At 42.3% G+C, this 143,874-nt stretch overlaps 9 protein-coding genes and 1 long non-coding RNA gene across 15 annotated transcripts; 3 read left to right on the top strand and 7 right to left on the bottom strand.

Moving 5' to 3' along the window:
• Positions 1–9,750: 9,750 nt before the first annotated feature.
• LOC131269053 (neuronal acetylcholine receptor subunit alpha-7) lies at positions 9,751–55,200 on the top strand. Its single transcript, XM_058271365.1, has 11 exons — positions 9,751–9,933; positions 17,374–17,418; positions 46,602–46,711; positions 48,968–49,148; positions 50,831–50,906; positions 51,670–51,864; positions 53,360–53,446; positions 53,533–53,642; positions 53,719–53,852; positions 54,297–54,597; positions 54,794–55,200. The coding sequence occupies exons 1-11, from the start codon at positions 9,751–9,753 to the stop codon at positions 54,944–54,946; spliced, it is 1,575 nt and encodes a 524-aa protein (XP_058127348.1). The 3' UTR covers positions 54,947–55,200.
• A 15,293-nt stretch (positions 55,201–70,493) lies between these two features.
• On the bottom strand, positions 70,494–74,426 carry LOC131269720 (interferon-related developmental regulator 2). Of its 2 annotated transcripts, none has more exons than XM_058272212.1 (3): positions 73,710–74,426; positions 73,497–73,625; positions 70,494–72,535 (listed from the first exon to the last, which is right to left on the bottom strand). In XM_058272212.1, the coding sequence occupies exons 2-3, from the start codon at positions 73,522–73,524 to the stop codon at positions 71,247–71,249; spliced, it is 1,317 nt and encodes a 438-aa protein (XP_058128195.1). In that variant the 5' UTR covers positions 73,525–73,625; positions 73,710–74,426; the 3' UTR covers positions 70,494–71,246. The 2 variants fall into 2 exon arrangements, with proteins under 2 accessions (XP_058128195.1, XP_058128196.1); XM_058272213.1 differs by having other exon boundaries at positions 73,746–74,426.
• Positions 74,427–77,804: 3,378 nt separating this feature from the next.
• On the bottom strand, positions 77,805–86,391 carry LOC131268731 (uncharacterized). 5 transcript variants are annotated; one of them, XM_058271004.1, is made up of 5 exons: positions 86,264–86,391; positions 82,431–82,557; positions 82,114–82,302; positions 81,770–81,845; positions 77,805–79,915 (listed from the first exon to the last, which is right to left on the bottom strand). In XM_058271004.1, the coding sequence occupies exons 2-5, from the start codon at positions 82,519–82,521 to the stop codon at positions 79,804–79,806; spliced, it is 468 nt and encodes a 155-aa protein (XP_058126987.1). In that variant the 5' UTR covers positions 82,522–82,557; positions 86,264–86,391; the 3' UTR covers positions 77,805–79,803. The 5 variants fall into 5 exon arrangements, with proteins under 5 accessions (XP_058126987.1, XP_058126986.1, XP_058126988.1 ...); XM_058271003.1 differs by having other exon boundaries at positions 86,342–86,391; XM_058271005.1 differs by lacking the exon at positions 86,264–86,391 and adding an exon at positions 85,780–85,792.
• A 12,798-nt stretch (positions 86,392–99,189) lies between these two features.
• LOC131268734 (SET domain-containing protein SmydA-8-like) lies at positions 99,190–102,725 on the bottom strand. Its single transcript, XM_058271009.1, has 4 exons — positions 102,564–102,725; positions 99,796–100,963; positions 99,569–99,717; positions 99,190–99,315 (listed from the first exon to the last, which is right to left on the bottom strand). The coding sequence occupies exons 1-4, from the start codon at positions 102,699–102,701 to the stop codon at positions 99,190–99,192; spliced, it is 1,581 nt and encodes a 526-aa protein (XP_058126992.1). The 5' UTR covers positions 102,702–102,725.
• A 1,694-nt stretch (positions 102,726–104,419) lies between these two features.
• Positions 104,420–106,072, bottom strand: LOC131269138 (zinc carboxypeptidase-like). The gene is made up of 2 exons (XM_058271465.1): positions 105,811–106,072; positions 104,420–105,750 (listed from the first exon to the last, which is right to left on the bottom strand). Exons 1-2 carry the CDS (start codon positions 105,815–105,817, stop codon positions 104,525–104,527), a joined length of 1,233 nt encoding a protein of 410 aa, XP_058127448.1. The 5' UTR covers positions 105,818–106,072; the 3' UTR covers positions 104,420–104,524.
• A 281-nt stretch (positions 106,073–106,353) lies between these two features.
• On the bottom strand, positions 106,354–107,759 carry LOC131269022 (zinc carboxypeptidase-like). The gene is made up of 2 exons (XM_058271331.1): positions 107,433–107,759; positions 106,354–107,367 (listed from the first exon to the last, which is right to left on the bottom strand). The coding sequence occupies exons 1-2, from the start codon at positions 107,715–107,717 to the stop codon at positions 106,354–106,356; spliced, it is 1,299 nt and encodes a 432-aa protein (XP_058127314.1). The 5' UTR covers positions 107,718–107,759.
• Positions 107,760–107,928: 169 nt separating this feature from the next.
• LOC131269562 (facilitated trehalose transporter Tret1-2 homolog) lies at positions 107,929–110,198 on the bottom strand. Its single transcript, XM_058271993.1, has 3 exons — positions 109,989–110,198; positions 109,290–109,907; positions 107,929–109,204 (listed from the first exon to the last, which is right to left on the bottom strand). Exons 1-3 carry the CDS (start codon positions 110,067–110,069, stop codon positions 108,353–108,355), a joined length of 1,551 nt encoding a protein of 516 aa, XP_058127976.1. The 5' UTR covers positions 110,070–110,198; the 3' UTR covers positions 107,929–108,352.
• A 10,143-nt stretch (positions 110,199–120,341) lies between these two features.
• LOC131269679 (double-stranded RNA-specific editase B2-like) lies at positions 120,342–125,983 on the bottom strand. The gene is made up of 4 exons (XM_058272165.1): positions 125,825–125,983; positions 123,625–123,904; positions 121,573–122,201; positions 120,342–121,475 (listed from the first exon to the last, which is right to left on the bottom strand). Exons 1-4 carry the CDS (start codon positions 125,912–125,914, stop codon positions 121,275–121,277), a joined length of 1,200 nt encoding a protein of 399 aa, XP_058128148.1. The 5' UTR covers positions 125,915–125,983; the 3' UTR covers positions 120,342–121,274.
• Positions 125,984–127,545: 1,562 nt separating this feature from the next.
• LOC131268662 (protein cramped-like) lies at positions 127,546–132,971 on the top strand. Its single transcript, XM_058270902.1, has 4 exons — positions 127,546–130,074; positions 130,606–130,719; positions 130,785–131,579; positions 131,655–132,971. Exons 1-4 carry the CDS (start codon positions 127,660–127,662, stop codon positions 131,748–131,750), a joined length of 3,420 nt encoding a protein of 1,139 aa, XP_058126885.1. The 5' UTR covers positions 127,546–127,659; the 3' UTR covers positions 131,751–132,971.
• Positions 132,972–141,340: 8,369 nt separating this feature from the next.
• On the top strand, positions 141,341–141,751 carry LOC131269246 (uncharacterized). Its single transcript, XR_009178996.1, has 3 exons — positions 141,341–141,433; positions 141,519–141,592; positions 141,677–141,751. It is a non-coding gene; the product is annotated as an uncharacterized LOC131269246 (long non-coding RNA).
• The last annotated feature ends 2,123 nt before the right edge of the window (positions 141,752–143,874 follow it).

The following is a 143,874-nucleotide window of genomic DNA, read 5'->3' as shown; positions in this document are numbered from 1 at the left end:
TTGCTTTAGAACATGGATAGTTAGGAAAAAAGGTTTCTGTCGGTTTTGCGGACATATTACACATTCCACACCAAATCATGTCGCTGTAATGCAAGAGTGAAAAAATGATTTTCAAATAATTCTGTAGGACCAAAATAGAGAAGCAAAAACCAAAAGAGAATTCAAAGAGAAAAACAAAACGAGAATTCAAGAAGAAAAACAAAACGACCACAGCGCTTCAAGAGTGCACCAGAGTTTTCCGGTGACACGATGATGTTTTTCCTCCGCACGTTGTCCCCTTCTACACGCTGTTTTTTCTTGGCTGCCTTTTATCTCATCAATGGCACATCTCGGTCGACATCCTGATCTGATTTCCTGCTTCGGCGTGCCTTGGCCCAAACTGAGCTTCCTCCATTCCGGCCTGAGTGGTGTGCAGAGGTGGGTCCGTTTACGTTCGTTTATTTTTCCCCGTGGTCCTCTTTTGTTGCCTTTTCACTCTTTCGTTGTTCGTTATTCGTGTTCTTTTAGCTACTTGGTGGCTTTGATTTTTCCCCGTTTAGCGAACGACCGATTAGATTTAATCGAATCCAACCAAAAACCGACTGCCAGGGAGCAAAGTGTTCCTTCCGGTACCTTCGGCACAGGTATGCCTCCATCCAAATCCTTCCTCGATCGAAGTTTTGGTGAGTTTTTGTTTGGTTTTTGGATCCTTTGTACCCAAACCAACACCCGGTGCGTATTTGTATACTGGTGGGTCTAAATCAAAGTGAGCTCAAATAGTTTTCTGTCTTTCACGTTCGAACATCACCGCAGCTTTTCACTTGCCAGTAGGCAGGTACAAATACCTTAGTCGATGTGTGTAGCTTCCTGTAGACATCTTGCGTCTTCCTTTCCGGAAATCCCCCGCCCTGAACAGCAAACGGCTGTGGGATCATTTCCGCGAGGATAAACCGAGCAAGCAGTGTTTGTGCCGGCGTGCGTGCGTACCCGAAGCTTGGGAACACTGCAACCATTCCCACCTTCCCACCGCGCGTTGCAAGAAAGCGATAAAGCGAACAGATGGCAAACAATGAGAGAAGGCGGTGCCTATGGGATGCAGGAGGTTCCCGGCCAGGGATGAATACCGTACATTCATCGTTGTGTGGTGCCTCCTAAGCAAAACGGAAAACCCCCCCACGAGCTCCCCCAAAATGGGCGTTTGAGTGTTTATTAAAGACCCTGTCGGATTTGGGAAGGGCGTAAATTTGTTTACTCTATCTTTTATGCTGATACGATACGGTCGCCTGCTTTATCCGATTCGAGATGGGCAGCGGCCGACGTAGAGTAGGGGAAGACCGACGCGAAGGGATGAGGGAGGAACGAAGGGAAGGATATCTTCGGGTAGAAGACACCCTCCAGCCCGAACTGGGATTGTTGTGTGGAAAAGAGGATCATTCCGGTGGATTGTTTGCTTTCGAGTTTGTGAGTGTGAATTTTCCGACACCAATCCTGGCCGTTCCCACCCTCCGTGAAGGGTTTGTTACTTGGGGGGCAAGTGATGCAACCTGTCCCATATATACCCACTGTCGCTACCTTAAAAGGTTTGAAAAAGCTCACATATTGTTACCTGTGAGTAAATTCGGTGAGTTTCACTATATTTCTTAAGTATAAGGTATTTTATTTCCTTATTCTTATATTCTATCCTTGCAAAATAAATGCCACTCAACGAAAGTAGAATCAAAACGAGCGCCATAGAAACTGGCGAGTCTAGCTCGGGCAAAGCAGTACAAATTCCATCCGCTTGCCCGAGTTAGGTTCGAGCAAATCTATGGAAGGGTTAATAAAATTTCCACTTTTAGGACGCGTTGAGCGGATGATACGCCTGCATACAGTACACATGTTTTTCCTTCGCAATGATGTATCCCCTGATTAAATGGCCACACACAGATCGCGGCCCGCGTAATAATATCAAAGGCAATTTTATAACTGTCAAAAATTTGCTGCTTTTTTGCGACCCAAAGAGATAGGTGGAGCGTTGGAGAGTAGCGTTGGTAGACAATCATGGTAAGGAATATTCGAGAGTTATATACAGCCAATAGCTAGCATGTGAGTTTATCTTCCTGCCATCTGTCCAAACCTTGTTTCCCAACCAATATGGAAAAGTCCGATTGACAGGAATAGCGAGCACTAATTTTCCATCAGAGAGCTAGTTCTAGTGAGGAAAGTGCTTTGGTTTGCGGTTGCTTTTCGCTCCCCGAAGGAGTTTTTCCCGTCGGCACACGAAGTTGTGCGCGCCGCGTAATAAAATCAGAGTTATATTAATTTGATCTGATCATGCGGTGGCATTGGGGATGCGGCTTGGGAGAGTTTTGGCGTGGGAATAAGCGGGTGGACGGAAAAGCAAGGGTATTCACGATTGGCGCCAACGTTTCATTCTCCCCACGGTCGACTCATCATTTTTTCGGGTCGGGATGAAAAATGTCTTTCCGCCTGTTTCTTGCTTCGTTTTCTTCTGGTGTAAGAAAACAGATAGCGTTGTCTATGAGCGTGATATGAAGCGACTATAATTCGGAAGAGCAAAATCCAGGCCCATGAAACGTCGGATGTGGCTTGAGTGCTAAAAACCCAATCGGCCACAATTATGTTCGAAAAAAATCGTGTGTCGTTGCCAAGATTTTGCTTTTGACGATTTAATTGAACGCGGTAGGCTGGACTAGGGTTGTGGTATTGTGAAAATTCCTTAGCTTTCCATGCGTCGCATCACTCGTACTGTTCTAAAAATAAGAATGAGAAAAGGTAAACCATCGGACAACTTTGTCTACGATGAAGGTGCTGCTTTTCGGTAGTTGCGCCGTTGCCAACAGATGCCGGAAATTTTGCTATCGTTAGAGGGAAAGGTTTTTTAGCGGACCCTTTCCTGATCCCTTCCACGGGTTTCGGGAGTTCTGCGTGCGAAACGTGCTCCTCTTCTACTTGGCGTAACAACTGTGTTTGGTTATGTTTGCTTTCTAAGGGCTTACAAGACTGTTTCCCTTTGTGTACGCGGATAGTCCGTCCTGTCGTACTAGGGAGGGACTGGTATCGGTTGGGATTCGAACCCACGCCATCAAGGTGGTGAGCCCCGGCGCTCATGGGCAGATTTTCTAACCGGTGCTACCGCTCGGCTGTCGCGGGCCTCTAGCGAGCGAAACGTGCTATTTTTCAAATTTTCCAGACCTGGCAGGTACAGAACCGGGTTCTTTAATCGGATTCTTTAAAATCGAACATTATTTTAAATTTAAGTTGAGATATCATCTTCTCGGGAATGGCGCAAAACTTCACAGGGTTGCTCATACAACGGTATGCTGTGGGTTGTTATCTTGATAAAAAACAAATTGGTTCGCGTTGTAAAGTACAGAAATAATATACGGGCGTATCAGACTACTAAAAGTAGGTTAGAGCAAGTTTTTATTTTATATTTAGTAAACATGTGTGTGTTGGAAAATTCCATTCTATAGCTAAACAAAAACGTACGAATTGAAGGGAGACTTTTAATGGCATTTATTTTCTCTAATGACCTCCGGTCTTCCCGAGTGCAATCCGTTCCATAGTTTTAAGCACCGAAATAAAATTCGTGGCCTGCAGTGCAACCTCTGGTGATGCTGTTTTTCGCTGCTGTTATTTTCAACCGCACCTGAACCAGGCTGTATTTTCCCGAACTACATTTCAACCCCCCATTCTACGCCTTTTGGACGAGCACGGACTTTGCTGGACTTTGGGTGGGATTTAAGCCTGGCGAACGTCGGGCTAAAATATGAAACTCACTCCCATATTGATTACCGCTGGCGAGTGCGACGTGGAAAAACGGCTATATTACGGACGATTGTGCAAGAGCAGTAAACCATCGTTTCACATTCCTTGCACTTATATCCGTACAGGCAAGGTGAACGAAAAAATCAACCAAAACAAATAAAAACGGAAAATGAGATTCTGGGAAGCTTGTACCTTAGTCTAGGGTGCGTTGGTAGACAGCAGCGGACCGAATGCTCGACTTTTCATTTCCAATTCGCCCGGCGCCCAATCCCCTACGTGAGGACTATTTAACACCGGAAAGGGGTTAAACAGGTGTTTCACTTCTCGCCGGCTCCAAAATTGCACAGAAACAAGTCAATAGTAGGAAGCAGCTTAGAGTAGGTATTAGGGGTGTGATCTGTGGAGAATGTGGCCCAGATCGCACAATTTCACCCTTCTTGATTGTTATGACCAAATGAAAGTGTGTACCTCCTCCTCCCAGCGATGGGCGGGATACTTTTGCGCTCTTTGCTAGATGCGCATTTGTTTTTCCGACAATTTTCTCAGAACCGGGGCACATATACGTAACACACGACAACTTCTCCGCGAGAAAACCGAATTTTCTTTTCTTCAAGCTCTAGCCACAAATTCTGCACCCGCACCGACTGGACAAATATACTGATATTATAAGCCCAACTTAGGTCAAAATCTAATAATATGGGGTTAATTTAGCGCAGAAAACTCATTTTCGAAAACCGAAAAAGGAAACAAAACCAATCTCATAAAGGATTGGTTTTCGCTAGAATGAACATTTCTTATTTGTTGTACTGCACAATAACTGTTGTTGTACACCATAACTGTGGGTAAAGCCTGGGTAACGTTAGTGTGTATTAAAAAAAAAACAAAGCAGGAAGCTGTACAACGAAAGAGCACTTGAAAATACATTCACCCGTTTTAGCTTTTGTAAAACGAATTCCGGGTGGATGATACGCAAATGTCCAAAACTCTTCCAAGCATGCGTATCCAAACCATGAAATACATGACAGGTTTATTCACTACTTACTTCCAAATGAGTGACTTATAGGAGGTTTTAATAGGTATTAAATGTTTCGTCTTACAAAACTGTAGTGAATGTCAATCTCGTTAAAAAAATCCTTAGTAACATAGAAATTGTATAGCTTTGTTCAATGCACCTCCTAATCTCCTTGGAATCGTTTTCATAAAGACACCTCAAGGCAAATCAAACTACCTTCCAATGACAAAGAATTGAAATGGAAGTTAGGGACTTGGATGATTAAAAGGAGGTGGAAGAGAGATGTATTTACTTACTGAATTCAGCCAAGACTGATACGCAGGAGCAAAGTAGACCGATCGCGGCATGGTGGACCGTCGTGTTACATGGTGGCTGGCGGGGCCAATGGAACGATAAATATAATAAACGATGGCTTGAAGAAAATTTATGATGCTCAAACACGGTTTCCGCCGCTCGGAATCAGGGTGAGCTGGTTGCTCGCCAGGACATTTATTTAGTTTTTAAGTTACTGTGCAACCAATATTACAAGCCAATAGCGTTTGCCCATAAAGTGGCTTCCACCTCACCGATACATCATTCATCAATCCCGCCGCGCGAGCAAACATTCTTCTTCTTGGTGTAACGACCCCTTGGTCATGCCTGCCCCGTTAAGGGCTTACGAGACTTGTGTCCCTGTTGTACGTTGATAGTCGGTCCTCTCGTACAGGGGAGGGTCCGGTCTCGGTTGGGATTCGAACCCACGCCGTCGAGGTGGTGAGCCCCGGCGCTCATGGGCCGATTTTCTAACCGGCGCTACCGCTCGGCTGCCCCCCCCCCCCCTTCCCCCGCGGAGCAAACATTTCTACCTTTATTTGTGACTCCTGGAACGAGATGGTGGCCACTTTTGTATGGGCACCCCATGCGGCAGGCTCTTCGGTCGAAATTAAACCTATTTACATTAAAAGTTTTACCGATACGGCAAAAAAGAAGGAGCGGGAGGATGGACCTAGCATGGACAGATTGATTCATTAATGCTTTTTAGACGACTGTTGAGCTTTCTAGCAGCACCTGATTACCTGTTTCATGGCACCAGGTGTCTGTATCATGAATCACCAGGCGTCTCCATCGTCAAGCAGCTAGCATTTCCATTATGGAAAGTAATCATTGTAATCTTTAAAAATATCAAAAGACAACCAGCCCATTTTGAACATGGACGCTCGTTTAGGGAAATCACAACAATGAAAACCTGTGTTTGGTTCCTTTCGTGTTTGAGCTATCGGTGTGGCAAATGTCATTTCAATTACGCGCCATTTCCGGACTCTGACCGGGGCGCAGCTTATGCTGCACATTACAGCTTAGGAGCAAATCTTCCAGCTGCATAAGATGCACTTTTGGCTCTTGGACTTGCCCACCCTACAGCACTGCCATACTCGGGCATGACGATGAGCAATATTTACCCCCGAGCCACTGATTGAGGTTGGCAGTGAAAAATTATCCACTTTTTCAGCGTCACGAAATGCAGTGAATGGTCTCGTGTGCAGAAGGTACAATAAAATACATAGAAAAGAGTAAAAACTGTATATAGATATAAATGGAGAAGGCAACAAAATAAAAACCTCGCAGTACGGAAATCGTTCGATTGATGGCCTATTAATGGATTCACGTGTCCGTTTTACTATCAGTTTTTGTTTGCGTTAATTCCCTCACATTTTTTGATCCTCATCCAATTCCGGCTGGTTGGTAGTTATTTTATCATTTTCTCTCAGTGTCCGGGTCGAAACCGGCCAGCGCATTGTGCAAAGCGAACGAAAAGATTGCATATCCCTTTTCCAGTTTGACACCCTAATCGACCAAGGAGAAAACTTCTAATGAATGAAGCTGCACCGGAACTCATGGTGACACATCGGCACCCCGTTGTTGCAAACACGCATCATCTAGCTTGCACCGGCTTCGACCAAACAGGCGTGTTTAAATTGAATTGCAAATCAAACACCCCCGTCACACCGGTAGGCGGTTAGGTTTGCTTTTCTTAGCAGCTTGGTCATTATTTCACAATCTATATTGATTTTGAACGGGTCGGTGCCTTATTGGGGGCGATTGGGTTGAACGAAAGAAGGCACTGTAAGGCACTAGGCAATATCAGAAAGAAATGTATAGCAATAATGAAAACAAACTCAGCGAAACGAGTGCGCAGCACTCGAGACGATTGCGAAGTTCTCTGCCAACGAATGCCGATTAGATGCTCAGGTTTCACGAGGAAGCTTTTTTCCATCTTTTTCTCTACTTCTTGTAGCGCAACTCTTCCCCTATTCCCGCAAATTTTCTTCACCCCGGTTGAGAGTAAAATATTTTTGATCGGTTGGTCGTTTTTCCGCAAGCAAATAAGAGAAAAACCAGCCCAATATGACAGGGCGTTTTCCGCAGCAAGGAATCGAGGGTGTGTGGTTAGACCGTGCACCTTCGTGATGGTGTACTTCCGTGAAGATGTTTTTGCTCCGTTGCACCACCGGTTGCGTGACAAAAACCAGATGAGAGGGGGGTATGGCTAAACTTCGACACATCCGGAGTTTCGGGAAAATCTGGCACCGCAATCTCGAGTCCTTCTGTCTGTGCCCGGTCTTATTTTCCCTACAGTTCCCTACAGAGATAACACTGTGTGAGTGTGTGCGTTTTTTTAGAACTACACCTTTACCTTCTTTCATCGTTCCGAGGAGCATGGCGAGGAAAAGTACACTCGGCTCTGGGGAAAGTGGCCCAATTGATTCACGAGCCAGCAATCAACGAAGGGAAATGTAGGAGTTGGGAAATTGGAAAGAATGATGGAGGGAGAAGAATAAGTAAAAGCGTCCTTGCCGAAGCGGATGTCACCAGCAGATGTCATTATCATAAAACACACACCCGAACTAGATTATGCTACAAAACCAACGCTCTAGCCTCTCTGACTTCCGTTCACCCTTTCCTCTCCGTTACACAAACTGCTCAGTGACAGTCGACGCTCGAAGCTCGTGTGTGTGTGTGTATGTGTTTGGGGGGGGGGGGGGGGGGGGGATAGCTTGGGTGTGTGTATGCGGTTATGTGTGTTTACAGGAAACCTATATCTTGGCAGTGGGAAGATACGCAGCTCGGGAGGAAAAACACAGTAAGAGAGGAACGACGAACCGTTCGTCACCTAGCGAGATCGTTTAGGCGGGAGGATGAGACTGAGTGGGAGTGGGGGAAGTGAAAAAGGGAACTGGAAGCAAATAACCCATTCGACCATATTCCCCTCCACCGTTAGCAACCACAACATTGGATTCTAATGTTCCACTTCTGTTGCATAATTCTTGCTCCCAGCAGCTGGCTGACGACTCCTATCTCATCCTTTCTCTTCGTATTACTTCTTGCTGAAGCTTAGGGAACATTCATATTCCCCTCCGAAAACCACCACACGCACACATGACGCTGCTTGTGTCAACTAAGCAGTTCCACTATTCTACATATCAGCTGCAGCTGGTCCCACTGTTCGGTTATCTCTCCCAGAACCTGTTCGTTCCTCAGTCTTCCGCTCCCTTGTTCTTTGCCTCTTCAAGTACAGACCTGCGAGTGACAGGAAAAGCAATTAAATTCCACGCTTGTGGCTTGCTTGATAGTTTAGTGCAAACGCCTCCGACAGGCCTTGTGTTTCGGCAAGTTAGCGAATGTGGCTTAAAAAATGTATGTTCTGCAAGCTGCATTGCACACACACACACACACACAACCCCCTGCGTTTCAAACTTTTTGAAGGTTCACTTCTTGAAGATCTTTTACTTCTCCTTCGGTTCTCTCCACTCTAACCTAGTAACAACAACACCCTTAACCTCGTTACATATTATTTAAATTATACGATTGGGAATGCGCAATTTATGCATATGAAAAGGCAAGTCTCAGGATTCAAGATTTGTAACGTTCTGCAGATGTGTTACCATTATACTTCGCTTCACACTTTGTCTGCCCAACATCTCCATGCCCAATATGAGGTTTGCAAGACCAAACAAATTCTGCTTATTCGAAACAGTTCGATGACATTATTTGCTCTAGCCATTTTTACGGATGCTGGGCATATTTTTTGTGGTTTATTGCACAGTTTGCAAGTTTTGCATGGCCCCCGTTTAGTTTTAATCCAACCGGAATCCGCTTGAGTAAACCCATTACTTATTTTTTCAAATATATAATACAACAGTAACAACCGTTGCATTCGCGTGTCGCCAATAGTAAATAGTTTTGTCTAATTGGGATGCGTATTTTTGTGGGCGAAATGGCTTGGGCAGGTTTAGCGTATTCCAGTACTTGCCTAATCCTAGGGATTCGCATGTTTAACTGAGCTGGGTGCTTCGGTGCTCTATAAATAACGCTGTTGAACCCTCTCTTCCCATGAGTGGAACGTGATACAGTAAAGGGAGTTGGGATTGGTACCGTTCGATGATAAATGAGACTGTTTTTTCAGTTTTGTTCTCCATCTTTTATTTGACATCACCGTGAGCGTTTTAAAACAGAACAAAATAACAAATGAACGATATTCATTTACGCTTATTGGATCGAGTAAAGAGCTTATTGAACTGAAGATAAGAAGGTGAAGAAAGGAAGAGGAAAGCTTAGGAAGACTGGCGAAATAAAACGAGTGGCGAGTCTTATGCCGTATGGACGCGCTATCGTTTATTGGGGGAAATTTAATCTCTCTGAAAACGAAAGGGAGTGGTTTTCACAAACGATAATCGCCTGGTTTAAAGTTGAGTTTTATGGAACCTTGTACCGAGTCGGGAGGAACGGCATAATCTTAATGGCCGTTTCTTGTGCTTTCAACCATAGCTGGACTGGTGATATCACCTTGATCTGTGGTTACACAAGGAACGGAAAACAGGGGAAAAAAATTGCTTCGAAACGAACACTTCGACGAGGGTTTTTCAAGACATTATCCTCAGAATAGAAATAAACACATGATCGTAGGACTAAGACTGGAAATGTAATCGGGCAATTTCCCCTCTACCTTGTCAATGAGCTCGTTAACACTTCTTGTTTTGCTTTCTTTTTCCACAGTAATTGAGGCCGGTTACCACGAGAAGCGGCTACTGCACCATCTGCTGGACAACTACAACGTGCTCGAGCGGCCGGTAGTCAACGAGTCAGACCCGCTGCAGCTCAGCTTTGGCTTGACCCTGATGCAAATCATCGACGTGGTAAGTACCTACCGTGAACACTTCGTAAAGAGCTGACACTCATTACAATTGTGAGTCAAGTATAGAGCTCTGCAAGCCTACAAATCCGAAGGTTCCAACATAAGTTCTTCCAAAGCGCATTGTGAAGATATCAGAGACGCTTTTGCCCATAAAGCAATGGAATGCAAAAGAAATGCAAGAAATTAATGATAATATTGAGTGAATATCTTCCTTATACCACAATTGTATCTGCATTAGGGTGAAATTATCTATTGCCATCGAAATATTATCATGGTGAGCGTTAGAATAATTTAAAATTAAATAATTAACAGTTTTTCCCAATTCAGAATAGATTCAATAATATCTTACATTCCTTGTGGCTTTGTTGAAGCCCCGTTTATCACATGTTAAAATGTATAGTTTACGTGGTAACATGGCCTGTACATTCCACTTACAAATGATCAAATTGCGATGTTTGTGCAATGCATGGAGGGCAGCAAAAGCAGTTCCCGAGCAGATCGATATCTAGATATTAGTATTTGCGGAGACCGTATTTGAATGTGCTATCGAAACTAACATCCAGAGTGGGGAAAACAGACCACGCCGTCGACAACACACATAGTGCATACGGTTTGTGAGTAGGTGTATGGGCATGGGTGAATACTTTCCTTGTTTTCAGGCATGTGGTGATTGGTTTGTCCGACCTTCTTTTGCATATTGCATCCCACTCGGTCATTGAGAATGTGTGTTGTTGTTTCCGTTTATATCAGTATTTTTTTGGTTCTTTTTTCTAACCTCCAACATTTCCGTTGTGTTGTGGTCGCAGGCAGGCGCCGGGATTCGATTGTGTTAATAGCTCGATGGTGGCCCCGAGTTGAGCAGCCACAGCCCCCGAAGGGTTAGGTGCACCGGAATGGTACTCCGCTACAATATGCAAATGGCAGCGAGGGAATGGCAATTTAATTAGTTTCGAATTAGCATCCACGAGGCGAAGCTTATTTTCGATGCTAGCTCTAGTGCTTGGGCAGGTGGTTATGGTTGTGTGTGACAGTATGTTTTATTTTTCCCTTTTCGTCGACAGAACCATCCGTGTACGTCGTTTTGCACTTTTGTTTTGTTTTCCTTTCATCTAATGGTATCAAAAAACGGGGGTTTTGATTTCATGTATACACGCGATGCAGCGATGAGCTTTTGCTAATTAGATGATCGCCCACTCACACCTTCCTCTTCTCCTTGTCCTTCCTTCCTTTCAAACAATGTTTGCTGGAAAATACAGCGACGTAAATTAACGGGCTGGACCTTACTTTTTTTTGTCCTGTAATTTAAATCGTTTTTTGTTTTTCTTTACAATGCTTTTGTGTTCGGCACTGTTAACCAATGAGGTGGCGTTGCTATAGTTTAGATTTAAAACCGTCAGCTTGCATGCGAGGTGTTCTTTTACTTGTTAAATTCCTCCGGATAAGTTATTTATATGTTTTACCAATGTAGGAAAAAGACGGAGGCACGGCTAGTGAAAGTGGGAGAAATATAATCTTATTCAATTTGATTTTTCAGAAGAGTTTTTTCTAGAAATCGACTCAAATCACCAAGAAGTCGACTCAAGTTTTAGGCGCCAATGCGTACTGTACAGTTTAAACTTAAACAAATAGACGCGGGATAGATTCTGCAAGTCATAAATTTAGCAAAAGTTGCACAATAATAACTAAACAAAATTCTTAAATCAAATCAAACCAAAAATCACGAGTCCAAAGACGTGGAATAGCGGCTCAATGATTGGCTATTATTGCACGAAGAAAACATAAATGATTTAGTGGATAAAACTATATTATTCGCACAATACTTGTTGACAGTTTGATGTGGCATCTTGTTACCAAAATATATTGGATAAATAGTGAAATGCGCATGGCTACTACACGAGGGATAACAGCCAGCTCCATCGGCGATAATGGGCGATAAGTAATTAGTTTAATAAATTGAATTCTTTCATTATTTATCTTTTCTATCAGTTTTCATTTTTCGTCTCATTTGATTAGCTAAATAAAATTTTAGAGCTATCGAATACATTTCTGATTTATTTATTATTAAGTTCTGATACATTGTTACATAAGATATTTTAGTTAAAATTTGTAGGTTCTTCCAATCGTACATTCTCTTAAGAATGTTTAAAGAATACCGGAAAAGATTCAATCCATTTGCTCCGGTAAATGAATCAAATCATTGAGTTTCTTCAATTTCCAAAGGATTCGTACCATCCGGAAGTGATAACAATCAAGCGTTGGTTTAATTAAATCCGTCGCACGATGTTACGCAGTGATTAACAAGCGTCATCTTGCCAGGGTGATTTTGTGAAAGATACTTTTGGCTTTCTGGTGCACGCCAGTTACAGACTGAGCGCCCGCGGTCTGCCCTCGCTTGCTCTTAAAGCAAAAAGTTACGCCATAGAACTTTTCCTTTTCGGTGTGTTTCGCGTGCTACATATCGATAATACTGTTGACAGGTCCCATTAGCGAGGGTTACTATGCTGGAAGCAACTTTTTTGGGTTGTTTTGTTTGCCCTTTCTCTAGCACTTCGACAACATTGCCGATGCAAGCCCGTTCGAAGTACCGATTTCGTTTGGGGAAGCGAGAAGTTGTTCGAATGTCTCTTTCCGTGTGTGTTGATTGTGGGAGAGGGGAGATCTATGCGTTAAAAACAAGGTGGCTCCTTCCCCTCTTCTATCTTCCTCCTTCCATTCTGGTATTAATCGCATAAGTTACTCTTGGAGCCACCGGGATACAATGGGGTTCGCATGGAGAAATAGTAAAAAAAACCCATCACATCCGCCGAAAACGCCTCTTTACGTATCGAAACTTGATACCTAGCCCGAAAATAAGGGCACCGTATACTTGTGCCTGTGAGTGTGTGTAGGCAAAAAGCGCAAGCCGGATGGAATACTGTACCCTTAGATGAGAAGCTTGGTTTAGAAATGATGAAGACGGTGAGTTTTAAGCAGGAAACGGCGAAGGTGCTCACGTTCAGCATGACACATCCTGCTTTGTCTTGGGCTTGTATTGTGTCGCGTTGTGTGAATGCGAGTCCAATGTGGAAAACGTGTGGAAACCGCTTAAGTCGCCCGTATCTATAGCGCAGGGTAGATGAATGGATGAATGGCTGCAAACTTGTTTTTTAAACTTTCCACCCGCCACTCAAGCGTTGTCAATTTCTTTACGTAATTTTTCCTGTTTTTCGTGCTACTGTGTGGTGTTTGCCCTTCTTCTTTCTTCTTCCCTTTCTAACTTATTTTAATACTACGCTCCTCAACTCCTACTTCCAAGTTTTGTTTCTATGCCAATCAGTCTTTTTCCTTGTTCGCGCGTAAAAGTAAAAGCAACGGAGACACGCGTGGCCTGTCACACGCAAAGGGAGCCCACCATAACCTTAGAGCTTCTTTTCTTTTTACCAAGATTGTTTAGGCACCCCCTGCTGCCGGGAATGGGAAAACTTTTCCGTTTCTTCCCCCTCCCAGCAACCCTAACTTTTATATGCTTCCTGTATTTCCTTCTCCACGATACGATTTTTTATTGTACATATTAGCACCCAAACTAAAAAGAAACCGAAAAGGACGCGCTTGAAAGGATTTAAACGAAGGCTAACGGTTGAATGTGTATGTCTGTGTTTGTAAAAAAATGCGAGAAGGGCATGGGAGAAAGTTTCCAACACTCTACCTTCAGGGGAAATGCTCTTCAACGCATATTAAAGCGCGCTCATATTTCGCGCCCGCGTACCCATGAGCAATTTATAGTCGGCCCGAGCTCGGCACGCCAGCACTGCGTTTTTCAACCATTCGATGGAAAGTCGGCAAGGAGGGTTCGCGTAACCGATTGAAGGATGGATGACCGGATGTCGTAAAGCGGCAAATTACTGTCGCGGCCAGGAAACCTGGCATGGTTCGAGCGACGCTGGTGTTAAAAATGGTGAAGGTTTGCTGGCCCTCGCTACCGCATAGATCTTGATTAAAAATTGTTGACGAAAGTCACGTACACTCCGTGGCGGTCCGTTGTATTTTTGTTGAATTTTGTTTTTCGAAGGGAACGAAGGACGACAGTTTAAGATTGTGACGGCTGCTTAGGTCATCTATTTGACACTGATGTTACCGCGCACACACTTTTCATCTCTCACATGGTGCTTTTTGATAACGAGTCATTTTTACCCCCTAACTTACATAGTCTTTTCCAGCAAACGGACAGACGGTCGCTTGAAAAATAGTTAATAAAAAATAATCTAAAGTCAGCTAACGAAAATACTAGCTGTCACATAGCAGCGCAAATATCGGTCTTTTGCATAAAAAATTTCATAAATTCAAAAAATCTCTTCCATATTAAACCACGATGTTTCGATGAAAAATATCGAGAAAAATATACATTTTAGTGAACAAAAAAATGTTTCCCGTGAAGAAATTGCAAATTGGCTTTGAAACACCACCTTAAATTTGGCGAACAATTGGAAATATGTTCGTTAGAAAAAATTTACGAAGAAGTTAAAAAGATGCGACAAATTGTTGTAAACGATTGATTTCTCCGGTCGTTCTAGTGTAGCATGCTTTTTCCAGGCAGGCTAAAAATTCGTCCGTTACTGGCGCGTTTCTGACTGGACAAACGTGCTCATTGCCGCAACTGCATCGACGTGCGTACCACAGATGATCTGGAGCCGTTCGGGGAAAAACGGGCTACCGGCATGCACCCCTCACGGTCTCAACGGCATAAAATTAAAAAAACGCAAAGCCCACGTTATGATTGTAAAATGTATGGGGTGCTGTGTGTGGGTGCTTGTTTTCAGTAAAGGAAACTTTAATTTCGGTCTTAAAATGCATCATAAATATAAACAAATTTATTCAAGCTCGTTTACAGTCCGCCGTCACATTCTCCCTTGCTCTTCACCTTCATCGTGTTAGCACTCTACGTTTCTTCTTACTACGAGTGGTAGTGTATTTGTGTGCCGCTACCCGTTGCCCTAGCCCCTATCGCTAAGCGCACCGCGAAAAGTTCTACTGGGCTGTATTTTGCTTCCTGTTTCTTTCTTTTCTTGCGATGGAAAAGTCGTCGAGACTGTCGGAGTGGATTCCAACGCGGCGTCTACAATGCGCTTGTACGATACGGGCCAAAATTAGACTCCCTCCGATGGCATGGAAAGTCACGTACACTCCAAGGTGCGTTGGCTCCCACCAATGGCACACGGCTCTTAAGCAAATTGCAATTTATACATTTGTGTTCACCACAGGAAACATGGCAACGTCATGGATGAAATTAGATATCGTATCATCTTTTCATAGCTTATCTTTTTATTACCAGGCCATATGCTGTTTATTCAGCCATCCATCCATCACCCGATCCTCTAGCGACTGCTGGCGCGCGCCGGTGTGTATGTGTGTGTGTGTGTGAATGTTCTATTCACATATTCTTTTACGGTTGATACGTATGCGTGAGAATGTCGGTGGAGTTGGTGAATAAACAAAAAAAAAAAAATAATAATAACCATGTTATCCTGTTGCCAGGAGAAAACGGTAGATCCGAATGGTTATGGCGTGCTAATTGTTACTGGGCATATTTACTATTGGCACATCATGTGGTGATTTTCCTTTCATGAAAACTGTCACAGTCTCCATGTGGTACACTACATCCTTCAACAACGGCTCATTCTCCCCTCACCGGCTATTCCACACCCATCCCTTGAGCCAACATATTAGTGTAAACAATGGCGGGGTGTATTTTCGCGACTGAGGAAAGCAAAAACCAAAGGCTGGAAAAAAGAAGGGATGTTGCGGGCCGCTACATTATAGCAAGGATCTACTACACCACACTTTTGATTTCCTCTTAGCCCCTGCCAAAGTACACTTAAATAAATACCACACCCTTTCAACGTTTTGTTTACGCTGCTCAACGTTTTGTTTAAGTTGCCATCAGAACTGAAGTCCTGTGTTTCTTAGTCTCGTTAGTTTTTTTCTTTGGAATTTTGATCTATGCCAAGATGACATAAACAAAACCATTGCGTTGCTGAGACCATTAGTGATGACTTGCTTGGTAGTTGAAAGTTGGTATTGCACCGAATTGGGAATGGTGATATGTACAGTTGTCGGTGCAGTACATGTTTTTATGTAGCTCTACGTTTTCGGGTATGCGTCAGTTTTTAATAAAGAAATCTTCTGTTGTATTCAAAACAATTAATTCTGGCGTGTTGTGAATATATTTGTTTAAACAGTTTGGAATTGTTACTTCTAGCTTATATTACTCTTATAGACGACTTTTTAAATAACTAAACTAAATAATATGTAGAAGTTGTGTTACCAGCAATTGTGCCCACGAAAGAAATAGGGATCAGCCGAGAATAGTCTTTAAATAGAGTAACGTTCAGTCGCATCGTCTTACTGCCGAATACATGCTTAAGAGGAGTGATCATCGTTATACCTTTCTTAATCTTGCAACCTTAATTCGTTTGATCTTTGGGTCCTTAATTAAAGGTATGCGTACTTTAGTTTGCCTGTTGGCAGAATGGACACACCAGCTTAAATCAACACCAGGCAGGGGGAATGAAAACCCTCTAGCTTGCACGTTTCCTTCGCTGGGGTTCTCGTTATGCCGCAGAAGGGAAAACCATCAGGGCGAAATGTATCGATAATGGCTAACGGTTACTCAATAACTTTCACAACCCGTAGTCTCGCAACCGTCTGCATTGCGGCAGCAGCGAAGGGACCGGGCGATTATAATTTACTATTAGCTCCGTTTTTCAGGTGTGTTTGTGTTTGTGGTGTAAGCGTATGTTTGTTTGTTCTTTCTTTTTCCTGAGAACTTCGCCCGAGGTTCAGCTTCGACTTTCTTTTACTAAACTTTATTCTAAAGTCAATATGAACATCGCAAACCGACGTCTCTCGAGTTGCTTTGATTTTATGCGCAATAACTTTTGGCAGCGTTCTGAAAACCGGTATTTATTTCACTTGCAGTGTGTTTCCAACAGCAATGACTTCAACAAGCAATACGTCACAAACGCCGCAAATTAAAAGGACCTATTAGTGTTGAAACGAAAGGGCCGTGGCAAACTTTTTGTTCTCGAACAAGCGAACGACCGAACGCACCAGCCGTTCCCGGGGCTTTTAAAAGGGAAGTTGGCTTGCGAGAACGATGCTCTTCCCATGGGGCAAAGGCTGTTAGGAAAACTTCGCTGTTGGGAAAACAAGCTCAATTTGATGTACAATATCTGGAAATTTACCTTCAGCTCCTTGGGAAACCGATGCGATGACATCTTCCGAGGTTACGGAGAGCACAACGAGCTTCATTGGAACGAGAGTTGTGAAAGGGGTTTGGCTGTCCCTGGCAATGACAAGGAATGTCTCTAATAAGATAATTTATATAACCCTTACATTCACTTCAGTATGCCTCATTTTAATTTATTTTAACTAGTTTATCTTTCCTTCCTTTTACTTCTTGCAGGACGAGAAAAACCAGCTGCTGATCACGAACATTTGGCTCAAGTTGGTAAGTGCAAAAAGTTTATTTTACTTCATCTCAATACTCCAGCAACTTCACCACGAGAAGCCACTTAGCTAGTCGTTTTCCCCATCTTCAGTTTTCGTCTCCAACTGTACCCTCCCGAAAGAAGGCTGATGATTAAAAGAGCCATTTGTTTTTCAACAGTAAATTATGTCAGCTCGTCTGTCACCCTTTGCCACACATGCAGTGACGCTGTGCTGGATGGTTTCGCTGGCAGGGCCTATCTCCGATGTCGCCCACGGCAGGATGGTTGGTTGTTACCTACTTTTACCAAACAATTCCTGGCGTTCGGGTTGACAATGCTTGCAGGACGCTTACTAGGGTTGACAATGCTTGTAGGACGCTTACCAGGGCATCATTTTACGCTGCCAGTTTTGTCTCGCTGCCAGTTTTGTCTTAATACCGAGCTAATGTTGCCATTTGTTCCATTGGTCGTATTACTTCACCTGCAAAGAAAACTATGTAGTGAAGTCTTTGTAGTATTTATAAAAAAATGTCATCTCCTATTGAGTAATCCAATAAAACAACTAATAAACCTTAAAGACAGCCAATGGGGGTTCGCGACAGCCGAGCGGTAGCGCCGTTTAGAAAATTAGGCTCAAGACCGCCGAGGCTCACCACCTACACAGAGGGAACAATATAAGCTGTTGAAATTATTCAGTTGGGCTGCCATTGCGCTGACAATAAACAGCTATGGATAATATAACGATAAATATTATATTGCAACAATAGTGCATTGACTTGACTGAGACAAGTTGTTGAACGGCAGCCCTTGCAATTGTTTTATCACGTTGTATATGAAATCGTTTCCGCCAATGTTCAATTGTATAAATTGGTTCTTTTCGTAACAGGAATCAAATGCATTATTTATCTTACTTCATTTATCAAAGTGCCTCTTTTGGAGCGGCCAGCGACAGAACCTAATTAGCGCAACAAACCATTCAACGAACCGACAACATTAGCACTCAAGCACTGGGGCGTGCTTTTGCTTGTGTAAGCAGGAATTAAGCAAATCACGATTACGATCGATAACGATGGGATATGACACAGAATACTCCAGTGAAAACCAATACAAAAAACAAAACGAACTTGCCAGGAAAAACATCAGTCAGCATAAAAAATCAACCACACCCCGCCGGGGCCACGAGACCACGACCACGCCATCGCTAATGACAGATGCTGTTGCTATCATGACATGGTGACATTTAATTGTCACCGATCGCTTCCCACCAACTGTTATTGCTTTATGTGTTAGGTTTGACGGATGGTGGAAACTATTCTTAGACACATCTGGCGGCTTACTTACCATATCATTTGGTTGTTTCTTTTTTTTTATTTCTTGACGATTTTTATGTTTTCTTTATGTGTATTTGTGAGTATGTGCACATAATTGACAGTCAGTTCATAGTTAGATAACGATGATATTGTCGATGTTATACAATGTCCAATCATACCAAGAGCTAGTTCGAACGGATAATGTGTAAACATTGCATGGCCGAGGATTTCACATTGTTTCAGTAGTTCTCCCATTTCCAAGTGGGAAGCTTGTCGTCGTACACCCAGAAAATTCCAATTTTCGATGTGACTATTAGCGAGACCGCACGTAACGATTGTGTAATTGAGTTAGTGTCGACCCGGCGTTGTCGTGTCGATTGACCATGGTAACGCCATTGCGTCTCACGTGTCAATCTGGTATTCGCAATGTCTATCACATCCGCGTCGCCCGCTAATGGATTCAATGCCGTATTACGCCCACCAAGTTTTTCCTACTTCCTTCTCCTCCGCCTCTTCCCCTCGTCCCCTCCCCCTCACTCTCCTATCAACATCCCGCACTCCATGATTATTTCTGTCTCTTGTTTTGCACACAAAAAAATAAAAGCGAGATAGCTGAAACCATAACACAAGCCGGTACCATTTCGAAGTTGACTAATGGTTCCCATAGCAATAAGTGTGCGTTTTGACACAAGTATATGCGGTGTGCCCGGGATAATTGGTTTTGCGCTAACGTTCATTAGTATTGCGTCCTTTTAGCCAAATACTTACTTCGCAAGTATTTCGTATGGTACCGAGAAAGCAAGAGAAAGCGGCAGAAAGAAAGAGAGAGATTCCTTGGCAACCAACAGGCGATGCAAGGCGAGCGGTCATCTTAGGCGAGCGGATACAGGAAACAGGTTATCCTGAAGTTAACCAAAAACCTCGACCAATCCCTCTGCCCAATTGCAATCAGATTAGCTTAACTCCAACCGCCACGCTTTGCCTCAAACTCAAATGACAATTACAAATATTTTACCCATTACCTGGGTTCCGTTCACAACTTGGTGACATATTGGTTGGGTTAAGGGTTGGCCATTCGTTGGGTTTGTATCTGTGTGAGTTGATGGCAATAAAATATTAATTACAGCCTATCTTCACGATCTTCATAGATGAGCTCGTTAGGCAGCCCCTTTTTTTTCTCCATCTTATTTTTTTCTTTTTGACCCTGTCATTCTAACATTGATGCCTATCGCGAACGAAGAAGGTTTCAACAATCGATCGATGCATTTTTATCGGTCGTTAAAGTTATCTACTCGAATTTTGCATCGCATACGCTTTTTCTGAATCGGTCGATATAAATTTATCGGTCGATAAGGCAACCAGTTTTTTGGCTGCTAATTAGCTACTTTTCTATGGATGTAAAAATCGCAAGGAAGACAATCGTCATCCAGCTGGATCCAAGTATCCTTTTTTTACTGGTCAAGTGATACATTTGGTAAACAGATGAAATCAGATGAAAAGAAAAAATCAATACAATCAGTGATTTTGGTAGAAATAACGAATTGTGATGCTCACTGGTGTAAGTTATTGTGGATTCCTGTCGATTTTTTAGTGTACCATCATTAAAAATGATCTTTTACCTCGCTATCGATTGGTCCATAGCAGCGGATAGTATATCGATCGATAGGCTTCATCTTTTAGCGTTCGCGATAGCAATATCTATCGATATAGCAACTACCCGACAAATTTGTTCGCGTTTGACAGCCATTTTATCCACTGCTATATCGATAGATAACTTTCAACGTTCGCGATTGCTTAGTGAACCAAGTATCCTGAAAATGAACACTTGTTGGTCGATATACCATATCGATTGATAGAGCAAAACGTATCCGATAGCTCCCATTAATTGTCTGTGAGTTGACAGGTAAACGGAAAAAATGGACGACTATGGCTTAAGGACACTGAAGAACCTGTTCTCTTACACTGTGGAGTTATTTTTCCTTCTCAGTCTGCTATTTCAAGCCATGGCAACCCTCTCAGCTACCTATATGAAGTGCACTTCGGCCAGACCAGTCATTTGTTGCCACATGAGGACTGAAGAGCAGCATTCCTGGTACTGGTGCTGAAGTATCAGAATAGTGTAACACCTCTAACAGGGTACGAACATTTCATTTAGAAGTGGTTCACGGAAATTCACGTCCGGTGTTCACCTGGTGGGTGCACCTGGAAAGGTCTCAACCCAGGCCTACTAAGGCCTGTCAGTTTAAGTGGATTATAAATCAGGTAACCGACTCAAACCCGAGCGCACAGGTTTCGTTTGAGTTGTCAAGTGTATGATATTTCACCGTTTATGCCATCAATCAATGGGGCACAAGGAAGCAGAGAACATAATGAAGAACATAAAACGAGGTACCTACAACCTACGTGTACACGAGTACATGTCGACTAATGAATGAGCGACGGTTAGGTGACGGGCCTATCGTGTGTCGGCTTGTTGAAATAAAAACAAAACTCGTACTACAACCGTACAGGAAATTTGCACAATGTTTCATCACTGGGGTGTCTTGGAGATGTTGCCAGTATCATTCCTCGTAGGTTGCCTCGTTTGTTTGTGCATTCCATCCTTTTCTGATTGCTGCCATAGTAAAGAAACGTGGGTATACCTTCATTTTGTGTACCATCAAAACCTATCAGACATTAGAGGTCATCGCTGATGGTTACGGAGCATTAGATAATACTTTCCACTGATTAGCCTAAGGTTAAATTCGGAGGAAAGGTTAGAAGGGTTCGCCGATTGCTGTATTAGCTTACCTAGGATCGTTCAACTTGGCGATATTTATATTCTAACACTGCAAATAGTGAGACCCAATTGCCAGACTATGCACAGGATCAAGTAAACTACGAACACATTCTTGTCCGTCCTGTTTATCTTGCCCGGTAGTTTATTTATTCATATATCAATCATTCGGCGATTAGGTTGCTAATTTTGCGCTGTGTTTATCTAGGCCATCCATCTTCACCGAGGATTTGATGATGGATCAAGAAAGGGGCAAAAAACTACCTCGGCTTCGCTGTATATAGCAGTGAAAAAATTAGCAAGAAGTTTCTCCTTCCAGCCTCGTCTCGATTTTACGAAACCAGATTTAAAAGCTAGTTTGAAGAGTTTGGGAAGCTCCAGAGGCGAAGATCAATCGGTGTCAATCTGCGCCTTGATGGATCTAACGGAAGGAATCCCAGAAACCATCCTGGCTTGGTATCCTCAGTTATTGACTGCATCTTACCAAGCTCTTCGTTTCCATCGTCTGGTTAATGATTTCCATTTAACCTTTGGCATGACACTAAAAAAAGGGAGCGAGGTGAAAGAGAGCGAGCGAGGTCTGTGATGAACAAGCAAACCGGAGCAGACCTGGTCCCAATCACAATCTTCAAGAGTTCAAAGGTGTGCCCTTTTGCGCTTCGATATGACAGGGGTTTCATTCCTTATCGTTCCTATCGTTCAGTTTTTTGGTTGTGCGTGGATGTCATCACTAGCTGGGAAACTTGCTGGATATTTTTTGCTTTTCAATCTCAATCCCTCCGCTACTCCTCCTTCTCCAATATATCCTCATTCTTCTTTCTTATCTAAAAAAAATCAACAGCGAAACGGTACCATAATGATCGACGGGGTTTTGTAATGGAATTGATTCAAGAAATTGTGCTCTTCTAAATCGCTTTCAACCTGTATTGCGTGTGTATGTGTGTGTGCATGTGTGGGCAGATTGAACTTACAAGAGGATATATGAGTTGGGAAAGAAATCTGTCCCTTTGCCACGCCATTACCGACCAAGTGGAACGAACAGCCATCAGTGAGCGAGCGAGCGGTCGAATTAGGACCACTTTTCAAAGAATTGTTCTGAGGATAAAAAACATCTTTCACCAAGCAGGAGCTAAGATGCGTAAATATGGGCATGGTCCGTAATATAGTTGAAAATAATCAACCGATTTACTCCAAGGGCTGGCCACAAGCAACGGAAATAGAGACAAAACGAGGAATCGAAGCGAATAGAATCTAGAAGATGCCCTACTCCAGAAGCTCTCTGTTTTTTGCCGAATTTTGCTTGTCAACGCGCTTTTATTCCGGCGTACGTCGATCAAGTGACAAAATGTGTCTATCTAAATCTAAATGTCCAAATAAAGAGAGTAGATTTTCCCGCTAGACCGTACGAACATTAACGAACCGGTTTAATTTTAAGTGGGATTTTCGTAGTGCCATTTGGAGCACTCCAAAGTGGGCAAATAATAGGCCAAAGCAAAGTTTTTCCATGTCTCAGGAATAAAAATGACCAAAAAGCCCCTTATCACTATCCAACAGAAAAGGAGTGCCGAAGGAAACTGGGAAGTGTGGAAAATAGAACAAAACAAAAGATAAACCTAGGGAGGCAAGAAACGATAGGAAATCCCAAGCCCACATGCACACACACACGAACACGTTTATCTTTTGACACGTATTCCGCTCGATCTCGCTTCCGCATTCGCATTCTTTTCATTTAATCCCTGTCAACTATATTTGTTTCGATTGTGCTCGACAACAAATGTAAGCGAAGGAAAAATTATCATTGCAGTTCCTGGCAAGATTGAAGGTTAGTATTTTTTATTTTCATTTTTCTCTGCGCATCCAGAGAGTGATGAAAGCTGAAAAAAGGATCCAAACGCACAGAAAGTCAAAAAAGATCGGCGGATAAAAATGAGCTTCAAAACGGAGTATGATTTGCATGTCGCTAACCAGCACGTAGATAAAAGTCAATAGATCGTCGTTTGGAGGAGAGAGAAATATTGACGAGGATTTCCTGGAGGCAAGCCCGAACCAAACATAAAAATCCCCTAAAGGGTTCAGTACTCCGGGGCATTATTTTCTGCCCCTTTTTCGGCCTTCGCTACATCTCTGCAATAAATCATGTGCTGATTCTATACAGGTTTTTTTTAGCTTACGTTACCTTCGTGTAACCACCCCGTCATAAACACTACAAGCATTTTTTTTACAATACGTATATCCTTTTTCTCCATTTTTAGCTTTCTGCTTTGTTCATTATCCCCACCAATTTTACAATCAGTTATATTCTTATCAGTTTTTACATGTTTACATGTATTTATTATATCCTTCAGCTCAACACTGTAACTAAGCGTTCATACTTTACGTAAAATATGTGTGAGGCTTAAGTCTGTATGAAATACCTTTTGCATGACTGTAAATCATTCCTCCACCTCGTCAACCTTTTTAACTACCTGCCTCTAACTTATTGAAAATCGGGACATCAGAAACTGAATGTTTTCATTTTGGTATAATTACCAACCCTCTCAATCGGCAGGATAAATTCCTTCCGCTGCAAGCAAGCAGAGTACGATTTAACGAGAAATCAATAAGCGGTCAAGTTCATACATATACACACAGTCTTTAGAGTTCCAAACATGCTGACTAACTACCTGACTGACTGAAATCGGGAAATGGAAAGATGGAAGATTGTAGGAAAAACCAAAACCGTCGAAACCAATCATCAATTGATGGTTTCCCAAAAATGAAGGCTGCCCCAATGGAAACTCGACGTTTCGATCGTCGTAATTGACTTCCTGCAGTATATATATATATATATGTGTATATATATATATATATATATATATATATATATGTGCATGTGTGCATATTTATATATATATATATATATATAAATATATATATTGTATATTGTGCATTTGTGTGTTTATTTTATTTTACGTTTTATTTCAGACCAGCAGACTTGCCGTTGAGCGAGTATCAAATCTGTCCTAACAACGAATGACCGCGGGTGTACACATGTGATTGTGTAGCAAGCGCGAAGGATTGCGTCCATGCAATGGTGGTAACTCAATGGGGGTCGTTGGGTGAAATCAATAACACCATTCCTTTGGACAAATTGGTACCGGTGCAATGTGCTTTGATGTTACTTAGAGTTTGGTTTTCAAATAAAAAAGTTACCTCTAACTATTTCCATTTCAAAATCCAACGGCTCAATGGCACACGCTGTATTTTCGCCCCTTTACTCTTTTTCTGTCCGGGAGAAAGCACATTCCTTTACGTGTAAAATGCTAACTATTCCATTTCAAACATTTGGAAATCATCGACCGGCCACGGTAAAGAATGATAAATTCTCCATTACCATTTCACTCCGTTGTAACACATATATTTCTCAAAAACCAAAAACCAACAAACAACTGAAAAAAGTTCCACTTAGCTGCGTTAGACCTACGTGGAAAAAATTCTAGCTGAGAGCAAAGTTTCCTTTGCTTCGCAAAACTTTTGCCTCCCTCGTGCGTGAGTGAAAAATGTCCGATGCTCCGGGGATGGTAGTGCACTCCTAGTGTCGTGTGCTGAAAACGCTGGGATAAAATAATATAAAACCGAAAATAAACTTATTTTCGATGGGTGCGGGCGAAAAAAAAAATTGGTATAAAATCTCAACCTCCACCAATGGGATCCTAGGAGGAATAGAATGGAAAATGAACGCGGCGCTAAAGGCCGTCCTTTCATAATTCTATTTCCAATTTACAGCTACACTGTACTTTTCCCCCTCTCAGCTGCCCGGCTTGGTTAGAGGTTTTTTCACGATGATGCATCGCGGTCCGAATGAAATGATCGTTGCGTGTAGCCTTTTCTGGCGAAGAAGCCTGACTGTTACCTTTTTTTTTGTTTTTGTTTTACGTCAGGGGAATCTTCTGAAGATACGGGCGCGACTCCGTATGCCGGATTTTTACCGACTAAACCACCTGACGGGCGCAACCCTCATCCCCCCCCCCCAACTAGTGCCGCGTGGCGTTACTGGGGGAGGGGTATGGCTCCTTTCTGGAGCTTTAACGCTGCGACCCGCTTGGGGCTCGCGCAAAGCCCTTGCGCTGACTCCGCTGGACATATACAGATTATGGTTACTGCCACCCGTTGTTTGCGCTGGTCGGCGTCACTGCCTTGTCTCTGCGTTAACTCTGCGATAGTGATGCACGAGCTAGCGGCCCGACGTTGTGGCTTCGGTGATTGCTGCGTCCTCGTCGGAGGTGCGGGCTCGTCGGCGTGAGCCGTCAGCCTCGTCACCGCTTTCACCGTCGCTGTCGCTGCTGTTGCTGCTTCTACTGCTGCCCAAGCTGTCACTGCCACCAGGAACCTCGATAGGAGGGAGCGTGAGTAGGAATAGCTCCTCAAAATATCCACGTGCAAGAGCAACCTGTCTTACGCGCTCCAGAAGCTCGCGACGACGTCGTCGCTCCTCACGAGAGCCTGACTGTTACCTGGGGAAAAGGTTACCATTCAGCGTGATTGCTGCGAGAAAAAATACCCACCCTTCCTTTCCTGTGCGGTTTGAACCAACACTCTCAGGTGGTTTAATTTTATTAATGACTATTCTAAAATGAGTGGTGAGAGGAGAGAGGTGAAAAGAAAACATCACTAATGCTGGACACGGCAATAGAGTGTTAAAGAAATGTTTATTATATTTTCCCAGCGCTACGAGATGAGCAAACGCCGTTAGAGTTAGGTAGGGCAAAAGTGGACAATTTGTCACTTACATCAAAAATAATATATAAGTTTTTCATGGCGAACTTATTTTATTCGAAATGTTGTTTAAATACACCTAAGAATGTGTACTAAGTTATACGCGTTTATTGGCTATTTTTACTGCTTATTTATTTTTCGAAAATGATTCTTTTTCAAGTTTGAAATTATGCTATGAAGCTACAAATAAAATGCAACCGTTCTTCTTTCTATACTATTTGCGTTGCATTGTATTTCATGTAATATGAGAAGCGGAGCTATTTCTATGCGAGTACTTTCACTCACTACCACCTAACTTTTGCTTTATATTCCGCTGAGTAGCGAAAGGTTTTGAAACTAAATGTTATTAATCTATTCCGTTGTATCCAGTCGTTGTGCGAATGAAAAAAATAAAGTTCGCCTTGCCAACGAATCGACATAAAGAAAAATATGTCACAAAACCGTGCATCGTGCACTTTTTGGTATGCAAACTTTTCGTAAACTCTGTTTCCTCCCGTGCCCAAAGGTATGTAAGGCCCGGAATGAAAAATGGCAATGGAAAAACGTAAAAACTTTTGATTGGCTGCAATTTTGAGCAACACCCTCCCCCGAATGTCGGGGCCCGTTTTGCATCGACACATGGAACAATTTATTGCATAAGCCGGTTCGAGAGAGGCGCTCGTTTGGTCAGTGGATTCAGTTTTCGGTAGGACCTCTAACCTCTAACCTCCTCCACTTGTACTCCATATAGCAAAAAGTGAAAAAAGTTGAGCTGCCGCTTTTGCTCTAAATTCCCGCAGTACTTTTCCCGATCGGGCGTAAAACGGAAGGCTTCCATACTTCCGTCAACAAAAGTGGGGAGCAGGGTGAAAGTTTAGCTAACAGAATCACGCTAGTTTTGACCCGTTCTTCCTCCCGCTGGCTCGTTTTTTGAGGCAACCGCAAGGACGCAAACCTTTCCCTTCGTTTGATGTTGCTCGCTAATGAAATCCAAACCGCACAGGTTAGGTCATCAATGCGTCCGGGAGAGAAAAATCCAAACTAGTTGTGCGGGGCGAGGATTTTCTGCGCTGGAAAGAATGCTCCTGGTGATGATCCTGCATTGGAGTTGATGGAAAACGTTTGTGTTGGTGAATAACCGAAATGTGAATCGTTGCAAAAATGACGAAAAAACCACCCTACTAATAGGAAAAGAGATTGTTAGGAGGGAAGAGACGATGCGAGGGCAATAAAACGGTTCAAGCACACACACACATGTATCTTGAGCGCATTCGAACTTGCAGATACGTCTTACTAGGAAAAAGCCAAGGCAAAACGAAAGGCGCAAAAGAGATCTCGATGAAAACTGATGGCCATAAGATAGAGAAATGAGCAAGCGCAAAGGCAAAAGCAAAAAAACACTTTATCACAGAAATAGTACACACAAGAAATGTTTGCTTTGTGTTCACAGGAAACATTTCCGGCAAGAATTTTAGGCCAGATCTCTTTTTCTTTTTTTTTACTTCCTACTTCAAGGTACGAATTTGAAGTTTCAATGGAAATGAGACAAACGACCGCCTCAAATGATTTTTCTTTGCTTAAACAATGACGAATTTTAAAAGGCAGGGCCATTTTATCGGCCAAAATTTTCGTACCCAAGGAGCAAAGGAACTGTGAAGTTCCCGATAAATGAGTTAATCCATGCCCCAATGAGTGGCTCCATTAGGAAGCTATGCACCTATCAAATGAAAGACTTATTCATGAATGTACTCAAAATTAGCTGGAGGTTGTATACATCTTGGAAGGGTCAGCATTGAGTTTGCGAATTGACTCAGGTGCACTACTTCGAACATCAAGAATACCGCAAAGTGCTGGCGCTGATGACCATACTCAAGTTCCTACGCGCGAAAACTATCGAGAAGTTTTGAAAATTTTAACTTCCAAACTGACTTAACACAGTAAAGCTTATGACCAGCAAGCACAACACCACAGCACCCATGAATGGCAAGCGGTCCCTAAAAATAAAGTGTTACCTAGCTGAATAAGCTGTCGAAGGCCTTGGATAGTTGGTAAATATACAGCACTTTACGCCGTTCAGTAGCAAGGTTTCAGAACGCCACGAACCACGAACCGCCAGGTGTCTCTACTAACTGTTTGCGCTTCATAATGGATACAACGCACCACTTATGGCCTGAGCACATTACCGATTCACAAAGTCACATTAAATATCTAGCATACGTGAACTCGCTGTCGCAGTTGACTTTTTCATGATAGATGTTAGAGTCAAGGGGGATGAAACATATCAGGTATGATCATCCCAACAAACAATTTAGCAGATTTGAATAGAATTTATACCCCTTTCCCAAATCATGTTTTTATTTTCTTTCATTCACTCGTGGAGCTGAGTGATATATACCATGGTCCGGATCAAATAACATTACCACTCCAATGGCTACCCATAACGGGAAAAGACGACCAAAACAGGACTACAAACTATTAACCAGAAAGAGAGAGAGTGTGTGATGAAAAGAGAGATAAAGAAAGTCACGCCCAATTAAGTCGTTTATGATTAACCAAAGTTTCCTTTCCATCTCCTCTCGTTCGCGTCGAACCGCCGCGGGACGAGCTTTTTCCTCAGAAGAGCCATCTTGGTTTTGCATTCAAATTAATCGGCGACCGGTGTCGTGAGCTTATGACACTCCAAGGGCAGCCTTTTACCATTGTCACTGGCACGCACAAAAAAAGGAACCGAAGAGAAAGAAAAGAAGATGGTGTAGTCTATTCTGAATAAGATTTTTATGAAAATGATGTTGATGAGAGATGTTTTCCATCGCCACCAATGACCCAGTGTGGAATGCGTGTGTCCTGAGACAAACTTGCAGCTCAACTTTAGAAACGCACTTCGGTATTGGTTTTTCTTCTTCGCGATAAAAGAATCAATCTATGTCTTATTTCAACTTAATGACAACCTTCCGTTTCCGCTTGGAAACACCACTGCAAACATATTTGAACATGTGATACGAGCGAACATTGCTTTATAATTGCCTTTTGTCCCACCATCAGTGGGACCTCTGCATTGCGGTTACTTATTTCAAGGCCAAATCCGAGAACTGGCTGGAGTCAGTCTGATGATGTGATGATCTAGTATGATGCTCTGAAGTATGTGATCGCATCACGCAAAATCTACCGAAAGTTGAATAATCTGAACTTCGTTTGTTGATATTCCCATACCTCCGTACCCCTCCCCAGCCTACCCTCTAAAATTAACCAAACAATTATAGCACAACGATTATTGATCGAATTTTCAAAAACACAAATTGGTACACGTACTGGTTACAATTTCTTCTGCTCGCAAATTTCTAATTTTTGCTATGCTATGAAAAAGAAATGGTTTTTATACTAAGCTATATTTAGGCTTCAGACATAGCGTGACTGTGCCAGGCACGGAGGCCATTTGCAAACAACTCTAACCTGGTAACCTAACTAGAATGAAGTTATTGGATGGATGACAATTGTTGACGTGTATTTCACTTACTGTAATGGAAATAAAAGGTGCTGGTCGCAAGTCACGATGGAAAAGTCATCCGGGTTCCGAGCGAGCCAGTCGCAAGTGAACTCGAAGTTTTATTCGCTTTCATCTTGTCTGTTTGTTCGAAGGCTGGCATGGAGGTAGGAACGGCAAGGTTTGAGAGTAGGATGCTATATTATCTCAAAAGTATCAAATCCTTCGCAGATCGGTACCGACATCGTGAATTTCACCCTACTCGACCAGTTCCGCTCACGCTTCCGTTATTTTCACGAGGTTCGTCGCTTTAATTTATTTTTCTTATCCCTCCCTATCAATTTCCATTTCAATGTTTTTTATGCGCTCACTGGCAAAAGTTATAGGAGGTGCTTTATCACAGTCAATGTATTTGCGCAATGATGAGGCACAGGCTGTAAGAAAGTCATGGTGGAGTGGTGCCGAGGGGTAGTGGAGGAGACATGTTGGCAAAAGTTTCCGAGCAGCTTACGCCACAGGCAAATTTGTGAAAGCGGAGAGGGGATACGTCCTTGGAGATCCGATTCCTTCGGCTGAAGGAAGATGGAGGATAAGTTCAGATAATCTACTGTCATCCGCTATTACGCTGTTTGTCTTCAGCCAGTGTGCGGTTTCTCAGCAGCGGGAGATCAAACCAGCCCCAACCTTTCTCCACCAAACCCTCCATGTCTATTGAGTGGAGCACGAAAAACATGCAAAGGTACCGTGCCGCAAGTCAGTGCTTTGCTCCTTTGTCTTTGTATTGTACCTATGTATACAAACAAAATAAGAGATGGTCGGAACCCTTTTTCAAAACTCTACAGCGCAAAAAAAAGCTCCATCCTTATTAATCGCGCTGGACCCCACGAACGAAAAAAACTCAAATATGCACAAAATCATTTCATTCATAACACTTTGGTCATGTGAACTTTCACGAACGAAACATTTTCCGAGTGATGCACGTTATGTTCATCATGAAGCGAATTTTTGGGATGAGAAGGGCGGGACAAACTTTCTCCATAAAACCCCGTATATCTTTCCTCCCCACGCCTCTCTTGGGGATATACTTTGACAATTTCTCCTTTCAGGGCCGGTACGAAACTGTGTCCTTCAACGAGCGGCTTACAGCCCACAGCCCATCGAGTAAAGTGTGAAACGCTGTACGGAAGAGTGTTTACTATCGGTCGGCCGATGCTAAATCAGCTAAGCTGTTAGCTGTGTTTGACCTCCTTCTCGTGGACTGCCGTTTTCAGGGCAAATGACACGTGATGTAGATTATGTGCAGCTTTGCTTTCGATTACCATCGAAGAGAAAAACAGAACGGTATTTATTTAGATGATGTTTAACCACCGAGTGAGGATTGCTCGAAATTTTCTTGCATTTTGTGGGAGTGGGACGAACAAGGAACAAGATTCCTCACAGTGTCGGCGTTCCGTTGCAAGCTATATTTATTGCCGCACTCCTTTTGTCAGCATTCTTTGGCCACTTGACGCTTTAATGTTCGATTTTAATCGTCATTGAAAATCGGGATGCCAACCGTTCTTATTTTTGCCTTCCAGTGTTCGGCAGTTCGGGTGTCTCATAACTCAACATCTCGAGCCTATAATTCATCGTCGGGAGAGACCCTAGCGTCTCGTCGACAACTCACACCAAACAGGGTGTCAGAACAAGAGCATTTATTATTATCACTCCTCCACCCTCCCGCTTCAGCCCCTTCACCCTTTCTATAGCTCCACAGATTCTGCAGTGTAAACGCACGGAGAACAAATACCCTCTTTGTCCGTAAATCGACCGCAAGCGTAGGATCTACGCGAGCGTAGGATTTCCTCATTGGATTGCCACACCACATCGCGAAGAAGCGGATCAGACGAGGCAGTATTTCCGTGCACATAATAGAGGGCCGGACGAAACGCGCTCACGGCTCGCTAGCACGCCACGTTTTCAATCAGTTAAGTCCCGAAGTCATGGCCCATTAATAACCAAACGTAAGACGATGAATGATGGTTTTGAAGCATATATTTTCATAAATCGAATGCGGCGCACTAATGTCTTGCACGCTAGGTTCGAAACGAAGATAGCAGAGTCCAAAAAGTGTTTAACTAGACAATTTTGCATTAAGCATCTCCACATTATGATCTAGTTTTTTCTCATTCTCGCTTCTAGAAACAGCTTAATAGAGAAAAATTTATTCGACTTTGCATCTATTTTTATTTAAATGGAATTTTTGGAAATAACTCCCCTATGGTTTCTCGCTTGCAACCAAATTTCACGTGCAGCACCAGGCGTCTCCATTACGATTGTAATTAAAACTTATTTATTTTCCCAATTTCTATCCACAGCAAATTGTTGATAAATTAATCGTAACCACAAGATAATTCATTTGATATCATTTGATTCACCCTGATAATGACAATTCCGTAGCGATAACTTGTCAACAAATCTTCCCCGAACAAAAACTGCCATTTTCTTCCTCCACAGGGGCGCTTATGACCACCGCAGTGAACTGGGTTGTTTATACGCCTCTTTTTGGGTGTATTTCATTGATATTGATTGTCAGCTGCGATGTGTCGCTTATTAGAAGTGTCTTCGCTGAGCCTTCGCCAAGCGTGTCAACCTAGTTAGCAGGAGAGCTTTTTGGCGTGGTAACTAACTCAGTTTTGGGGTTCAAAAGGCGCAAAAGCTGGGCAATTTATCAAAGTAAATTGATAAATATATCAAGCTTAGCGTGCTCGCAGTAGACACTTCTCCGTCTACCTAGAATGGATGGGGCAAACCTTACTTTCAAGCTTTCAGTGCTGTGACGTTTCGCATTAGCTCTTCGTAAATAACTTCACCGTTGAAGAAAAAGGGATAATTGGAAGGATTTCAACTTGATACTTATCACCCTTCGTTAGTGGTTTTGCCTGGCTGTGGGAAATTTGCCCAAAGCAATTTCCTTACTACACATAATTTGCAACAAGCGAGTACAAATGTTGCCACGGTTTGGCGTTTTGTGTATTCCCCTGTTGGTTAAAATAGACTTTCTGCCCCCCCCCATCACTCTTTTTCTCTCTCTCTCTCTCTCTCTCTCTCTCTCTCTCTCTCTCTCTCTCTCTCTCTTTCTCCCTCTCTTTCTTTTTATACCCCCCCCCGCCCCCTCTCTGTCTGTCGAGTTGCAAGGAAAACAAAATTCCACACTAGACACATCCTTCCGTTATGGCTTCAATGAACCTTTGCATTTGAGAAACGATCGAAACAGCACTCATGCCGTTGGCCGGATTTGAGACTACAAAAAACACTATCACGCCATTAGATGGAGCTCTATGAACAACTCATAATATCCACGAGCGGTGGGTAGGGTGATCTCGAAAACTATCCGAAAATCCATCATCACCTATGAGCGCTGCAGCTTCGTTTAAAGCTTGCCCCCAAACCAAGCTAGTAGCCACTGCGCCACTGACAGATGGTAGATGGACTATAAATCATCAATTCTCATGCCTGGCTCGCACTCTTGTTGGCGAAGGGTTTTTTGTTGATCGGTTTTTTGGGCCCTTCCCTTTTCTGCCAATGTGACCATCCGCTCGAAATTTCTTCCTCGTTCGCATGTTGCGTAATTGCCAATCAGCCCGTTGAATTATTGGTTTGCGCGGGCAGGCAGCAAATTAAACAGTACCATTTATCTAAATTATCCCTTTCGCAACGCAACGGTTCTTTGCTATGCAAGAGAAGGAGAAAAGCCCGCCCGACACATTCTGCTCCCTGCCCAAGCGTTGTCATTAAGAACGATGCCAAGCGAAACGAGTCAATGGAAAATAAGAAAGAAAATATAAATAGTCGATGGTCGCGGATCTCGTGAATGTATCGAAACGTTGAACCGATTGTATCGACCGTTGAAATGTTGAACCGTTCAAAAATACACTCACACACATACGCACCGAGCGACGTTCAGTGTAGTATCTCGTTTTTCATTCGCTCTATTTCTTCCACTTTTTTTGTTTTCTACCCTTTCTCTGGTGTGAGTTTATCGGATTGAGTTCATTCCATCTCCTTCATTTTTAACGGATGTGTATGTGTGTATATATTTCGAAAAGAAAAAGTGAAGGTACCTTTTTCTTTCAGTTGAAACTACACAATATAAGCCTCTGTGCATCTACCTAAATGAATTTCCACATTGAGCTGGCGAGTTGAAATAAACCGCGCTGCAATACTTTTTTTTTGTGGCACAGCATCCCTAAGTAGGACAAGGCCTCTCTCCGAAGAGAGTTTTTGGTGACCGAAAGACGGTATATTATAGATCGGTGGTCAGCCGTTCGTAATATCGGGGGTGCCAGACTCGAGATTCGATCCCACACCTATGGCGTGGTGTTTCCTCGCGCTACCACTGCGCCATGGGCACCCCCGAAGTACTTTACAAGTGTGCTAATAAAACAATAAGTAAATATCGGCCCGAGAAGGAGCACGCACTTATACACTCACACGCACACACACACACACACACACACACAAAACACACCGCGTGAACAGGTCGTCAAATTTTATGAAACCAATTTGCAACGTTCATATTTCCTCCCTAAATTGGCAACCCCTTTCCGTCGTACCCGGTTGAGCACTCACATCCTCGTGCTTCGTGTGAATATCGACTACTTTCACTTCCAAAATGGCGACTGGACAAATTATATTTTATGTCCGCCTCATCGCAACACCAGTTTGAGTCCAACGAGCCTGTGGGCCTCTAAAAGAACGCCAAACGGAATTCCAGTTTCACGGTGGTGGTGTGTGTTTTGAATACTGTTTCTTCACATTCACAGCTTGCAAAAGTATCATTGTCATCTGGTGTAAATGGTCGCTTTATATGGATTCTGGTCACTACGGTACGGACTTCTATCTTCAACCACTTCTTTAATTTTCTTTTGCATCTCTATCAAAACAATCAACTAAAATAAGATATCATTTCTTTATTTTCTTCGTTTTTTTGGATTCCTTTCAACTGAATAAGTACATTCCTCGTGAAACTTTCGCCCCACTTTGGGAGTTAAACTCGCCGGCATGCACACATTGTCTCTTTCTATTACTTTTTACGTATTTTGCAATTTTGTTTTACAGTGCTATACTATTACTGCACTTGTCAAAAAAAACCCTCAAAAGTAAGACACAACCCTGTGTTGTGTTTGTCTCTTTTTTCCTTATTTTTATTCGATCTGTCCAATACAATCCTTCCACTCCCCAACATTGTGTGTAGTTCATTTTATCTGTTACCCTAAAGTAACAGTAAACGTTTTACAGTTTAGTACTTTTCGTTCGCTTCTAATTCAATCCAGTATCCGGTAAAAACGAAAGAAAAAACAAAACGACACAAGCACATCAATACCTCAATAAGAATACAAAAGCGCCGCGGAAAAAGGGATTGCCCAGAAGACGACGATCAGTCAGACTAATACCGGTGGAAAAGGGGGACGGGTGGTGGGTAACAATATCCCCTGTGATCTAGGTGCGTATATAAATGGCAGCGTAAACCAACCCTCAGCCTAATGGCAGTGAATGAGAGCACGATGGAATTAACAATGCATTGAAGCGGTTAATTAATTTTGCACGATGACGAAGTTTTCGAATAATGTTCGTCCTCGGTTTGCGTCAAGTGTGTATGCGTATGCGAAAAATATAAGGATCTTGGAGATATGGGTAGAGTACCTTGGATATAGAAGGGGTTTTGTCTTGCAGACGAGAATGCGAAACATGTGATCTACACCAAGATGGATTATATTTTCCTCGTTGCAGACAGCTAGTTGCATGGCCCGAGAAGAAGGAGATGGTCATGCAGACAGAGAAAAATAAGGTTGTGCTGATAGTCAATTCAAGCACCCCGTAAAATTCAGCAGCTCCGTTCAAAAGCAGTCGAAAGTGCCGCCATCGGCACAGAAAAGATAAGATTCTTCGGAATGCGCCGAGTGAGACAAAGGACCAGATTTTTTCTTAGTGATACCGAGTCATACCGGATCCTGGATCCTTTTTCTTACATTTCCGTCTTCATGATGACCAATATTCCCCCATCCCTGGTGCGCAACATGAAGAGATTTATTTATTTATTCATTTACGACGTTCAAACGTTTGCTAAGTTTAGGAATAATTTATCAGCCACTTCTCGTTCCCGGTGGACTAATAAAGAGCCAACGCGATTACGCGATAACCAGTATAGCAGATCCTCTTTCCGGGAAAAGAATCATGACGAACACACTCTTGCTTTGGGCGTAGACGTTCATTTCGTTGATTAAATGGAGCTCTTTGTCAACGCAACTAGCAACTTGTTAGACGGCTTTAGTACAAAGTGCTTATCGACAACACTCTCGAGAAAAACAAAACTTATGAAGAAAGTGTAAATAATAAGCGGAGAATCAACTTAACCTAGCTATTAACTCGTCAAATGCGCCCGGGTTGAGTTCGATCAGCAGCCCCTATGGAGCTCGTGTGGTCTGTTCGGCTTTTGTTCTATGGCAGGGAAGAAAACGTAAATAATACCTTCGTGATACATGTGAAACCCCAACAAAGCCGCACCCCAGTGCGTGCATACTAAATCGAGGGAACTTCGGCCTCTAGATTTGATTTGGGGGAAGGGTATGTGAGCTTAAACTAAGGTACTTTGTCATGATTTTAATCCATCGCCATTAGCACGGTGCCGTAATGATGAACATTTCTATAGAAACTCAATTGAAATACAATTCAAATGATTGCCAATAAACTACCTCTAAGTGGGTGTGTGTTAATTTGATTACAATCAACCAATTCAATCAATTTTTTTAGGTTGGTAAATAGCATTTTTCTTCTTGCGATGGAAGCTTCCTGACATTTGTTTATAAATGATTATGTAAAAACCCCCATCCGTCCTATTTGGAGCAGCTGCAACCATCTCCCTATAGCCAGAACATCTAAACGTTGTTAGTTACCTTGTATTCCAATTTCCTCTAGGGATTTCGGCTTTACGTTGCTATGCCGACGTTCGTCCAAACAGTTCGTTCGCAATGTGAGCGCATTATCCCTTGGCAGGTGTTTTTTTTTTATTAGCAGAATACAGAACGGAGACCCAAAAGTCTAGAACAAACCTTGGCCGGATCTACAGAGTTCGTTTAATTTGTTACGGCTTTTGGAAAAACGATCCGGTCCCAAACGAAGCTCTAGTGACCCCGAGCTTGGCCTATCCGATCCGCCATCAATTAGGTCGCAAATGATATAAAGGACGCTTGCTGTTACCCAGTTTTAACATTCCTGTGGTGAAATAGGAGTGCACAAATAGGCTCGGCCGTCAGGAGGATCCTGGCGATGGTTTTGCTCCCGAAGTTCAAACGTAGGAGCCTCTAAGCACGGGTTCAGTACCAATCGGTATCGCCTTAATCCAGTAATCCTGTCGGAAAAACAAAAAAAAACATGTTTAGAGGGCCTTATCCAAAAACGGGCTGTGGTAAGCTGGAAAGCAGTTGTACCATATTATCCAAAAGAGTAATCGAGGTAAAGAGAGCTCGGCTTTAAGCCGAGCGTTGTCGGACGTCGGGCGATGACAGGTGGTATCGCCGGAGTTCCTTTGCGTTGACACTAGTCGACAATGGAGAAGTTATATTACACTTTCCAAACCCCTATGTTACCTGCAGCAAACTGAAAAGAATCGTACTTCCTTTCCCCACTCCAGAACATCGTTGCTCGGGTCAATGTTTTTGATAAAATACAGCTCCAGATTTTGTATTTTATTTGAATATTGCCAAACATATAACATCACCTTTTTCTATCATTTAAGAACGACACTTTCCCATAGATTAGCGTGACATAGGATGTTTATTAGTTACGAACAGTGTGGAAATGAGTATCAAAACTCTTTGAAAGCCAACAACAGCATTATGCTAACCAACGTTTGCTCTTTCTCTCCATTTCCTCCCGTGGGTAGGTAACACCGAAATCAATGCCAGCTACAGTTTCCATTTCTCGACTACTTTAATGATTAAGTTTTGTTCCAGTTTTTTCCGCAAAAATGCGAAGAAAAGAAAACAACGAATTGCCAACAGTAGGACTTTAAATTTGAACAGTTTGATAGCCTCATGGCGTGGCTTGTGTTTAAATGTCTGTATACCACTCTTGTTGTCAGATGTTTTGCGTATATTATTCTTCTCCCTTGATCTTATTCGATTGCAAAACCTTCATATAAAATCTATCGCAGCCACGTTGAATTAGTAAAGGCACGCAATCCGTTTCCTTTCGTTGCGCCCCTGTTGGGCGAGAAACATTACCCCAGGCAACCTGAGTCCGGAAACAAAAGATACGGGGAAACAGAGAAAACAACGAGAAACAATGCAAAACAAGCGGTTCGCCGAACTGCGGTGCGTTGGAAAACAACAATGGGATAAACTCCTAACCTTTCTCTTCCTGCCTCCCTTAACTTTTTTAAGGCTTTTCCTACACTGTCCAAACTTACAAAATGTGTTCTCCCCGGTGCGTTTTTTTTTATTATAATTTGTTAATGTTTTGTTTTTGCACTTGCTCAATCACATACCGTGGCAGAAGAGAAAGAGAGAGTTGTGTTGTTTTACTATCTAAAATGGCGTCGTAGAACATTATTGAGTGAGCTTTGCTAGACATTGCACGGAAAAACCATCGCTTGGAATGGTTTGAATGTTTCTTTTTAGTCGCACACACACACATACATACATACATACATACATACATACATACATACATACACACATACATTTCGTGGATTCTATTTGAGGCGACACACACTTTTCTGTTACATTTCCTCTTGGGTAGCTTTTCTCAGGCGAAGGAGAATTTAAAATTAACAAAAACAAAACCAAAAGCTGTACCGAAAGTCGCCGAGCATCTGCTACCTGTCTATCGAAGGCCTGATTATTGGATTCTTGCTATGTTTTTTTCATCACATTACTTTTGTTTTGCTTTTATCCTTTGTTTTTCCTTTTCCTCTTGTTATTGAACTGTTTCCCGTAACCTCATAATCTCAACCGAAAAGTCAATCTATGCTGTTCGCACCGTACGCAAAGGGCACAAACTTTCACTGGTTATACCGTGCTTGGTTTCGCCCGGCAAAACTATAAACCACTATTTTGCCTTAGGAAAAGCGACATGGGCAGTGTTTGTGTGCATGCACGCGAGCCATTCATTTTTATTTTCATAGAAAATTTGTTTCAGGAAATGATAGAAAAAAGTGTTATGGTAGCAATGATGATGATGTACGGCAGTTTTTATACCGTGCGGCCGGCTACATTCGGTTGTCATACTCCTTCCTATCCTTGTTGGTTGCTGGTAGATTTTTCTTCAGTTGCGTTCTTTTCGATACTCTCTCCTTCTAGTTTTTGGACAGCTTTCCTTGTTCACATGCCTTCCCACCTGGTGGTGCGATGATGGCAAGTCAGTTCGCTCCAGTGTCGTTCCGCTAATCATATATTAATGTAGCGTGACACCGTACGCGCGGAAAAACGAACAACCGAGCCGAACAAATACTATCAGTCCGGGGAGAGGCCGTCAGGGTACCCCTTGGTGCTCTAGGCGTAAAAAATTGGTTAAAAAACCTATCTCGTCATCCGTGGTGGGAACTACTGCCGAGCCATGGCTGTCAGGAAAGATGTAACTTAGGTCATCGTGCCTCAATGACTACACGATACATAGATATGAAGTCAAATCCCAAAGTACCAAGTACCATAGTTTCTTGACAATCCCGTCAAGTGAATGTAGGTATATTATGCAGATGGCTTTTTGCTTATTATCGACAAATTATTGCTGATCACAATCATAAATAATGCATATGCAAACTGATCATCGTTTAATAAAACAATTCCCAAAATTAAAAAAAAATGTTTTCTTCGGTTCTAGACCAAACACTATACAAAAATGAAAAACAAACAGTGTGACAATTTTTTGAGCCATTTTCTCAACTTGGCAGGACTTAGAAGAGGTTAAACAAATATTAGTATTCTATTTAAAACGTAAAGGTTCTAAATCTGATTAATTTATTAAACAAGCTTTCTCTCACTCAATTGATACATGTTTGTGAAATTCTATTCTCTCCTATAAATATTGCTAGTGAACCGAAATACAATGCTAGTAATGCACATTACTCAACACCGAAGTCGTATTTCCAAACTAGAGCTTTGTTTACCACATATGACTCAAATGTTGCATAATGGAGGCGCCTGGTAGGTGATAAATGAATAGTAAGCTTCATATAAGACAAAATGAAGCAAAAAAGTGATAAAATTTTCTACTGTACAGGTGGGAATGATAAAAATCATAATTAAGGATGAAAAGTATAAAAATCTGGCTGCGTTTTTTTGATTGATGATGAATTTTAAAGCTAAGAAGGTACAGCAGTCATGCTTTTATTTATTTTTATTTCATCCTGCAGTTTTAAAACACATGTTCTATTTTGCGTAAGTTCAATGATTTAGTTTCAGATTTTCATCCCAATTTCAATCCATTGTGGCTCGGTGTGTGTAATATAATCGCATCACCTCGCGCAAGGCAATGCTCGCAGGCCGCTGTTCGCGATCATGCATGGTATGGAAATTAGATTTACCGTCACTCAAGGTGAAAATTAAATAATTTAATCCCACCGTAAGGAACACGTGCCCCGGTGGGTCGAGCAAAGATTGATACCGAACGAACGAGCTTCTTAAGGTAAGGTGAAAACCTCGTAGAGGGTAAAAGATGCGCATCCGTTTTCGTTAGGTTTGTTGTTTTTCCACGCAAGGTTAATGAACCACGTTTACTCAACATATCACGAAACCGTGATTCCACCGGTCGTTTTCTAGAGAATAAAAGATGCCTGCTGATTAGGGAAGGGGAGGAGCGGGGGGAGAATAGGTGGTTCTGGAAAACAGGCTTTGAGCCAATCGAGAACATGACCTACCCACTAAGGAAACTGTGAATTATTTGTTCCTTTGGGCGATTGCTTAGTGTATCTCAATCTCGATCCCGTCTCTTGTTTTCACTTTTCTTTTATGACACTAAAATTACACTTAACGGCCGTTACTTTACGGCGTCACCCGGTCCTGCTCGTGTCAATGTCAATCAGTGGCGTAAGCATAATGCTTTATTAAATTTACTCGTGATAAGATGGTTAACCAAACAATGTAAGATTTTCAGCCTCCGTGTTTGAATAGGAAATGGAAATAGACGATCAAACGAGCGTTATCCTGTAAGAGAGGACTGATTATCCACGTGAAGTGGATGTATATAATAAGGTGCAGGTTTAATACTAGGTTGCTGAAGTGTACCGATTGTTTTTATCGAAATGCTTCGTTTGGACCATGAGCAGAAGTTCAGGAGCTGAAATGCTTTGAAGATACGATTTCTTCTTCCAATCAATAGTGTACAATTTACATTGTAAGTCAGATAGTAAAAAAAAAGTATTGCTTGCGAGGTATACAATAGCAACTTCAGTTCATTTAAAAAGGAGAGAAAAAATCAAGGCAGTACAAAGAACTTTAGAAATTTGCCCACGAAAAAAGCTTGAAGCTTCCACAACTGACTTCTCAATTCGCTTTGTGTTTGCCTGTCAACAAGTTCGGTACGGCTCCTTGCGTGCGCGTGTAGAATCGTAAGTAGATTTTCCCGCGGTCCGTGCGCGAAAAATGGCTGCACGCGAAACCGGCTAACGCGCCGTAACGAGCAAAACTTACTTCAGGGCACAGAAACCCCCCTCGTAAGCCTATAAGCGGCTTACAGGATGTAACCAACCTCCCACACACACATGAGCACATCGGCAGTAAAAAAAAGGCCCTCGGGTGAACTTTTCCTGTGCTGGCCCTGTAAGTCAACTACTTTAGCAGTGGTTTGTGCGACGCAAAAAAATGAAAAGTTCTGCGCAGTTAAGCTGGGCAAGCTTTTCACTCCTGTCCGGACTGAACCATGTGGGGTATGTAGAAAGGATCCAATAGCACCGCTATTGCTGCATCAATTTCCATAATGAAGAAATCAAAGCACAAATCATTTTAAGACCAAAATCATCAGTGGGAGTTGCTGGTGACGAAATATTACAGAATATAACCATTACCGCGACAGAATGGAGGATCATGTCATTGTTGTGTACCTTTTTCATGTAAAGTTTACATGCTTTTGAACCTTTTGGTGTTTTTGCCTCCTATGAAACGTGAACTAGCTCGGTGGTAATATAAATTTTGTTTTTTGTTTTGTTTGTTTCGCTAGCGCCCAGCCTGAATATACCAGATAAATATGTGTTTAACTCATACAGGCATGATGTGACGGTAAATACCATCCCACTCAGCAGAGCGCCGCCATCGAGTAACGGAAAAGCCCCTCGATACCCGTTCTTTCGGTAAATAGTAGGCCAGTAAGAGAAGAAAAAAAGGAAAAATTAAGCAAATTGCTTCCTCCCGGAGTTACCCAAAGACTGGAGCAGTGGGCAGGTAAAGGACAGGGATAGAGTACAAGCATGCAATCGATAGGTGAGAGTACACCGACGCCCTGTCAGGAGGGCGCGTCGTTTGTTGTTCATTTAATTTATCGAGTAACATGAACACCAGAACGGTTTGCAAACGCACACACAAGAACACGCTGAAACCATCTCTGGCAACGAAACCACAACAGGCGATGCAGGCGAGGTGAACCACGTCCTTGGTTCATTTGGGTGACTTCTCCTGTGGTTCCGAAGCCGACCATGGTTGGAGTGAAAATCGAGAAAATTTTTTAACGTACAAAAGGGATAAGTTATGGGCTGTGCTGTTTCAGTTGCAACCATTTGCGTGGGTGTGTGTTTCGGTATGTTGGCAAGATGACGTTCGGACAGGAAAAGTTCTGTCCTTCACGAGGAGCAGTTCTGGTTTTGATTATTAGTTAACTCCCGGATTGACCTACTTCTTCTTCTTCTTCTTGGCGTACCGACCTCTTGGTCATGCCTGCCCGTTAAGGGCTTACGAGACTTGTTTCCTTGTTGTACGTGGATAGTCAGTCCTCTCGTACAGGGGAGGGTCCGGTTTCGGTTGGGATTCGAACCCACGCCGTCGAGGTGGTGAGTTGGTTGGTTGACATACTATCCTTTGGTAATAAACAATTAAGGTTGAAGATCCATACGCAAATTATGACATGTTTTATATTATTCATTTGTACATTTTCAACGCACTTCGCTGCCCTCGATTTCGTTCAGTAGTTGGAAATAAATTTGTCTTCGATATAATTATCTTTGGCGCCCACTTGCCATCCTGAAATGAACCGGTAAATGGTGTGGTAAAACAGGGTTTTCCTGTGATTATTGAAGGTATGAGAATATCAAATCTAAGTTTATAGCGCACTAAAGCGCCAGAGACAAAGCAAACTTTATAGGTTTAAAACGGATGAAAGCCGCATGGAAATGACTCAATTTAAAACAAAATCAAGCCGAATGTGTTAATCTCTAGTATCAAACGCTGAGGAAACCAATACAACGCTTAACCCTTTCCTGCACAAAAAGCCCTTTTTCTCGCTTTTTTTGCACCAAAACCGGTGAAGCGGTCTAGTTCAACTGCGATCCCTCGACTGTCGATTTCTTTTCACCGTTCGCAACATCATAATGATCAAGCGGCATCTTCCGCAATCTAGCCGACTGGAAAACGATTCCTTTCCAGACTCTTTATCACGTAACGGCTAACCAAGCGTGCCCCAAACCTCCCCCCGGAACATAAAGAATGAAGAAAAATGCTCCCGAGAGTGCGCAGAGTTCTCGACGGGGTATTCTTTCTACTCATCCTGGACCACCCGGACGCTTCCTGATTTCCAGCCCTGCTAATCGTATTTACGGGTCACCCCACCCAACTCATCATCATTTCACTGCCCTCTCGCTTCAGGGCCCCCTTGCCCATTCTACTCCACGGATAAATGGAAAAATTTTACCCGACACAAAGCTACACACTTACGTGAGGCGTCCCGTCTGATCTTTGGAGCCGGTATCTTTAGACATCAATAAAATAAGAAAAAAAAAACAAACAAAACACGAAGGATAGTAAGGAAATTTGAACGTGTTGAAGAAAAGAAAAACTCTTGCCCATTTAACCCGACCCGGATCCTTCCGGTTTTTTCGCATTCTCCCGTTGCGGTTTTTGGGCCCATTTCACTGTCATCAAGACAGCGGTCGGTAAGGATCAGCTAAAGGTCGTTGAGGAGGTGGATGAGGAAGGGGAAGAGAAACTGGCATGGAAAACAATCCCAATACCCGAACCTCTTACCAAAATCTTAAAACGAAAAAAAACTAACTGAAAAGTCACACACACACGGAAAACGAGGCTTCCCGAGGTGATTTTTGTCACATTTCACAGCTCCGAGAAACCGTAGTTCATTTGTCCTTCCTTTCACTCTGGATGGTTTAGGCAACCTGGCAAGGAATGTACACTAATGTGGGACCATTAGTTATCTTCTTAAATGTTTATTGAGTCCTTCAAAATCTCTTTTTTCATAAGTAGAAAACAAAACGTTTACACTCGGATCGTTTACATTTCATTCGGTTGGATGGGTCACAAAAAGTAACTTATCCTTAATGTAGTAGATAATCATCGCCATTATAAAGTGTTCAGTCTACTGTTTTCTGAGATTGCTCACTCAATTCCCTCTAATTTCTCAGCCAGCATTCAATTTTTATTTTTAGCACTATTATTTCTCAAAAAGAAACAAAAACCTATCATCCCTCGTAGTTTGCACAAAGTGAGAATGTAGCTATGTAGAATGTAGAATGTGGATGTAGCTTGACCGCCGCCACAACCCAACCTAATTGGAAACCAATTTTCATCGAAGCAAATATTTACTCCCTGAAATCAAAACGCCGTTCATGTATCGAATCTTTTATCATCCTTATTTTTTCTATACGTAACCGTTATTCTTTGTATCGACTTTGTTAAGCACGTAATTTTTCGATTTCTCTCGGTTACTTTGTATATTTCCCTTTATCACATGTTTAACACACTTCTTGTTGGTTTGCATTAAGATACAAGAGAAATTATTCAAAAATTCATTTGTGCTCAGAACCGTAACCTCTCAGAAAATGACCTTTAATATTTTTTAATGTGTTTCTTTGATTGTAGATTATTTTACCTCTGGCGTATCACCATTGTAGAAACTGAAAACACTTTTGTATCATTTTCTTTGCTCAAAACAAAAAGTTGAGTCTAGTATTCCCGCACTCCACCGGATTGAATGACTAAAAGAGTATAAAAAAATAAACTGTCTCTAAATCCAAAACGGTTAGGATGATTTTTATAGTTTCAGTTATTATAGACATCAACCAGGAAATTGTTCAGGCTGTAACCAAGTTTTGGAAAAAGAAAAAGGCTCTATGCGATCGAACTCTTGTATGTGAACCGCTCAGTCATAAATCATAGAACCCAAATCGTAAAACCGCCTGAGAGTATCAAATGGGATAGAATGCATAAATCAACCATCCGTTCCTGCTCTCGGCCATTCATTCGTAGGGATGATTTAGTGGTCAGCGAGGACGAAGACTTTCATTTACTGCGATTTCGCCAAGACAGAAAAGGAGATTGTAGAGGAATTCTATCTCTCTTTTCTTGGTGCTTGCCATTCATGCATCAATGAATTTTCCATTTAAATGACATTTGGATGCCGCAGGAGAGAGGGGGTTGAGTTGTTTTTTGCTTACTTCGCTACGTAACGAGCCGGCTTGAATGAAAATAATGGAACTCATCTTTAGCGTATCAAAAACTTCTCTCTGTTAGGAGCGCCCGGAAAGGACCGAACTCGTGGTAAATCTGCTAAATGACGGAGTACGCCAATGTAATAGACAACCAGGGGTTTCTATGCTAGTCAGAAGTATGACAACGTCAATCTAGTTGGCAAACCGCAATGAATTTGATTCACGGTATGTTAATGTTGAGGTAAAAACAAAACTGAAAAATCTAAGGTGGTTCCAACAGCTGTCGCTGCTGTTCGGCTTTTCATTGACAGACCGCGACGCTAATTGTGAACCCAATATGACAGCCGCGTACTGTCAAACGCAAGGCCGGTTGCTTTAATTTAATCAACCCACATTGCTTCGCTCCAGATAATTATTGTCGATACGGTCGAGAGATCGAGAGCCATAGTTTGTTTTTGTGCTAGTTTTTGTGCTTGCGTTTTATTAGATTTGCTTTATTCATCCGGCTCCTCTTTGATATACATTATTTTTCAATTCTGCGAAAAAGGGGAGGCATTTTCGTGTGCAAATTTTTAGCATTCGTTATTACTGCCCCAAACGTTTTGCAACATGGCGCACTTGAGGTAATTTTTTCGTATTTTTTCCTTAAACCCGTGCTATTTAACATGTATAATAGCTCTCGGCGTAGGTTTGGTAAGTAGCAAGTGTAAGTGGAATAGCAAAACAGAGGGCCGCAGAACCGGAGACTGTTAGCCATGCGGAGCGTTGGGCATACATAATTGAATGTTCGATTCCGCCGCTTGTGTCGGCAAATTTGGGTAGCTGTGATTTATTGCGTGATTTATTTTCTCTTGTAGGAAAACAAAAACGCGAACCGATTCCACGGGGGATAAAATTGAATTTAAAAATAAAGGAAACAGAAATAGGGGACATGAAAACGATGCAATGCATATCGTATGCGCTGTGAAACCCAACAACGGCGAGAAGCAATTGGTACGAAATCGAATTGTAATAGTGCAAGGAAAATTGATATGAACGGCAAATGCTTATCCGGTTAACTATAGTGGAAAACTAGCAGTTGCATGTACCTACTCCATTCTTTTAATACTGTGTCCTTATTTTGTTATGGTTTTACAAATTCAAGAAAGGGTCTAAAATACTTATATTTCATTCTTTCAGATAGCTTGCCCACAATGTTGAACTATTTCTTATGCTTCCTTGTTGTTACTAATTTCAGCACTTTTTATATATTTATTTTAACACTCTTTTGGTTGCAGGAGTGGAACGACATGAACGTCAGATGGAACTCCTCCGAGTATGGAGGCGTGCGCGATCTCAGGATACCACCACACCGCCTTTGGAAACCGGACGTCCTGATGTACAATAGGTAAGGTGGAAGAAAATGTTTCTTATCGTAATATTATACAAGTTCATTCATTGTAATTGAATTGACAAATTAATCGTTCAATTTCAAAGCTAAGAAAGAAATTTCAAATAAAGGTTATCGGGCAGTTTGTGGTATGTCATCGACATTGCTTTCTAGATTATAGTTAAACATCTTGCATCAGAGTTCATCTTCGGTCGGAAAAATCGGCCATCCACTTGGCCGATTGCGACCACCGAAAAAAGCGCTTTGAAGTACGGCATAATCGCGGCGTGACCTAACAAAAAAAATACAATCCACACAACTAGGACGAGATATCAATCAGCATTACTTCGTTTATGTGTGTAAACCCAGCAGATGCCAGAAGTCCGCCAGGAGATGAACAGATATAATGTAGTTGTGCCAGGACCCCGTTCAGGGACGACGCAACCCAAACGTCCGAGCTCCAAAATGGACGCAATTGCATGTCCAACGATACGAACGCTCCGAGATCCCGAATCTTGGCCATTAAATATTTATTCCCGGGGTGCGCATCCGGGTCATGGGCATCATCCCCATCAAAGGATGGAACCGGATTTCCTAGGACTTGTCGTATCTTCCAAATGCACTAGCACGCCCACACATAACCTCATTGGGAGTGCTAGGAAAATTCATTCCATCCTTCCTTCGAAACCAAACGAATACGAGCTTCAAGCAGTTCAACATGGCATCGAACTTTCTAGCGAATACCCTCAGATCAGGAGATTAAATCCAAATGTTGGCATTCTGCCTACTCTTCTCCTAAAACCCTTTCTACTTACCCAATCGGCCCAATTCTGTTTTATGGTGAATTTATATTATTTTTAGTTCTAAATCTGCTTCTTCCGCCATCCATCCGTGTCTTTGGTTATTTTTCTTTTTATTTTTCTTAGTTTGTGTGTATTGAATATTGTGAGTAAGCCAAATCCGGCTCTGTTGTTTTCACATATGTGCTGATTCCGGAACGGGCACCATCTGTTCATATCGTAGGAATTACAATCATCCTTCCGTTGCTTCCCGGTGCGGCCCCCATGGTTCCCTACCCTTCGCGCCTCATCTTACTTGACATATAAGCAGCTTGTGCTGTGCTTTTTCCGAGCGGGTATCCAGCACAATTAAAGATGCAAAAATATATGCGATAGGCTAGATGCTCTGCATCTGCAATGCAGAAAAGGCACTGCATTGAAAATCTCGGTGCTGCTCGATTGGTTCAATTTTAATTCGATTCCATTCCATCCGAAATCCGAGCTACACATAGCTCGAAATGAATCGATTTTCCTAAATGTCCCTGCGACTGTCTACTTGCTTAAAGTTCACGAACAATTCTTGAACGACGATGCCTACAAATGGGGCAAGATGAGGACCTTGCTCGTCTTCGAAACAGAATTCCATTACCATTCCACCCGCATCCCAATGGGAAGCATACCATGTGGTGAGCGGTGGAGCTAAAATATTGCACCGACCGTAACATTCCTGCGCGTACAACGTGGAAAAAGCTCGCGTCGAAAAACTGCGCGCCGGGAAAACATTAGCCAGGTTCGCCATCTATCGGTAACGGTAATTTCATCTTAAATGATACAAACGATAGTGAGTTTCATTTACATGTGGCAAAAACCACAACAGCCATTAACATCGAGCTGGTCACGCATCCGCACACAGCGGAAATCGCCCGTAAATTGATCCGCTGGAATGGGCCTGCGTAAAGATCCGTGAAGCGTATGATTGGAGCATTAATTGTGCCTGCCTCTCTTGGCCGGCGTTTGTGGTGGCTGGCCGTGCCTGAACAGACAAATTTGCGATGGCGCTTCAACCCTGTGCTCTCTACCCACTCCTCCTGTGGGTTGTGACTACATCCTGTAGCGATAACATATTTAATACCGACACGGCCCCAAAAGTCAAGCTGTTTTGGTACCGCCGTTGTTCTATTGTCTCAAATCTCAATTTTCCTCTTAGCTACGAAGTTGCAGAGTTGCATTGGCGTAGGCATCCTACGCCAAACGGTTCAATAAAAACGACACGAATCGGAACTGAATCAGTCATAGACAACAAAAATAGAAACGAATTGAAAGCGGAGCAGTCCGGAAGAACTGTCACTCGCGTCCAGTCAGCTTCAGTGGATAAGAAGTCAATGCCATTCTTTTTCTAGGAACTTCAAACACTACCATCACACCAAACTCCTTCTCTACATCAAGCTGCTGCTCTGCAAACCAATATGATATCCTTTTTCTCTCCTCTTTCCAGCGCGGACGAAGGCTTTGATGGTACGTACCCAACCAACGTGGTGGTTCGGAACAATGGTTCCTGTCTCTACGTGCCGCCGGGAATTTTCAAGTCCACCTGCAAGATCGACATCACCTGGTTTCCGTTCGACGACCAGCGCTGTGAGATGAAGTTCGGCTCGTGGACTTATGACGGCTTTCAGGTACGTATGTTCAGATAAGTGATGATCTCACTGGAAGCATACCGGATTTTTTTTGCCAATCCCATCGAAACCTTTGACGTTAGAATAGGTAAAGTTATCGACCACCAAAATCCTGATTAGCAAAAGTATTACATAACCAGAGCACGTTTAAGAAGTGAGTAACCCATTGTCTATACGACCTAAAACCTGATTATGATACTGTTTTCACACGCCAATAACTGCCTGTTTCAAAAGTCAAGCATGCCTTGGCAACTACCATCATAGCCTAGGACCGAAAGTAAACGGTATATTCAAATAAAGTTCACATCATAAATTCATCCTTTCTTTATCTGACATGACCTAGTCTGAAAAAGAAAAGAAAATATCTTAATCCATCAATTATCTATCGGCTAAGATGACCTTTAAGTGATCTGCGAGGTAACTAGATGTGAGGTTATGCGCCATAATTCATTCCAAAGTAGTGCAATCTAAAAGGATACGCACATGAGGCCGACATTGTGATGTAAGATGAGCCTGTACGACCACGGAATGGAATGATTATATTAAGTGTCACCTTGGCGCTGATCTAAGCTAACCCCATTCTCCCCCAACACCGCCCCTTCCTTCGAGGAGTCGACGAGAAGCCACGAATATCGTGCGCAACAGAGTACTGATAGTGTAAATAATCAATTAAGTCAAGTCACGGCAAATTAATTTCCTTAAGTTCTCATCTCTTGGTTGTGAGGTCTCGGTGGACTGCGCACCGGAATCGCCCAAAACAAACCTTGACCGCAAAGGAAACCGACATCATATACTCACTAACACACTCGCTGGCATTTCACTTGTTAGGGCTTGTTATTAATGGGAACCTTTTTGCGACGAACGCGCACGCCACCGACGAGAAGACAAATTATTTATTCCCTTGCGTCCATTTTCGGTAAATTCAACAGATATTTCAAAATGTCTGCCTCACAAGATCCGAACCCTCAGATCTAGTAGACTCACAGCCGGAATAATGATGGCTGGAATAATGGTGGTTTAATTAGCATGCACAAAGCAAGAAGGCTTTTTGGAATAAAGAACAAAAAACTGTATTTTCCTTGATCATGGGTGTTTGCATTTCACATTAATTTGGTCAAGGAAATCGCGATACAGATTGTCATTTCCGTGTCACTTTTCAAAAGTAATTTCTTAGAGCTCGTAGATTGTGGGCTTCAAAACTTCCTAAGAATAAAATAAGCCAGTTATAAATGACTGAGACGCAGGAGAATCAATGCAAAAAAACATTAATGCACTGCTCACTCGTTCCCTTCCCCATCCGATCAGGTTCCGCACGATCAAAGCATACATTCTCAATCAAAGCCACTCCATTCAACCTTACGAGCGCAATTATTTTGAGCGTGTGAGAACCACCGAACCATAAAACCCAAAGGCAGGCACTGTCATTTCGGTGAGTGAGTGCCTGTGTGTGTATTAATGTACTCTACCCTCAGAAGTATGGACATGGCGTATATTGAGTGTTCATAAAGCTTCCACTAGAGTTTAGGTAATGTAAGGTCCTTAGGAAATCTATTACGGCACGAGCAACACAAGTGATAGACAGGAGTTTGGAGCAAACTTGACCCTATCGTAAGCAAGGATCCGTGCTTGATTAACATTCCATCGGAAAAACAGCAGCTTGAATAAAAATGCTCTCGTTTCAGCTGGATCTTCAACTGCAAGACGAAGGTGGTGGCGATATCAGCAGCTTTATAACCAACGGGGAATGGGAATTGTTGGGTGAGTTATGCTGTAAATAGTAGACACAACTACATTTCATTATTAATATATTATTATAATGAAATGAAATGAAATTATTAATATATTTGTGTAGAATGGTCCGCGACAGCCGAGCGGTAGCGCCGGTTAGAAAAATGGCCCATGAGCGCCGAGGCTCACCCCCTCGACGGCATGGGTTCGAATCCCATCCGAGAACGGACTCTCCCCTGTACTAGAAGACTGACTATCCACGTACACATAGCGTAAAAGTGTCGTAAGCCCTTAATGGGCAGGCATAACCAACCTGGTCGTTACGCCAAAAAGAAGATTTGGGTTCATTTCAAAGAAATTTCAAACTGTGATAGTCTTATCTTAGCTTAGCTATTTTATTGCAGAAATTATAGCGCACATGGTCTTGCGAGTGGCTAAAGCAACGAAGCTCGAATGACAGCTTTTTAATTATTTCCCATCTAATACAAATTAAATACGTTCATAGAAAGTTAACTTGTTTGTTTATATAATGTTTATTGGTCTTGAACTGGATTTATTTGTGTAATATACGGTTTTACTCTTAGATAAGACTGTTATGATGATGATGATGATGATGAGTCCCACCTCTTACCCCAACACAGGTTGGGATTTGAAAGAAGAACTCCCGACAAGAATTATTAAACATCACCTGCCGTAAAGGATTCCGTAGCTTTTAGGATATGATTCTTGTCACACTAGACCTAACACACTAACTGTCTTAATGTTGTCACTTCACTTCCAATTTGTTTGGTAGGCGTACCCGGGAAGCGGAACGAAATCTACTACAACTGCTGCCCGGAGCCATACATCGACATCACATTTGCTATCCTGATCCGGCGCAAGACGCTATACTACTTTTTCAACCTGATCGTCCCGTGTGTGCTGATTGCCTCTATGGCGCTACTCGGCTTCACGCTACCGCCAGATTCGGGTGAAAAGTTGTCCCTCGGTAAGAGAAACGCTTCTAATGCTTTTGCTTGTCTAGTTTCTTCCTTAATTGACCTACTAAACTGATATATTTTTGCAAACCATTTTTGAGTGTGTATTTAGTTCAATTTGCTCAACTGTCTCATATCAAGTTCCATTTCGTGTTGTATTGGGTATGAGTAAAGATCCACTAATAACAATTCCCGTCTGGCTTTTTTGCCACTCAGAAGACAAATACTTTTCTGGGATACTTCTGCAATGAAGCGTCCTACATCTGCCATTGCCACATAGTGCTTGGAATTTAACCCCGAAAATGTACACATTAAAATTCGTTCATGAATTATTGACGACACTGAAGCCAGTGCAACCAGCTCTGTTTGTAACCAAGGATGTCCTTGCCAATGATTAATCTTCCAGCTCATGCCAGCCGGCAGCGAAAAATCTCGCCGCATCTGGTCGATGCGTAAAAATGTGCTTGCAGCTGCAGGTTTCAGCATTTTCCCGGGGACGCAAACCCGCAGCGAGAAGGCGCCAGCCCGAGCTTTCCGATAGTTCTCTTCTTCTTAGGGATGGACCCGAGGTAGGGGCTGTGAGACAAATAATTCAATGAAAACAGCCCAGCTCCTTTTCATTATAAATTATTGCACAGCGCACAGTGCGAGCAAACATCAGGCAAAAAAAAAGTGCAACCGAGGCGGTACCGAAAAAACTGTGCTCTAATGGCAAAAGAGATGTCCCGAAATTGCATTTGCATCAATAAAATATAGCCTTTCCTCAGACACACTCGTTCCACTTTCCTTTCCGGACTGCTATTTATTTTATTCTTAGTTTTTAGCTTTTTATATTTCGTTTTCGTGGCAACCTTCGAAAGGAGGAAATGCACCCAATAGCAGAGAATCTAGAGAGCCCGAAGGCAAAGTGCCAAAGATTGTTCGGTACGGGCCCCAGGATGCTTGTCCTCCAGCGTTTCCATAGACAAGAGGACACAAGCAAGGCAGAAGGAAAAAAAAGCCAAATCTAGCATACAGACAATACAACCGTTCCCGAATCACTTTTCGTCGGGAAAACTGCCCGTAACTATTTAGCTGGGGGTTACACAAAGTACTACACACATAATGAACGCTCGGAGCTTGGTTCGGAAAAAGAAAAATTGATTTTCAGATTTCTGTAAATCAGTGCTCTGTCATAAGACGTACTCGAAGGCAGTAACAATGGGTTTAACACTGATGAATGAAAAACTCTCTAAAAGCTCATACACTGGAACGCTGGTGCTGTACAAACCAAACTGAATTTAGCATCCAGTTAACTGAAATAAGCCTGCCACCGAAATGAAAACTTCTATAGTAGTTTTCAATATGTTAAGGCAAAGTAATATCAAATATGCATGAGTAATCCCATTTGGTGGCTTGAGAATGACATTAAAAAATACTAGTTGTCCTTTTAGGAGCAACATACTAATATTAATTTTCCAAAAGAATAACACTTCATATTCCATTCATATGCCTTGGTTTCCACAGGAGTCACGATTCTGCTATCACTTACTGTCTTCCTAAACATGGTCGCTGAAACAATGCCGGCTACATCAGACGCAGTGCCTCTTCTAGGTATGTCCTTCCATAAGAAAATCCGCCACAACCCTGCTCGCTGAGTGATGATTTATCTTCACTTTTACCTTCTTCAATTTCTACAGGAACGTACTTCAATTGCATCATGTTCATGGTTGCCTCGTCAGTTGTATCAACGATCCTTATTCTCAACTACCATCACCGAAATTCCGATACGCACGAGATGTCCGAATGGGTTGGTGTGATGCACACATATGGCTCAGTGTAGCTCACAATTCTTAATTTGCCTCTCGTCTTCCTTTCTTTCGTAGATTCGTGTCGTATTTCTCATCTGGTTGCCGTTTATCTTACGAATGAGCCGCCCCGGTGAGCCGTATCCGCACCCGTGCCGCCCGACTGTGGACGAGAAAAACAAACAGCTACAGGAAGTGGAAATGCGCGAACGGTAAGTTACAAATCTATCTGACCTTGCAGAAGAGCTTTATATTATTTATGCACAATGCATGAGTTACTTCATGAGTACAACACTCTGGGTGTATTCTAGCAATTTGGCGAATCCTATTTTACTCTAACAATATTTAACCTAGCGTCAAGTAAACTTCGCTGTCCGTGCATTGATATGTTTGCTTAAATCAGCAAGCATCTTTGCTACAATACGCTATGCTGTAAAGATTCACTGTAGGGTAGTCGAATAGCAGATCAAGGATAATAGAGCAACAAATCCTCAGGATCTTTGCCAAGAATGGTATGAATAGAAGGATATTGAGCACGCTCAAAGCGCAGAGTGACAAACTCTGCAAGCCGCTATTTTGCTCATCGCTGACGCTCTTATTTGAAACGAGTCCAGTCCCACCAGTTCAAATGCCTCCAACCGTTCTTTTTTTGGCAGATCATCGAAGTCCCTACTGGCTAACGTGCTGGATATTGACGACGACTTCCGGTGCAATCATCGATGCAACACGCTGCCGCACAATCCTACATACTACCGGACCGTGTACCGCCAGGGCGAGGATGGCAGCGTCGGCCCGATCGGGGCCACCGACACGATCGGGCGAACGGGCGGTCTCGGCACGATTAGTGCGGGAGGTGGTCGCTTACATGAGACCGTGTCTTCGCATACCTGTCTCAGCTCGTCGGCCGAGTACGAGCTGGCATTGATCCTTAAAGAGCTTCGCTACATCACTGATCAGGTAAGCTTTCCCGGCACCCCCAACCCACGCCCAAGGAGCGGATTGTAGACTGAAAAACAAATTTTGTTCTTTTCAAACTCCTCTCCTCCACTTCATGCCTGCCATACTTCACGCCGATTCAATTGCCCTGTGCCACATCTTTGTCGTCGGCCAATGTCCCCTTCGCCAACCCAACGCACCTCGCGCCCACAAGCAGCTTCGCAAGGAGGACGAGAGTGGGGAGATCACGCGGGACTGGAAGTTCGCCGCCATGGTTGTCGATCGCCTGTGCCTTATTATCTTCACGTTGTTTACCATCATTGCCACCCTGGCTGTCCTCTTCTCAGCGCCGCACTTTATCGTTTCATAACAACCATCAGCGGGCGGCAGCAACCACGGCAAAAACCACTGTCAGACGACGAGCATTTCCGGCAACCACGACACCGACGACATCAACCGACAATCGGAGGCACTGCTACCGCTGCTGCTGGCTGCGGCTGGCTGCGGAGCACTGGCCTTGGCTCTCATGCTCGTCCGCCGGCGCCTCCACGCACTCCGAAGCGCCCTTGCGCACCTGGGCGCGGTCGCAGACTACAAATCAAGGCGCTACATCTATGTTTTCGTGAAAAATTTTAAACTCATTAACGATGCCTAGGCGGGATACGCGGTCACGACACGCAGCACAGCGCATAGCCAACGAAAGACTCGAACACAACAGCGCAACCAACGGTCACTCTCCCAAGCGTCGCAAGGAAACAGACGGTCAACTGAAAGTGTAACTGGTCAAAAGCTCTATTCTTTAGAGACACTTAATGACAGTGAGTGGCAGCAGCATTAATGAGCATAATACAGTAAGCCATTGAGGGGTAACAGTAGGAATCTACCAGAGCCAGGAATTTGCTACGACAGCACAGTCTGACATTGGGGAAGGAAATGTTAGAAAATTAACACAAATAGCGGGGGAGAAATATTTTAAACTACTATTATACTTAGCTAAGTAAACCACACATATTAAGACAATTTTCCAACGCAAATGCTCCATATACACATTTACAAAAATGCTTTGAGACTTGCACAATATTTGGAAAATGGTGCAAAATGAAGCCCGTAACCCTATGCATTTTGCCAGCCCAGTTCGAACAACTGCTGCAGAGAGGACCTTGCGGCCGAATAATAGACGGTGGGTACGGGAGGGGGCCTAGACAGTTTGGGGTAGCTTTTAAACGATGAACCGACATGTTACTATCGGGCTATATCAGGAAAACCGGTTACGTTTATTTCCACCGGAAGGTTTTGCTGGACGACTTTCCACGGAAGAAGTTTTGCCTATACCCAGTCTACTTATACCCAGTCGGTAAGTTCTAACACTGCTCACACTTATACTAATTAAAACTACTACAGCAGCTATTACTACTACTGTTACTACTACAAAACATTATTATTATGACAGCAACCGCTAGAGGGGAAAAAACCAAACAACTACTATTGCAATCGTTATTACAAGTATTTCTACACAATCTACGACGCAACCATAAGCGTGGGGTCTGCGTAGGGAGTTGCGAAAATGCAGAAGGGAATGGTCGAGGCAGTGTTCACATGTATATAGAGTTACCATTTGAGTAGCGCATTGTAATCATATTACGTTTTGACACAGAGCCCTCTGTTTCCAAGTATTTATCTACTAGAGTTTTCAAAAAGCCACGGTTTATTCCAAAGCGTTCGCACGGCAACAACGAACATTTATAGGTTAATATACAGGATAATAGCTCACAGACTATCACACACACCTACGCACAGCAACCAAACGCCAAGCATCCAGCAGTCATAGTCATACGTATATACAATCGAGAAAAAAGATCAATTTAATCGAAAACTGAAGTCTATATTTATATGAGAAAACGCATTGTGTAGGCATGGGGCGATCCTTAAGTTTTTCTGTTAAAAGTACTTAATTTAATGCACCTGGAGAAACTTGTCATGCTCCAGAATCATTCATTTTAGTTTGTGTGCCTGTGAAACGGCCCATGCCTGAGTAATGCAAAAGCTAACAAATAAAAGAAACACACACATCGTTCTCAGATGCGACAGATTCTTAAGTTGGCCACTATATTTTTTGTTCTTGATGATTTGAGACATGGGGGATAAAGGGCAAACAACAAAAAACAAAATGATTACACACCTATGAACAAAATGAAACAAAATGATTACCATAAGCGAAAGTTGAATAAACGATGCAACGCAGATTTAAACAAATATACAAAAATCATTAACAACACAAGCTAATGCACGGAACATAAAGCCCGAGAGAGTGGAGAAACGGAGGAAAACAGACGGAAGATAAATGCTGTGATATCCACTAAAGAAAAAAAAAACAAACAAACAAATGAAAAGGTACTCAAGAAAGGGATTTAAAAAAATCAAACACACGAAATGTAGAAGCAAACATGCTCGAATGTCGTACTACTTAAAATTGATGTTCGTTTGTTGCAAAACTTGTGGTACGGATTAACACAAAATCTATAAATTCAAAACTTTGCGAGGATAAAAAAAATGTTAGAAGTAACATTACTTTTCAATGAAAGACGAAAGTAGGTTTAGCAAAATTCACCAAAAACAATCAAATCAGAAATGCGGAAGCAAATGAATGCTGCCGAGCAAACTCAAAAAAGAAAATCAAACACCTTCTGCTAACATCTTCCAACCCTGGAGGAGATACGCGATATATATACGAGAGCGGTTATGTTTCACAGCGTAAAGTACGGTGCCACGCGGGTGCGTCACCGATATCTATCAATGCAGTTCTTAAAATCAAACTGTATCCTGCATATTAACATATTTATATGACGTCAACACGTTAGGTATGTTATCAACTTACGATTTAAAAAGAAAAGAAAATGAAGCATTAAAATGGAACAAAAAATCCAAATAGCAGTAGATCCGTTTGCTGATTCATAAAAAAACGAATTAAAACGAACCCCACAATACATTAAACCAACAACACTCTTTATCAAAGCAAAGAGTAAGACTATTTAAACTCAATACAAGCAAACCGGGACAGAAGAGGTATTAGCACAGTTGTTACTTTTTATACAATCAAGAAAAAAACAACCCCTGTTTCCACGCAACTCACGAGTCCGCTGCCAAATGCCCAATGGATTGGAGTAAACAAAAACAAAACTTATTATAGAAATAACAGTGAGAAGAAAGCAAGTCTCAATCAGTGGGATGGCAAGAAATGGTGCGGAACAGGATGAAGAGGCGTCGCGAAGTTGTTAAACAAATTAAATAACTAGTCTGTAAGTCTGAAGTGGTACTTAATAGTAGCAAGGCCGTGCAGAACCGGAGCCAAACCCATTTGAAAATTGATCTCTTCGACTCGATTTAAAAAATGATCTCTTCGAACTGATCGCAATATATAAAGAAAAACCAACGCCTAGTAGTAGTCCAATAGTCGTAGCCCAACCAAACAGACACATACACCCACTCAGATAGACACACACTCACACACAAAGCCACCAACACAGGTAACACTCACGCATAAACACCAGAACAAAATACATTTCCTCAAAAGAAGCAAATTGATAGCGGAGTATGTACTCACAACGATCGGTGAGAAACTTCATCGAGACAAAAGTAACCGATTATTAGTGCAAATCGCTGAAGAAGGATAAAAACATACACGAACACCAAGCCTACTTATGGAAACAATCACTGATACACATACACGATCGATGCAAAACCAAACGTTCGTATTGAGTCGCAAGCAAGGCTTCGGAAGGACCTTCAACGGGAGCAGGAAAAAAGAACGGGAGTCGCCGAAAGGATCTGCTCTTCTTGCTACAGAACATCTAGCACCCTACCACCACCCAAGCCGCCCGGTCCTGCCCGCCCGCTTGGTAGCCTACTTCGGTTCAAGCACCTTCGTATGATTATACCAAAATCTTTAGCTTCCTTAAATGAATACTGTTGCATTGTTTTTAGGTCGTTAATAGCTGACAAAATCAAAAGAAAGAAGAAACCGTTGCTCTCTTTCGGTATGACGCCGTAGAACTCTCCCTTGTTTCCAGACCCGCCTACTCGCTTCCTCACACATCGCCTCACCGTCAGCCATCAGTAACATAGAAGTTAAATCATGAGAAAGTTGTTTTCTCAGTAATGTACAAGAATAGTCAGTTACAAGCTGCGATGTGTAACGAATTAACGAATGCAAGAAAAAAAACAATACACATTGATAATCAAACCTGTTTTACGGACCCATCTTAGATAATCCTTCTGATATATGTATATATCAAAGAAACTCTTGGTTGGAGTCATAATATATTTAAACCATATATATTATGAGACAATTAACCACCCATGAATTTCTCTTCACACACAGAGAGAAATGCATGTCGTACACTTCGATGGAAATAAAAAATAGAGAGAGAGAGAGAGAGAGAGAAATCGGTCTGAATTTGTCTTCACACACAGAGAGAAATGCATGTCGTACACTTCGATTGAAATAAAAAACAGAAAGAGAGAGAGAGAGAGAGAGAAAGAAAGAGAGAGAGAGAGAAAGAGAGAGAGAGAGAGAGAGAGAGAGAGAGAGAGAGAAAGAGAGAGAAAAATCGGTCTTCCAGCGATGAAAAGTAAGCGAATTCAATATCAAAATTGCGAAGCTGAGGCAAGTAGTTAAGCTAGAACCCATAATGGGAGAGAAAAGTTTAACAAATATTTAATTTTGAGGATGGATAACTATATCCAACAATCCGTACCCGAACGAACTATGAGGGCAATTTGCCATGTTGCACAAATGGTGGACTTTCGTAACGCAATGATTGCAATAGTGCAATTTTTCCGCGAACAGTCACAGTACATACGTAAATCATACTACCCTCGTTTTCGGTTTGATTTCAGACCCCCTTTCGGCTAAGATTTCCACCATAAAGAAAATCAAGACTAATTCCTCTTCCCCCCCCCCCCCCCCCCCCCCCCCCCCACCCCGCCCGTAACGTTCTCTACAAAAAAGGAGAAATAATAAAGATTTATAACAGCTCCCTTACGCAAAACCGATCCTATTTTAAAATATATAAACTAATGAAAACTAATCGAACGTAAAGCATACATGTCTAAATCAGATTTAACCAAAGCGCGTTCCGGCGAACTTGAACTGCTCGTCACGACGGAGGGGGTGCACGGCGTGAAATGATGTCCGGCTCTCCGGAAACCAGTAGGAGTTCAGGATATTGAGAAAACCACACTACTCCCCTAAGCACCCCCAAGTCTTTGGTCCCCTCGTGAGCACCGACACTCACACATATCCGGCTTGTGATGCAATAGGAAAAGTTGAAAAAATTGCATAAAATTTGTTAACGAAAATTAAGAACTATTCAACACACTAGCCACACGCAAGAAGCGAAGAAAGCAAACGATAGTTACAAAAGCTAGTTCTACATTAACATTGCTATCTCTTGTTTCGCTTACAAGTGTTAAGTAAGATTCTAGTATTAATAGCTCTTGAGTTCTTAGTTTGATCGGTTAAGAAAGGGATGGATTTATTGTATGGCATTGTTATGTAGCCGTATCTGGTGCGTACCTCGCCAGTTTTTCACCTGTTTTACATCTGCCTATACCTGAACCATCGGCACCTCAACTTCAACGCGAACAGATCGGAAAATTAATAATTGCTTTGACAAGTGTTTCCTAAGAAAATTCGCGCGATCTGTTGCGCGGCTTGTGAGGAATGAACCTCATTCGGAACACTTCCGCTAAAGCGCATTCAATGATCGTGCGAGTCGATAAGTAGTAGTCGCGTTCACTTCCAGAATATAGGTTACTTTATAACCGTTACTTCATATGCGGAATACAGCGTTGCGTACATGAAATGCTTATTTATCCCTATAAAACCTTACCTATACCTAGTGAATTCTTAAATCTTTGTAAGTCAAACGTTGAAACTATATTAACTCTTACGAAAACTAAAATAAATAGAAATAATATACAGCATTACAACAAAGAAAGAAATAAAGAATACGAACAGTCATGGAAAGAATAGGAACACGGAGATGTGTGCAATCCCGAGTCACTGTTTTTCTATAAAAAAAATAACGGAAGGAAAACCCTTCGTAGTAGTATACTTCCACACACATGGGGCGGATAAGTGGAAAGAAAGCGATAAGGCGAGTTGTTTTTTTTTTAAATAAATAACAGAAGCTTTCCCAATAAGAAACACTACGTTTATGGGTTGTTTTACAAGGCAGCCCTCTGGGGAAGGTCAGGGCATAAGTTTTTGAAATTAAATTAAATGTACGATTAATAGTTTTTGAGTAAGCAAGCTAGTAGTAATTAATTGAAGTTTAATAAATCGTAACAAAAATCGTATGTATTGACATATTACATACACACAGCACGCAAACACAAGAAAAGAAAAGAACTGTCTCAAATGACATGTATAAGACGTGTTAACTGGAGTAGTAAAATATGTTGTTTAACCCACTGCTGTCGCAAACACGTTTCGATGCATTTGCTCCGAAGCCAAACTATGAGCACGATAAGGAAAAAAACAAGCAGTGGAAAAAGGAAAATATTACAGTACGACATAGTAGATCACACGATACACCAAGAAAAATAAAACAGCAAATAACAAACAACCATTTTATATCATACTATTTGAATAGAAAAACAAAAAGTCCTAGCAGTTCGTAAACAAAATATCTTTCGTCTGAGAAAACCCCGCAGATGATGGAACTGATGGCTGATAGTTGTGGTGGTGGAGGAGTGTGTGTATGTGTGTTAGGCGGAAAGGCGAGTAGTAATAGTAGGAGCGCAAGGGGAGCGTAAAAAACCGTAAACCAGATAATAAAGCAAAATTATGCGATCCAGCATCCCCGATTGGCGGAAGCTGCAAAGGGTTGAACGACGAAAGAGGAGACAAATTGATCGGGGTGACGGAAAGAGCAATTAAAAGAAGAAGAAGATGATCACGAAGAAATCAACTGGGTGCAGTTAGGAGATCCATAGGATAACATAGTGAGAGCATAAATCAATCATTGCATTTTGAAACGTTCAATAATGGTTGTAAGAGATTTGTTTAGCAAAGGTAAAACAAAAACAAAAAATTATGAATGAAACATTTAAAAAAAGTACTAGAAAATCAAACAAACAAAATTAATAAAAACTAAATACAGGACCCACTAAACTAAACATAGAAAAACGCAAATATACACACAGTGACACGTACACGCCAACACAAGTAAACTAAACACAGCTGACCCGTAATAAGCAAACTAAACTTGAATAAAATGAAACCAAAAACTGGTTGGATTATGTTCGAAATAAAATATTCTGTAATTTCCAAAAAATCCCGTACAGTGTTGTTAGTGTTTGAAAAGCAACATTCATACCTCCTCCATTCATATATTCAGTGTCTGCTTTAGTTTTACAACCTTTCGAAGATATTTTTTAATTAGTTCGTACGGCTAGGGCGTATTATTGCTTTTTCAGATGCATACGCAGATAATGCAAGCAGACTTATAATCATTCTGTCCCACGATGTCACGAATTTTTCCAGCCGACCGTACTGCGGCATATAGTTCGAGTCTGGTGGCCAAGCAGAAATGGTTTATGTCGTGAAATCCGTTGCCACAGCTACATGCTGTGCTATCAGCTATTCCTATGCACGGCAGGTATGCATTCAACGCATAATGATTTCACATAAGTCTCTACATTATGCGATTTGCGAGACATTCTCTTGATCTCAGCAGTTCAAGTTTTTGAAACATTGCTGATTGTCACAGTTCATACCGTTGTTTCGTTAGTAATCTGCAATTTCATTGCGAAAGCTTTTATAGGTCATAAGATTTATTCGCTTGTCTCGAAAAATCTGTGTAACACCCTTCCTCATGTCCACCTCCTTCTGTCGACGTGATGTGGAACAATGAGGGCTTGCCGGCTGCATGTGGACAAAAACATATGGGTCTACGGACTTACGGGATCAATTAAAATCAACTCTCCGCTCGCAATGAATGATTGTGTTGCGCAATCTCTTTGCACTATCGATTCTCACGCATACGTGTGTACAAGATTCTAAAGCTGGTAGGATGTACGCTTGTGCTTTGTGTTGTGATTAGAGGATTGTTTTGGCTGTATCTTTCTCAACACAGCTCGTAAGTTCGATACGTATTCGGGATCGTCGTTCGGTGGCTCGGTTTTTTTTAGATCAAAAAATGTTCCTGGCAGTCTCAGTACCAGTACCGCACGTGATAGCAGCTGCGGTTGCTTTTATGTCCTTTTTCAAAGAAGATCGCAGTCCTAACAGCCAATATAGCCTCGGTCCAATATTTTTTGTTCGCGCAAGTTAGTGCTGCTTTTAGTTGGCGATGGACACGTTCTATCTGGCCGTTAGACTGTGATATGGAAAGATTCGAAGGTGATTTATTCCCAATCTCGACGAAAGCGTGCGAAATAAATCGTTCAATTTGCTTCCCTTGGTCGGTTATAACTTTTTCGGGTACACCAAATCTCGTGATCCAATTTGCGATGAATGCTTACGCGACAGAATCCGCGCTGATGTAATGCAATGGTACAGCTTCTGGCCGACGGATCAAACGATCTATCATCGTAGCTGAGGCAATAAATGTATCCTTTCGACGAAGATAGTGGGTCAATAAGGTCAATGTGCACGTGTCAGCATTTTTGTTCTGGTGTTGTGATTCAGGCAATCGGTGATTTGTTGTTCCGTGTGTTTTGGTTTTTTGGCATGTATTGCAAGTTGTGACGTATTTATTGGAATCTTTCATCATTGCCGGGTAAAAAAAGCGCTGTGTGATCATGTGTCGTGGTATAAATCCATGAGTGAGATTCTGTGTATCATATTTATGATTCGTTTTCGAAACGATTTTGGAACGAATGGTGTTACGTTTGTTGTGGAAGTGTCGCAGAATAGCGGGTGTGTGGAGTTTGGCAGAGTGAAAAGTTTTTTTTTCACTGTTGTATTTGCGGGCGGGTTGTTAAGAAATTGTTGTAGTTCTTCATCTGTGTTTTGATCTCTCGCGAAATCGCTGTAGTCGAATGGGTCGATCGTTTCGATCCTACTCAGCATGCCGACTACTTCGTTCTCTTCACCGGATATGTGGCGGATGTCCGTAGTGAATTCACTTATAAAAAGTAATCGCCTTTGCTGTGTCGGGTAATTACTGCGTTGTCGCCTTTGCTGCGTAGCTCGTTCTGCGCGTTGTTTGAATCCTGTTGTTAATGGTTTGTGATTAGTGAAGACTGTAAAATCGCGAGCTTTCAAAAATATCTGAAGTGATTGATCGCCTCATAAATGGCGTACAGTTCACGATCATATGTGCTTGTTTTTTCACGCCTTGCTGCGCCTTGTATCACTGTCGACCCGGTTTCACGTCGTTAACACAAAAAGCTGCTTCCAGGCAAAAAAAAACCATGTTTCCACATCGTCGTCGTCGAATTCAGGGATGTGAATCTTCTAAACCACTTGATTTTCTTCTATCGTTGCCATGGATTTTTTATCTTCAGTCAGCCCGTCTTTGACGATTTCACTTGCGAGTGACTCGAATTTTCCGAGTTTGTTCCGTGGACGTGGGGCGGGTCAAGATGACTTCGTTAACATTTTCTTTCGGTGTCAGGGGATGTTGCGCGGGTAGATTTCGTTTCCGTGGGGGTCACCAGCTCGGATGTGAGTTTTCAGATCGTTCTTGCTGCGTCTTACTCGCCTGAAGGTCCGTTGTAAAAGAGATAGATTTTGTTGCTCGTGACACTAAACTCGTGAACTAGTGAACTAATGACTATAGTCTCTTACGGGGAACTCGTGAACATTACATTATGTTTTTTATGCATTGCGTTGTTCTGGTGTCGAACACTTGTGTGTCTACCACAGACTCTTTCATCTCCCAACGAATAATTCTGTATCGGTTTGTGCTGTAGGAACTGAACACGATAGTAAAGCAATCAATCAACTCAAGTCACTTGGACGAACATTCCAAGCAAAGTCTTAAAAGGCTTCCAGGTGATGCTGGTAAGTTGATATATACTATTCCAGGAAAACAAAATACCAGAAAAAAAGAAAAAAGAACTCGCAAACACAAATTACCAATGTTCAAAGTACAAACAAATAGCACACACATTTATTGTCATTATAAAAGGGTTAGTTTTAAGCACACATTTTGAGAGAGATAAAAAAATGAATATTTGTAAAAATGGTTAATGATATTTTCTTAATTTTTTCAAACTTTATTAGGTTTTTATTTTCAAAATTTTGTGTTAATGATATTTATGAATTCTCTTGAATACTTCCAGCGTGCAAAATCGTGCTTTCTCGTTTTGTTGTTAACATCAATTAGTTTACTAAACGAGCAAAGCATTTTGCACGCTGGGTTTGAGGCCACATTTGAGATAGATTAGATATTGTTCATTTGGTCCTCGAACATAGTGTCCAGCTCTTGGATCAGTATGGCCAACATCTCCTCGACGCGGTCCAGCACGCACGGATCGTGCATATCCTCGATGGACGGTGCCGGAACGAGGGCAGTAGCACCCGCGTCCTCTTCGCTCTGCTCCTCGGCCGGAGCGGCCATCAGCGTGTACGTTCTCTGCGGTGGCGGCTCCGTCCGGAAGGTAGTGAACGCGTGGTAGGGCCCGTCGGGCGGCGGCACTCGGTGCGTGACGGAAGCAAGCGAACGCCAGCTGATGGTCACGTACTCGATGGGCTGCGGCCATTCTACCACGCAAGACAAACGGCGGGCGGCCATCCTTCTACTGGTGATGCTCTTAATGCGCTCGATGCCCATCAATAGCTTCTTCTGGTGGCCCATCTTCACGATGCCCAGATCCTCCAAATCCTCCCATTCCAGTACCGTGACGTCCGTGACTTTGCGATACCCCTGTGTCAGGATCGCCGGCACGTACTCGTCTAATCTAAGGAAGTGCATCCATTTTTCTATAGACGCCGGTACGTGACTCGGTAAAAGGTCCGGTAATTGCAGTGCCTCAATGTGACTGCGGAGGTGACGCCGGTGCACCGGATGCTTGATGCCGAGCGCCACCAGATCAGCCGAGGTCATCCGCGTTATCGTCAGCAGATCATAGCCCTCACTCAAGAAGCGGTCAGTATACTCCTGGAACAGGATCTGCCGCAGCCAGTCGTAGATCACGTCCCTGTCGCGGTTTCTCGGTTCACAAGCGCCTGCCGGCCTTAACGGGCGCATGGCGGCTTCATTTAGTCCCACCGGAAATACCTGCACCCCCAGCGAGACAACACTTCTCGGCGGCACTACCCGGGTCGGCACTACCGGAAGCGCCACCTTCTTCGGACACGGTGGAACCCGGGTACGTTCGGGCTGATCGTTACTCAGATTGAAACGTACACGACGCATCTTCAAAAATGCAACGGTTGAAGTAGCACTGTCTAATGTCACTTAGGCACTGGCACTATGCTATCCGAAGCCAAAGAATTGATGTGGTTATCTAGGTGTTTAACTATGGAATATATCGAGGGTTTGAAATCCGTACCATCAAACGTTTTCGTGAGAAGCTAACTTGCTGCTCGCTCAACAATTTTTTACTGGAAAAGCTGTAAGGTTGGTTGGTGATAAGCTACTAACACCTAGTAGGTTCTCCTGCTGCACCCGTCACGTACGCACTGTAGCCAGTAACTGAATCAAGCTCGATCGTGTCGATCAGACTGTAGTGGCTTCACTGCGCTTCTGAATACGCGGATGCTGGCGATCTTCGGATCGATCCTCCCCCTCACCTTGTATGCAACTCGCGGAAAGCTGGCAAGATGTCGATGCAGATGCAACATATCACATTTTAGAACAACACAGCAAGTCTCCTCCCCTACCCCTACCATACCTGTACGCGTTTCCAACGCGGGAATATTTTCGCGCACATATGTGTTGCAGCACGGTGCAGTTTTTGGGGTCGGTTGAAATTGGACCTATCTCTGCATGCAATTTAGAAACCCGGGCGGCCAGGACGTGGAGGCGGTCCACGGGCCATTTTCCATGGTTCCATTTTTTCAGTCGCCGCTTCAACCGCTGCGCTTGCCGGGCGGTCCGGGAAAATCGGAACACATGTGGGTTTGCCGACAGAACAATCCCAAGTGTGCGATAGGGCAATGACTGTCCATATTGTTATATGTATTTATTTTGTACGTTCCGGGTTTTGATCTGGTTCGTTCGTTATGCTTGACTTTTTTGATAGAGGCTGTAATAATATTGGGCAGCCCTTTTGGTGGGCCACTAGGTAATGCAAAATATAAAAAAAAACACAACATTGAAAATGAAAAACAACGCCAACGTTGTACCCACATATCTTCGTTTTCATGCATATTCATGTACCAAAAGTAGCTTACCTAGCGCAGTCTTCCACTTGAAACCCTTGATATTTGAATTATAAGCGAAAAGTCGTTTCATTATCAGGAAATATACAATATACAGTTCGCTTTCGATAAACGGAACAAATTCGTTTTTTTAAGGTTTTTTAAATTTGCAGGTACCTATTTGTTTGAACTCCTAATTGTTGGTTTTACTATTGTTTATTTAATATTATGATGGTGATGATGATTATTGTTATTATTATTATTACTATCATTAATTGATTTAAATTGTCTGCCCCGAGGGCTATACAATTGTATCACAGAGACCCATTGCATAGGAAGCTAGGGAAGGATAACGTTGAGGAGGTGGGAGACGAAGAAGGATCACGACGTAGAGGACACGAAGCTGAAGCGGAAACCAACGAGGGACATGATATCCAACCTGCCACTATGCATAAATAACTCATGTATCATAATCTTCTTCTTGGCGTAACGACCTCTTGGTCATATGCCTGCCCGTTAAGGGCTTACGAGACTTTTTCCCTGTGTGTACGTGGATAGTCAGTCCTCTTGTACAGGGGAGGGTCCGGTCTCGATTGGGATTCGAACCCACGCCGCCGATGTGGTGAGCCCCGGCGCTCATGGGCCGAATTTTCTAACCGGCGCTACCGCTCGGCTGTCGCAGACCCCCCCATTTATAATAATACACCTTTTTTATGTCCACACGATCACATTGTTCAATATTAAAGCTTTGATATTTCTGTGTCTTTTTTATTATAATTTAAAAAAAGTTCGTTAATAAAAACCAGGTTATAGATAGTCATCCGTATTTAAATTTTACTTTATGCATTAAAAATAAAATTAGGGTGAAAAACTAAGGAATAAAGCATAAGTGCACTGCAATAACATTAATTTATTACGATATTGAATTACCCCGGGGCTCTCACCACTTCGACGGCGTGGTTTCGAATCCCAACCGAGACCGGACCCTCCCCTGTACAAGAGGACTGACTATCCACGTACAACAGGGAAACAAGTCTCGTAAGCCCTTAATGGGGTAGGCATGACCAAAAGGTCGTTACGCCAAAAAGAAGAAGAATTACCCGAATGTTGAAGTTAATTTATTACATTGGTGTTTTTGAATTTGAAAAACGATAGTTGATCCAAACAAACTGATCTCTTTTACTCGGGCACTTTCCGAACGCCCTAACACCCACCCCACCCCCCCTCCCCCCTACCCTCCCACTCTCACCACCCTCCATACCTAGTCAATTGACTTAACGTTTAACCTACCACTTAAAGCAGCTGAGAAAAGCTAAAAATTGCTATAAAACTAGCTCGCATTACTATAAAACTTGTTGTAAAAAAACCACCAACGAAAAAAATTTTATGTTCGCCGTTTGCGACAATTTTTCTACGCATATTCCCTGTTCATTGCCGCGACTGTCGCGACTCATCTTTATCGTGCCACTTGTTAGCCACAACAATACGCTCGGACTCGATGTATTATGTGCAGCATGTGCAGTTTCCTGGAATCGCCGCATTCATGGGCGGCATATTAAGCCGACAGCTGGTCGGGTTGTTGCGAACGACAGCTTCGGGAATATGGGTCAATACAGGCGAACCCAACGCTCAAGATCCGGTGGTCTCAAACACGTGACAAATATCTTCCATAGGAGATCTATTTCGCATTGGTATCAATAATGGACGTTGACATTACTTTACTTAAAGCTACTTTTTTTGTAGATTTTACTGTAAAGAACGTTTCGTATCCGAACCTGAAGAGTATCATTATTTACTGTGCGTACCTGAATCAAGCAGACCAGGTATAGAATGATTTTGCTTGTACCGGTGGAGGCGCATGGTACAACATCATTTAAGATAATTTAATAAAAAGTAAAATAACTGGAAAGATCTATTGTCATGTTTAGAAATGCTGTACGATGTTCTAACGTATCGCATCGGTAAACAGAAAGGAAAGATCAATGGACAAGTTGATTAAAAACAAATATTTCGCAACTTCTACCGTTTTTGAAGATTTCGTTATTCGTACGCACTTTCCATCCCATTATTATTCTACGCCATTGATCCAATTCGCAAACCGAGTTGGATAGATAAACTTCCTGAAAAGTTTAGTTTGTACATGTGCACTATCATCTAAACCGGATGATCTTGTTTTCCCTACGCAGATATTGATGCTTGCAATGTATCGCCAGATTCTGGCCGACGTTTACCGAAAGTAAAAAAAACCACAAACAATAGGAACCAAACGCACGCAAAGAAGCACGGTCGATGTTTTGACACAATGCGTCTTATGCTTCAAAGACATAGTTTCTGTTAGCGTGCAATCTGCTATACTGGACGACTGGAAGAGGTAGATACGGGGAGGCCGCACCGAAGCGCGGCGTTCACAACGGATTGGAAAAACATTATCGTGAACATCAAAGCCTTGCCTTGCGGACTCTGCAGTCGGCTGGTGTTTTGCGTGGCGGAACTCTTCGAAGAGAAGAGGATATCCCAAAATAGCATAACAACCGGACGGGGCGGATGGCATTGTGCGAATTCAGGATTGTACAGTTTAGTTTAGACAATTCGCCTCCAGATGGTTTACCGTAGAGTTTTCCACACTAGCCGTACGATAACACCACTTTGTGGCAATGACGAAAGACGGAAAAACGAATCATTGGTGATTATTGAATTTTCCGTCCTGATCATCTCCATCGGAGACATGAATGAGTGGATGCAAACGACTACAAACGGGAGCAACCGAAGAAGAGAAACTCGGCCGAATATTAGCGTGCGGAGTAGTACATTTGATCACAACATCGTCCAATCAGCTTCCGAGAGGATGGATCAACAGCCATACGCATGCGTAAGCGTAGGTGATTTTTCATTTTTCGCGTGGGGAAACTCATTCGCTAAGCAACCCTTCGCTACTCGCTACGTTGGGTTAACGCAGCCTACGTTTCCGGTGCATTTTTGCTGCTCATGTTGTCTCTTCTGTCGTCTACGGAATCCTCTTCCTTTCCTTCACGCATCAGGTACCTGCTAGACAGCAAAGAAACCTAGACTGAGAGCAAGAAAAAGGAGACAGCTGCTACGGCCACGGTTGTCGATGTAATGTACCATCACGCCCGCCAGTGTGAATTGGCGAATTGTGATGAAAACATAGAATTTCCTGCCACGGGAAGTTGAATGTGCTGAGGGCAAACCTTCAGCCCGATACCGCATAAATGAAACAGGCCGGCTGCACTGGAAGATTTTATTATCGTCATAAAAAATGCGATGACAGTTGAACGCATTTCTCAAAAAGAATGCTCAATTGTTTTTACATCTTACCCGCACAACTAGTCTAGTTGGTCGTCTAGAAGATTTACTGAAGGAACTGAATAACATGCGACCATCAATTAATATATTGGCGTCGGCTAATGTACCAACTGCCGCTAAACTACCCGACAAGGCGTCAACATATTTTTTAAAGAACTTACCTGTGTCACGTTACAATGAATCTTATGTAGTTTTTTTTATTTTATCACCGATGTAACTGATTTAGGATGGGGTGCATTTGCATTCACCCTATATTTGACTCCGGCAAGTTTGCAACGAACTGAATTCTCCTGGCGTGTTGCGTAATACAGCCGATTACATACCATTTCTTTTAGGAAAACATGTTGTCCAAAATCAAGGTGCGTAGAGTGGTTCAAAATAAATTATCTCAAATTCAAATTCCGTTAGATAAGCTTCATTAAGCATTCTTTTATACATTTTTATGTTTTTACGCGTCTGCCGTATGTTTTCCTATAAATCTTATGCTTTAGTTTTACACACAACTTCGGTTGAATTACGATCGTGTAGAATGCTGCGCATTGTGTAGTTTTATTTACAGAACGTTTATTTTTTTTTTCATTTGCTTCAACCGAATCTGAACTAACGATGATTTTAAGGAAGCTCACGCGTTTCCTAGGATACACTTTAATGCAGTGTTTGGTGTATGGATATTGCATCTAGCACACATTTCTTCGTCCATACGAATGTCACACATTGTCGGTCGTAGAAGACTTTAGCGTATGAATAAGTGAGGCTTAACATTGTTACCGATGCAGCAAGAGTACCCGGGATGATGTGCATTTGCTTCGAGGAATCAACAAAATAACAACTAATTTACGTAATCTTTCGCGCAATAACTTGGCATGAATTGTTGCAGATAAGCGGAAAACGTATGGTAGGCAAAACAAACACGGGGAAAACACAACTATCTAGCAACGCTACTGCTACCGAAGAAGGAAAACCTGGACGATGCCCCTCTGCTATTTCCCTATTGATAAGTCGTCGAAAGGACAGCAGCAAAAGATAATCAGTTGATGGCAAACGATCGCTTGTCGCGATTTTTGCTGCGTGAAATCGTGCGCGCCTTAAAGGCCGCCGCGTTGAGGAATCGCTGCTCGGCCTTGACTGTCTTGCGCAGGCGCTCCGGTTCGTCAATCTTGGCGCCCAGTTGCAACACCTCACGCACGAACAGGTTCTCCCCCAGGTGCACGTTCATCCCGAAGCCGAGCGCATTCCGCAGACAGGTATACTGGTGGTGAATGGCCCAGCTGTTCAGCAATAGCGTCTCGCGCCCGAACTTGATGCTGATCTCCGGCGAGACATCTTCCTCGAGGTAATGCAGCACGTCGCGGAAGGTAGCCCGCTGCACCTTGCGGTCCCGTTTCGCTCGGTACTTGTGCGCATCGGTGGCCAGCTTCTGTGTCGCCTCGATCACATCCGTCAGCTGGTCATCAAGGAACTCGTCGTCGTGGTGGCGGCCAAGCTCGAACAGAAGCGCGATTATTTCGCCGGCCACCATTCGCACGTCCAGGTGCGGACTCTGTAGCATTCCAACCAGATTGTGCACTGAAGGTATAATGCCGGTCCCGGTTGTGGCCAATGTCACCACTTCGGATGGCGGTAGCAATGTCAACAGCAAGGCCCACGCGCTCAACGCAGCACTGTGCAGGGCGGCGGCTTCTGCATTCGCGTTGCTTGGGCTGTTGTCGCCTTTCAGATAGCTGCCGGTGAAGATGCTCTGTAGCGTCTTCATCAGCGGCAACACTTCACCCAAATCGTCCACGCCAACGAAGCATAGCAGTCCGAGCGCAGCGCAACACTTGGCGCGCGCATCGTACGCCGACGCACCATCCTGCGCCGTGGCAAGTAGGACCGGCTTCAGCACCCTCACAAGCGTGCCGATGTCCTCGAGCGCCTCGATCTGGATCACCAGCAGTGGTATAATGCGTGCCGCCCACGCCTGCTCGACGCCTTTACCGCGCCGCAGCGACTTCTCCACCGCGTCCATTAGCGTCACCTTGCGGTCATCGATGAATTCAGGGATGTAATGGTGTACCAGGACCTCGTTGATCGTCTGGAACGCGTTGATACGCGTCTGTAGCGACTTGTCCGACGCGTTCTCGATTGCCTGTAGCAGCTTCTCCTCGTACTTTTCGAATCCATTACCTCCGCTGCTACCGTCGTCACCGCCGTCCTGGCTACCGCTGTGTCCTCCGTCTCCATTCTGTGTTTCCGAATGACAGGAATACGTGCTAGCATTATCGTTCCACGTGTCGTCGTCAGACTGATCGTTATTCTGCTGCCATGTGTCGGCGGCTGTGGGTAGTGACGAAAGCGAAAATTAAAAAAAAAACATATATTTTTCTGTACTTTTAATTCCTGCAAAGTGAAATTCACACATATGCGATACAATTGCATCTTACTTTGTTTCACATTGCTCTTACAAAGGTTCTTCTCTAACATATCCTAAACCTATCAAGAGTAAGTCTTTCGAAATCGTTCAATTGAATTGAAATTTGCTTCCCTACCAAGATAGGATTTTGAACTCTAGCTGAGTCTATTGCCTATAATCAACGAATAAAAAGATGAGTTGAAACTGCTCACAAGATTAGTACATGCTTACTTCACTGGTGTGAATTTTGATCCCTCAAAAAAAGTCTCGTTCGGACATGTGAACGTGTGGAAAAAAGGATAAGTGTACCCGTACCGTGAGACGTACTACCCTGCGATTAAATACGACAAAGTTAAGAATATTCTCGCACAACATGACACGAACTGATTGTTCGCGTTTTGAAACTAATTGAGCTCGATTAACTTAACTAACCGTAAACCAACGGCACTATTTTGTTTAAATATAAGTTTTGCTATAATAATAATAATATTGTTGGAGCATAGTCTGCCCCTTAGTTCAAACAATATACATAAGCCAATATCCAAATCAAATGAGCATGACTTAAATTCACAACGCACAGACTTGATGGGTGTTCTATTCTTTTTGTTTCACCCTGCTCGGACCTGGATTGCAAAAGGTGTATATTCCCAATCAAACATGAGCGGATGGTGAAAGGAAATGTTATCAGTTTTAATTGCGAAGCAAAATATTTTAAAACATATTACATATTGCAGTGTACCTGGTCCAAAACTCATGCAATACTTTTCAAGGACAGACCAGCACAATGGAAACGAGGTGCGCGAACGTACCCACACAAGCGAAGCACACAGCTGTTACTAGAGCTGCACATGGTCGTCACATGCAGCTACGCAGCAGCACACTTACCTGACTGTTTTTTCCGGTTTCGTGGCATGATTGATGGCGATCGAGGTTACGTTTGCCACCAGGAAAAGCTTCCGCAGCTACTTTCGATTCCACAAAGGTGATCGGGGATTTTTGACTTCGTCGATGAGCCTGTAGAATGAGAAGGTTACAGATTAAAATTGATCTCAATTTCGAACAATTTTCGCCATCGGCACACCACAAACACACACTTACACATGCACGTTTGCGATTGAATGAGTCTAAAATTACCCTTTTTCCACTCCTCGGGAAATGAATGAAAATGAAAGGAGCAATATTCCTCTAGCTTTTCGTGTGTCTTAACGGTACCACTTGCGGGAAATATCAAACTGGCTGTGGCTTTTGCACACGCTACTTGCGTTTAGGATGTGTTCTGATTGCTATGTGAATGTGCTAGCTTTCTCTGGCTGCTATATGTGATTTAGCAAACTTAGCTTGGTTGCCAAACGTGTGTGCAAAACAATAGTTCACCCACAACATACGGGGGTAACACACATTAGCTCTGCCGTCTGCCACTGAACACTTTTTTCTATTCCTCTCCGCGTACCACTGATTTACTTTTGCACTTGTTAATCAGAAGTGCCACCGTTAACTGCACCAACGCTTGTAACGTGGTCGTAATCAGGAGCGTTTCCCTTTTATAAGACAGTTAACAATTTCGACACCGCGCGCAAGCAACAATGGGGCTGTAATACATTGAATTTGGTCACCAACACCAATTTCGCGCGAAAACTGCAACAGCAATGAGTAATTGTCGTGGGCAATGTTATGAAATAATGAACTGTGCATGATGTACGGAAATCCAAGACCTTCGCTGAAAAACTGATCCAACCCTTAGGAAATTACTGCCGCACCGTGAGTCGCGCGTTGATCAATGCGGAGGCGAAAAATCAATATGCCTCGTGACGAATGAACGACAATACCAACATACCTGCCATGCGCGATGCCACTGTCAGATGGTGCTGCTGGGTGGTGTTCAAGATTACTGTAGCTACGATATAGTAACCTTGGTGGTGTCATCGCTTTATACCCTTAATACCCTTATTAGACGAGGAATATTTCTGTCCGTCGATTTTGAAAGATAGTGTCAAATGGCCATTGACAGCAATATTGCTGTCAGAAAATCGGAACCTGGCATGACCGGTTCCGATTTTCTTTCGACTACCCGGTTGACAAAAATTCAAATTTTTTGCAGCTGTCATGTAGTACCAGCAAGTTTTTCCATGGCAGGTTCCTGGGACTCTTGCTGGAACTACATACCCAACGAGAAATTTTGGCGTTATTTTGGGGTAAAAGAATTCTCTTGAGAACTGATCGCTCTTCTTTTGAGAATTCTTTTACCCCTTCTTTTGCAGCAGATTTCCTATGCAATTTTGGATGTAAAACACTTTTGAAAAGAAGGGTAAAACAATTCTCTTAATACTTGCGGGACACCGCAAAAGAGAACAGTTTTGACAACGTGACTGTGCAACGTGTTTATAACACCTATTTCTGACTATACGCGCAAAAAACGTATACCCATTCGTAGTAGATTATATGAGCTGGGTTCAGGATATCTTTTCTTTCCAAAAATAATTATTTTAATGCAGGAAAAAATTTTTGATTGTTTTATTATTTTGATACATCGATAATATTATATACATATAGTCCGGTTCGGAAGGCAATCAGGGGAAATGTTCAGAAATCGTCCGACGCCTAATCTGGTTCGTGCTGGCAAACAGCGACCACGGATCGTAGCAGGCTCCTTCGATGTACGATGTGCAGCACAACTCCGTCATGCCCAGTGAAAACACGTAGAATGCATTCATGTTTATTTCAAGCCGCTTCTTCCTCCTTGTCGAGACACTGAAATGTGTGAAAAGTGCAGAGAAATCATCATCAGTAAGAACTCTCTGCTGTGGGTTCTTACACACGTACTTACTGTCTGGTGCGAGTTAACCCGGCCCCGGTTAACCACCCTGAGTCGGTCGATCCAAGCGCTGCTATCGGACACGGGCCACCGATGCTATGTTACACCCGGTAACAACCGATGATCGCCGCGATGTCCAACCGACACCGACCAACTATTAACACTGAGTTGCAGTTTCGGCGCCTGTCGCTAAGGGTCATCGTCTCATCCTGTTTCCTTTCCTGCCCTTTTCCTACCATGTTTCATGATGTTGTTTAACACATTGTTTAATAAACTTCACTCCGATTCCGACACCCAAACCCGCGAAAGCGTTATTCTTAACTCGCAGCTAGTTGGCCAGACTTGCACAGTCAACAGTAAACAAACAAAGGTTTGGCAGCCAGTACCTCCTTCCACTGCGGTGCCTCCGAAAAAAAAATATTGGTAGGTTATGAGGAGTCCATGCCTACCAAAAATACACTTGGCAAGGTTCTTTTAGGTAGGCATGTATACCTTTGGTAGGAACGTGCAGCAAGGTTCTCCTTAGGTAGTACCAGCAACAATGTCAATTTCTGTCAACCGGGTAGTATTTTTATGTCAAAGTGGCGATTTGTTTACTTTTTGCTCTGTTGTTTGCAACAGATTTTTTTCGTTACTCTTGGTTGAAAAAAACGCTAAATTCAAACATGAAAATGATCAATCAACTGCAAAACACATTTAGTAGAACTTTTCGTTATTACACGAGCGGACAGCATTTTTATGTCAAAAGCCAATTTTGGCAGGTAAATACTGGGCAAAGATGACAGAAAAAGCCCTCGTCTAATAAGGGTATTTGAGGAAGGGGATCCGCGACAGCCAAGCGGTAGCGCCGCTTCGAGTAATGCATGTAGTGTCTTCTTCTTCTTCTTCTTCTTGGCGGTAGCGCCGCTTCGAGTAATGCATGTAGTGTCTTCTTCTTCTTATTCTTGGCGTAACGACCTCTTGGTCATGCCTGCCCATTAAGGGCTTACGAGACTTGTTTCCCTGTTGTACGTGGATATTCAGTCCTCGCGTACAGGGGAGGGTCTCGGTTGGGATTCGACCCCACGCCGTCGAGGTGGTGAAGCCCCGGCGCTCATGGGCCGATTTTCTAACCGGCGCTCGGCTGTCGCGGACCCCTCTATGTGTAATGCATGTAGCGTATGAAAATTATTAATCCGATCAATTCTTAGCGAATGCTGGTTGAATGAGTCAGCGATAGAGAGCATAACAAACAGCAAAAGCAGATAATAGATCAATCCGCTGCTAGAGGGAATCGAAGTAGCAAGGAGAATGAATCGGAGAAATAAGATCTTCACTTTAAATGTTTATGTTTGGATTCATGCAGGTTTGGTATGCTTTTACTTTTCTGTGGAGTTTTTGCTTCTTTAGATCTTGACGGTACCAGTTTTTGGTATGGTACGCTGTAATTTAGTCCCGCGGGGAAGATGCACCAAATAAACACCGCGCTTTTTTAAAACCTTCCAACGTAAAATTAAGTTCCGTTCTTAAACCACGAAGTACCGAGGTCGTATCGTTCACAGTCATTCTGGTGTGGGTTGATGTAAATACGATTCAGTGAGCAGTTTTTCATCCACACGACTAATATTTTACATGAATATTATTCGTAGAGTTTGAATTTCCCGGTCAGTAAAACATGCTTATTTACTTACAATAAAAGGAATCAGATGCATAATACGAAATAATGACCCCAAGTAACATTTTAAGATTTATCATGGTTCTAACGATGTTGTTAATGCTTATCATTAAACCTCATCTGAAGAGTAAAAATCGTAAATACTGTGGTAAACCCTTTATAAAACCGTTTTAAGTGTAAGAGGGCCCACACAGAACGTTGTCAAAACCATCCCTTGGAACCTTTTCTAGACTAAAATTAATCATAGCGAGAGTACTTAACATAGCCCGTAGAACCTCCTTAAGTGCACAATAAATCCATTCATTAACACCAAAGTAGTTGTTGCTATTGACAGATTTCGGGGACAGTTTCTGGAGAATGGAAACTGTGTTAATAATCGCTACTGATATTAACGCTACTGTCTATGACCAAAAGAATCTACAAATGGTCTGTCACATAGATAATGTGTCACAACCCGGGTATGTTTTTCGAAGATGTATCTTTTGAGCACGAAACTACATTTTTCAAAAGATGAATCTGTTACTCCTCCATTTCACAGTGTCCGTCAATTTGAAGACACTAGCTTTGAAACATTATAGCTTTGTATAAATTTTGTTGTTCACAAGGATATTTTCAAACTAACTTTTTATTTATATTCTCCATATAATTCAATTGACAAATTACATACATTTCGGACTGGTTAATGATTAAAGGTCAAATATTATTTAATATTCTGTTCATGTTTCTATTTTGTTTTTTTTTGTTCTTTTGGTTGATTCAGCTCCAGATATATTTTATTTCCGTTAAGTTACACAAAGTATTGAACGAGCATTCGCGCCAAAATCGCATGATATGGGGCACACATACGCTTCAGCTTGTGAGCAGTTGCTTTCGTCTTGTTTTTTAGTATCTGTGTGTATTTTTGTATTTAGTATGTTAGGAAAATACCGAATTTGAGTTGTTTTTGTTTTTCCTTTTTCTCAATCCGCATTTCAAAAGCATCTCATAAGACCTTTTTGACACCCGTGACCAAGTTAGTGTTCGAAGTAGTGTTTTCGTGCAGATTTTTCTTCTTATTCTTCACTTCATTTATTCCCGCTATTTTTGATCGTCGTGCCTTTCATAACGTCCCTGGTACGCGGAGAAGAATCTTTTTGGCGCCCATTTTGAGAAACACCCCGAATGTATCCACTTCCCGGGTTTAAGGGTACTTTCGGATTTTGGGTTCTAATCTCGCACACGGGACGACGAGGTACCTACATTAAATTGTCGGCCAAACAGTCGTTGGCTAGAACGCAAAAAATCATAAAAAGCAGGACAAATATGGACCTGTCGTAAAAACGGGTTTAACATAAAAACTGTATGCAGCTATAAACGGAGAGAAAGTTTGAACTTTGCAACAATACATTCAATCGTCGCTTTTCATCTCGCACCCTATCTTACCAGTGTGCAAGTATGGTGTGCGCTCAACAGACCCGTCGGTAAATTTTTAGACTTTTTATGCACTTCTACATGTGTGTGTGTGTGTGTGTGTGTGTGTGTGTGTGTGTGTGTGTGTGTGTGTGTGTGTGTGTGTGTGTGTACGTGTGTACGTGTGTGTATGTGTTTTTTTGTGTGTCTATATTCGTGTCTATTGGTGTGTCTGTAAGTGGTTGATGTTTTCACGTGCCGGGTCGAAGCATGACGTGTTTGCTCCGTTGCATATTGGTGCTCACCAATAATACCTTCAATTCTGATACTGTTTTATTTCATTTGTTTTTACCATTTCGCTTCACCTATTACTTCATAAACTTTACCACTCCTTAATTTTTCTATTTTTACCTACGTTTTATGTTATGTTTCCATCGTTACTTTTCTGTTGTTATGTATCCCTCCACACTCTTTCTCTCCTTGGTTTTAGAAATTGTTTATGCAAATTAAAAATAAAAATAATACACATTAACGTTCGTCTCCTCCACTTTGATCTCAAATTTGTTAGTAATTTCGCATTGTTGGACTGATGTTTATGTATGTAACTTTTTTTTATCGCTGCAGATGCAACTGTTTTTCGATTAGTTTTCCTCCTATCTTTTCTTCTTTCTCTTTTCCTCAGTTTTTTAATAAATTTGTCTATTCACCTTTCACATTGGCTGTGCACTTCTAACCCTTTTTTATTTTAATTGCTGAATTCCCTCCCGTTTCGTTCACCACTATGAACCGTGCAGCGAGTTGCACAATGTTTCCTCTTTCATAAGTATTCATACATTTACACTTATAGACATCCACTCGAAAGTACTAAGCTTCCGTTACACTTTTTAAATATCTATAAATTTCATTCCATTTAACTCCTCCTCCCTTATTCCTCTTTGCATGTTTGTATGTTTATTTCTATTTTATTTTTAGATGTTCCTTTTTTGCGGATTTATTTAACATTCACGGTATGCTGCCCTTTCCCCCTTTTTTGTTGGAAAAGTTTTACAAGAGTTGGTACGCTCGTGGCGCACGGTGTCAAGATGAGGAGGGAAGGGGGATGGGTGATAGAGTTTGATGATAGCAGACAAGAAAAATACTACAATCCATGGGTTAAAGTGATCGATAGCAGTGGGGGTAAGATTGTTGCATCCACCTAAGTGTTGAAACTACGAAACCGAGGAACATTATGATCGGAGGTACGGGGGAGCCAGATTGGTGGTAATTATGTAGCTCGAATTGCACCGGTCGCCTGAAACAAGCTAACTTCCAATATGACAAAGCTACCGACCCAGGCCTTAGTGGAGCGTCGTGTAGAGTGGCTTCGTCTCCGGCTCGTATTCCATTTCCTGCGGAAACACAACCTGGCTAGGCTTGTCCTTGAGGTACAACCCGTAGCGCGAAGGGTATCTGTTCGTGTCCCGGCAGCGTTGGTGGAGATTCATGTTGCGGGGTTGTGCATAAGGTTTATTATACCGGCCGAGAGCAGGAAAGCATTGGGAAAGTGATAAAAACAGATATAAAATGTTAGGGCATGTTGTTTCGGTAATTGAATTCTTAGCCCTGATGATGCGCGTGTCCTTCTTTTGCTTTAACGGGCCGCTCGGGCCGTCGCGTTAGTTTTTGTTCGCGCATCGTCGGGCCGTCCCATCAGTTTTTGTTTCGTGTTCGATCCTATAATCATTTTCATGCGCCAGCGAAAGCCGACGATTTTTGCATGATTTCATTTTTTTTTAATTTATAGTTACATTTGGAACTCGCCAGAATATCTTTTCTTTACGGGTTACGCGTTCGCTGATGCATATTTCCGAATGTGGGAATGTGTATGCGTGTGCATTATAGTTGATACTCTATTCAAAACACAAACAGTTTGAAGTGAAGAAGGCAACCAAAGCGGACCTGCTTTAGCTCAGCTTAGGCATCGCACTTCTCCGTAGTGATCGGGCGAGGGTAGACATTAAACTTGATTAAATCTACATGTTTTGTCCTTTACTGTACCAGGGTTTTTAAAACTTTTTCCCAAAGGTTATATTTCCACAATTTCAACAATGAATATCCTTAATGTCTTAGTACAAAGAAACTCCTGCAATATTGTGTTAAGGTTCCAACAAAGAGGCAACCAGTATCAATGTAATTTTAGTTATTGTAAGTAAGCATGTGAATTTAAGAATAATTAATATCCTCTACTACTACTACTACTACTACTGTCCTTTACTGCTTCTCTTTTCCCATTTGACGACGGTCCCAGTAGAGGGTTGTCGACTGGGACCGTCGTCAAATCGGCTCCGAAAAGTCGGAAAATATGTCGAACGAGGAACTTCTCCGAAACATTGGAAATTGCAATCTACAAAAGGAGGAAACAGAAACAGCAGGAGACATATGTGAAGAATAAGCACCTAAATTTTGAATCTCTGGCACAAATTCAGTCCCGTGAAGCGAACGGCATGAGAATTGTCTTATCCAATGAGGAATATTTTCATTCCCTCCATGTAGCGTTCTCACCGTTGCGGATGAACGTGCGGCGTCGGTCAAGTTGAAGGTAGAGAAAGCTTGCGAAATGATATCAGAGATTTTCACACCAATATCGGAACTTTAGGATTGCCTTTTGCGATCGAGGATTTCTACACCGGCGTAGCCTGCTTTTGACATGCTCGTGAAAGCGAGCGCAAACTATCCCTAAATACCGATTAAATGTGCATATTTTGGAGCCTTCTCACGCGTGTGCATGTGCGTATGGTCGAAATCAGCAGGATGACAATCGGATGATTTCCGACTCGGATGCGGCCTACGTACTCTCGCTTTTGTGGAAATTCCGTCGCGCTTCCTCCCAACTATCGTTATGCATTTACTGTTCCTCCCTACCTACATACTATCAACATCGCCGGCGATGGCTGAAGTTAAATTAAATTAAAAAATTAAATCTCCGGACTCTAGAAGGTAGGTCTTAAGGCCCATTGGAGTCTAGACGGTAATGGACAGATTGAATGAAGTTCGTCAATCGTATCCGATCTCGTGCGGGACATGCACACATGAAATTGTTTCATTTCCGCCTTTGGTGCAAACCGAAAGAGTATGGTTCCGTTTCTCGGGGTAGCCAGTATGGCAGAAGCCAAGAATACCATTTCGATAACTTTTCGGCTACGGGACGGCATGACAAAAAGCTCGCACCCAACCCCACGCAGCAGATAACATTTGCTTATAAAAAGGCGATTAAACTACGCATCCCGTTTTTGCTCGGTGTTCTCAGAGGTTTCCAATCATTACCTGCGGTCGATATCTCGCATTCGCTCCAGATGATCAGCCCAGGCCTTCTCGGCATCAGCCAGTCTGTTTACGCTTGCTGCAGAGCGAAAGAGAGAAATAGAAGAAAAGGAAACACCACAAACAGATTTTTAGATCACTTCAATAATCGAGCCGCATTGCGGGAGCATTCAAATTTATCGCAATATGATTAACCTTTTATCCATTAAAATTCGATACAGAAATAAACGTAGTAAAAGCTGTTTCATTGGGAAACAGAATGCAAAATAATTAAGTTGAAATGCAGAATGCAGAATGCAACATAATTAAGTCATTGCACTTCGCTCCCCACGTGATCCGGTACGTACGTGCTCTCTGCGAACGCGTGTAATGATGGTCGTAGATCGGTCGGGGCGAGTAGCCGTAGGTTTCCCGGTGGACCGGCAAGTAGTGGTAGCCGGGCGAGTTGATGCGGCCGGACGCGGTGTCGGGCTCGTCGAACAGCAGGATTGGTCGCCGGTAGGACGGCGTGTCGTGTGCACGAATATCATCAGATCCTGCGGCATCCAAGGTAAAGCAAAAACCACAAATCGGAACGTACATTTATATTTATACCGATACCGAAAATCCGCTCAAATATGTTTTCGTGCGATATAAGAAAATACACATAACTTACAACACTTACCCTTCAAGGATCTGATGTATGACTGCCAAAACTTGGCCTTTTTGTTTGGCGTCTCGTTCATGCCAATCATAGCAAGGTGGTTCTTGAACATTTTGAATGTGTGTTCTAGTCGATATTGATTCGTTTGCTACAGGGGATCGAAAAGAGATGTAAACTGTAGCAAGGAAGCGAAACTCATCACACGGCAATTCTACGATGAACCGGTCTTTCGAAATGTGCTTTAATGATCTACCATGCTTTGATCAGCAATTAAATTAAATATAGTCCTTCCATACTCCACCCAGCACGTTCTATTAAGCAACGGCATCGGATCGGGTCTCTTATCATATGCATGATGTTTTCAGTTTCAACCGCAACTTTGTTGAGCTGAACTGGATACCATTCAAACAATTTGAACCCGTTTTCCTTGGTGGTTATTTGAGCTGCGTAGTGGATCAATTCGAATGAAATGCATGTAGCTTATTGTTTCCAACGCTACAACGTGAGATTTAAAAAAGATACATTAAAAAGCAGAGTAGCAGGCATTGCAGGCAGAGAGTGTGCCAACGACAACACAAATTTCGGCAATAACAAATTAACTTTTTTTCACGAAATTAAATCCTCTGCTACGTTTGAAATTAATGTTGGTGCCAGTCGTTTGTGACATGAAATGAGATGAGATTATTCATCATTGAATTGTTTTTCTTATTTAGGTAGCTGCTCAGTAAAGACAGTTTGAAATCGTCGAAACTACAAGCAGCCTATGGCCTATAAAATGACTTGCGACTAGCGGGAGAAAAATTGTGCTGTCGATTGCAACATCTAAACATTATAATTTGCTTGACCATTTTTTTCTCGTCCGTTCTCCACAACGATATGCATTCCTGGTTCATTGTTTTACGGTACGCTTTTGTTCACAGCCATGCCATATGCACGCACAATACACACACATAAGAACTAGAACGCCTTGATACACGATGGAACAGAGCATGTCTTATGACCGCATAGGGGCAGTAAGTTTACAAAATAATTACGCGCGAACTCTTTGACCTTCAGTCATTTCAACAAATCCCATCTTTTTCGCCAAGAAAAACCCAAAGGATGTACAATTGAAATATATTATGTTTTATCCCAGCCGGCCTAGTATTCAAGAGGTTGGCGTAGCTCCTGCAAGAAACACACTCAAGATTTCTGTGCCAGAAACCAACCCTGGTCAGTATCACCATCCGCAAGTTAGCTGCGAATCTTGGGGTTCGAAAATATTGCTAAAAATAGATGAAATTAAACGTATCCGGAGGTTCATGCGCCGATCGCGCGTTTCGAGTCGAGTGCCGATGCGAGGAGAAGACGATTCGCAGATGTCTGCGCTGGAAGTCATTGTAAAAAAGGATTCCCAAGCTTTACAGCAAAAGTTCCACTTACACAAGAAACTAGTAACATGAGTGTATGAGTACACCAAAATTGGGACGGCGTTCCCGCATAATAAAACGAACTTGTCTTGAAATCGCAAAACTTCACTTGAATGTACAAACACCGAATAAGCACTGAAGAAACCGCAGAAAGATAGGAAAAGCTCAACTCTAGAACTCAAGATACAAATGCACTTGATTCTGAAAGGGGATAACCGCAGACAAACGCACTGCACACTGCCGCCAGTCTCCAGAAAAGTTGGTGTTTGATAGTTGTTCGTACCTGTGTGTATGGTTCGGTTGCTCGCAATGTCGCCTTCGAAAAGCGAACACCTACTTCAGCTTAGGTAAAGTAATGTCGAGGAATACGATCGTTGTCGCCGGGGCGTTCTCTGCTAACTGTGATCAGGTAGGACCAGACTGGTACTGGCTGGCCTACCGGGCATCTAATACGATGCCACCTACATCCACTCTATCCCGCTACACACACAAGCAGAAGTGGGAGAAAAGCCGGCCCAAGGCTACCCTCTGACCAGTCTAAATTTTGCATTGGAATTGGGCTTGCGGTCTTAGTAAGAGGGTGGTGCGAGCAGGGAAAAATCATTTCCATATTATCCACCCGCCAGTCATTTGTGTATATGAATGTGTGTGCAGACGTGCGTTGGAATCGCAGTATGTTTTCCTCATCGTGAAAATGGCATGGCCGTGGAAAGATGTATTTATAGCATCAGCATCACCATAATCATCTTCTAGATGGTGCAGTGCTAGTCCTACCTTCGCACGTGGCCACGCGATATACTCCACGAACGGGTGGTCACATTCCTCTGGACGTTGGTTGGGTGTGTTTGGGAGTATGTGTGAGCAACTGATGACATCACATTCGGTCGAAGGGGAGAGAAGTCTTACCATACTAAAATACCACAATTTTCCTGCTGCGCCACTCCCCAATCATTTTGCTTTCACAAGCTGCCTCCCTCGGTAGGTTACGGGTGGCGGTAAATGTTGATCTCATTCACCTCAACCTCCACCACTACCCAGATCCTGGTTTTCCCCCTGTTCAACATTTTCTGCCTGAGCTGCTGAAACTACCTGGTGGCCAGATTTGACCACCGGGGGTGTTCTATAGCTCGCCGAAGTAGTGTATTACCGTACAAGAGAATGCCCGGTCTAATGCAACTGATTCACGCCAAGCGCAATACTACTACCTCGTGGCAGTCATTCATTTAATTTCAACTCACTAGGCAAGCTCGGGGAATACAGTTCCACCAAATTCTGTGGAATTCTAGGTCATTTTTTGACACATACTAACGTTCGAGGTACGTCTAGGCAGGATATGGAGTATCGGAGGACGATCAGATAACTATGTACTGGTTGAATTGATTTATTTTTCCCGAATTAGCGTTGTGTCGAAGGTACGTGGTAATAGCAGAATCTGGAACAAAATCCAAACGTTTCAGAGATTTCTAGACACCATGAATTTAACCCCTTGTTCTAAGATAGGATTCTGCTCTAAGGTTAATTGTATTATGGGGGCAAATTTCGAAACATATACGCTAGTTCCTTGATTTGCCCCGGATATTTGCAAATCCGACCCTGAACTATGGCGTGTGATGTTGGTCGTCCCCTTTTCGTCAAACGACGGCTTTAGCCACGCGCATGTCCCCCTTGCTGTGGCAGCCCGATCGAAATAACAACCAGGCGGTCGGTGGCAGCTATTTTTGGATCGGGTTTATCCAGGTCCAACACGGTCGATGTTGAGATAACTATGCACACATCAGACGTCGGCCAGGATAGATGTTGATGGTTGGATGGATTTCTTGAACACTCCAGAGAGCTTAACGGCGGAAGGGCAATAGATAGTGTCCCAGAGACTGAAGTAAACCATTCAGATCCAAGAGATTAGGGGCATCAGAGCACTCCAGCTGGTCAATGAAAACGGGTTGATAGGGGTGATGGATTACCGGTTGCGCAAAAGATGTTGTAATGGTTTCTGGTCAGCATAAGAAAGAAAAACTTCCGGGAGCCAATACTTCAAGGACATTGCAAGACACTCCAACGCTAGTAGATGGAGTTCTAACTGCAACACATTAATATTCACTCCCACAATGACTCACGGTCAAACACACATACACACACGGACATAACTACACAAAAGTTGCAGCAGTGTTAGTATCCAGTACAATTGTCTCACCAGGCATCCCTAAAGAAACAAAAATTACGTAAAGAAAAGATCTTCAAGTAACACGGAAAAGCGAATGATAATTAAAAATGGTTTCTAAACAACCTCTACAGATTCCGATACCACCTGAGGAAAGATATGCCTACTTCAACAAAACTATCACTTCAATTACTACCAACCAAGAACACAATGTTTCATACCAAGAAATCGGGTAGCCCTTTCTTAAGTACCGCTAAGATATTCTGAATTTCACGAATGATTCGCACCTCTGGAAGAAAGTATCGCGTGGTAGGGGAAGAGGTACGGCGTTTGGTGGTAAGCGAGCGAACGGTTGGAAAACTCACTGTCAATATGGCAATAATGCGCACTTATCAGGTGGTCGGACACCCTGGTTGGAACGATTCTATCGTAATACTGATCGAAATCGACGAACGACGCCACGAAGTAAATGTAGAACTCACCAGCTGAAGGGAAGAAAAGTATAAGGAAAGAAAGAGGAAGGGAAGCGATGATCAACCTCACCGAATGTCTCGCGTGCTCTAGATGGTTCGCATTATGGACACTCTCCCCTCACCACTCTCCGATCCCTAGTTTATTGCACTCCCGCTTAAACCAAGCAGCTTCTTTCGATCTTTTAATCGTACACTTTCTCTCTTTCTTTCATTCAATGTCGAAGGAAAAATGCGCCTACGTTCGGGAGTATATATATGTGTGCTATGTGTGCTATGTGGGAATGTTCTAGGATACCTACGGGATGATATATTAACAGGGCCTGGTGGGCAAGGAGTATGCGAGGCGTAACACGTGCGCATTTGACGGTTGGTCACGAAGCATTTGCCAAATGTTGTATGTGTGTTTGTGCGTATATGAAGGCGAGAGAGCTAAACGCTATTGTGCAACGGTTGTTATACTTCTACAAGTGAAGAGCGTAGGAGGCGATTGATGGGTTATTCTTATATTTATGAGCTTTAATAGTTAGAAGGGATTTGTGTTGTATTTAAATCACGCGGTAGGACTACTACAAGTAATCATAGTTTTTGAGTTGACGAAAATCACTTTCTCTAATTGAACAAGGAAACATGTTGTTTAAAAATTGTACCTAGCACTTAGTTTTTCAAAAGTCGATTACAATTAACAGTGATAGTTGGACAATGTGGTATCAGAGATGATGATGCCATAGTTAAAGATGACCCCGCGATTATGCACGTTGTCGACAGCTGACCTGAAGCTAACGATGCATAATGACGAACGGTGGCATTTGATTTTCGGTTGTTAACTCGTAATAGAATTCAGTATGATTATCCCTACCCTCGGAAATCTGGAAGACGAATTCAAAGAGCAGGAGCTTCACTTCCCTTCGGGTGTGGTCCTCGCAAAACTTGCATAAAAATGCGCAAAAACGGCCTATCTCATAAGTGCACCGACGAGTACTTAATCATTGAAAAACTATTGTACAAACATCAGCGTTCACCGTCTCAACGCGTAGAAGACCCCACGCAAAATACATTCCAAAATGGTGTTGGAATGGTACATCTCAGGAGAGCTTGAAAACCCCTCATCCCCCTCCCGCCACCCCCTCTCTTCCCTTGCGAACCAACACTACAAGCACCTCTTTCGAAGTAGCGTTCGAGGGTGGCAGTTATTATTTATACCAGGGGTCGGCATACATTTCCTTAAAAGGGCCAGATGATTAAAAGGAAACCGAAGGCGCGGGCCGGAGTATTACCTTTCTAAGTACTAAAATTACATAAAAAGTGGTAAAAGATAAAATATGTTAAATTTTATTGTTTAATTTTTTTTAAACAAACTTTTTTTCGTTTAATTTTGATTTTTCTTTTCAACATACAACAGGAACGCCTTTTTCAACAATTTGAATCTTCATTTTTGGAAAGAAAACAAACCTGCAATTTTATTGCGGGCCGAACAAAATCAGTTGGCGGTCCGGATTTGGCCCGCGGGCCGGACTTTGTCGGCCCCTAATTTATAACCGTGTAACATTTTATTTGCTACAGATACCTGTAATCTTTCCATTTCAAGTCACAATCCAGCAAGCGGTACCACCTGCTTCGGTTTCTCACAACTAGGTCGAAAAGCAAAGAACATGGAGACGCCCGGTGCTTCAACCCAGCAACAGAGGTACACGAGGGTTGGTACACGAAGGTTTACTTACAAAAACTAATGTGATTGAATTTCTTAACGAATGTTAGGACGAAGAGTCTGTAGGAAGGAGGACTACTCAATGTGCAATTTCTCTACCTGAAAGCGAATGATGGAAAGGGGCAGAAAATTGCTCTAATGGAAATCAACAACAATTGACAGGTTTTGTTGCTTGGTGTTTTTTTGTTATTAAAACTGGCGATAATTCCAATCCCAGTTTTGCGTAAGTGAATCATTTAAAAAATTTCCCAGCACAAACAAGCGGTCGATAAGTATTACACCCAAATCACGGCTGCTGGTTTGAACGTTTAAATTCGAATCGCGCAAAAACTCCACTTCCACACGAAAGTATCACTTCTTCTTCTTCTTCTTGACGTAAAGACCTCTTTCTTGGTCATGCCTGCCCGTTAAGGGCTTACGAGACTTGTTTCTCTGTTGTACGTGGATAGTCAGTCCTCTCGTACAGGGGAGAGTCCGGTCTCGGTTGGGATTCGAACCCACGCTGTCGAGAGGTGGTGAGCCCCGGCGCTCATGGGCCGATTTTCTAACCGGCGCTACCGCTCGGCTGTCGCGGAACGCAAGTATCGCTATCATCCATTAATAAGCCGGCGATTTGTTGATTGCATCTGGCTTGGACAAATAAGAAAACCAAAATGAACGAAAGCATCAGAGGGTTCGTATTGAGCACGGTATGCTGTCCGTCCATGCATTAATAAGTAAGAAAATTGTACAAGTCAGGGCCATGTAACAATAACAATAATACTTTTTAACAATACTACCTTTTTTGGCTGAATTATTTCTTTTTTTCTTATAAAGCCTTTTTTGAATCAAAACCTATATAAATAAAACTATGTTCCAATTGTTTTACTTGTTGCTTAGAGAGGGACAAGGATTCTTTGTGTTAAAAATGTGTGTCTTTGACACAATGTAGAAAGGTACCATTTGGGTGTGCGAGTGTTTCAGAAGCATTTTCAAACTACGGCGTTTGGTGTGCAAATATAGGGTAGAAAAACAAACCAATCGCTTTTTGCTTTATTTACGCCGTAGAAGTATCCAAATGTTGCGGTGTAACTTAGCAAAAGTAAATCGCGTTTAAAATGAGACTCAATATTTAACGAAAAGTCGTATGTGCAAAACCAGTATCAAAGCATCTATCACCTCGAACTAATAGCTTCTCTGAGTGGGACGTTTCTTTTGGAAAATAAAATAATTGTTCTCAAATCTCGATGCAGCGCACCATTTTGATTTTAATTTCTTTTTAAGTAACGGGTTCTCGGTCCGATGTTGGCGCACACGAGCATTCCAAAAATAGCATCCCCTTTCTCGCATTTTTGGGCAGGATTGACGATGGCGCGAGAAGCGCGGGGGGAAAGCGTGCGACGGGCCGAGATTTGGATGGGTCAGGGCCAAATTTGGTTGCCTCTTGGCGTCGCTCGAGCTCACGGCGTCATCTGGAAGAAAACAAACGGACAACAACACGTCCGTTCCATCATTGGAACACATTGAAGTGAAGAACTATTCATTACTTTGATTTCGCGATGAAGGAGTGAGATCACCATGGTTGCATCGTAAAACACGTCTACGTAGGAGGTAAAGTTTGTCGTCCGACGAAAATAACTCCCTCGTCCGAGTTATTCCGATCAGTATGCTTCAGGTGAGTAAAACACACTGTATATTGAAAAAAAAAACAAGTCGAATGTACTGCAACCTGGGCTGTAGCTGAGGGTAGCTTCGGTAACAAAAGGGACGCGTAAATATTTGCAACTCGCGGTCAAAATTTTAAATTTTATTTTTTTCTCGTGAAAGATGAAGGAATCATTGCTTCGTAAGTCAGCGACAGTTGTACATGTAATGTGGTTAAGTTTTGTAAGATGTTTCTTAGAGAGGGACCGCGAAACTTTGAAAACGGGAGCAAGAACAACAATACAAAATCAAACTGCTGCCCAGTGTTACAGTGCGTTTCCCTATTGATTTGACGGTTTTAAATCAAGTTGGGCCGCCCTTCCACAAATGGCAAGCAACTGCATTGCCTACGTAGCGCACACGTGATGATCAAACGACCAAAACCCTTCAGACTCGGCAGTAGTCGGTACGATGGAATAGGGGGATAGAGGGGAGGCATTTTTCTCCGCGGGCAATCAAAGCGTTTTTTTACCACGAAACATTGTTGATTGTTTCCTAGTGCGACAGAAGGCGTTCCTTTTTTACTTGAAGTGTTTTTTATTTGAATTTTGCTCCCCGCACAAGGTATGTCAATAAAAATCGGAGAAACGGAAAGTAAACGGTGAATTACAACCAGTGGCGGGTTTACACTTATGGAGGCCCTAGGCGGTGAAATGACCGGGAGCTCCTAAGCTATGTTATGCTATACCGTAAAATATGACGATTTTTTGTTTATTTTAAATACTTTTCAACAAATTTATTGTTACCTACTACTTTTTCCCTACAAACAATAAGTTTTCTGTTGACTTCACAGTGGTTGATTTAATTAAAGTTGTTAAACAATTCTTATTCAATTAATATAATTTTTAAAAAATATTTAATATACGTCCCTTTTTTAAACTGCTTCAAGTACTCCTAAATACGTGTCTCGTTTAAGAACGAAGAATGATTTTCATTGTGAATTGTATGGTGCGTTTTTGCATGTATTCAAGCGTATGGAAATATCTAACAGGACATGTGAAAAACGCATTACTCCTAAGCAGCTAGATGGAATAGTTTTTTCGTTCTTCAACTTTGATTTTATACCGGAATATCATTACCCAATTTTGTTATGGTTTAATTAATTTCTATAAGATACATTAAAATTACGCTTTACTGTAAGATTAACCCCATTCCAACCTGTCAATCATTAAGGAATGTTGATGTATTCTATAGAATATTTTGAGCTTTAATCACAACGCACAAACAATCCCACAAATCACACTATCAAAAACAACACACAGCAAAAACTGTCTCAACTCGGGACGAAGGAAATTACCTCCATAAATAATGCTGCTAATTGTGTTCACCTTTATTTTACGGTTCAAGGTTTATCGCTGGATCGAAATCGCTCCCAGAAAACCCTAGGTACCATTCCGTTACTTCAGCATAACCACAAACACGCACACGTAGTTCATCGTCGCCACGTAAGCTTCCAAAAATAAAATGAAGAACATCGCACTAGCCATGGAAAGCGAAAGGAACATGTCAACAGGACAGGGATCGTTCCGCAAATGTTGGGAGACCGCGGCGTCAAGATCGCGGTACGGGTTTCCTTGGAACGATTATAAAGACGCTCCGTTCCGACACAAGGTCAACTAGCAAGCAGTGATGGGCGGGTTCCCGGAGCAACTGAGGTGAGCATAACAGATGTTTTCCACCCTGGGATGTCTCAGTGGGAAATTCTATGAAATTTGCTTTGATTTGCACAAGATGATTAAATATAATTGCCAATAAGCTATTGAAACGATACGATCAGCGCAGTTTGCTCGAAAGGTAAACTCAACAAAACATTTTTTATATATTCACTTGGAAATATTTTATGTTGTCCATACAAAATTATATCCAACTACCTATGTTCACTGAAACTACATAGAGGTTTAGACTGGTACGAGAACAAATTGCAACTTGCGTTGGGAGTTGATAAAAATAGTACTTATAATCAATTATACTTTTTCTTCCCATCATTTAGAAGAGTTTGTTTAAGTTTAGAATAAGTTTGTTCTCTAAATAACGATGAATGAAATGCCACTTGCCACTGGCGAATAGTGACTCGAAAATGTTCGGACATAAACGACTCTTACCAAGCAAAACCAAAACTCTCCCCGAAGAAAACCAATTGACGCACATTGTACTACACAAGTTCATTTATTCCATCCAGCCAGGATAGCACGGCTCGCAGATTGGAAAATCGGGCTGGTTAGATAAACCCGCGGCATATACGAACCATGTTCGCTAGCTACACGCTACACGCGGGGCCCTTTATTTACTTTGACAGTTGTGCCGCGGTGGTGGGGAAAATGGCGTCGTAGAAGAATAAGTAAGAAGATAGTAAAAATCAAGAGCAACGTAAACGACGATCGTTCGCGTCGTCCAGTGGGAAAAACACGATCGTACGATGGGTCGAAAAGTGTTAGACCGGGTTCGTCGAGTTGGTCATTCCTACAGCGATCGTAACTGCGTTTAATCGTAGTTATTTTTAACGGCATGAACTCACTCATGGGGCGCGCAAAACGAAAACCGCTGCCCACACGCTCTGTTGCTGATGATCGCGGGTGGGTAGAAGGTCTCGGGGGAAGGAGTTCAGGGTGTCGATTTATTCCAACATTAAATCTGGCCCGTTCGTCAGCAGTCGAGTTTCAGGCCGAATGCCAATGCAGCCAGGCACGGGCTTGTTGTCGAAGAAGGTCGGCGAAGGTATTTTTGAAAAGAACAACCAAAATGCAAAGGAAAACCAGGGGAAACACGAAGGGCAGGGTTTGACTTTTTGTGTAAACAATGTCCACGGTTGCACTCGGTTGTTGTTTCTTTTTCTACAGTGATTCGCGTTACTGTCAGATTTATGCGGTGATGACGGTATACCTTTTCCAGAGCACACACTGGACGTCATCTTCAGACCGTTTCGGGGATTATTCTCATACATTTGCGCCGTCCGAGAGGGAGCTATACTGTTTCTGTTTTATGATAAAAATATTTGCTCATAATATTTTATTATTTATTCAATGCACAACAAGTCGTATCTCCGAGTCTTGTTAAAGATAAACATTCCATTTCTTTTCTAGCACTGTATAGTGACGTCCAACACATTATGCACGCTTTGGCTCGAGTGTTCTTTTGAAAAAGAATAAAATATAAATCCACCACTTGCGCCACCAGGCGCCTCCATTATTGTTTCCTACCTAACAAATGCCACCAGGAGCCTCCTCCGATGTCGGTACGCATATACTAATAAGTACATTTTTCTCATGATATAATCAAATGTTTCGTCTTTATTTTATTAGCTTACTGAATAAAAAAATCTTAACCTCCTCTAAAGATTTTTTGGAATTGCGGAGAGAAAAAGAGAACGTATTACAAAAAAACAAGACTTTAATTCCGTTTTCCTCATTTAAGTTGAATCTAGGCGTCACAAAAATCGCGTACTTCGTAATCGCGCAGATTCCGATTTACCTTACAAAACACCGGCAAAACCGAAAGCCGAAAAAACCTGTCTCATGTTTATAGAAACGGTATAATAATACCTGCAGCTCGTACCGTAACAATATTGGTTTGCCTCCATCGTTTTACAGGAAATTCAGTGCAGTTGTGTGACACACGGCTAGTGAAGGGAAGGAAGTAGTGACAAGGGATGTCAAGGGCATGAAGCAGCAGCCAAAGGGAAAACCAACGATAATCAGTCGTAGTTTGCCCTAATTGTAATGTTTCTTTTTGCTTATTTTTTCTTCTCTTCTTGGTACAACTATCATTGTCTTTTTTATAATCTGATTCTATTCCCTTTTACTCACCGTTGCTTCATAAATTGCTAATTCTAAAACATTTGTCAACTCGCACTGTGAGACACTGTTGTGTGTATTTAATTTTTTCTTGGTGAACGTTGTTGCCATTCAATATTTCTTCAGTATATTTTTGAGTAACGACCATCGTTTGTTCAGCACGTTGAACCAATAAGCAATGGAAAATCAATCTTCTTCAGCAGTGGTGAAAAGATTTGCTATGATTATTGTGCAAATGTTGCCCTTTCACACAGTCCCTGATCCCAACCCTTACCCTCCCAAAGTAGCAACGCAAAGAAGATAAACTCGGCATTGGCGCTCTGCTCGAATAAGATGCATGAAGTAGAACGTTTTGCATAATGTTGTTTTGGTTCGTTCTTGGGGGGAAACAGCTAATAGCAAATAATAAATGGAGCAGTAGTCTGGCCAAAGTGTGCGAAAGAAAGAAGACCTCGCACACAGCGGGTCGAAGGTCGTTTATTAACAAGCAGCGCTCCCTAGATGAAGCTTATACACTTAAGCGACCCTGACGTGCCTCCCGATTGACTAATTTTGAAGGAAATTCTAGCGTGATAGAAAGAAAGAAGGAGAAAGGGAGACAAACGGTCGAAAAAACCAGCGTCGCAAAACAATGATTTTACCGCGGTATTAAAGAATCTTTTCCACTTTTTTCATTAGCGCGCCTGAGTGCCTGTCAGTCAGAGGCGGATTAAGTGTCCTAGAGGAACTAAGGAGCTAATTGTTGGAGATACTATAAGCATAAACTACATTCACCATACATTTTTTAATTTCAATATTTATAAAACTCTAAAATTTCAATATTTATAAAAATTAACGTTAAACCATAAAAAGCAATCAAACTAAAATTTAGCTACAGTTTTCCTCAATGTTATTTAACTCCAATGTTTTTTATTTGGTATATTTCATGCGAATACATAATATGATAGAGAATATATAACATAATTTTCTATGAAGAATAACATACATAACTTTTCAGCCGTTTTAAAACTGAAAACATCGTTTATTATAAAATGTTTGTAATCGAAACAGCTAATTGTAAGCATTATTTCTATATCTTGAAATGTGCATGACACTACTTGTGCCAATTATACATCAATTAGCATTATCCCCATACTATTATGATAATGTTTCTCGTCTTTACTACAATCTTTAAATTATAATATACGTTAGCGAAAGTTTCAGTTTCATCATTCTCAGATTTTCATTTTATTTATTTACTTTCGTTTGGAAGTAAATCCGCAAATTCGTCACGTATTTGATAAGATGTGCTACGTTTTGGCAAAATAATTAAAACATGAAAATTTGAAAAACGAATGGCCCTATGTACGGGGCCCTCAACAGCTCGAGGTCTCAAGCGGCTGCGTAGTTTGCTTACCCTACGAGCCGCCCCTGCTGCCAGTTATTGTCACCGGCTTATTGTCAGCGGCTCTTTTTCTGTCTCAGCCGGGTGGGTTCATCATCATCCACATCAGCAGCAGCTTGCACAATGTCCTTTCCTGCTTTCCTCGTTCTATGATTCTTCATGGTTTCCACCTTTCGGTCCGTTTGGTGTGTGATTCGGTTTTCCCACGCTGTCTCCCAGTCCAAGCCGCACATCAGTAGTTAGTAAACACGCTAGTCTAGAATGGCATTTTTCCACTCCCGGAGTAACATTATGTGGTGGGGTAGTGAATGAATGGCGCAAGGGGTGGATATCGCACGGAACGAAGACCTACCGCTCGCGTGATGAAACGTGCGAAATTATGTTCTATTTATACACAATAATCGTAAAAAACATAAAAAAGGAAAAACGGTAAAGCAGGGCGGTCCGCCCAGATCCAATTCGAGATCTTGCGAGCGTCGTTCTAGCCTCTGTCGCTATTCCTCTTCCCGACCCAAGCTTTGCACTCTACAGCACGCGATGTTTTTCTTTTTATTTATTAGATACCGCGCGTTTTGTTTTTGGGAGCAGTCAATGGCCTTGCATGTGTTTCGTGTGTGTTTGTGTGTGCCTGTGTGTATGTGTTCCTGCTTGGTATATGTCTTATCTTGACTGCTGCACCACAAGCCTTCTTAGAAGGTATGCCGGCTTTGGCACGGGTTTGGAGCGTCCCGTCGGGGTTATTTTATATTGCCATTGTTATTATAATTGTCATTATAAGATACTTTCCAACTTTCGCCGACGTTTACCATTTCACAGTGTTTATGTCGCACACGTAATATCTACAGCTGTTATTATACACGTACAATTTTGTTTTCTTTCGTATGGTTATTGCAGTACAAAGAAACCACTTACCATTGGGCGGGATAACCACAGGAAATATGTTTATAACCATTTGTGTTTGTGACGGTTTTTTCCTTTTGCCTACGCAATTTTCGTAATGAAGTAGTGCGAAAGATACTACTGTAACCCCTACAGTTAACATGATTATGTTTTATTTTGTTTGAAAAGTTGAGTGATTTCTTAATATTTGATCTCCTATGCACTATAGAAATGCTTGGTACTTTTTGGGTTGTCGAAACTCAAATAATAACATTAATAGACTCTTAATCATAGATGGTACTATTTTGATGCTTACAAATGCTCATACACATGTGCCAAGTGTTAGAAATTTAACTTGAGCTTACTTGGAGTTGTAGTTTTTCAAATTCTGTTTAATGATTTAGAACATACTACCCTTGAATGAATTGTAGTAGCCTTCATGAAAAAAAAAAACAATTTTGAACAAATTTACTGTTAACTTCTTAGCTACAGCGAATATACAAAAACCACTAGCAGTTACATACGTCTACTAGCATCGTCTTTAGCTTTAAATGCAAAGTTTAGAAAAAATCGTAGAAAAACTATGCCTTACTGTTCATCTCCACATAGCGCACTCTCCCCTGACAAACTGGTAAACTCGGTTTCCGCAGCAAACGGGAAACTCGTAGGAAACTGGTAGGAAACTCTTGACAGCTCTAGCAAAGCCCCTCGTTTTGATGTTTAATAACTGACGGGTTAAGAAGAAGCGAAGAAAACTGAAACAAATGCGTGTCGACCTAGCGCACTCAAGGAACTCGAAACTCCATACAACTTTTACAGGAGTTTCACCAGTCTCCTAGCAGAGTTTCCTATGTGGAGATGAACAGTTAAGTGCAAAAAACAATTCTGTATATTGTTGAATTAGTCCTGATTGAGTGGAAAAGTTGCTACTCAGGAATCAATCAATGGAAAAGTTGCTCCTCAAGCTGTCATGAATTATAGAGTTCTCAAACAAAACAAACGGCTCCCTAGCCGGATTCGTTTTGTCGGGAGCTAGAATGTATCTCTTTTCAAACCGTCCAATATGGGCCGACCTTCGCGGAGGTCGTTTCTTAGTTTTATTTCACGCTCCGTGACGCACACCGTAACCCTCGCGATATCTAGCAGCTCGTAGACCTCGGGTGCCGGACCAGCGCGTAGCATTGACACGTGTCACGTGCCCAATTCTATTGTGCCCTCCCAGGCTCAACCGCCACAGGCTGCCAACGAGTGTAGCCGTACTACCTCGGTTCTCCCAAATCAGTCTTTTGTGGCGGCACAAAAGCTGGAATCGAATCGGTAAGATTACAGGCTGCTAGTTTGTCATCTTTTCTTTCCTCCTACTGCATAAACCAAGCCGCCTGAACCTCACCGTAAACGTATATGACGACCGCGTGGCGCAAGTGCTTCAAGCATTTGAACTTTTGTACCATCTCAACCATTGAACTACCTCATTCAAAAGTAATCGGAGGATTTCAACTTGGAACCTTGAATTTTCATTCGGTCGCTAGCTTTTTTTTATCTCGCAAGAGATAAACGTCCTCTTCGACTCCTGCTCCGCTCTACCTCCTTCGGCTCCTGCAACAAAGTCCTCATTCAGAAGTAATCAGAGGATTTCAACTCTTAAAACCTTGAATTTTCATTCGGTCGCTAGGTTTTAATAACAAAATCATACTACATCTTCAAAAATACATACCTTTATTTAAATCAGTATAAAGGGTGTCCCCGAAAGTATAAGCACGATTTAAAAACGATATTTAGGTAAAAAAAACCTGTGCCAGAAACTGAAGTTTTGTTTCATAAACTGTGTTTGGGTTCTGTTCTGGACTATTTGTGAAAAACAAAAATGTTAAAAATTTAATCGTATGCTAATGACCGCACTTTTGATCTGTCGCCTCTGATATGGCTCAGTCTGTGCTGAGTCTGTGTCGTGAACGGTTTTCGACACTTTTAAACGGTTTTACAGTTTTTTTGAAAACTGTTGATGTTTTCCGTAGCTTTAACATGTTTTCTCAAGTGTGCCTTCGTTAGCAGCACAAAATATCTCCATTGGTCTGGTCTTGGCCGACTCATCGTCGAGCTGATGAATGAGGATTGGCCGCACAGCAGCTTGTCGTACAGCTTCCGGGCCCGATATTTAACGCATGCAGCCTAATTTGCACTCCGATTCGATTTATTTTGGATTTTGTATGATTTTAAATTCAATCTTGCCTTGTCTCATTTGACGTTACTTTTTGAGGTACCCATTTGTTGAGCCACATCGCGAATGGAACATTCCTATTTTTGCTTGAATGCTTTTGCTCTTTCCCGGTTCAACTCGACTTTTCGACTTTCGACTTTAATATGTCTGCGGATTCGGTCAAACATCATTTAAGCTATGTTCGCGTTTAATTGTTAAGTTTAGTCATAAGATTTATGTAGGCCATAAGGCCAGATAAATTAATAAACGAAATGAAATGAAAAAGGTTTTCGACCACTTTTGAGCGTATCCACACCTACCGATTTCGCCAATTTCCTTAGCAAAATGTTAGGAGTCGAACACCATTTGTGCAGAACGCTTTTGCGCTTTTTGACGGAAATGCCTCGCATTTTAACAGAAACGGTTGAAAAAAATAGTTTCGATGCACTATCTAGTAGTTTTGAATGTAAACAATCAAACACCCGAAGAATCAACTGTTTGGCGTCATCCGTTTTCCAGAAACGTAATTTAGAAATCGTGCTTATACTTTCGGGGACACCCTTTAAACTAAAATCCAATGTTTACCGATCAAAAAAATGTTATTAATGAAACCAAAGCATTAAACTCAAACAAAAACTTGGAAATACTTTGGATTTAGATTTTTCTAGAGCTTATAACTAATTTACAAAACTGTATATGAAACTTCTGCATGGTTTGACTTCATTGTTTGATAGTTACCTTGATAGTGTATATGTTGACAGTCTTTTGTGGGTAGATGCAACCAAGTTTTTTAAGCGATTTCATATCCACCTTTTCTACAGACTTTAGGAACTTGTTTTGTTGATACAGATATAGCGAAGTAAATTTCCTTACATATTCATTCTACACCTAATCTATTCTATGCATTTATGTTGAAAGTAAAGTAAACGCTGCCGAATATTAGAGGTTTACAATTCGGGCTATGGTTTGATATATGTTGGTGTTACCAAATGAATCCATCGAATTGGAACATTTGATTGAATCATTTCTTCCGCCATGTTGCTCTCGATGCCTACCAAGGGGTTGACGACCCCTGGATGACCGCTATGAACAGTCAAATTCTTAAGGTTGGTTTACGACGCTCGGATTATAATCGGGACTGGGAATCGGGTTGACCTTCACTGTTGGGTCTGTTTTAGCTATACGCTCCAGTTCCTCACGCGCCGAACGGTACTCTTGTTGCTCCTGCTCCTAAAGGGTGGATAGAGATGTATAGAAAGGGTGGGGGGAGGGGAAGGGGAGGTTGAAGAATTACATGGAAGAAAGTAAGCCCAAAATAATATGTTTCATTATTGGACCGGTCATAAGCGAATTGGAACAGCCCCCTGAGGTTACACACACATTCGCCTTCGTAGGATGATGATAAAGTGAAATTGAATCCCAATGGTGTCTTAGGGGAGGGCGAGTTTACTAGGTCAGGTCGGGCCTGACGCGTGCTTACCGACAAGATAACACCTCGTGTCCGCAGTCCATCGAGCGAGTTAGCCAGCTCGAGAAGCAATTTCGTCCGGAAGTAACCGTAGCCGGGTTCGAGCTTTTGAGCTACTCCTAGCAAATCACGGCAAAGATCGACCAACCGGCGCGCTGGAGCTGTGCGGTAAGAGCAGAATAGGAGAGAGTTGAAGTACTGAAGCAGGTAATTAAAAACCCGTGTCACGTCGCGCTTACCATCATTCGGGGCCTGTTCACGCCGGCCGGCGAGGAGTTGCGTCAGAGCGTATTTGGCCTGCAGCACGTAGGCGTTCCAGCCGTGCAGAATTGGTTCGTGACGCACCAGGAACGCCTCGTAGTCGTCCGGTTCGGTTCGGTCGAGCGCAAGCAGCTCTGCCTGCAGCTTTTCGCAGCGTCTCGCGTACTCTTGCGCGGGTTCCTGGTAGGTGCACTTCCGGTTCTGGCAACGCCAGTCGGTGCGATAGCTGGCGGGATCACTTGGGATGACCCAGTCACAGCCGGTAGCCTTCGGTACCTTAATGCGCTGCTGGCAGCTTGGGCACCGGAAACCACCAACGTGCGTACCGAACTCGGTCGGATCGGTGCACCGGTCGCAGCTGCAGTCAAAACACTTGGCCTGCCGGAGCGCCAGCCGCCGTTGGAGCGTCCCGAGCAGCGGCTGGGTGTAGGACACATTGATGACGGCACCCTCCGGGATATCGATCGTCGCTACCAGCACCATGCCAAGCCGGTCATCGAAGTAGTGCTTAGTGTTAGGTACACAGTCGTGTGAGAGCATCGCACCGAGCGGGTAGAGAGCACGAACCTTCACGAGCGGCTGCCGGATCTCGTAGCAGTTCGTGTCGAGGATGGCGCTCACCTTCAGGATCATATCTTCGCTGTACTGACGCAGACCCAGCACCGATCGTACGAACGGTACGAGATTCGAACGCAGCACGCCGTAGAGCGGACTCGCCAGACGCTGCTCCAGGTGCGACTCGAAGCGCTCGATCTCTGCATACTTTTCGGGCGCCGTACGCTCAAGCAGCAGCACCCGCAGGGGCACGATCACGCAGTAGGCCGACTCGCGCCGTTCCGGATCGGCCGGATGGGGGCGAATGTTGGGCCGGTAGCCGCTACCACTTAGCACTCCGCATTCCACTCTGTGCTGGTCCGCCCCCTCGCACCCATTGCCACACAGCGGCCAACCGCATTGTGTACACTCGTAGAACCGCTGAACCGTGTTGGTCAACAGCGGCACCAGGTTCCGGTTGCAACCCAGACATACCGGCACGTTCGCTATTTTTGGCCCAACGGCGTACGGCGTGTCACGGTAGATAATCTCGCCCTGCCGGATGCTTCTGGTAGCCACCAGATGACGCCCGAGCCGCTCGCTACGAACAACCTGGGGAAAGTTAGTGAGTTAGAGCGAACGGCAACGACAGAACACATCAGCCATTGCCAGCGACTCCGTACAGGAATTACCGAGGATTATCGATGTCACCATTTCGTGGCTTCTACACCTGACTGGATTGCACCGAAATCATCGAGCGCCATTTCGGGCCATTTTGCAACATAGATTGCTCTTAACACGTTAAGCGCTACGTCGGCCCCGTGGGGCCGACAGTGTTCTTCCCCGTAAGCCGGCGTCGGTCTGCTCGGACCGACAGAGCCCGTTGGGTAGGCCGGCGATTCTACGAATCGCTGGCAGAACGGAAAGCAGTGCAATTTGGGCATAGCGCTACACGTGTTAATGGGTCTCGCTCGGTGTCTAGTTTTTGTTTTCAACTCAAATCTAGATCTTTGCATCGGTCAATACTTCTTCGAAAAAACATTAGTAGCGGGCGAGCTTGAAATAACCGCATTGTTCGCGTCATTTCTCTAACTTCCTCCTCCCGTTGCCTCTGTTCCTCACGCGAAAACCCGTGAAAACAGAACCACCCTCTTAGGCGTCTCCATTTATTTATTTTTATTTATTTTCAAAAATCTTCGCTTTCGATATACATGAAAATGAAACAACAAAGACAATGCGCATTCATTAACTTTTCCTACCCCACGTACGCTCGATTGCAATGAGGCACCTAAACGGTTTTAATAGGTAGCAACAGGCAAATGAAAGTTAAGATTCAAGCTGCCTTGCTTCTACCCTTCTAATACTGTTTACGGTTTGGGGCATTATTTCGATCATGTTTTGCAATGAGCACTCCTTTCCCTACCCAACCCCGCATTGAGGATTTTTAAGGTTGGTAAGCTTGAGTTAATTGATAGAATTCTCTCAACCAATCCTAACCAAAACTTCAACCTGATAAGTGTTAATATTTTAAAGGGATTGAACTCGAGCGTGCCGATCACCGAAATACCACTTGCTGACCCGTTTTGTGCGAGATATTAAAACACCCATAACTCAAGCACGTGTGTTTGCGAGCTTGTGAAAATTGTTCACAATGGACAGGAAACCCCTCTCAGTGACGCTGCCGAGAATACACGAATTGAGTTAGGATTTTGGGAAAGAAAAAATATAAACTTGATTGGTAACGGTTGCTCGAGGAATGGGGGAAGGATTTCGCTTTTCGAGAATTTCGGATAGTTTCGCTTTTCGATTACCATGCTGAGTGCTCTTATGATAACAAGTGCACTACTGATCAGGTACAGCATGATCGTCACAATTCAGTAGTATATCGGATATAATCATCACAATTCAGGTGATAACGGCACGCTGCCCATGCGAAACGCGGCGGCAAATTCTCAAAGCAAAACTTACACGCACCTACTTAGAGAAGTAAGAAACTGAGCCATTACTTGAATACTCCCGAGGAAATTGATCGATTGTCACAGAACACTTCTCGCCTCAAGAGAATTATATCAGCCAGCTTCCGAAAACAGATCCTTCAACTATCCGCCTGAAGACATTGTAATGGGAGGTTTTGCAAAAGAACAGACCCCTCCAGATCACCAACACGTATTTTTGTTGTCTTCCTCTTGGACCAACCGAAAAAAGCACTCACTTTAAACCGACGGCACTGGTGGCGATGCTGTGCCTTCCAATCCTGGCGCTGGTGGTCCCGGCCGCAGTATCCAACCTGCTGGCAGCCGGAACAACGTTGCGCAGCAGGAGCACGGCAGATGCTGCAGAGCAATGTCATCAGGTTCAACACGGATTGAGCGATTGATCGAGCTGATTGTGCGACCCCACCGGATATGATCGGTGCGTTCAAGCTGTTGGCATAAGTTTGGCCAGCTATAATGCGCAAATATAGTGCTCGGTTACGGTTCTCATGGTGCGCGAGGAAAGGTATCGCAATCAGTAGTATTCGCCAGAGCTAAATGCTGTCGCAGTTCTTGTAAGAAAAAAAATATTCTGAATTTGTATAGCACAATACTAACTACCTCAGCCTAGCGTTTTGATGTTTTGTGTTACATTTAGAACGAGCTCCAGTCTACAGCTCATTATAGAAGCTCAATTTTGATATTCTCGCGGAGCTTAAAGCCCATTTTCATTAAATGATTCGGTCGTTGCTTTTGACAGTTCACCACATGATACTTGATATGCTGCTTCTCAAGTTACAACGGTAGGAAACACATCGGCTAGCCCTCACGGGGTTTCGGCACATTGTTAGAGGGCCGGGGCACACCATTACGCATTAAAAACGCGCCGGCGCCTTCCACGGAACCATCCGTTTAGGGGGTGGCTAATAGCGAGACGTCCGATACAATTTCAAAATTCAGCTACAGTGCACCGGTATATAAATATACCTCGTGAGCAGGCCGAGGAGGACAGGAAGCGAATCAAACTGTTGCAAAAGAGTCGCCCCCACCAAACCGGGGTTTCCCGGGTAGGTGGCATTTGGGTTTACGCATTTTTGACATCCTTCCAAAGAGTGGGCGGGAGGGGGGGGAGTGTAGTGCCAGAATAAGGGCTTGTAGCACAGAGCGAGATCAGGGGAATACGGGGGGAGAAGAGTGTAGAAATTAAGCAGAGGGTGTAGGGAAGATAAGGGTGTAGTTCATGTTAAAATACTGAACATTATTCACAGCATTGCATGGTATGCGCAGCACCAGACAAAAAACTGGACACGTTTGGTTCTAACGGCATCGCGCTCTACTTTCACGCGCTATTTTTGACACGTGCAGTTGAGCGCCAAGCAATGGTCCAGTTGCGATAACGTCTACCCTTGCAAGGCCTTGGCAGGTCGGAGGAGGAAGAGGTCATTCTTTCGTGAGTAGATCATGCTAGTATTAAACTTCTATTCGCCTCAATATGTGGTACAAAGTAACTGATACCGCTTCGTTTATGATTCGACAGTTGAAACATATCTATCTATGTCAAGATGCCCTCATGATTTAAATTATCAACAATATATGCAAACTTGCTGTAATAGAACATGTTTTAGGAAACACTTCCGAGATTGGTAACACGCCAAAAAAACCCTACTTTTACCTATTGATTGAATCTAACCCTTAAGCATACCACCAAACAACTCTACATATCCATACAACCAGTATATCCTACCATGATATATATATATATATATATATATATCCACCTTGTTTGGTGGTATGCTTAAGGGTTAGATTCAATCAATAGGTAAAAGTAGGGTTTTTTGACGTGTTACCAATCTCGGAAGTGTTTCCTAAAACATGTTCTATTGCATATGTTTCAACTGTCGAATATATATATATATATATACTATAGTACGCATTTTAAAATTAGTAATGCCAAAAATGCTAGAGAAGCAAAAAGAGCAACTTACCGTGTAGTTTAGTTTCTTTTCCATATTTCCTTAATAGCAACGACGATGTCGCCGTGCAACTAATGCAACGTTACAATCAATCTGCCACGTTTGCTACCCATCAAGCCCAATCAAATCGAGTGGAGTATAAAATTAGCAATTACTATACATGTGAAAGAGCACGGTTGCGATTCCATTTTAAAACATCGATCGGTATTTTTATTCGCTCCGAAGAGTTAATCGTAATAGCCGAGTCGTGCCGATTCACGCACGATTGCCTCGAAAGCCGCAAGCGTCTCCCTGCCCACCGGGACAATTTGCTCCGCAGGTAGGATGAACATGTCGGTCGAGTTGGCCGGTCCTCGTAGCTCGAACGTGAGTGACACCGGGATGCCACCGGTGTGATACGCCCAATCTATCGAGCCGCCGCTCGAAGGATAGATGGTTTCGTACTTACTGCCGCCCTTGAATTCCGTTCCGTTCACCGCCGTCATTGCTTCGATCGCCTGCTCGGTGATCTGCTTTAGATCGTCGTAGTTGGGCACCTGGTCCGCCGTGTGGCCGTAGGGAAACATGAGCAGCTGGGAGTATGAGTGTAGCGCAATGTACGTGCGGATGCGTTCGGTTTTTACGCTCCTATGCAGGAAGTCCGCCAGTGCGCTCGCCTCCAGCTCAGAGAACGCGGTATTACCGGAAAAGTCATAGCTGCACGGATCGTCGCTAGAACCGATACCGCCCCAATTGCTGTCGAAATTTCGGTTTAGATCCACGCCCCTGCAGAGCCCGTACGGTTTTCGATTTTTGCGCCAAAGTCGATCCCCCACAAAGCTGTACTTGTAGCCATCTGGATTGACGATGGGAAAGAAGAACCAATCGTAGGCCGTCGACAACTCGACGATAGCCGGATCTGTCGAAAAGATCAACTGGTTCAGAACGTATGTTGCGGTGGCGGGAGAAATCCATTCGCGAGCATGTATGCCACCCTCGACAAAGATCGCCTTATTCCCAGCCTGTCGTGAAAGTTTAATCCCTTTAATGGACTGGCCTTCGTAGCTTTGGCCAATGCTTAGTACGCTCACAAATGGGTGCTGTTCAGCGAGCGAATCCATCCATGCGTAAATGGTCTCAAGGTGGAAATAGTGGTCCCAATCCATTTCGCTAGGTTTCGCATCGATCGTCTTCACTGTGGTAGCTTCTCGATCAATCTGTCCCTGTACATTATGTTCCAGCACCAGTCCCTCGACTGAATACCGGGTGAGGAGATCATCGAAATCAGCTACCTTGTTAGCCGCGACCATGATAGTAAGCTGTTGTCCCGGCTGGCGGGCATGGCCGTAGAAAGTAAAGCTATCACTCTTTGCTTCCAGCTGTTGGAACACTTCTACGTGGAGCACATTGGCCAGCAGAACGCGATACAATCGATAGTTGTCGTATCGGGCCACTTGTTGACTTCCTGCATGACCTTCAACGGTTGAAGAAAAAGTTAGCGCTATGAGCATGCAAACACAACAACCCACTTTACCAAACATCTTGCCAGAAACTGCTGCAACGATTCCAACGACGAACACCGGCTAACTAACGGTGCTAGCTAATCAATATTTCTCGTTCTATTATCAATTGTTTATTTATTTCGTTTCTTTACACTTCGTACTACCACACACGGTTATCATGTACACAATTGCCAGATAAATCTCTTACCTCAACGTGCAGAAAGAACGACGTGGAGGGATTAGTTTGTTACGACAATGGTAAGATAATTATCTCCGGCAACGGATCGGGCTGGCGACTCCGTACAAACAATGCAACAAGGGGATTTATGGCAATTGGACAGAAACATCGAGTCATGCTGCTGACGAGACGTCAGCGTCAGTCACAGCTGTACTAAACACAGCTGAGTTGTGTTTTCAAACAGCCCGATACAAAACAAACAAATCTGACTAAATTGAGAACGGAAAAATAATAAATTATTCGTTTATCACAAAATGGGATTGTTTCGTGTCATTGTTCACATAAGTTATTTGCACAGCAGTGATGCTTCTATAAGAAAAACTTATATGTATGTTATCTATAGTTCCATTTTATTTCCTCCAGTTGAATAATATCCTAAGCGTGTCGCTTCTTCCAGCATTGCAACTAGTGCAGCCAGCAGTTCCTCGGCTGTGGGAATTATTTCATCGGCGGGAAGCACGAACATATTGGTACTATCAGGAGCCCCGCGGAGCTCGAAAGTGTAGGCAATCGGTATGTCGAGCGCGCTGTAAACCCAATCAACACTATCCCCGGATGATGGATAAATCGTTTCTATCATAGCGCCTGAACGATATTTCTTACTATGCGTATCTTCTATTGCTTTGCTTCCCTTTTTGCCTATCGCTACCAAATCATTGTAGTTATGCGCCCTTTCGGTAGTGTAGCCGTACGGAAACATGATTAACTGAGAGAAGGAGTGAATCGAGAAGTACGTTCGGATGCGCTGCTCAGCCACATTCGCGCGTAGAAATTTTGTCAATGCCTGAGTTTCCGGTTCACTCACTTCGCTGCCGCCAGCAAAATCGTACCGGCACGGGTCAGAGCTAGCCCCTGGACCATTCCAGTCGCTTGCAAAGTTTCTATTTAAATCCACTCCCAGACAGAGACCGTATGGTCTGGTATTCTTGCGCCAAAGACGGTCCCGTTCGAACGTATACCGATACCCGTCCGGATTGACAACGGGAAAAATAAACCAGTTGAAATTGTCAGCTAAATTCCGTACATCCGGCCGTGTCGAAGTTAACAGTTCATTTAGCACAAATGTACAACTCGCAGGGGATATCCACTCGCGTGCGTGAATCCCGCATTCGAGAAAGATTGCGGTGTTTTCTGGATTTTTGGCTAGCTTAACACCCACCAGCTGCTGATGTTCGTAGCTTTCGTCCAGCGGAATCAGCTCCAGGTATCCATACGTATTTACTTGGAGCTGCAGCCACTGGTTGATCGTAGTCAAATGATGGTAGTACTGCCAGTTAAACTCTGCCGGTGGAGTAGTTTTTGGTTTGATTGTAAGTTGCTCCCTATCAATCAACTCTTGCATGTTGTACAGCTGTTAATAAAGAAGTTATACATAGTTATTTCTGTGACGGGCTCAGGAGAATTTATGCATTTTACCAGAACCGTTCCCTGGAGTTCGAACCTTTCCAACAATTCGGTTATTTCCGCGATCTTATGCGGTGCGACCATAATCGTCAGATTTTGATTGACTTGCCTTGCATGGCCCATGAAGGAATAGCTATCGCTTCTATCTTCCAGTTGCTGCAATATTTTCACTTGCAATTCGGTTTCAATAAACAAACGATAAAGCCGAAAGTGGTCATATCGAGCTAAATTAGAAACCTGTGCTGAATTGACCATGAAGGCCGATAACAGAAGACAAAATACAAAGTAGAAGCGCATTCTACGAAACCTCGAAAACTCACACAACTGGCACCAATGACAGCTGCCAAGACACTGCGGGTATCTTATAAGTTGCACGGTAGTGCTCTTACTACAGCTCTTGTATCTCTAATTCCAAGATCTGGCAGATTATATGTGTGCACCTATAAACATGATGATACTGTTCATTTGTTTAACACTATAGTGAGTCAAATAAACACGTAAGTTTATATTTGAAAAATTAAAAAAATAAAATGAACTTTTATTCCCTTAATAAGATTTCTGTTTTACTTTCTGCAAGACTAATATTGCATACTTACCTCAATTTTTATACTTTATACTGACTTTATACTGATCGAATTAGTAATTAAGACGGCATTTGTCTTCCCTCGCAACTTACAAGATACAATAGTTCCAAATTGTAGAGCAAAACTTTTCAGTCAATTGCAAAAACGCAAAGCATTTAAGTGTTGTGTTGTACTGTGAGTGTTGCCAAATGTACTGTGTCACAGTCTTATAGGTCGATAAGAATATTACACATGCGATACAAACAGATGGCGAACAACTCATCCTAAAATAAGTGTAACGAATACCTACTGAACAGTTTTTTCTTATTTTTTCTACATGCGATTTTTATACGCAACACTACAATTAAATTAGGCAACCTGCTGCACAGTATCATCACTCTTAGCTTCGAAACTGATTTGATCGGAATTGTTCACCTTCTCGCCTGCCAAAAGTCGTTGAATGTCGTTCAACGATTTTCCTTTTGTTTCCGGCACCACAAAGAACACAAACACTGTGCCCACCAAGGAAATGCCGGAAAAGAGCCAGAATACGCCCGCTTCGCCCATGGCGTCCTTCAGGTTGACGAACACCTTTGTCACCAGGAACGCAAGCAACCAATTAAATACGCCAGCAACCGGACTGGCGAACGCTTTGACATTGTTGGCGAACAGTTCACCGACCATCAGCCATGGAACGGGACCGTATCCGATGGAAAACATTGCGATGAACAGGCAGACTGAAAGTACTGCCAGCCAGCTAAGGTCGGCTACCTTTGAGGGATCGTCTTGCTTCAATTGGAAGTAGACAGCCAACAGGATGGTCGAGACGGCCATCATGAAGTCCGACACCAGTAGGAGAATTCTTCGCCCAACCTTATCGACCACGACAGAGGCCACCAGCGTAGCGGCAACCTGTATACCACCAACGATGATAGACGCCGAGCTCATCTCCTCGCCTCCGTTGGCACTAGCAAAGATGTCGGAGTTGTAGAAAATGACCGCGTTGATGCCGGATAGTTGTTGGAAAAACATCAGGCCCAGTGAAATGTAGAGTGCGCGAATTGTAGCTTTCTGACGGAACGCTTCCAGTATCGTGATGGATTCCGCTTTCATTTTCGCGTCTTCCTGCTTCAAATCTTCAATCTCGGCAGCTTCATCGTACTGCGCACCGCGAAGTTTTTTCAACGAGCTCGACGCCTCACTATAGCGACCTTTTTCCACCTAAATAAAAAAAGCGAGAAAGGTATGGAAGCTGTCAGCTTCTATTGGATCACTTTGGACGATGTTGTTTTGTTCAGTCACTTACGAAGTAGTATGGGCTTTCAGGCATAAAGAAAAAGATAGCTCCGAACACAAGTGGAATAATACCACAAATGATGCTGAGTAGCTGCACGTCGACGCCAGCTCCTACTGCGTATACAAACAGGATGCCCACTGTCACCATGAGCTGGAAAAAGGTACCGAGCGTGCCACGGATTGAAGGTTGAGCGATTTCTGCCGTGTAAGTTGGAGCTGCAACACAAAACGCACCACCGCCCACTCCAAGAAAAAAGCGGCCCACCATCATCATTGCCACGTTTTCGGCAAATATGATCAGCAACCAGCCAAGAATCAGGGGCAGCACCATTGCCAGCATAGACCATTTGCGACCGATCAGCTTCATCATGTAGCCGATAGGGAAACACATCACCGCGGCACCGAGATTGGAGATTGAACCAATCCAGGAGAAAGCTTCAGCCGATACGGGGAACCCATATTCCATCTGCTCCGTGAGCGGCTTGTCGGTTGGTGCCGTCCAGCCGAGAAATGTTCCGGCCGCAAGAGCACCTCCAGAGGCAGCCAGACCCGCTATATACTGCGGCAGCTTGCGACCCGACTCTCCCGCCACATTGTTGACCACAAACTTAGACATTGCGTCGCGCGCCTATAAAACGGAAGAAATAAGACAATGAATGCATTAATTGTCATGTTATGCTAGATTATACGAGCATAATATAAGTATTACATCTTCGATTCCGCCATAATAAGACTGATTTGGCACGACAGCAGGCGTAATCAATGGAGTTCTTTCTTCATTTTCCATCATTTTGTCGAACGCAAACTTGTCAGTTGTACCCAACTAGGAGTGTTTCCATCTGAATGTGACTAGAACTATTCCACTTGAACCATTTGACTACTATCGGTCATCTTTGGCTATTATAACAATACGCGCTTTTAGTAGAGTTTTATGTTTTCAACAACAGTATTCATAATTTTTTACTTTGTTTTCTTGAAACGAAATGTCACTTTGAATCAAGGTTATTATATTATCGGTATCACTTTTAGTCACCTTGAACGAAGATTGAATTTTAGTACAACAAAATTTTAAAACAACGTTTTCACATATCAGTAATTACTATACTTTGTCTTTACTATAGTTCAGTACTATATTAATGTCGAGGCCCAACCTGAATATTCCTGTTATCCAATTTGTGGGTGCCAATTTAACACGTTGACTGCCAAGCGTTTTTAGCACACTTTTTAAATACAATCGTTTTAAATAATATTTGTTAGTAACATTCACTAAACCGATGGTTTTTGAAGGCTCAACAAAAACATAGCTTTCCAAAGAATTGATATTAAATATTACAATTGTTTTCAAGTTACATTTTCATTTATTTATAGGGCAAAACTTACAAAAACTTTTTAGAACTAATGATAGCCAAAAATTAAAAATGATAGCAGTCAACGTGTTAAAATGTTAACAAAGTAGTTTTAAATAGTTCATATAATGAACTTCAGACATCCGAAGCAAGCAAACTTAATCATTATTTTAGTTTGTTTCTGACATTTTATACGTATACGTAGCTATAGCTTATCAGTTATCTCAGGATTTTGGCATGAAAGAATCGGATCAGGAATGATGTTTTTATCTATAACACTAAATTGTGTCTGTAAAAGCACGTTGTAATAATTTTACTCACAAAAACAAAGCAAATGTTGTTAAAACTATACAACCTTCGTTTTTAAATTTTGTGTTAGTTAGTTGAAAGTGGAACTGATTTGTTTTGTGCGTTACTTAGTACCGTGACTGGTGGGATAGTTAATCGATTTGTATTTAAATTTTCAGTTTTCTAGCTTATTTAGCCAATAGCCAATAGCCATGGTTGAAAAGTGTATTTTTGAAGCCAAACTCCATGTTATCGTGTTATAGACAGTGCACAACGTATTGCACAGTTGCAGTAAATAATGTGTAACAAGCATCGTTCCAGTTTGGAGGGAAATTAACAAACCTTGACGCTGCATTCCTTGCCTTTACTGAGCCGTGCCACAAGATATGTTGTTTTCAGAAAAACAAACAAGTGTTCGAAAAGGCTTTTTTGTGGAGCACGCTGTGCCATTTTAAAACCACACGCAAACTGCATCTTTCGCTCATTCAATGCACTCCCGATTACTTGGAGCATATGCCATGGGCAGCATAGTTCCACCCGGACCAATTCATATCAAGAGCACGAGAGATCGACCGATTCCCATCGAACAATGGTAGTAAAATGCCCACTGGATACACTGGAACGATATCCACCACCCAACGCGAGAACAATATGACGCTTTCGGCACGCGCACAAATAACCCGACTAAGAGAGCTGTTAGGGTGGTACATTCCGGTTACTTTACTGTTTATCAACTAGCACGTGAAAGTATTCAAACGGCACCCCATTGCCGCCAATCTCCAACACCAGGTGTAGTTTCCAATGTAACTTTTTCGTATCAACTCGCTAAGATGCGCAAAAGTTGATTCCCCCGGCTCGGATCTACTTACCCGCTTCAGGACCTGCTGCACCATTTCCGTGGGCGGCTAATGGCTTCCTTTTCCGGTTGATTGAGTAATGCCAATGCAAAGCTCGAGTTCGAATTGGTTGTAGAAGCAGCAGCAGTTAGGGAAAACAATCATAGCACGCAAGAATACGAGGCCACTGATATTGCAATTTTTTCCACGCACAGGTCTAGCACAGTGGGCTTCCGGCGAGGGACTGAACGGCGGTTGGTATCGATCGCAGACTGGTAGCCGAACGTAGCAGGCGTTTCTCGCGATCGCGAGGGAAACCCCGAGAAAACCGGCCCGTCTATCGGACTGCCCGTCTGTCGGTATACCCCTGTTACCAACCCACCACTCCCCCCCCCCCCCCCCCCTTACCCTTATTCTACCTGTCTACCTTCCATTGATATGCACGTACATTGGGGAGGGGCGCCATCATCCCGACATATTCGTTTACGATGTTTCACTCCAGAATACAACACTCGCAGCACATACTCAATTTAACAGCCGACCATACAGTTTTTTTAGCGTTCGATTACCCAAATTGGCAACGTAAACACAAGCCACGTGAGGGTTGTTTTAACTTACACCTCTAGTTGATGTTATTGTTGGGCAACCGATTAAGCTCATTATTTCGCAGTGGTAATTTTATGAATTGATACCTCTGCTGAAAAAATAACAAATAAACAAAAAAACACATTAAACTAGGCTGTTTATAACATTTTACATCCTTACCAGGCATGGCAAACAAAAAAGACGATAAATCAAACAAACTACTATCGCTCCTTTTACGAGGCGCCATTTGGGTACATGTGCTTCTATAGAGCTAAATTCACTAGTGCGTTGCGTGTTTGCTTCATTCCGTGTTCTGTACCGGAAAAAGAAAAAAGCAACATAATGGAAACGTCGACTTTTGTTTGTCACCAGCACAACACGCTTTTCGCCACTGTGCAAAACGAATTTATATTTTTTAACACGGTATTTTCAACCCCACTGACTGTTTGTACATAATCTTAGTTGGCCGCCGGAAAAACTGGATCCTTTGTCCCAACAATTACTCCACTCCTCCCCCACCGTATCCCCCTCTCCGTCGATCAATGATTGTTATGTCCTCGATTTCGGCTGGCGATTTGAAAATGGCAGTGACCGGAAACAGATATCCATTCGATTGAACGTGTTCGTTTGCGGAGTACGCACGGACGCAATGCAGTAAGTGTTTTCGGTTCGAAAAGGGAAAGGAGTAGTGGTCTAGCCCTCCAGTATGAGGGTAATGTACGCGTTTTATTCCATTCGTGTTCGTGATCTTTCTTCTGCTTCTCCACGGTTTACTTTTCGGCTCGCAAGATCCACCACCACCAATCACCCAGGCGCATCGGTCAATGCCAAGGTCACTCCGTTGGAGCGATTGATGACGAAGTTCAAGTTGGTACCGATGCACAGATGGACGTGCAGCTTTCCACGTGTTTTTCAGCTGCGTCGCGGTGGTCGTTCGCCGTTACACTTTATCTCTAATAAAGCGAATGCCGGTGCGTACGCCCAGCGCATTCCAACGTCTGGCTGGCCGATGGATGTGCAATGAAATAATGTTGCTGCTCCAATCCTACCAACGGGTAAATCCGAGGTGAGGGCTACCGACGTTCGCATGGGCTTGGATTGTTTTTGCGGAAACGCGGAAGTGGAAGTACAACTTTGTATGCTATTTGTCGCACAAGCGGCAAACAACTTCTTGTTCCGGGGGATTAGGCCCGTATAACGATTTCATTGGTTTATAGCTATTGGCGTTTAGTTTTTAACTACAATTATTTATATTTAAATATAAATTTCCATGTAACAAGTATATGCACGCACAAACTGTGGATTAATTTTCGATCGAGAAAAGAATTTGTTATGTCATTCCCAAGCAGAAGTCCTAGGTTGGATATGCCAAATTACCCTGCCACATCGAAGGCTTTAACGATACCGCGTGACATCAACGGTTCTAAAACCACTGCACGCTATGTGTGACAAATCGTGCTAACATCTTTAGATATTTGAGGCCAGCGCTGTTAATTTCTAAAACAGCGTGAAACTGCAACAAGGACAGCAAAACATAAAAAGTATAAAAATTCAATCAACTAAAGCGGGAAGTAAATTCATAAGAGGTCAAATATGCTGCACCGCGTAATATACATTATTATACCTGCCATATGGCAGTTATTACCCGCGTTCCGGAAGAGTTTGGTGGCCCAGCCGTGCGAGGAGCCATAACCCCACCACAGTGTGCAAAATGGTGCCCGTGTGCAGGTATACCGATTGAGCGCCCTTGACGCGAACGATTGATGCACACAATGAATTGTTTATGGCACCGCTCCAACGAGGGCGTTAGTTTGAAATGGTTTAACCGCCGCGCTATTTCACACCATTTCATCGGCGGTGCAATCCATTAAACATGATGTGTCACATTGCAGTGTAATCTCTCCGCCGCCTCGCCGGTCGCTGGAAAAACACACTTTTGTGGCGATGTAGACATTGCGCTTGCTTTAGTAGGTGAGGACTATCTCTCAAAGTTGACTAATCTTTCTGCCGTGTGCCAACTGACACCAGCGCCTTTCTTATTCTCCTCGCTGATGACCCTGCTCTCTTTAGTGAACTAGAATTAGTCCCTCCGTAATAATACACTTGCTCCGAGACGCACATCCGGTACACATTCTCCAGAGATTGGTAAAAGGTCAGGAAAAGGAAAGAACGTGGCATGTCGTTATCAAAGGCAGCCTCTTCGATGACCGCTTCAAGTGGATTTAGCTGGAAAGTCTTTAACAGGTCAATTACTCGCTCTGACGTAGAAGGTATGAACAATTGGTGACCAGGCCATGTCAGCACGACGTGCTCAACTGTGAGCGGGCCATTGAAGAAGAAGAAGAAGAAGAGAACGTAGAAGGTAATTCTTAATGCGTTAGCATTAAGCTCTAAAATCAATTGGGACACGTTCTGTTACTCGACTCATCCAATGCAAGCGCAGCAACATAATTCTGCAGCCATAGCAAAAGGATTCCAAAAAAGAATTTTCAATTATATGAAGCAATGGAAAATGTGCAGTAGCTTCGAAAAAGGTTACGACACAGACTGCATTCTATCATGATAAGTGGCACGAAATGCCAAAGTCGCAGAGGACATAAAAAAGTGCATCAAGTGCAGATCATTATCGCCAACGCTGTATTCTCTAGGCTTGTCTATACGTATCAAATTATTATTATTATTATTTTATACTGTTTTAATGTACTGTTTAATTGCAATGGAATATGTATGCCTTGGTCATGCCTGCCCCGTTAAGGGCTTACGAGACTTGTTTCCCTGTTGTACGTGGATAGTCAGTCCTTTCGTACAGGGGAGGGTCAGGTCTCGGTTGGGATTCGAACCCACGCCGTCGAGGTGGTGAGCCCCGGCGCTCATGGGCAAAGTAAAACCTCTAGTTCAGGGATGTCAAACATGCGGCCCGCGGGCCACATGCGGCCCGCAAGAACATTGGGTGCGGCCCGCGACGCCTTTGAAACATTACATCGAAAGTTTGGATCCTTGAGTATTGGCTTATAGCAAAAACCAAAATATTTAATGTAAATTTTTTCACGAACTGCGAATTGCAAGAGAACTGAACGATTGTCAATTTAAACAATTTCAATAAGAAAGTGATATGCAACTTTGCAGCAAAGGTTTTACACAGATTTTTCTAGACAAGTGGATAAATAGTGTTTATAGAAAACAAACGTGATGAACTACAAGACCATTCCAAACAAAATAACAAATGCGGAGCAATAAGTTAGCTATTGTAATTATATACCTTTACTTTTCTAAAATCATTAATAAAATACACAATAGTGTTGTACTGCAACATATATTTCAATAAACTTGATTTGAATTCGTTAAAATTTGGAAAACGATTGAGGAACAAACCCTCTCTTTTACTCAAATTTGTAAATTTTATAAGAAGTAATATAATATGAAAAAATGTGAAAATGTAAAACATGATTGACTGTTAAGATAAAACCACATTGATAAGAACATATTTTCATCACTCCAATCAATTATATGGTTTGGCCCGCGAGCCTATTTTGGGAGAAAATGCGGCCCGCGAACCAATTTTGGGAGGAAATGCGGCCCGCAAGGTGAAACGAGTTTGACATCCCTGCTCTAGTTGCATTATAATTGCATTGGAATTGCATTGCATCAAGTAAACGCATCACATGAATAGCAAGATATTGATGTTATTTAGGGTACACCGAAAGCCAGAGGATGTAATACCATCAAAGTAAAAAAATTAGTTGCATTATAATATAATTATAATTGTAATTGCATTCCATTTGCAAAAACACACCGAGAGGTGGGACTATTTTCGTCTCCCATTGTGTTGCTATCAGGACAAACCCAATGCATAATGATATAATAAAGTAAGTAGGGTTAAAACCCTTGGGTCAGTTGGGGTTTGCGTGGAGAAGTACAAGATCATGTTGGGAGTAAAAGGACGAAAAGGCGAGGTTGGCGAGGGTGAAAAAGAATATTAAACAAATGTTTTACACACCGGTGCAAGCAATCGAATAGCGTGAGCGCAGGTGAGTGGGCGCACTGGTGATAAGAGGCGATGGCTTTTTATAACGTCGTTGTAAAACGATACGATTTGATTGTACAATGCGCCGTTAAGCATAGTGTTGGTGTTGGTAATATTGCTTTCGTAGGTTTAAATTTCACCTGATAAAACACGGTGCCCTTTCCCAAGGGGGTTTCGATTTTGTTCTCGAGAGCAACGATAACGTTGGATTCCGGTTCGAACACAGCCCGAATGAGGGAGTGTGGTATCAAAACCGTGCATGGTACAGGGTGGGAAGAAAGGGACAGTCCATCTCCGGCTTGGCGCAAACAATGTGCTTGATTATCGAAACCAAATAAGATCGTAAATATCGACACCGACAAGGGTCTATTGTTTTTGGCGTCATGATTTCTCATGGAACCATAACGGTTATCTGCAGTACTGCGCCGTGAGGATACTGATGTAATGAAGGTGACATTTTCGCCGGGACGGACCAAGCCAAAACGGCCCTCCAATTAGCTGGACTGATTGGCCCACCGAACCTTGCTTGACAATCGGCCATTAAAATGCGGTTTCAAGTTACTGGCGGAGAGAAATTATGCGAAGCAATTTGGTTAGGACCTTATGGGTTCTGGATTCCGCCGTGGCAAAAAAAACGTCGTGTATCTGCTAGGTTGCACAAGAAGCTTTCTCTACTACTACCAGACGCCAGAAGAAATTCTCCAGGTGGATATGAAACGGAACGAAGGGGTTGGGGGAGCTAAATGGTAATACACGTTTGCACTTTGAATGACATTGATGGAGCGACGATGATGGTCACTGGAACTCGGACACGATGATAACGCTGTGCGCTAATGCAGTGATAAATGGGATCGAAATTGCATCTTCTTCGTCTATACTGGTGCCGTTTCATTACTTTTCTTTTGTTAAGACTCCTGCACCGGGGTTATGTAACAAGCAGTACCTACCATACAAGCAGCCGACGTGCCGTTCCGGTGCATACCACGTTCGACGCAAGTAAATACATTTACAATTTAGACACAACATTGCATTTATTTCACCTACATCGTCGCCATAACGGCGTAGCCATGGTCAAGAATGTGATTTCATTGAAAAATATTAAATCCCCGCAAATTTAAACCTCACATGGAGCTCACATGTTGGAGGGTTTCCCAAATCGCGTTACGCGATCTAGCCAGCGCCATGTCACGGCAGGTGTAATTTTGAAAGGCTGGTGATTTTCGTGCGCATTTTTAATCTTGTGGTTTCCCCATTTATTTTCTTCTCGGCTTCGCAGCGCAGTTTAAAGTCGTAAAACTTGCAAGCGGTGATTTTCGGTTTCGCGCGCAAACGGTCAACATACAACCGCTGCAGCATGTAATAACACAATCGTGTTGTGTCCATATCTGGATGGGATTTCCCGAAGAAAAGAGCCGCAAAACGGAGGGCATGAAGAGAGATAATTAAAAACAACTGCGTAGTGTTTTTCAGATAGTGTTGAATCAATGCAGTGTTTCCTTATATTAAATTACTGTCAAATCTGGATATGAAACGCTCATGTTCCAAAGCAACCTCGATTTTGTACGAACGACTACGAATCGTAAATTCGCGAACATTTGTAAGTATATAAAGTGGTATGAGGCGAGGCCGCAAAGCTAGAATTAAATCTCTTGGTTCCACTGCAGTTCCCAGTTCGATGTATACCAAAGCGCACTTTCTAAAAGGACCAAGAAGCTGCAGAAAGGTTCAATGACATTGATGCTGGTTAAGGGCACTCCGATCATACGATCGGTAATTGCCTACTCTTCGCACCACCTTTTCCGGTGGATCCCCATCGTTGTTGCTATTAAAGCCCACTATCCAATACGTACGAGTAGGCTTCCAGAGTCGCCCCATCCTGCCAAGGACAAATAAAAGTGCATGCGGAGGCTCGTCCCAACTGCCAATCTCAACTGGCACCACGTTGGATGGTTCTTCCGATTGGTCAGTTGCCCATTAAAGCCGATGCCAGATCAACAACATTTGCTACTGAACATCTGAGATGCAACGCGGAAGGAAGGAAGAAACATGCGTTGGCCTTGAACAACAAAAATAACTTCACACCACCCTTCGCACCACATCCATTTTGGCACCATCGATTGGGAGCTAATTTGAATACATTTTCCAACACACCACACAACCGGTTCGGGCCGGTGATCTGGCTGCTTCCATCGCATTCACTCCCAGTCGTGCCGGTGCAAAAATGGGCGTAATTTTAAATGCAAACGTCAAACAATATTTTCAGATGCTACTTTCTGGCCCTGCAAGATTCTTCGCACTGAAATTCACTTCGACACTTGATGGACCTGGTGCTACTTAAGGGAAGATGAAACCAAAACGGAAAAAAATAATTGCAGTAATTTTCCAACCAAAATGTAATAATAGCATCTACCTCCATTACCGAACGACACACTGTCACTCAATACCAACGTCGGGTAACCACGTGCTATCTGTAGCAAGTGTTGAATAGCCTACTATTGGACCAAGTGCTTAACAACTTTCGCTTAGAGAAACCCGTAACAGAATCAGTAGAAATACCTCGGAATCCTAGAAGCTTTGGTTCAAGATACTATGCAAAGCTAAACAACAGTTCCTAACAAGAGTATCTCTTCTAGACCATAATATATCTTGGAACCCTGACGAATCGGAAATAATTACCTTTTCTTCAGCGATTTTTTATAGTTGAACTTGACCGTTCCTGGGACTGCTGGAGGAATTGAAGCTGAGTAATCAGAACCGGAAGCACAACGCCGTTACATACACAACACACGTGCCAAAAACGCCAATCGGTTGATGGAGGTGACTTCCAAAGTGGCACTGAAGGCATGCCAGTAGGGACGCGTCCGTTTTACTATGTTCGTCCCGCAGTCACAGGTTAAGATTATCAACAGCATAAAGCGTACTGGACACCAACTCAACCCCTCCACCCTCTTCTCTTTAGAGAGCTCTCTATCGTTCTTTTTCACACTCCGCCTCTCTCTATCTTTCTGTCCATGGCATGGACTGGCCTCTCACGATCCACCCGGTCCAGCTTTGTGTCAACATTGGCGACCCCAGGAGGCCGACTGTCGTTCGCCAATGCACCCGCGCTCAGTTATCGAAGATAACATTTCCACCTATCGATACTTGAGGCCATTAATTGAGTCTTATCAATGGGGTAATGCGAGCCAACCCCATTTTATCTCGCCCGAGAGTGCCGACCTACCACGATGTATCAACCACCGACGGGCGTACGTCACATCTCTACCAGTCGTTGGCCCGTTACGAAGTAGAAAGTAAATTGGAGTGTAAGCAACAATAACCAAACAAAACCCATATCTCAAGACTCACTGGTCATAAAGGAACTACATTCCAGAATCGGTGTGTGAACTGCGTATCATTAACGTTACTCAATAAAAACGCGCTCGGAACAAAGCGACATGAGAATTACTTATTGCCCTGTATACCTGTCATTTTACGAAAGGCATGGATCAATCATTGGCGTAGGAATATCAACAGCCATCAACAAGCAAAGAGCTATCATTTTTTTCTTATCCTATGTCTAAGAGAAGAAACAAGTCTTTTCACTATGTAGTCAGGTGTGAACCGAATGATGATTCGGTACTGTATCCCTTCGAAACTGGGCCATCCCTTGAACCACGACGGTTCATTGCAGTCTAAGGGATGAAATAATCAGTGCAACTGTTTTGATTTTTAGCTTTACGTAATGTTTGATAACTGTGACTCTATTTTGTATTATCTTATATTACCTATTCTATAGTGTAATCCTTATCAGACAATTCGTTGCGCCATGGAATAATACTAAGATAAGAATCGCACAGGACCGGATGCTCCCAAGACACTTGTATCGATTGTGATTGTACGCCACTTGCATCGTTATTTGGAAAACGAATTTGTCTCGATTCTAAACTACACTATGGAAAACATAAAACTTCTTTAGAAAACAAACAAATTAAACAGTTTCAATGAATCGTGACGAAAACTAAAGAGAGCTAGCATTTTATTACATATAATATTTATTGAAATTCATCTTTGATCATCGCTTCCCCAACGCTAAAATTTAAATTGCAAGTCGCACACTGATAAAAGTGTCTAAAACTTCGGATTACTCACGAATTTCGATTAGCATTCGCTGTCTTTCGTTTTTTCTAGAACTTTGTCATGGTAAATTCTGCAAGCTTTGACCTTTTTACAAATGTAGTTTTAACGCATTGAATTATATGTATTTAAGTATCTGGAAATAGTTAAAGGTTAATGGCAATCGATCTTTGTTGCTTTTAATTTAAAGCCAAAAGGGTTCTCTTCTTACGTGTAGTTACCGATTCACAAAGAAATAATATCTGAATAAATATTTTACATTAGCCAATCTGCAAATAATTCTCTATTGCGTTTCGTGGTTCTATTGCGTTTCGTGTATTTAAAAATATAACGGATTTTAGAATTTGGATGAACCTCTGCAAACATCAAAAGATTTTAAAGATCAAACAAAAGAATCTTCTTTATTAATGTAGCGACCATCTTCGGCCATGCCTGTTTAAGATCTTACTAGGCTTGTCACCGTTGCGTACGGTGATAGTCAGTCCTATTTATAGGATATGCTACGGTCCCGGTTGTAATTCAAACCCACACCGGCATAACCATTGCCACTGACCCCCAAACAAAAGTATATTGTCAATAAAAAGAAAACCCATGCCTTATTTTACGAAAGTAAGTAGTTAACGACATTACTATATTCCTCCGCTTTGGTCGAATTCAATGAAAGATTATGACAAGTAGCTTAATTTTACTTTTTGCTTAGTATGTTGAAATTGATAATTAATTAAATTAAATTAACTAAAGAACTTTTACACTCATTCCAAAATTTAACGATCGTCTATCGAATTAGCGATAATCGATGCTTACGCTTGTAGAACACTACTATCGAACTCAACACCAAACAGTGTTTTGCAGGCATCGATAGCGGCTGCTTTTCGGGCAAGCTTTTTTGAGCGACCCCGACCGATGAACTCCTTCCCGTCGACAGAAATGCCAGCGGTAAACTCTCGGTTCAGTGGATCGTCGTTCGATCCGAGATCCTGGTATGCGACCTGCGGGCGCATCTGTAGAGAAGAAATTATGCCAATGTAAACAAAATCTGATATTTGTGGGTAGCGGCCTTAAGCATGCCAGTGCAGGGATGCTTAAAAACATACGTACATATGCAAACAGTACCGTTGGATGGCGGGTGGAGGCATCAGCCGGTAAATCAGCTATCGTTTTTGTAACCTTCGGCATTGACGGTTGGCCAACTATGCCTGTCTCAACCGGTGGCGCCACCAGTTTGGGTTTCTGTGGCTTTAGTGTCGGCACCTCGAACCCTTCGTTTTCCCATTCGGAGAACAATTTGTGCAGCGCGAACGCAGCCAAATGCTCCATGGGTAAGTCGTCCGTTTCGCCACTTTCGTCGACGTCCATTTCCGAGTCATGCAAGCTCGATTCGCCGTCAGGTTCGGTTTCACTCATCGTTGGAGCAGGTGGGGGAGTGGGCGGCACTGTTTTGCTGGCCGCCTTCGCCTCCTGCTGCTGCTTCACGCGGTTCATCTGCGATATCGCCAGATCGCGCAGAGCCTTCTCGCATGCTTTTGCCTTCGCTTGATTCTTGCTGGATCCCATCGCCTCGTACTTTACATTGTTTATGACTATTTCCGCCTTCGTTAGGTGACCGACAGTGTTGATCACGAACTCCGTCATACCTGGACCCTGCAGCTCATGCAGAGCGACAATTGCGTTCTTAGGGATAAGCCATTTGCGCAGACGGCGCATTTGGCGCGCCTTGCGCTCCTTTTCTGCATGGAAAAGTTAAATAGATTGAGCAATATCGAAATCAAAATAATTTAAACTAAATAGGTACAGAGTGCGAAATACAGTAAATTGCACGTATTAGCGGAAGATCAAACCTCCATTAGTAAGTCTATAACAATTAACACGTTAAACGCTACGTCGGTTCCGTGGGGCCGACAGTGTTCTTTCTCGTATGGATTGTTCCCGACGATTTTAACAGTATGCCAGTAGACGTTATGCGTGTATCAATTAATGCTGAACCATCAATCGTGTTGTGTGTTTACTTTTGAATAATGTTTCGTGAGTTTACAATTGCGGAAAACATGAATTTCATTCATTTTCCTATCATAAATGATGCTGAAAACATCAGAAAATTAATTCTGGACCGCCGAAAGCTTCGGTTAACCTTCACCTGTTATGCCATAGTCACCTACGTAAACGTTCAACCGGTCTTCCCGGAGATTCCGGTTTCCTGTACTTCGGTTTCCTATAATTCTGTATTTATGACCGAAAATAAATTAAATAAACTGCATTAAAACCAAACCTCCATTTATAATCTATCGTCAAAACTGGTAGGTGGTTTCAAATGTGAAGGGTGAAATTTTTTGGATCCCCGAAAAAATATTCTTAATTATTATTAATTTTTAAAATTATGACTCATATACAAAATGTATGAGCAACCCGGGTAGACCGTTGAACGAGCAAAGGGGTATCAACCGAAAAATGCAAATAATTTTTTTTAAATTTCTTTTAAGACAATCTTTCTTCAGCAAAACGATAGGAAATTAGTATTTCTTGTCATTCTGAAAGTTTCATGCCGATACTACAATCCAATCAACAGTTACTAGAAAATAAAACTGCAAAAACTACCCGGGTAGGCGATTGAACGGATGCTCAAAGAGCAGCAAAAATTTTCCCCGGTACAATGCGGTAACGACCGTTCCCGCGTATAACAGTTTAACACTGGCGTAGAACAGAAAACGAATATTTTGAAAAAAAATTGACAGTTAAACATAAACAAACGACGGGAACGATCCTTCGATGGAAACGACCGTCCACCGGAATAGGGCCGGGTATCTATAACAATTAACTTGTTTTGATGCATTTAAGGCTGGTACTGTAAAGCTCTTTAAAATGATTTATAAAAAATCTTGCTCATCCTAAGTAAGGGAATAGTTAAAGTGCGGCTTTGTGTTCTACTAACACATGAAGTTTACTGTAACATCGTTGTCTTCGATACGGATCATATTGTTAGACTTTCTGATCACTGTTTGAGATATGTTATATATTATTATATATTTAGCTTTGCTTTGCTTTGCTCTCATATTTGCGCAGTGTTTGTAATCATATCCAATATTTATCGGCCATTGGCCTCTTTGTAAATAGCTGCAGGAATGCTCCCTGATGTGGAATGCTACCGTGACTCACCGTTTTTTTTGCGTTCCGCCGACGTGCCTGGCTTTTTCAACAAGTGCTTCCTAAACTTGGAAATTTCGCTGGAAAATGTAGCTTCGTGGCTCGTGATGTCCTGTGGCACGTTCGCCATATCGGTATCTTCCTGTTTTATAGGAATATTAAACTTCGTCAGGCCGATCTGTTGTACTTGTTCCGGTTGCTGCTGCGGAGGCTCTGCCGACGTTGCTGCAGCTGCAACAGTGGCACTGACATTTTCCTCTTCCCTTTCGCGGTTGTTTGGCGAGCCCGATTGCTAACGAGACGAACGATATGGCAAGCAATTTAATAGTATAGTACATACACCAATTGTTCCTTAGCGGCTCGTTATGGTAGAATGCTTTTTAAAATGACGTTTCTACTCAGTTGAATCTGTGTTCCTGTTCTGGAGTGCTGTTGTAAAGGATTTGCACGCATCCAATTATGGCAGCGCACGCGCACGCGCTGGATACGGCCGGGGACAATCAAAACCTGCTGGCACAAACACGGTCGCGAAAGCACGGCAATGGAAAACGGACCACAGGGTGGTGCAATGCGCTATTTCGAGGGAACAAAAACAGGCATCACCGCAACCTGCCGATTATCCAACCCCACTAGTACTTGGTTTGCACCAGGAGTTCCGCCCGTCCCCAGGAAGTATCCGTCCCAATGGCTTTGTTACCGCTCCAATAAGTGGTTGCTATCGCTGGCAAGCCGGCGCTATATAGATATGACTATGTATATACCAGTGGCTTTTCCCCGACAATGACCGTCCAGAACGAAACCCCGCAACCGACCCCACACGTTGACCGTCATTCGGTTTGTGGAGGGAAGAAGAAAGTTACTCGGCGTTTAATGAACCATCTGCACCACGCCGTACCACTAGCGTGCCAGGTTCCGAAAACATCCTAGTTCAACAGAATTTTCTGTAAAAATGAACCGTTGCAAGTGTGAACCGCCCAAAACCGCTCATACATGCAGAGGGTCATTTTTACAGTTAAATGAAATCGAGGTACGTTTGATGGTACGCTGTAGTGTGGAAGATCCGTAATTCTACTAGCGGATACATACTTTTCCACCCCACTTTCGCCCCGCATTTTTGCCGCAGCGCTCTACAGCGTATCTCTACCGGAGACGAGGACATGGGTATCCTAGCCCTTTCGCGAGGATATGTGTGGTTTTCGGGCGCTCGATTCGTCGATCTGTCCTCGTTTTCTACCTGGCCTCTCCGATCCATTGACCACGGGTACCGCGATTGGAAGCGCTGCTCCGACCGTTCACCTCCCCAAGAAGCGCATCTGAAGTGGTATTTCTGGTTCCAAATCGAGCACAGAATGAATATCTATTATTAGCTATCGCCCGGTCAGTTAGTTGAGTGTATTTCACTTCATGTACGATCTTTGTCGCCTGTCTGGAGATGGAATAGTGCTGCTAGTTATGAGAGGTCAGGTTATAAATCCACTGCGGATCATCGCTTTACCCTGAGCATTTGATTAGTTGCTATTTGCGGTCACATTTGCTAATTTATTTGTTAAAAGTTGCCCGCTTATTAACATTAAGGTCGGCATGTAAAACGACTCAAACAGCCTTGTTTAGCCCAGCCTAGCTTCAAGCCCATATGTTATCCAGCGTATTAATGGAATAATTGCATCTTAATCACCTTGGAATGTTCTAGAGTATTTAAACTTGCGCTTCATGGCTTATCCAAATGCAGATTTAGCGGTTTACTTTTATACAACAAAGCATTCTCCACTGAAGAAATTACCTGAAAAAGATTTACCAACTTTACTTCGATAAATTCGTCAGTGGATAATGTTTTAGCTAGGCTTCGCGGCTGCTTTCGAACATAATATATTTCCAGCATCTGCTTTGGACTATGGTCTGCCCATTAAAAAGAATATCTAACCGGTGAAGATTATTAATCGAAGCAAAAAAAATACAATTCGTTCCAAGTGGCCTGACCGTTAACTGCATCCATCATTTGGGAAGAAAATAGGAATAATCTATGAAAAGATACACATTTTAAAAGTTTGATATTTAAGGATATAAAAATAATACAAAAGGATTTGTAAATTGGAAAACTAAAAACAGCTATTGCAATGGGCCCACTTCTGCTATTGCAGTGAAATGGTGTTCCGAATGCCGGAGAAGTTTTTCCTTTTTCCAGAAGAAATTTGTATTTTTGACGATTTGATACCTGTTGTTCTTGCTGCATGTTGCCTCCTGCTGGAACAAATCTTCTTTTGTATTCTCGTTCGATTTGCTGCTTAGATTTTCTACGTGACATCAAACCACAGATTTTCGACGCTTTAAAGATGGAAGTTAATTTCACATTTGCAGCAATCGAAGCGCACACCAAATCAACTAGTTCTGTCACTGCTCACAAATTATGCTGCCATCAACGTTTATAAACGGTATAGTTCGATTCTCAGCTGATTTATAGCAACATGTATTTCGCTTGTATTTCGGTAATCACAAGAACGGGGAAATATAAAATACATATTTTGCAATAGATGAATTACAATCTTATTAAAATAATCGAACATATATAGCAGAACAAGGTAGTGGATCTGAAGGTCTCGAATGCCATTGCAATCAAAACTTCACGTTTCTAGTTGAGTTTAGCACGCTTGAAGTAGAAGTTTAACAAATTATAACACTTTACAACACATTTTTTGTTTCCCATGGTTTTGTCTTGCATATGCAGAATATTAAATTTTTATCAAAGGCATTTTCAAACAAAGCATAAACTTCTCGTATCTCATATACAATGTAAAACATCCCAACGAAGAAAATCGAGTACTTTCTCGCGCTTGTATTTTAGATCTGAAAGTTCGCCGTTCATTAAAAAATGATTGGAAAAAATATTGCCTTGGCCATGACAAAAAACATAGCACCAAGCTAAATACAGCTGATTAATAAAGTATTATAAGTATTAAGTATTTTGTTATTAAATTAGTGTTTGTCAAAAAGATTTAGCTAACCAAGGTGATGAATATGTAAAATCTAATTTATACACCTTGATAGCTAACCAGTATAAACTATTGAGCTTGGGAATAGGTATCCAGTTTTCATTACAACCTAAAACTAAGATTTTATTATTTAAATTATTTATAATTTATCTATTATTTAATTATTTATAATTATTTTATTTTAATTATATTAAAAATGTGGCTTTTACAAATACATTCAATCACCTCGAATATGTACAAACAGCTCGATTTTTCGCTCTGGCTACAATGCTCAGTTCGAGCAGATCTTGTACAACCTGTCCGTGCAGCCCAACGGGCGGCAGAACGATATGCAGTGAATCCACGGGATAAATAACAGATAATACGAAGAAAATAACTCGTACATCTTCAAGTTTCAGTGTAAACTATGTTTGTTCCATTACCGTGGATTTTATTTAACGACAATCAACATTGTGTACTGTTAAGTAATATTTATTTATAATTGGAGTGCTCTTTGTTTTCGATCTGTGCATAAACAAGCTTGACTGACATAAACAATTTGTTAGATATGTGAATTATCCGCCATTTTTATGAAAGAGGGTAATAAAACGTTTATAGTTGTTTTTACCATCAATAAGGAAGGATAACTGCGCGTAAATTACAGGGTCGTAAACTACGAACTAGCAACAATACTTCAGTAAATTGAAAAAATGTACACGAGTTTGCTATGACGCTGCTTCCCTATTTGTTTACCAACTCAAGCTGTAGTCAATTTGTTGCAATGCATGTCATGTCATGCAAGGAAAGGTTTCATTTCTGGTCCGATGTGTTTAGGGAACGGTGCCTGTATGGCATTTATTCAAATACACTTTGAAAAGAGTCTAGAAAGATGTACGCATCGGGAAGCGGTAACTTTCTTACAGAATTTGGCTCCTTCAGTGAGCTAAAGTACACATCGCCGGTCGACGACGAACCAGCTAGGAAAAAGCAATGTGTTCTAGCGGCTTTTGGTGGCCTCTCCAAAGAACACACCCAGACATCCGGCACATTCTTGCAGCCACATGAAAGCAAAGTCACCTCCATGCTAGTGACAGCCTCTTCCGAGTTGTTGGAGGAATCATCCGTCTCGAACAGCACGAAACCATCGAATGTAGTGAAGCAAAAAAAGGAATGCGGCTTAGGTGCAGGCCTTTCTGGAGGACCTGTGTCGCCGGGCGAGGAAGTGCTTGGCTCGGTGACAACGTTCTACCCTGCCGGGCACCCGGACAACGGGCACACGCTGCGAACCAGTGCTCGGGTGAAACACAAAATGCGCATGGAAACGATCCACAACAATCCGCTACCAACGGAGCGCAAGGAACAGCCCAAGGCAAGCGGTGGAGTACTGCCGAAAACTATCACACCCCAGAAGCAGATGCGCGCCGTGTGGAGCAACCATGACAAGAACTTGTTCTTCGAGGCGCTTAACGAGTACGGGAAAGATTTCGAGTCCATATTAAACTACCTGAACACCAAGAAGCGCCGCAAAGACAACGCCTGCGAGCAGCAGGTCTTCAAGACGAAGGATGTGCGCAACCTATACTATCAGTTCAATCAGAAAATCTCCAAGTACCTGCACTTTTCCGACGAAGTGAAAAAGGAGGCGCAAGAGCTATATGCACTCATAAACTATGGCGAGATGCGGAAAAAGGTGCCGTTTCAGAACAAGAAGTATTTCCAGAAGCTAAAAGATCTCGTTTATAAGGGCTTCACCATGGTACGCGAGAAGGGTAAAACAATTCGCATCAAAACGCCCTCTTGTCGGGCGCTGCGTAAGCTCAACCAGCTAGAAGAATGGCAGGAGGAGATCAAGTTGCCACCGCGCGTAGACGTGCTTCTGCAGCCGGCAAACATGGAGGCCTGGGGGCGGGTGCAGTCGTTGGCCCAGAATCCGCGCGTACGGATTACAGTCACCATCCAAAAGCGTGTATCGGCGCTGCTGCAGCTGTTTCAGCAGAAGTGGCGGCCGCAGGAGCTACGGCTGGTCGAGCGTGTCGAGAAAATGAAAATAGTGTCCTCAACGGTAACTTCCAAGCTGATGCGCCACCGTATGCAGAACGAGATTCAATTGTGTTCGCAGCTGCTGCCATCGGCGACTTCATCACCGCCATCAGTCAGCTGTACCGAGCCAAGGGGGCCAGTACTAAACCTGCAGCTCCACTTTGTGCCCTCCCACTCAGCCGTCATCCACAGACCGATGATTAGTTTGGCGGAGTTTCAGAGCAACACGAGTATATGTCTCAACTCGTACGAGCAGCGGATCGGAGTGAAGGTGCGTGGAGAAACACTCGTCCCGTCAGAAAAAGTCGTGGGTGCCGCATGCAAGAAACCGAAGCTATGCTTGGATAGCGGGCACGATTCGACGAAGGACGAAAAACATACTGGGAGCGAGCAGCTGTCGAAGCTTATCATGAACGACCTGCTGAAGTCGCCAAACGCGTCGAACGAATCGATTGAACTAAAGGAGATGGAACTCTTCGAAATAGAACTATTAAATGGGCATAGTGCTAGAAGCACGGACGATTGCGATGGGCCGCCAGCAACAAACTTTGCGTATGCCACAAATATGCCGGCCCTATCGGGGGCATGCGGATCCGATCCTGCTGCTGCCAGGATGAGTGACAATTCCAACGACGAGTTTGTGCTAGCCGAGAGCGACACATTGAAGTACGACATAGAAATGCAGGCGGAGCACACGATCGTCGGTGACGAGGAGCCCTGCAAAGAGGACCACGTGCTGACCGTCTCTAGCAGCACCGTTACGACTTGTGTTACAACTGTAATCTCTACATCAAGCACATCCGCGGTGCGGAAAAAGTGCCCCCGGCGAAAGGGTTCCGACGCAGCGAAGCCACCACCGACCGGCGTTTTCAACCACATTCGGCCACTCGTATCGGAGCAGGAAATGCAGAGGATCCGGGAAGGCTGGACCTTATACAATGCGAACGATCTCACTATCGGGGACCTGTACATAATGTTTGGCGAAGACATGAAGTTGCACCTTGAGTACGATTGGGTGTGGGAGGAAGCGCCCCTGCCTCGAATCGTTCCACCGGTAGACGTGAAAGCGACTAGCGACGAACAATCAAACGCGATGGGGGTTGCAGCGGTCGCGAAAGATGAGGCGCAACAATCAACAAACTCAACAAACTCAATCGATTCTTCTTCCACCTCCTCCAATAACAATAACAATAACAGCAACAACATTAACAACAACAACGACAACAACATTAATAACAACAATTACACCAACAACGCTACCTCGACTGCGGACGATGTAATTGGGTCTATCGGCTGCTCTGCGGTGAAAGAGGAACCAATAGGGATGAGTAACAATAAGGATGGATCGAACGTGATCAGCAAGCGCCTCAAGCAGCTAGTCATGCTGATGAACATGGGCGCCAAGAATGGAAAGAAACGGTGCATTTGTGGAAATGCTACCGAACGCAAAATAAAGGTAATACGCACGTTCAATTTGACAAGGAACATGTCCTTACGTTTATACTTACTACAACCCAACAACGATTCACAACAATGTGGTAGTTTGACCCATTTTACACAGGTTTTCGTACATGTTTGTAGCGTCTCCCGGTCAACCGCCTACCCCCAAATAACTTTTGATTGGGTTGTCGTATAGGCATGAAAAAAATGCATTTTAAAATGCACAGAAAAACTAATTTGCCATCGTTTTGCCGAAGAAAAACAGTTTTAAAAAGAATTTAAATAATTTTCATTGGCATTTTTCGGTTAATACCCATTATTCGCTCACTAGTACAATACTGTATCAGACACAGAAAACAGCTTCCTGACACCATTCGAGTACAAGAATGTTTTGATTACAGGTGCATTATGCAATATACGAAATGTGCAAATGAAGATGATTTTTTTTAATTTTATGTCTCAGTGAAATCAGCTCCGTTAGGTTTCATCTTTTAAAATTGATTTCTTCAGATGCTAATCTTGGTTTTGTTTCATTTAAAATTCACAGCATCGTGCGGATTGCGATAATACCTTGTCGACGTGCCAGGACGATAATCTACTTTTCAAGCAACCAATGCTTCCTGCACTTAATGGTGTCAATTATCTGACACCGGAGCCGATGGTGGGTCTGGTAGCTGACCACTTGGTACCATTTTAACCGATTTTTTTTTTGCTTTTTTTTCTTAGCACATGCCTCCACAAGCACGATACAAACAGTCACGCTGGTTACGTACGCGAATTAACCGGCATCAAGGGCTGTTTTCGCCACTTCCGGTTCCGCGCACACCCCATCCATCGGCAGATATATTTTCGGTCGGGGCGCTCGATGTAAACAGCATGCATGGTCGTGAAGGCGCTTCTCGTGTTCCATTCCCGCACTCAAGCACCGGTCCGGGTAAGTTCGGAAAGCGCAACGGTAGCAGCTTCTCGTTACCAATCAACACCTTGTCGGATGAAGGTGACCCGGAGCACCCCGGTGCTAACCGAACGATACAGATGCCGTACGATGAGGAAAATGCAAACGATATTGTCGCTGGCCAGACGAAATTTACACCGATCAGCGAAGGTGGCGTCGATCAGGCCAACCAAATGAATCCAACGTCTTGCAATGCGCTTTCGGGTGGTGACGCTCGGCAACCATCGGGTGAGAATGCGTATACTGAGACGATAGCGGCCTTCGCGGAGTCCGAAGCGTCCAGCACTACGATCACTGCAGCACCGCCGCTGCCGCAGAACGATGACAGTTGCCTTAGCTTGTTCGATCTCTCGCTTCCTTCGACGTCTTCCTCGCTGATGGCAAACATATTCTCAGGCACCGCAGCGGAAACGGACGTCTGTTCCACGCTGATGCCGAATTCTCCGGTCGACACCAAGATATTGGAAAACGAACTTAATGATATTTCCTTGACCAGCTTCTTCGGACAGCTTGACGCCGTGTACCAGAACGCAGCCGAACCGGCACAGCCTTGCAATAACTTTGACGTAGGTGCCCCTCACTCATGTGAATTAAATGTGTTTTAACGCTATTGTATCGCTTTTGATTTGATCTCCAAACAGCTGGATATAACCACTATGAGTGAAAACAGCGTAGACTACATTGCACGCTTCGAAAACATCGCATCAGATCTGCGTGCGAAGGGTAGTAATTCTTAACTCAAAACATCTAAATTCTAAAGTTAACAAAGTGTGCGCTATTCGAAGAATCGTTGGTTGTGGAAATATTAATTATAACTTTTGTTCATCTGATTTTAACACTGTATTACCTCGTTGACTCACCCCTTTCCATGTATCAGGGAAAATATGTCTTATTTATGTATGTGTATGAACTGCAACTTTTAAAACACCTGGGGGTTTTAATTCGTTACTTTAAGACAGCTTTAAGCGACATCTTTTACCGGAAGGCTACAATTTAGTATGGATAGTTGAGTATAGTCAGCTGTAGGTTATTCCCATCATTTGCGTTGCTAGAATAAAATAAAGCTTTGAGCCTGAAGTATATGATCAGAAATACATACGGATGTATACGGCTAGTATGCCCAGGTATGTCATTCATTTCGTACGGGTATCATGGATTTTTATGTTTTAAAATCTATAATTTGAGAAGTTGTTTTTCTGGTATAGTCAAGGAGAAATTGTAATGCTCCCATACAGGGATTTAAACTCAAATTTTATGATTTGTCATACAAAATGTTTCACATACCTGGTTTGTATCGGCCTTCCACAGGCCGAACAATGTAAACCGATTAGAAGCGAAATAGTAAGTCCCAAGACTGAGCCCTTATTAATCAGCGTTCAAAAACTGTCATCTTTTCTTCACATCACAATTAAGGAAAGCAAGACTGGTAGTAGAGGTTCCTTCATTTCCATATGTAATTCCTTCAAGTTTTTAGCTGTAGGGTGTAAATAAAGAGTGAAGTTTTAAGCAGATGGCAGCAGAGAGAAGATCATTCAAATTTTGCTTACTGTATGATTTTTAAAAGTTTGATTTTTCACTGATTCAACTGAATATGAGCGTATGCTGAATATGCAAGCATATCTGTCTCTAGATAAGTGATGTCCCCTGGTACGTACCATAATTGTACGAGCGATTTATTCAATTTTTCATTAGAGTTTAAATTCGTTCAAATGCTTTACGGTTCACATTCATTCAAGTTCGCTTCGCGTTATATTTGTTCAATTTATTCATCGTTAGAAGAAGCTTTTGGCGCGACAAAAACTTACCATCGGTAGATAGCGTACGGTTACTCGTCGATAGTTGTATAAATTTCACACCTAAATTAACTTTGCAAATAATAATAAGCGTTGCGTTTAGTTATAATTTTCCAGTCAACTCAGATTCAGACCACTGGTTTTTTACTCATCAAGGTAATTGGACGGGCGTTTCGTTTAAATCAGTTATCTTTTTTTTTTGGTAACGAAGTGGCTTCAATAAAACTCCAGTCATGTTGGCGCACATTTTGATAACTCCGTGTTGTAGTATATATATATACTAGAACTTTTTCAACTGAGCTAGTTTCGTAATTTTAGTATACCTTGGCATCTCAGAGTTACTAAAATGTATAAGCACTTTTACTTTAAAACAAGTTGAAATTTGTGAAAAAAACATGAATGCTTCGATTAATACATTGAAAAGTAAATGATCTAGGAGGATGGAGTTTTAGTTAGACACTTTTCTTGAAACTATTTTTCTAACTCAATCAATTCAATTCACAATCAATTCACATAAACAAAAAAAAACTATCGAATGACCTAGGAATAATATTTATTTATCAGAAATACCTACCCAGTATAATAGTGCAGCGGTAAGATAAAGCCTTTTTACGGAAAGATTTTAGCATCATCAAGTGTAGGTGTTCAGTGAAAAATAATCAACAAACGGAAGGTTTGTATCAGAACTTATTAACACGGCGAGAGTAAATAAATCACAACCGTCGAAGAAAGTTTCGTGAGAAATGTTCTTTCTTCTTGAACTTGACATACGGCATAGGGTTTTTTTCAGAAGTAGAACTTCGCACAACGGACCTTGTAGCTTCGGAAACTGTTAACAAAATCGTAACAAACAAGGAGAATGTTCTGAAGAACAATGGGATCGTCATTGTCAGCCCGCTCCCGCAATAGTGCAATCAGCGGATGTTCGACGGTGCTGATAGCTGCCCAATTGCTGATTGAATCGATTCGATACTTCCGCCGCAGGATGTCAAAATGGTACTTGAAGCCCTGTTGAGAAACGTGAAGTGTTACATAGAAAAGGAGCTTAACATTAAAAAGGTTCGTAACTTTCAGGGGATATTCAAGCTTACTTCGAATCTTTCTTAATTATTATCTGTTTTTCTCGTCTTGGATTTTATACGGGCTCACTTACCACCACAACGAAGCACGAGGCTACTGTTGAGGACACTTTGGTGCCAAGGAAGCTGATCAAGTCCATTACCGGTATGCTACACGAAGCGAGCATCGATCAAAACAATGCCGTCTAGCGACTCTATGATCCCTATGAGGACACTTTGGTGCCGAGGAAGCTGATCAAGTCCATTACCAGTATGCTAAACCAAGCGAACATCGAGCAAAGCAATATCGTCCTGCGACTCTATGATCCGCCACTCGAGTGCCACAGCCTTTAACCGGGGCTGTTTTCCTTCACGCAACCGTTCGAGCTGGAGTCGCACGTTATTTTGGGCTGCTCAATTTCAACCTTGGGTCCGACACCGAGATGGGATACGCCGGGGTGCTCTGTTTGGTTTATCACATGGATCAGGTGGTCAAACGTGAAAGTGAATCGTCGGCGGTCGATGGCGCTGGTGGAGGAGCTGGTGACGATCTGATCGTGTTTGACGAGGAAACTTAGGAGCTGCACGTACAGGACGGTGGACGTAAACAAGGACCGAAGTCGTTCATGGCCGAGGTGGCAACGGCGATTGAGCATGAGATCAAGGAGCTTGCGGATACGGTGCAAGAAGCGATGGTGGAGAATATCACCTCGTCGATCACGTCCGTCTACTCGGTGATACGGCAGAAGACGTCGGATATACAGGACGCGATTGGTTCGCTGACGCACAGTTTCGAGAATGCGGCCGGTCTTAAGAAAAACTCATCGCTCAGCAGCAGCAGCAGCAGCGAGGAGAATGTTTCCTCGGAATAATTGAGTAGGTCGGTGATGAACGATGTGGCTTTCACAAAGCGTAGTAAAAAGTTGGAGAGCAGCGCTAGAAACAGTGCCGAGTCGTCGGGTGTGAAGTACGCTGAGGAAAATGACGAAGAGAATGTAATGTGCCTTCTATCGAGCAGGCAGTGGCCAGGCCAGACTGCAATAGCTTGACCATGCTGAGCTGCTCGGATCGTAGTATGCGCATTCTTTAGATGGATATTCAGGCTGCACTGATGGATCTTACTTGTCCTGCGACACCAATAGAACGCAGTCCATTTGCTCCCCCTGGCGTACGATCTAGTGAAGAATGGTTCCGAACGAGGATGACTTGAAAAAGTGTTCGATGAAGCTACTCGACGGAGTGATCTCGCTGCACTGTCATAGTATTCCTGCAGAGCATCAGCAATGACTGGACTGAAATGTCCTACTTGCGTTCAAGTTCGTCGGGGAAGATTATCCTGTTCGCAAGTAAGGTAAATGTAAACAATTTATTTTTTGTGTATTTTTACATTTCTGTTTTTATCTTTTCGTCTTTTTCTTTTCATGACTACGAATTGCAAGTAGACGGTTTTTGAAACACCAGAAGAAACTATTCCAGAAAAACTGCTGAGGGACTGCATGCATGATAATATATGGAGCTGGTTCATGAAACCACACCCACACCGTAACAAATCTTGTTCGCTTGTAGCTATTTAACAAATTTAATTTTGATGATCTAGCAAAAATGCACACATCAATTTTATCCATACAAAGCAATTTGGACAAAAATATACAAATTTCAAATTCTTCCGTTAGGGGGTTAGGAGTAATAAGATAAAACTAAATTAAACTTTCAACTAGCAGCAGTGCTACACAATGTTAGATAGTTGGTAAAGATTAGAAATGATTGTTATTCAGTTAAAATAATATTATCTTTGCTGGTGTTCTATTTTGTGCACATCGAATCATATAGGAGGCACGAGGTAAAATATGCTGGTATGTTTTTAGTTGAATTACGTAATTTTTATGTACCTAAAAAATTGCAAATTGTATTTTCATTACATAATTGCATAAGTGTTACGCATTTCATGAAAATATATAAAATGTTAGGACGAAAGACGAAATCAATTGTGTATGAATTTGCTTCCATATATTTTAAGGTATAACGCTTAAGTATTCAGCCTCCTTAAAACCATCTTCAGCAAGGGTAGAAGTGTGGTACAGAATGTTTCTTCAACTATTCTTTTTATTTATTTTTTGTATAGAAATGATGTTGATATGTTTTTAAAAGAAATAAAAAACAACAAATTTCCCAAGACTTTATCTTTGTTGGTGTTTGCTCAATTAAAAGCATATAAACTGCAGTGATATCATGAATGTGATATGCAATAATGAAAAAAGATGTAATATCATAACCTTATAATAACGGAAAAATTTTTGGAAGAACATGGAGCCTAGGTAGAACTTTTCTGTTACAAGGTATTCACGGAGGGATACATAATCGTTTATTCTGTTTATCTCAACGTAATTTGGCTTGTTTACAATTGCGAAAAGTAATTTCCATCGTTACCATGAGACGTGTGATAGTGAACTGGGAATGTGAACAAATAAACTATAAAACTTCTATTCATGATTCTGTATTGCCATAGTTAAAAGAGTTACCATGAGACGTGTGATAGTGAGCTGGGAATGTGAACAAATAAACCATCAAACTTATGTTTTATTATTGACTAGCTCGAAGCCCTGGCGAAGCTCGGGGAGGAAAAATGTGACTGAAGTTTTTATTCTTGGTTCATTTTCTATGCTACATTCAGTTTGGCTACATATATATTAGTAGCTGTGATATCACATGGAAATTTTCTTTCATCAATAGTCTAGGGCAGTGATGTCAAACTCGTTTCACCTTGCGGGCCGCATTTCCTCCCAAAATAGGTTCGCGGGCCGCATTTTCTCCCAAAATAGGCTCGCGGGCCAAACCATATAATTGATTAGAATGATGAAAATATGTTCTTATCAATGTGGTTTTATCTTAACAGTTTTACATTTTCACATTTTTTCATATTATATTACTTCTTATAAAATTTACCAATTTTGAGTAAAAGAGAGGGTTTGTTGCTCAATCGTTTTAACGAATTCAAATCAAGTTTATTGAAATATATGTTGCAGTTCAACACTATTGTGTATTTTGGTAAAGATTTTAGAAAAGTAAAGGTATATAATTACAATAGCTAACTTATTGCTCCGCATTTGTTATCTTCTTTCTTTCGATGTAATGTTTCAAAGGGGTCGCGGGCCGCACCCAATGTTCTTGCGGGCCACATGTGGCCCGCGGGCCGCATGTTTGACATCCCTGGTCTAGGGGGCTAAGTGCATGGGTGTTGTTCCGGAGGATCGGAGTTCGAATCTAGGCTGAGAAAATCTTTTTTGTTGACGGTTGTAAAATATTTTTTCATGATTTTTTTTAGATATTTAATGTAATTTTTCAAATCCGATAATAGTGCATGGGTGTTGTTCCGGAGGATCGGAGTGCAAATCGAGGCTAGGAAAAACTTTTTTGTTGCCGGCTATAAATTTTTTTTTCATGATTTTTTTTAGATATTTAATATACTTTTTCAAATCCTATCATATTTTGATACATAGATTTCAAGTTATCATAACCATTATTAAATTAAAAGCTTGGTAGTTCAATTTTTTCACATAGCTATTTATACTTGTATTTTCCCTTAGAGATCTACTCGTACAACTGGTGTACTGGTAGTGGTGCTCGAGCCTTGCATCAGAGGTTCGGTGTTCGAATCCCGAACGGGAAAATCTTTTATGGTACGAAATAATTTTTTTCTCAAAATCTACTGAGATTTATAAAAATAAAGATTCTTACTCTTACTGATATATTAAAAAGAGTTTTTTTTTAAATTAGTGTTGACTACAATGTGAAATTAACTACTTTCTATAAAAGACAGCTATGATATATGTCGGATCAAATGTACAATAGTTAAAACTAATAGTTACCACGAATTTGTGTTTTATTTTAACCGGTCTTTTTGATCACTGGCCCGGTTACACGGATTTCGCTATTTATTTTCTTAGGTGAAAGCTATCTAGGAGAAAATATTTAAATTGTTGTCTTATAGAAAACGCATTTAACATTTTTTTCCAAGTTCAGTTGGGAAGAAAATATCATGTTTCGAACCATTGGTATCGATTACAAATCAATATTAGTTACCTTTGAAATAATATTTTTTCGAAAATATCTACCAAATGTATCCTTCTGTTTTTACGAGTCCAACGGGGTAAGTTCTGGATTGTGCTCTGGTCGTTTTGTGAGTCTGTTGCAGTAGAAGAGCTCAAATTAAAATATTAATCTTGTCGGTGGATGTTTTTTACACGAGTTTATGTTTTGTTCGTGTTTGAAATTTTCGGGATGCAAATGTAAATAAAATTTGTTGTAGTTAGCTTTAACAAGTCAACCCAACGATTTGTATGTCATAGTATTTTGGTGCATTATTTCGGCCTGATTCGTAATGCACATGCCGGTTCTTAAAGGGCCTACTAGACATATTCCCTTTGTGTACGTGGATAGTTTTCTAACCACCGCTACCGCGGTTCGCTACCGCTCGGCTGTCCCCCAACTGGTTGGTCTGATCTGATTTATTGTATTTCTCAAATCATTGACTTTATTATGACCTTATGGCCTTGTAAGTGATCTGGTATCGTGTGTAGATGATCAATCCCAAGCATTTCGGAGATTATGTTAAAACTAATCTCAGATTCCGGTAAGATAAAAAGGTTGTACAAAACCACATCCATTGTGGCCTCTAATATACGATTTAGCATAGCTCTTTCCTATCTATGGTATCGTAAGTCGCGGTGATATGGTTCTCTTGACTCTTAAGGAGGATATTTCGTTGAATGAAGATCTGGTCATTGGTTGGATTTGCCTCCAAATGTTTAACCGTCGATTAGCCTGATGACCTAGTTACAACCAAGCTGTTTCCTCAGGGAGAACTACAATGGTGGAAAACCGTGTCTGTAATGCCTGCGGTTTCAGTGAATATATAGAATTGAATAATGCAATGTTAGGTAAGATGAATGTTCGTTGATCGTAATGAAAGGGGTGATAAATGTAAAATGTAAATTGAATGAATCAAGGATACGGGTACCTTTGAGTAAGAAGTGTGCACCTGGTAAATGGGGCAGTTTGTTTGAATGATAGCACCCCGTGGGAAAAAATGGACAATTTTTACAGCATTTGGTGAGAAAAGTATATACTTTATTTGGTCAAATTTTCACGCCATTTCGTTATTCCTGCTCCAAGATATTCGACATGCAAGAGGAGAAGCGAAAACTAATTGTGCACAACTATCTGCAGAATCCATCAGTGTCATCTCGGGAGCTGGCAGAACGGTTAAATTTGCTAAATCTACCGTTACGTGAGTGATTAAAAAGTACAACACAGACGAGTGCCCGTAAGGTGCAAACTAAGCGATGGAGTGGAACCGTGAATCGTCAATTGCGATTTAGAGTCATTCCGAAAATCAAAGCTAACCCAAATATCTTGGAATATAATTTGGCCAACAATCTTAACGCCGACCGCTCTTCTGAACGGCGAATCTGACTCCAAGCTGGCTTTAAGTGTTTTCGAGTCAGTAAACATCCAAATTGAAACTTAAAACAAAAAACAATGGTCAAAAACCGGGCTCGGAAGTTGTACGATCAGGTGCTGACCAAACCGTATGGTTGCATTTTGATGGACCATGAAAGCTACATTTAAGCCGATTTTAAACAAATTTCGAGCATTAAATTGTATAAAGCTTATGCTCGTGGCAACGTCCCCAAGAGGTTCAAACTTGTTTTCGCCGATAAATTCGCTAAAAAAATATGATTTGGCAAGGATTCTGCACATGTGGCAAAAAGACCACCGTGTTTGTGACGAATAAGAACATGAATTCGGACTTGTATAAGAAGGAGTGAATTAAGAAACAAATGTTGCCATTTGTTAGGACTCATGATGGTCCAGTTATGTTTTGGCCTCATCTAACAAGCTGCCATATTAACAAGGATGTGCTACAATGGTACAACGATAATTTTGTGAAATTCATATAAAAATCGCGGAATCCACCGAACTGCCCCCAGATCCACTCAATAGAACGATATTGGGCAATAATGAAACACAAATTAAAGAAGAAGGGCGCAGTAACGAAGGACATAATACAAATAAAGAATTGGTTTAATTTACTGACCAGAACAGTAACTTAAGCTGCTGTGCGCCATTTGATGGGCGGTATGAACAGAAAAGTGCGAGAATTTCTTGGTAAAATCGAAGTATAATTTTTGTAATATTTCTTTTAAATATATTATATCAAAACCTATTATTCATTCGAACAAAGTTAATCAATTGGATTGCTGGTATAAAAAATACACGCAATACAAAGTGCCCCATTTCTAAATGAACCAAGCCTTAGAAGGCCTGCTGATTGGCTATATCAGCAATTGCTTGGTCAGGAAGTGGGAGGAGATGAGGCAATAAATTGGTAACAAGGTATGCATAGCTAGAGGTACATAAATTGTGAGAGAGAGAGGGAAGATCGACCGAGGTAGTTAAAGTGTTGAGGGTACCTCCTGGTGCGCCTGTGCTCCTGGTACAAGTCGGAGCGGTAGAAAAATGTACAAGTGTCGGGTACCAGTCTGGGTAAACTACCAGGCGGAGGTAAAATACCAAGGTGTATACAACAAATACCAAGGTGTATATACCTCAAATACCAAGGTGTGTATGATCATGTTTTTAACTACTAATTAGTAGGCGTGACGAAAACAGTGTCATGGCGTAAAGATGGCGTAAAGATGGCGGTAGCTTTTGCCTAAATCTGCTGCCGCGATGGTGGCTTCTTTTTGATATTCGGCTCGTATTAGCTCGCCAATTATTGTGCATTGCGCATCAAAACATGAAAGAAAATAAGCCAAGTGTGAAAAACGAAGAGAATGTTTGTTTCATCTTGTAAATAAAAATAAATTAGAGAATTAAATAATAAGAATTATTTTAATCATTAACTTTATCTCGTTATAGGTTTTATCCATACATTGTCCATCGAGTGATGGTAATAAAACAGGATTCGAGATGGACTATCTGTTGACGTGCTGGTAGGTTTTTATTTAATAGTTTTAAGTTAGCATTATTTTAATCATTGACTTTATTAAATACACTACAACTTTATCTCGTTATAGGTTTTATCCATAGATTGTCCATCGGGTGATGGTAATAAAACAGGATTCGAGTTGGACTATCTGTTGACGTGCTGGTAGGTTTTTATTTAATATTTTTAAGTAAGCAATATTTTAATGATTAACTTTATCTTGTTACAGGTTTTATCCATACATTGTCCATCGGGTTATGGTGATAAAACAGGATTCGAGTTGGACTATCTGTTGTCGTGCTGGTAGGTTTTTTTTATTTAATAGTTTTATTTAGTATCTCGTTTTAGGTTTTATCCATAGATTATCCATCGGGTGATGGTAATAAAACAGGATTCGAGTTGGACTATCTGTTGACGTGCTGGTAGGTTTTTATTTAATAGTTTTAAGTTAGCATTATTTTAATCATTGACTTTATTAAATACTACTTCAACTTTATCTCGTTATAGGTTTTATCCATACATTGTCCATCGAGTGATGGTAATAAAACAGGATTCGAGATGGACTATCTGTTGACGTGCTGGTAGGTTTTTATTTAATAGTTTTAAGTTAGCATTATTTTAATCATTGACTTTATTAAATACTACTACAACTTTATCTCGTTATAGGTTTTATCCATAGATTGTCCATCGGGTGATGGTAATAAAACAGGATTCGAGTTGGACTATCTGTTGACGTGCTGGTAGGTTTTTATTTAATAGTTTTAAGTTAGCATTATTTTAATCATTGACTTTATTAAATACACTACAACTTTATCTCGTTATAGGTTTTATCCATAGATTATCCATCGAGTGATGGTAATAAAACAGGATTCGAGTTGGACTATCTGTTGACGTGCTGGTAGGTTTTTATTTAATAGTTTTAAGTTAGCATTATTTTAATCATTGACTTTATTAAATACTACTACAACTTTATCTCGTTATAGGTTTTATCCATAGATTGTCCATCGGGTGATGGTAATAAAACAGGATTCGAGTTGGACTATCTGTTGACGTGCTGGTAGGTTTTTATTTAATAGTTTTAAGTTAGCATTATTTTAATCATTGACTTTATTAAATACACTACAACTTTATCTCGTTATAGGTTTTATCCATGGATTGTCCATCGGGTGATGGTAATAAAACAGGATTCGAGTTGGACTATCTGTTGACGTACTGGTAGGTTTTTATTTAATAGTTTTAAGTTAGCATTATTTTAATCATTGACTTTATTAAATACTACTACAACTTTATCTCGTTATAGGTTTTATCCATAGATTGTCCATCGGGTGATGGTGATAAAACAGGATTCGAGTTGGACTATCTGTTGTCGTGCTGGTAGGTTTTTATTTAATAGTTTTATTTAGTATCTCGGTATAGGTTTTATCGAGTGATGGTAATAAAACAGTGGTAATAAACAGTGATGTGATGTAGTGTGATTTGAGAAATAAAATAAATGAATATAAGGTATAATAAATATAGGGGTAATATATTGTTAAATCTGACGAAAGAAAAGAAAGAGAATATAAGGTATAATAAATATAGGGGTAAAATGTGGTAAAATAAATGAGGTAAAATAAATAAGGTAAAATGTGACGAAAGAAAAGAAAGAGAATAGAAATTAAGTTGCTTCTATATATTTTAATTTGAATAAATCTGCCTTCCATCCATTCCATCCAATTAATAGTTCGTTTTGGCAGTGGTGTACGCAGCCACCTTTATGATAGTTGGTGCTGCCTTCGGTGCAGTTGGTGCTTGCTCGGTGCAGTTGGTGCTTGCCGGTGCAGTTGGTGCTTGCTGCCACCGTCATGATACATGTCAGACAACCTACAACATATTGAGCTGGCAATTTATATTTTTCCTCTCTCATTAATAAGGATTTATTTATAACGTTAGTGTAGTTCTTTTTTCTATCAGTATTTATTGTATTGTTACTATTTTATATTGACCGGATGTCGATCCGAACCGGTTATCATACGTTATACAAACCTTGTTAATAACCGCATGGCTGACAGATTGTCATCTGTCATCTGTCATCTGTGAAGTGTGTCAAGTGAAAACATGTGCATACGCATAGTGAAGCGCTCGCATAGTGAAGTGGTTCAAAAGTGGAACGCAGTGGCAAAAAGTGGAGCACAAAAGTGCATAATGCGTGTGCGTGAGTGAATGCAGTATGCATCGGGTGCAGTGCGTAGTGCGTAGTGCGTAGTGCGTAGTGCGTAGGCTGTGTGTTGCTGTGGCTAGCTTAAGAGGTTAAGAAGTGGAACGCCGTGGCGTTGTTGACGTGCTGGTAGGTTTTTATTTAATATTTTTAAGTAAGCAATATTTTAATGATTAACTTTATCTTGTTACAGGTTTTATCCATACATTGTCCATCGGGTTATGGTGATAAAACAGGATTCGAGTTGGACTATCTGTTGTCGTGCTGGTAGGTTTTTTTATTTAATAGTTTTATTTAGTATCTCGTTTTAGGTTTTATCCATAGATTATCCATCGGGTGATGGTAATAAAACAGGATTCGAGTTGGACTATCTGTTGACGTGCTGGTAGGTTTTTATTTAATAGTTTTAAGTTAGCATTATTTTAATCATTGACTTTATTAAATACTACTACAACTTTATCTCGTTATAGGTTTTATACATACATTGTCCATCGAGTGATGGTAATAAAACAGGATTCGAGATGGACTATCTGTTGACGTGCTGGTAGGTTTTTATTTAATAGTTTTAAGTTAGCATTATTTTAATCATTGACTTTATTAAATACACTACAACTTTATCTCGTTATAGGTTTTATCCATAGATTGTCCATCGGGTGATGGTAATAAAACAGGATTCGAGTTGGACTATCTGTTGACGTGCTGGTAGGTTTTTATTTAATATTTTTAAGTAAGCAATATTTTAATGATTAACTTTATCTTGTTACAGGTTTTATCCATACATTGTCCATCGGGTTATGGTGATAAAACAGGATTCGAGTTGGACTA

The sequence above is a fragment of the Anopheles coustani genome, chromosome X (genome assembly GCF_943734705.1).
Source record: "Anopheles coustani chromosome X, idAnoCousDA_361_x.2, whole genome shotgun sequence".
In the NCBI taxonomy this organism is placed as follows: domain Eukaryota; kingdom Metazoa; phylum Arthropoda; class Insecta; order Diptera; family Culicidae; genus Anopheles; species Anopheles coustani.
Note: the sequence above shows the minus strand (reverse complement) of the source record. Positions and strands in the feature narration are given on the sequence as shown.

Coding starts and splice junctions, on each gene's coding strand:
- LOC131269562 (XM_058271993.1), bottom strand. CDS start 110,069: ATGATGGAAAATGAAGAAAGAACTCCATTGATTACGCCTGCTGTCGTG. Junction 109,908..109,988: donor ATTATGGCGGAATCGAAGAT/GTAATACTTATA, acceptor TCCGTTTTATAG/GCGCGCGACGCAATGTCTAA. Junction 109,205..109,289: donor CTGAAAGCCCATACTACTTC/GTAAGTGACTGA, acceptor TTTTTTATTTAG/GTGGAAAAAGGTCGCTATAG.
- LOC131268731 (XM_058271004.1), bottom strand. CDS start 82,521: ATGTTCAAGAACCACCTTGCTATGATTGGCATGAACGAGACGCCAAAC. Junction 82,303..82,430: donor ATACATCAGATCCTTGAAGG/GTAAGTGTTGTA, acceptor TGGATGCCGCAG/GATCTGATGATATTCGTGCA. Junction 81,846..82,113: donor CACGCGTTCGCAGAGAGCAC/GTACGTACCGGA, acceptor TTCGCTCTGCAG/CAAGCGTAAACAGACTGGCT.
- LOC131269679 (XM_058272165.1), bottom strand. CDS start 125,914: ATGTCACGTAGAAAATCTAAGCAGCAAATCGAACGAGAATACAAAAGA. Junction 122,202..123,624: donor GGCGGAACGCAAAAAAAACG/GTGAGTCACGGT, acceptor TTTTCCATGCAG/AAAAGGAGCGCAAGGCGCGC. Junction 121,476..121,572: donor CAACGGTACTGTTTGCATAT/GTACGTATGTTT, acceptor TCTTCTCTACAG/ATGCGCCCGCAGGTCGCATA.
- LOC131268662 (XM_058270902.1), top strand. CDS start 127,660: ATGCTAGTGACAGCCTCTTCCGAGTTGTTGGAGGAATCATCCGTCTCG. Junction 130,720..130,784: donor ATCTGACACCGGAGCCGATG/GTGGGTCTGGTA, acceptor TTTTTTTCTTAG/CACATGCCTCCACAAGCACG. Junction 131,580..131,654: donor AGCCTTGCAATAACTTTGAC/GTAGGTGCCCCT, acceptor ATCTCCAAACAG/CTGGATATAACCACTATGAG.
- LOC131269053 (XM_058271365.1), top strand. CDS start 9,751: ATGAGCTCGTTAACACTTCTTGTTTTGCTTTCTTTTTCCACAGTAATT. Junction 50,907..51,669: donor CGGGGAATGGGAATTGTTGG/GTGAGTTATGCT, acceptor TTTGTTTGGTAG/GCGTACCCGGGAAGCGGAAC. Junction 51,865..53,359: donor GGGTGAAAAGTTGTCCCTCG/GTAAGAGAAACG, acceptor TGGTTTCCACAG/GAGTCACGATTCTGCTATCA.
- LOC131268734 (XM_058271009.1), bottom strand. CDS start 102,701: ATGACATTGCTCTGCAGCATCTGCCGTGCTCCTGCTGCGCAACGTTGT. Junction 100,964..102,563: donor ACCAGTGCCGTCGGTTTAAA/GTGAGTGCTTTT, acceptor AACTTTCCCCAG/GTTGTTCGTAGCGAGCGGCT. Junction 99,316..99,568: donor CACGAGGTGTTATCTTGTCG/GTAAGCACGCGT, acceptor ACCCTTTAGGAG/CAGGAGCAACAAGAGTACCG.
- LOC131269022 (XM_058271331.1), bottom strand. CDS start 107,717: ATGCGCTTCTACTTTGTATTTTGTCTTCTGTTATCGGCCTTCATGGTC. Junction 107,368..107,432: donor AACTCCAGGGAACGGTTCTG/GTAAAATGCATA, acceptor CTTTATTAACAG/CTGTACAACATGCAAGAGTT.
- LOC131269720 (XM_058272212.1), bottom strand. CDS start 73,524: ATGCCACGAAACCGGAAAAAACAGTCAG. Junction 72,536..73,496: donor AAACCGGAAAAAACAGTCAG/GTAAGTGTGCTG, acceptor CACTACCCACAG/CCGCCGACACATGGCAGCAG.